Here is a 111,623-nt window from a genome sequence, read left to right as displayed (position 1 = left end):
GTGTCAGGGGTGGGACCCTGACACACACACCCATACCCACACCCACACGTGCCTCCCCCTGCTTTGCATGGGCAAAGCCCACCCCGAGGGCAGGTTAATCCAGGGGCCAGGAGAGTGAGGCTGCTATTTGCATCTCTGGCCAGGGGGCTGGGGGCAAGTGCTGGGGATTTTGGGGTCCCAGGCTGAGCAGCTGGTCCAAGACTTGGAACCCCTGCAGCCTCCCACTGCCCAGTGTCTTCTCTGACCTGCCTACAAGCCCCTGGCCCCGTCTCTGAGGGTGGGCCCGCCCGTCACAGCCACAGGTTCAGACCTCTCAGGAAACCCGGCCAGCTGCGGCCAAGTGAGGGCAGGTCGCTCCTGTCTCCCTTGCTGCAGCCCACTCAAGGGGTCCAGGGAGCCCCTTGCTGTCCTCCATCCCCTGCCCTCATCACTGAGGCTGGGAGCCAGAGAACCGACTTCCTTGACCTGGGAAGTGTGGGCAGGTCCTGCCAGGAGTGTGACCTCGCCTGCCTCAGGCCGTGGAGGGAGCTCCTGGGAGGGTCAGCCAGGAGTGAGGGTGAGAGCCGGGGGAGTAGGGGGACTTTTCAGGGGCAGCCAGGGGGGCGAGCAGGGGCTCCCTCCTAGAGACCCCGAGTTCCAGCACCCCACCCGGCGGCTCAGGTTCTCAGAGAGTCACGTGGGCGGGGGCTTCCCAGGCTGGGGGCGGTGGCAGCCCGGTCCGCAGCCCCCTCCCCCGTCTCCGCCAGCCTTACCTGCGCGCAGCCGCCGCAGCCGCCGCCGCCGCCGCCCGCCCTGCGCGCCCCCGGCTTCGGCGCACGGCGCTGGCTCGGCGGGCACTGCGGGCGGCGCGGGCGGCGCGCACGGCGCGCACGGCGCACGGACGCGGCTCCCCACGCAGCCAGCCCGCGGACGGAGGGGTCCTCTCCACCGGTCAGGCCGGCCCGTTGCGACACGCAGGGCCGCTGCCCTCGCCCGCAGACGGACAGGCAAGGGTGCCTCGGGGGTTAGGGTGGTCCAGGTCAGCCCAATGGGACCTGGGCAAGCCCCAGAGCCCCAGGCCTCGGTTTCCTGCTCAGCGCAAGGAGCCAGTTCACCAGACCTACCTTGGACGGTGACCGCTAGGGCAAAGATGACAAGGGCCAAGTGATGGCGAGGGCGAAGTGATGGACGAGTGAGCCGGGCACACAGGCGGGCAGAGCCCAGGCAGGTGCCCCGCCCACTCCTGCCACCTGGGCCAGGCCCTAGCACCGCCCCCACTCTCTGCCCTCCTTCCTCAGGGCTGGGTTGCCCCTGGGAATCTGGCTTCATCAGGCACACTCTGCCAGCCCCAGGCAGGGCACTCCATTGCTGGGGCACCAGCTGGGGGTGGCAGATGCATCCGGGAGCAGTATGGGGTCAGCCCTGGCCCTGGGTGACATGTCCTCCCACTGGGCTGGATGGGCTGGGCTGTCACGTTGTGCAGCACCAAAGACCATCAGCTGTTAGGTTGTATCTCAGCCGCTGCTGCCTCTCATGGGCTGGAGTCACCAGGCCAGGTGGGAATAGCAAGGATGGGGTCAAGATGCTACATCCCCCTGGGGCTTCAGCAGTGTCCACTGATAGGCCCAGAGCTGACCCACCACAGTGTGAGCCTGTTCTGGCCAGGCCACCTGGGCCTGGGTGGAGTTGCTTCCTGCTCTGGCCCCTGCCCTGCATTCCCAGGCCAGAGGCAGGCAGACTGGGCAGCTATAGTGGGTGGCAGGGCCCAGCTCACCAACCAATCCCTTCAGAGGCCAGACCCCACAGCTCCTCAGGGCAGCCGGGGCCAGACCCTCGGCAAGTGCTCCTGCAGCCTCCCCTGGCTGACTCTGCGTCCACTCAGAAGGCAGGACAGGGTAGGGGGTGTTCCCTGCCTGCCTTGGGCTCCTGGGCCCTCCCTGTTGTGACCGCATAAAACAAGGTCAGCTGCGCCTCCCCGGCCCCTCTGGCACATCAGTGTGATGACGGATCAGGAGGCACTTCATGAACTGGGCCATGTTAGGAAAAGTAGGGATTATTTTTATTATGGATTTATGGGAGTTGGAGAGCTTAGAGCCAAGGGTGCCAGCATCCTCCTCAGGGCAGATGGCTGGCAATGCTGGCCTCACTCCACCCCCCTGCCTGGCCCCTTGGGTGCCCTGTGACTGGGCGTGCACTGTGTTGCTTGGGCTACCTGGGGCTCTCCTGTGGCTGTGGGCCCAGCTCACAAGGGGTGGGGGCTCGGGGCAGGGTGTCGAGTCAGCCCCCAGAACTGGCTCAAGATTTAGACTGAGACCCAGGCCAGCCAGGGCCTGCCACCACCCATGCCTTTCCCTTGAGGGTGTGGGCAGAACAGGGAACCCAGGACCAGGTTCTGGCACAACAGTGTCCTGAGAGTCCTCTGGAAGATGCCCTGGTGTGACCCGGCAGGGCATGGCCCCTGTGGTCTGCTCCGGGGCCTGCATTGCAGGCGCTGTTTGATCTCTCCTCCGTGGATCAGAGAGCTCCACTGTAACCACAGCTGAAATCAGCCTTAGAGCTGCACACAGGCCTTAGTGATGACACTTGAACATACCTGGGCATCGTCAAGTCATCAGGATGGCGGGAGCTTGGCCTGCAGGAGGGAGCTGTGTGGGGCACAGGGTCTGCACTCCTGCTCTGAGGTACTGTTTCCTGTCTATGAGTGCTGGTCACACCCGCTGCCCTGTGGACCCTCAGGGTTCAGAAGTGGTCCCTGTGCTGACCCTGGTGGCCTCATGTGGCAGAGGCCAAAACTCCACGCGGTGGTCGAGCTGACGCATGCCTGCTCATGTGAGCCTGTGAAGCTCCCGTCCTTGGTGAGAGTTGGGGGACCCAGCAACTCCTATTTCTCACTTTCCTGGGAGGCTGGACTTGTGAACCCCAGGGGTACCGGGTGGGTCTGGAATGAGCAAAGGCCCAGTGATTTGCGGTGGGAGGAGGATGCTCCAGAAGCAGTGACGGCTTGTGCTCCAGCTGATGCCACCTTGCAGTTGCCCAGAGCAGATCCCGGGAGACCAGCAGCTTTTCTGAAATTATCTCCACTAACTGGGCTGCTGGTGAGAACCAACAGGGCTCCTGACTGGCCTAGAAACGGCTGCTCCAGGCCCCACACCTGCAGGGCTCCTGACTGGGGCGGGGGTGTGGGCTGGGCTCCTGGGGACAGGGTGGGCATGGGGGGAGGTGCAGTGAGACCCTGAGGCAGGGTCTAGGTTGTGCTAGGTTTAGTGCTCAGGAAGAATCAGACAGTGGTGTGTATGGGGTGCTCTGACCCATTCTGGGCAGGGTCCCCAAGGAGGGCTCAGGGAGCAGGGGCAGGAAACGCCCCCACCAGATGGGACCTGCAGCCTGGTGCTGTCCCAATGCCACTCCAACCCATGGCCTTGCTGGGCGGGGCCAGAGCTGAGGCCGGCCTCTCACCTGGTCCCTTCTGGGCATGCTGGCGACCCAGTGCCACCCAGGCTGTTGTCAGCTCCCTGCTCAGGGTCCTCCTGAGACCAGGGCTCTCTTCCACATGGTGCCCCAGCAATGGAGTGCCCTGCCTGGGCAGATCCAGCCCCACATGCAGGCATGATGAGGCCTGAGTGAGACCACCTCCCCCGTGTCTGCAGCTTCGCTTCAGACCTTGGGGAGGTCAGACCCTACATACAACTGGCCTCCAGTGAGGAAACTAAAAGACAAGTGTTCCATGCTGCAGGACCCAGGCCTGGCGGGGGCCCAGCCTGACAGCACTCCGTCCCAGGGTGGGCGTGGGACCCTTGGTGTTACAACAGGCTGACACGCTCCTGAGGCACAGTAACAGTGGCCCCGGGGGATGTGCCTACTTGTTTCCTGTCCCTGGAAACAAAACCAGCAGAGGCGAACACAGGGACTGGAAGATACCAAAGAAGCTTTATTTCACCCAGTTAAACAGAGCTCACAAAAAACTAGGTAGTTCTTGGATAATCTTTGAAAACGATTTTCAAAAATAATTTAAGCTGTTAGACTCATGTGTGCAAAATATACAACAAATGATTCCAGGGAACCATGGGCTCTAGTTGGCACAAGCTCTGAGTCATAAAGTCTCAGGAAAGTGACTCTGGTTAAGTGGTTTATTCTAACGGCTCTGCGGTCCACAGGTGACTCCATCTCCTTCCTCGCCCGCTCCAGTCCTCCTGTGATGCTGGCTCCTGCCAGCATGTGGAACAGGAAGACGCGCATGGTCTGTATCTCGGGACTCCGAGGCACCGAACACTCCAGTGCCCACAGGCCATGGGGGTCCCCTCCTGATGAGGCCGATGCCACTCAGTGGTCCTGTGCATTGCTGGTGAGTCTACCGGTCTGCACCCCCAAAGGGCCATGCACCACGAAGGTGGGTGAGTGGGGCAGACGCATACATCGGGCCACCAGTGCGTCCTTACAAAGGCCTGGGCGTGGCTCTCAGCCTTCCCTCTTGACTTGCACCCCCCAGGTCTGTGCAGCACTGCAGAGAGTTCTGCCTGAGCATGGGGCAGCGGCAGCGTGCAGCTACGCGAGTGGGGCTGGGGGCGTGTGGAGGGCCCCCCGCACTCTGTCTCACAGCTGACCCCACACATGCACCCCCTGATGAGGTGGAGCAAGGCTGGCCCAGCGCAGTGGGCCACTTCCAGGAGCAGTTCACCTCTGCTGCCTCACAGAGGAAACAGGTGCAGACCAGCCTATCAGCCACCCTCCCCCGCCCCCCCGCTGCCCTTGGGCCAGTGGCCAAGCACAGTGGGACTTGCACCTTCAGCACGTGTGCTTCTAGTCCCAAGCAATACGACCACCACGTGGGGGTGGATGAAAGAGGCCTCCTAGAAACAATTTCAGTCCCCAGAGGTTTTCCACAAAAGCAAAGGGAGGAGACACCTCTGTCAGGCAGGGGCCGCCTCCCAAGGCAAGGACAATGTCCAGCATTACTCGCCGTCTAGGGTAGTCTGATGAACTGGCCCCTGTGCTGAGCAGGAAACTGAGGCTCTGGGGCTTGCCCAGGTCCCACCCTCTTCTGTGAGTGTTGTGTCATTCATTTAGTGACTTCCCTCAAACACCTGGAATCCCTGGCCATCTGCTCATTTCATCAGAAGCTGCAGAAGCTCTGGTGACTGCACAGTGCAAGTGAGTGAATGGGCACCCTCAACTATCACAAAGCTCTCTTCCCAGAAAGGACCCCTGTCCTGTGCCAGGGGGTGAGGTCTCCATGGGGACTGTGGACGTTCACCCCTCCCAGGTCCAGCGTGGGGCTCCCTCCCCTGGGTCGTGTCTGCCACCTGGAGATGCAGTCTGTGCAGACTGCTCTGGCCAGATGGGGTGCAGAACTTGAAGCCTCAGAGGCAGACACTAGAGTTACAGGAATCTAGACACCCCTCCCACCCCCGGAATTAAATCTCCCGGGGAGGGGGGCGGAGCGTCTGTCATGTGACACGGGAGAGGACGAAGCCAACGGGAGTCCACGCAAGGAGCGCGCCCTGGGCAGCGGAGCTCGCGGGGTGGAGACGGGCGGGAGCGGCACCGAGGGCACACCTGCCGGGCCCTCCCCACGCTCACGGCCCCAGGATGTGCCAGGCTTGCTGCTCGGGTTCACCCAGGACAAATCTGCCCTTGGGACTCGGCTTCGGGAGGAGCCCACGCACCGCGGGGCCCTGGCCGCTCGGCCGCCGGGACCGTAGAACAGGGTCAGTGGGCTTCCACTCAAGGCCAGGATTTCGGCAGGAAACCCCGCGCGACAGATGTCGTTATCAAAAGTCCTTACTGGACGAGGACTCCTAGCACGGAGGCTGACGGCCCATTTATCTAGAAAGCTTGAGCCAAACAAAGGTTTCCGGCGGTCTTACTGGTGTTAACGTGGGGTGTTTATCATGAAGAAAGTACTGTACGGCTCCGCGAGGGAAGGCCCTGCAGGAGGTTCCGGGCCGCCAAACTCTGGGCAGGTCCACGATCCCCGCCGCTGCCCTTTTTTCAACTGCCTGTAGCACTGGAAGCTCGCTGCCGGCTTGGGAGATCCCTTCCGGGTCGAAGCGCGGAGGGGGCGGAGCGCTCAGAGGGCCCGCCCTCCGGCTGATGGGCGGGGCCTCTGTGGTATGACGTCGTGCGTGGCGCAGCCATCTTGGAGCCGGGCGATGGCGTCCTCAGGGCGGAAGTGTGGCATGGTGGGAGCCGGTGTTGTCACGTCTGTGACCCTCAGGTGTTCCCTTGATCTGGCTTCCCAGGCTCCTGTCAAGTTATGGTAGGTGACCTTTGAGGGGGCCGGACACCCTCACGGCAGCATTGGTGAGCGTGAACGGCCGCGGGACTCCGTGAAAAAAGGGGCGATGTTAGAGTCAGGCGACAGAGCCGGCAGGGTGCCTCTGCCTGACCCATGTTCCCCCTCTCAGGTCCCCCCACCCATGTCCCCCCTCGCAGGTCCCCCCCTCTCAGGACCCTTCCTCAGGTCCTCCCTCTCAAGTCTCCCCTCCCCACGTTGCCCCTTTCGAGGGACACCCTCCCTCCCTCCTAAAGGGCTGTTCTGGAAACCTGAGCTAGCCACTTAATTATTGTTCCAGGTGCGTTTTGAGGTGTGTCATGGAGTGGACACCAGGCAGTTTTGTGTAAAACTTACAGGCTGGGAAGATAGGTGACGGTGGACAAAGCTTGTATTCCAGCATGAGTCAGTTAAGGACTTGGGGCGCTGTCCCGGTGGCCTGTGGCTTGGACAGCAAGTAGAGCAGGCTTGCAGGGAGGGAGAGGGACGTGTTGGAGACAAAATTTGGTGAATCAAGGCACAGCAAAGGAGCCGTGACCTTTTGCACACCTGTGAAGCTGGTCTCCTGGGATCCACATCCAATCTTGCCCCACCACCGTCTGCTAGGGTGTAGATGGCGGCTCCCACTGGGAGTAGTTGTGGCGTCTGGGGGGTGGAGGCTAGGGGTGCTGCTCAACACCCACAGGGGGCCCCACTGCCACCCTATCTTGGTGAGTCCCTGAGTTCTAACTTGGAGGCCGCCTCTCCTTGTTCCTCCACAGCCCCTCCCTCCTTAAGCCCCCTGGCCTGGTCCTGGGCAGGGCCTGGGTTGTGCAGGTAGCCAAGTCCCACCTTCTGGGGGGCCCATCTCTAACGGGCAAATGTGTCAATGGCAGGGTGAGAGTGCTCCCCGCGGTGTCTGGAGGCTCTGAGCCGGTCTTGTGCCGAGGTCTGTGGAGCTGCATCTCGGAGGAGGGTCCCAGCAGCCCTGCCAGGACAGAGTTTCATGTTACATTCACCCGAATCCCAAAAAGATACCTCTTGAATCTCCACGACTTTGTATGGTGGTGTCAGGTGGCTCCATCCTCGGCTGGCTGGGCCACCCGTGTCCCCTGCCTGGCACTAGGTGGAGCCACAGGCCCATGCAATCACCTCCCTACGTTGCAAACGCTGGACCTAGCTTTCAAATTCGGTCTCAGGACCCCTTAACTCTCCTTAATAAATCCACTACATGTAAACATCACGTTTTAAAGAAAAACAGCATTATTTTCCCATCGTTTTATGTTTGTGCAGATCTCTTAAAGGAGCTGCATTCTTGGCTCTGCTTCTGCTGAGTCGGTTCCGACTTTGCCTGTCAGATACATAGCCTCTGGAATATCCCACTGTACCCTTTCAAGAGGTCAGGGGTGAGAACATATAGTTCTTCGCAGCCCTATGACCCTGGACCCACCTCGTGAACCACGTATGGTTGACTCATGCCCTTTCTGGTGTTCTGTCCCCATTGATTTGCTGCTTTTTTTTTTTTTTTTTTTTTTTTTTGCGGTACGCAGGCCTCTCACTGCTGTGGCCTCTCCTGTTGCGGAGCACAGGCTCCGGACGCGCAGGCTCAGCGGCCATGGCTCACGGGCCTAGCCCGCTCCGCAGCATGTGGGATCTTCCCGGACCGGGGCACGAACCTGTGTCCCCTGCATCGGCAGGAGGACTCTCAACCACTGCGCCACCAGGGAAGCCCAAATTTGCTGCTTTTTGATTCCTTTTGTTGAAGATAAGGGGGGTCAGTCATAAAATATTTAGTATAATTTTATGAGGAGAAATGAGCTTGTGGAAATCTGATTTGTAATCAAGGTTACTCTGCCTGTTGGTCTTGCTGAGGCCCAGATATTTGAGATTCCCAGAGGACACCGTCTGTGTCAGAGACTGGGTGATTGTGAGGGTCTTGGTCCTTTCACCTTTTGGGGTCTATGGAGAGACTGGGCTGCTGTGATTGTGGGGACATCTTGCTACTTAAAAAAATTAAGTATAGACTTAATTAAAACTTTCTTAGAGCAGATTTAGGTTTACAGAAAAACTGAGCAGGAAAGACAGAGTCCCTGTGTGTCCCCTGCCCTGCGCACCCCCCGTCACTAACCTCTGCGCTTGTGAGGTGCGCTCATCATGGTTATGAACCAACGCCAACACAGTGTTAAGTAGCATCCTCTTCCTGTGCCAGGCCCCCGTGATGTGTGGTCCTCACATCTCCTGGGCTCCTCTGGGATAGGGTCTCTGGCTTAGTTTTGATGGCCTTGACCATTCTGAGGTGTGCTGGTCAGGGATTTCGTAGGGTGCCCCTCAACTGGGGTTTGTCAGATGTTTTTCTCATGGTTAGGCAGAGAGATGGTGACTGCTGCTCGGACCACGACCTTTCTGTATGTCCTGCTTCCCTCCCCTAAGATTGAGAGGGGCTAGAGGTACTGAACAGGGTCCTTCCTGTCCTCCTCAAAGGGAGAAAGAGAGAGGGAAGGGGCGAGAGCCTGAGGGGATGGCAGCCCGGGGCCAGGAGAGCATGTGGTGTCATAGAAGCAGCAACAGCAAAGCAGGGCTGAGGGAGATGGAGGCCCAATACCCTTGAGCATCTGGTGGAGCATCTGGTGGGAGCACCTGGTGAGGAGCCCTGCAGCCCCTCCGGTCTGAGGCCTCATCTCAGGGGGAGCCGAGGCTCTGCTTTGGTGAGGGACTCCTTGGTCCTGGTGGCTGAGCTCTGTCCGGGGAGCACATGTCCTCCCAGCTCAGTCCATGTTCCCTGGATCCAGTGGGCAACCAGCCTGCTGTCTCCCCGCTGGGCTTGCTCTCAGGTGAGCTAATGGGATTGTGAGTTCAGGCTGTCGTCTCCTCAGACTCCCCCTTTGGCTTTTCTGGGAGGCCTCACTCTGGCCTCAGGGCCTTGAGCCACTGCTTTCACCTGCTTTGCCCCTCAGGATCCCCATGAGGCTCTGAGGCCCCCGATGGTGCTAGTCATGGGTGACCAGCTCCTGCTGAGGGCCAGGCTCCACAGGGAGCAGGCAGGAGGGGTGTTGGGGAGCATGGGTGTGTGCACTGACGAGGTGGTGACTGTAGGGGCTGGTGGATACTCTGGGCTGGATTGGGAGGTGGGGGCCCCACTCCAGGCTGTCCCTGTCACCTTCCCAGCACTTGGGGTGGGAGCAGCCTGGAACCGTATGGCAATCTGGGCCTTACCCCTCATTGTCCTGGTGACAACTGGTTTGTGGAAAAGCCTGTTTCCTTCCTAGAAAAAGAATGTTTGGCTCCACTCTCCACTGACATGTCCTTAATGAGTGAGGATGCTGAGTGAGGATCGAGGCTCCTGGCTTTTCATAAATGTTCTTAATGAGCCTCTGTTTCTTGTTGGCTCTCAGGCACAGCTGATGGGCAGTCTTCCCATCTGCAGGACCCGCCGAGGCAGCCTCCCCACCCCCCGGGCAGCAGGATGTGGTCGCAGAGGTTCTTGCTGCCTTTGAGAGACGGTCTCCGGACCCTTCTTTTCTGTTGGCTCATGGCTTCTCCCAGACCCTCCACCTGTGTGCATCTCTTCGCCCCGTGGCTGCCCAGCCGAGGAATCTGCTTAGCATTTAAAGCAGAAACAGAACCAGCCCTGCCCCCCAGAAATTGAACTTTTTGTTGTTTGTCTTCAGAAAAGCAAACCAGGTGTTGAGTTGGGCTCATCTGGATTGCTTCAGCCATGGGTGAACAGCCAGACCTTCCCATTTCAATATCCACACGCCTCATTTCTCCCTCCCTAGTGAGGGTCAGAGGTGCTTTGGTTGTGCATGACACAGGCAACCCCATTTCACTGCTGGAGAGCTCAGAGCTCGCTGTGTAAGAAACAGAGGGAGGTAAGAGAAAGGAAAGCAGGATGGCCCCTGCTGATCATGCTCCCAGGAGCCTTCTGTGCCCTGGGAGCTGGGCTCACAAATGGTCTGGTGTTTCAGGGATGGGCCTTATTTTGGAGCCAGACTGCTGGGGTTCACATTCTGGTGTTGTCTCCTCCTGGCTGTGTGGCTTCAACTTCTCTGTGCCCTCATTTCCTCACTTGTGGACTGGGGTTAACCCCACAGGGTGTGAGGATTAGATAAATTAAATCATGGAAGGGGCTAATGGTCAGTGCTGTGTAAGTGTCACCCCAAGGTGATTTTTTTTTTTTTTTTTTTGCGGTACGCGGGCCTCTCACTGTTGTGGCCTCTCCCGTTGCGGAGCACAGGCTCCGGACGTGCAGGCTCAGTGGCCATGGCTCACGGGCCCAGCCGCTCTGCGGCATGTGGGATCTTCCCAGACTGGGGCACGAACACGTGTCCCCTGCATCGGCAGGCGGACTCTCAACCACTGCGCCACCAGGGAAGCCCCCAAGGTGATTTTGATGATGGTGGTGATGACGATGATGATGATGGTGGTGATGATGGTGGTGATGATGGTGGTGCTGGTGATGATGGTGGTGATGATGATGATGGTGGTGATGGTGATGATGATCATGATGGTGATGGTGATGATGGTGGTGCTGATAGTGGTGATGATGATATTGGTGATGATTATGGTGACAATGATTTTGATGATGGTGATGATGATGTTGGTGATGTTGATGATGGACTTTTCAGCCTTGACTGAACCAGGTCCTGGAGCTACTCCTAACTGCCGGGACTCATTTAGAGGATGCCAGACCGCCATCCCATAGACCCAGTCCTAGCTCCATTCTTTCCAACCACCTGACTTTGACTGTGGAAACATGTGGGACTGTAATGTAATAACATTCCATTTCATCTCCTTAGTTTTTCTCATATTAGAAAAGAAACACATATGAAGGAATATAATGGGTCCCGTGTAAAAACAAACAAGATGTGTATAAACTTAAAAGTCAAAACATAATTTAGAGGATCATAAAAGGACTCGCTGCTTGGTCTTTTTTGGTGCCCCAGTACGTACTGAATTGACAAAATATTTAGGTCTCAGGCATTTCCAAGCACATGTCTTGTATAGGAATTTAAGAATGCTTGTGTCTTTATTTATTTTGGAAGGGGAGGGGAATTTATTCATCTTATTCCAAGTGGAAGAATATCTGATGTATCAGGACAGAAATCTTGTCTTTTGTTATTGTCGCAAAACTTTATCAGAGGCTCTAAACACAACCATGGTTTCACTGGAAGAGTAAACCCTGGAGCGACGGGATGCTGGAGGTGATGGGGAGGCAGCACATGTGAGCAGGATGCTTATCCAAGCCGCTCAGCAGCATCGGTATAGCCAGGGTTCCAGGAAGCAGCCAGCTGAAGGGTCTCTGTCAGAGGGTGTTCTTGTGACCAGTACTTAGGGTATCATGGACCGTGGGCCACCGGCTCGGCCTGGGTTGGGGGAGGCTCTGGCATGTCTGGCCACCCGCTTCCTCACCTCTGTCACCGGCTTCCTGGAGTGAGGACCTGACACGGTTCCTCTCCTCTGCTCCACAATGGGCTCCCAGGCTGCCGTGGGGGCCACACTCCCTTGTTGGTTCCTTCTTCACTGGCTGTTCTAATCATGTGGGAGATTGAGTGGCCCTTAAAAGATCTGCTGGGCCTGGTCTTGGAGGAAAGAGCAGATGGAGCCTGTGCAGCAGCGAGTCCTGCAGACCCCGGGGACTTGGCCAGTGCTGGGTGACAGGGCAAACGTGTGGTTAAGGGCCGTGAAGGGGATCAGGATATGCCGAGCCAAAATATAGCACCTTGGCGTGAGGTTTATTTTGAGCTGAAGGCATTCGAGAATCAATAGATGCAGAAAGAGGCCTTTCTGGAGCGTCCCTCATCTGAATAAGAGCAACTTCTGGGAAATAAGGCTGCTGTAAATTTCTGTCGGGGCGATACTGTGAATAAATCCTATCCCAAGTTCCTTCTCGGAGACATTATCACATACCTTTTTATGTTTCAATTGTTCTCTTAAAACCCGTTTGTCTTTCCTAAAGAGACTTGTTTTTCCTGTAGGAAGGCTTTTCTCCCGGCTCCCTTTCCCCTATTAAATTAGGTATATAAGCATCTAATTGAAACCATTTACTGAGCCAGCTACTTTTCTTGGCTCCCATGTGCATATGAATGAGCTTTTTTCTTCTGTTAAATCTGTTGTCAGTTTAGTCCACACACGTCAGTTACTGAACGTGAGAGGGTAAAGGAAAAGGTATTTCCTACCCTACAGCTTCCTTCACCACAGAGGCTCCGTAACTTGGCCAGACATGGAGGTGGGGTGAGGCGATGCGGGTGGAGGGGGCATGGGGATGTGAGGGCAGGAGCCGGGACTGCCCCTCCTCCCCTTATGTGTGACATCACACTCAAAAACTCACCAGAATGAGTGGGAAGATGGAGATTGATCCCCTAGGCAGACAAAAGATGGCTTTTCATCAGAAACAAAACATTGTCAGGCAGGAAGGTGAGTGAGAAGAGAGGTCCCAGCGAAGGCAGGTAAGGGTTGTAGAGAAGGGAGGAGCGTGCCTTCTACAGGGCGGGCGATGCGTCATCGTCTTGGGGGCTACACGTGTCAGAAAACTGAAAAAAATTTTAGCTTTTTCCTGTGTTTGGTTTAAATTCGGTTCAAAATGTCCCACATAGGAAACAAAAGGGGAATTTGCTGTGTGCTCCCACTGCACCCTGAACTTGTCATCTCCTTGGCGCTCAGAGAGAACAGTGAGTCCATCGGCTCCATCACCTGAGCCAACAGGAGCCACTGGGCCTCAGCCAGCTCTGGTGACCTCTGCCCTCAGGAGGAGCTGGGAGCAACCTGCGTGCAGGACGTCTGCCCCTCCTTCTGGAAGCCACACCCTAACCAGGTGCAGATGTGCTGGGCGGAGGTTTGCTGAGATGATTTAGAATGTTTATCATTGGAAACCTAATGTTCAGGTTGCAAGTGTGAGAGGTCATACCCGTATTTTCACGTAGATACAGAAGAACATATTTTCTGAATTTTGGGGAGCTCCCTTAAATCATGCTGGTTTTTCAGGGCGAGACACTCCAGAACGTAAGAGAGTTAAGATGCAAAATGCTTTAACACGGCTCTCTAGCATCGTGTGTGCTTGGAGTACATCTGTTGAGAATTTTGCGTGGGCCCTGCTTTTGTGGAAACAAATCCGAATTGCCTGTTTATCAAAGGCGGAAAATTAAGGAGATACTGAGCTCGTGGTGCAGGGAATGGACGTGGTGGCACAACTTGGAAGTGGTAGAAAAATTATTTGTCACTATTATAAGCTTAATGGTGACATCTGGTATCACTACGTGTTTTCTGGCTTTTTCAGTTGAATTTTGGTTCTTCAAACCCTCTCCGGGATTGGAGGTGGCAGTGGGCTCAGGTTTCAATGGTGTGGAAGCCCTGGCTGCTGTCTTACATTACTCGGCTTGAGGTGTCAACCTGACCTCTGGGTCATTCCTTATGCTCTGGGATTACTGGGGTCCATTTCTTCCCAGGAGAAAATAAAATATAAAATATACTGGATGATAATGTCCTTTGATCAAAGATCCTTAACAAGGGAACACCCAGGAGATCATTAAAAGGCTGAGATCACCCCTCCCCCTGTTTCCAAACATTGACCAAAGGTCACAGCCTGTGTACTGGAGGGCATGCTGGACGACCCTGCGAGCCTCACGTGAGCACTGGGACCCTGCACGCCCAAGCCTCCTACATACAGGGCTACAGAAAGGCGAGTGGAAACAGGAGAAAGACTATTCAAATGCACTTCCCCAGAGAAGATAGGTAGATGGCCACCAAGCACCTGAAAAGATACTTGGCAAAATGCAAATCAGAACCACCACGAGATACCATTTGCCCCCTCTCTGGTGGTTATAATAAAAATGCAAAATGACAAGTGCTGGCGTAGATGTGGAGAAATTGGAACCCTCGTGCATGGCTGGTGGGAAACAGTCTGGAGGTTCCTCAGAAGGTTAAGCACAGAGTTACCAGGTGACCCAGCAACTCCACTCCTGGGTGCACACCCGAGAATTGAAAAGAGGCACCTGAGCACATACCTGCCTGCCCACGGTCATTCCTGCACAGTCACTGCAGCCGTAAGGTGGAAAGAGCCCGTGTCCATTGACGAATGATGGATAAACAGAACGTGGTCATCCGTACAAGGGGGCATCATCCCGCTGTAAAAAGGAATGAAGTGCTGACACACTACAATGTGGATGAACCTTGAAACCATTATTCTAAGTGAAAGAGCCCAGACAGAAAGGGCCACATACATGACATGAGTTCACTTGTGTGTGAAACATCCAGGACAGGTAAATTGAGAGACAGAAAACAGATCAGCGGGTGCCAGGGGCTGGGGGAGGGGGTGGAGAGTGACTGCTAATGGGTGTGGGGTTTCATTTTGGGTGATGGAAAAGTCCGGAACTAGACAGGTGTGATGGTTGCACGAGGGAGACCAGCGAGACTCCTTCCCCATCTGTCCGAGTGAGGACAGGGGATGGTGTCAAGGGTGCAAGTGTGTGGTGCTGAGAGGCCGCCTCTCTCCATCCGGCCCTTCCCATAGGGTTTCACGAGCTGAGAGCTGTAAGCTGGGGTCTTAGAGGAGCCAACCCCTCCTCCCCAGCAGGAGGAGGATGTTTCCTGTGGTGGCGAGGGGCACGGAGGTCCGGGAGCCACGGTACAGCCCCACGGCTTCCCACGTGGTCTGTTCTCTTGACAGGTTTGGCTGCGGTGAGTTTTGTGTGGCTGTTAGATATCTTCCCAGCAGAATCCCCAGAGAATTCTGAATTTCAGTTGCACTTTCTAAATTCTCATTAAGAGCTTTCACCCAGAGAAAATGATGGATTAGATTTTGCCGTTGGAAAGAAGCCAGATAAAATTAGATGACTTTTAGTCCCCATGGCCCACGCCTCACTCCCTGCTTTTTTCTAAAGTCTTTGCTCTTCTTTCTTGGTTCCCAGCAAACAGGTGCCTGCGGATGTTTATTCGTTGAAAATACTGATGTGTGCAGCTCCCTTCGAGCCTCTCTGCTTTTGTTTCACGAGTGACTTTGCTTTTGCTCCAATCTCTTCAAGTCGAAGACAGCTTTGGGCCTTGGGCTCCATGTTGGCCAGTGTGTGGTTTCTTTCTTCTCTTCAGTAAAGCTTGTTAGTTGTTAGAACTTTATAGCCGTAAGCTGATAGAATATTTTGCTGCACAGAAGAAATTAATCTGATTCCTTGTCTGTATCTTCTTTTCTCTTCCAAACTCTCCTTCTTGGCAAAGTTAACCCACTGTCCCATCCAAGTACAATTAGGAGTTTGCCTCCCAACCAGCCACTTTTAGCAAAGCTGTGTTCTGATAGGCGACTGTCTTCTGTTACCGTGTATGGATGGTGAATTGTGAAAACAACTATTATTTCTTCCCGCATCAATACAAGGAAGAAAGATTATTCTGCACAAAAACTAAGACTTAGATTGGTCTGGAGGAGCTGATGAAACACATTGGGGAAGCCCCCTAAGGCGGTTGTTGTTTACAGGGGGCGCGGACATCGGCGTTATTCATGCGAGTGTTGGTTTAAATTCCACATGGTGTTGGCTTCAGCACCACGTGCACTAAAACTGGAACGATACAGAGATTAGCACGGCCCCTGTGCAAGGATGACACGCAAGTGTGTGAAGCAGTCCATATCTTTTCATGATCATTAAGTCAGTTTTCCCAGAAGAGTGATTTTCAGATGGGTACCCGGCCCCCACCTCTAGGAGGCTCTGTCAGGATTTTGAGACAATATGGCCTGAAAGAAAAATCACATTAAATTTTATGTTATGGTTTGCATTTGGAAAATTTTCTAAAAATAAAACTCATTTTTATTTCACAGTACTAACGTGGATCAGAAAGTATGACAAAGTCTTCCTGGCTGATAAGGCTGCGTGGAATATACATTCTAAGAGAGTGATCTTCAGGGTAGGGAGAGACAGGTACAGGTGGGAATTTTGTGATGAGCACAAGACTGCTTCTAAAGCTGCCAGATTCTCCTTTTCCCCTTTGTTCCTGCAGTTCTGTTACTTGCCACTAGATGTGTGTGAGTGCTGTTAAGGACTGCAGTCGTTAGTATGATAGATCTATTCCTGGCAATCTGTAGATACGCATAAATTCCACGTGGAATTCAGCAGAGATCTTGAGCAGGTTTCAGATGCCTCGCCCCCATGTGTCCCGGCATCTTAAATTAATCGTGTGGGAAAGCTCTCCACTTGCAACAAGGGAGATTTTTGTGCTGTATTCAGACGTGGGCGGATCCCAGTATGTGTTACCTGGCGCCTGGGAGGAACCTGTGGTCCGGGACGCGGTCAGAAGGACCTGGTCATAAACGACAGGCTTTCCAGGTGAAAACCTCCCGATTATCCTTCTGTGGTGCCAGTTTTGGCAGACTAACAGCACCCACCAAAAAGCATCCTTTCCGTCCTCCTGCCCCCAAATTTTAATGTCGTCCCAAAGGTGCTCTCATGGCAGCTGAAAGGAAAGTTTAATGGACAGTTTTATTGGTTTCTCAAGGCTGTTTCAAGATGATGCCGAAATCCCTTGGAATGTTTCTGGGACCGCGGATTCAGGGAACAACAAATCACCACCAACTGGGGGCCCGAGACAACACTGGTTCTCTTGCAGTCTGGAGCCTGAATCAGAGATTCAGGTGTCTCAGGGCTGCGCTGCCTGTGGAGGCTCTCGGGGGCTGGAAGGGGGAGGGTCCAGCCTCTGGGGCACCAGGTGTCCCTGGGCTGTGGCCACGTCACTCCAGCCTCTACCTCCATCTTTGCGTGGTTTCTCCTCTGTCAGGACTCCAGTCGTTGGATTGAGGGCCGCCCTGATCCAGGATGATCTCATCTTAAAGATCCTTCACTTTATTACGTCTGCAAGGACCCCGTTTCCAAATAATGTCATAACCTGATATTCAGGTTGTATTCATCATGTTTTACAATTTTCTGTACCTTGTGATGTCTTGACATCTTAAGAAACCTTTTGCTTCCAGACCCCACACCACCTCTTTATCCACCTCTCACACACGGTGCCAACATTCCCCCTTGCCCTTAATCACCCAGGAAGAGGGACCAGACAGCTGGGGACAACCCCAGCGCCCCCAGAACTGATAAAGGCTCTCCTAGGCCTCCCCCTGACTCCTGCTTCCACTCGGGTGTTTCCCCATGGCCCTGCATGTGTGGCCTCATCTCTAGGACCCCTGAGTCTAATAAACTTTGTCTTCCCGAGCTATTCTTCTGTGCCCACACATGTCCGACCGTCTCATAAGAACACAGAACAGTCTGGGCACAGATCAGGGTGGATGTGGATATTTGGGGACACTCGTCAGCCCCCACGTGGACTGCACACACGTGTACATTGGCATTAGGCCAGCAGGTCTGGCCACTGTCCCCCTCCCGTGATGCACACCGGGACAGGGTGGCCAGTCACCTGCTGGGATGACCCCCATCCCAAGGCTGAGACCCCGGGAACCTCCATCCGGGCTCCGAGGTGCTGCTGACTCTGTGCATTTCAGATAAGCAGGAAGTTCCTGAAAGGAAAACCACAAGCTTTATTTTTATTTAATTCCAGCCATTCTGTGGTTTTTGGAGATGGTCTTTAAAGATTTGTTTTTGATTTTTATCTCAAAGAGAATGCAGAAAAGCCCATGGGTCGGGCTCCAGAGAAAATACACACAGAGAAGAGAAGCAGCGAGCTTGCCCCAGGCAGCTGTGGGGAGCAGGCAGGATGGGCCTGGGGGGCACACTCTGGAGGAGGAGCTGTGGCTCCACCAGCTGGCGCTGCTGCCTGGAGCCCCAGCCTGGGCCACGCGGGGTGAGTCCCCACAGGCAGAGGGGCCGAGCGGGCTGTCGGGTTTAGGGGAGGTCTGCTTTCATTGTCACCGGCCCGGAAAACACACCAGGTTCCTTGTCTCCCCCACCCCCCCGCCGCGCCCCCGCCCTGGCCATAGTGAGGGTGACAGTGCCTCAGGGGTCCCATTCGATGCCGCAGGGGACCAGAGGATGGAGAAATGGCTTCCTAGAAAACACTGTGAGGGGTGCCCATTTGGGGTAGGTCAGATGGCTGGGAAGAAAGGAAGGGTCTTCTCTCTGAGAGCTGACCCTGGCCCTGGCCCAGAGCTGACACTGGCCCTGGCCCAGAGCTGTGGCTCTGCCTGCACCCCTGGGAGAGAGGAACTTGCTCCGAAGGCAGACCTCCCGCGCCCGCCCTCTGAGAGCAGAGGTCTTGCCTGGAGCAAAATATCCTTGAGGTCTTCCCTCTGGGTCCTGCCCCCTGGATTCTGGGAGGTCTCTGTGCTGAGGGAGGGTCACCAAGTTCTTAGGGAAAAGCCAAAGCAAATTCAACATAAAAGCTAATCTGTGCTGTAGGGTCTTTTGGGAAGGGAAGGCGCTATGACAAGTCAGCACGCCCCAAGCCCACCTGGGTGGACCCTGTGTCAGTCATGATGCATGGTGGGCCTGGAGGACAGGCCAGCATGCGAACATCTCCGTCCCCTCTGTCTGGACTTGGTGACCTTAAGCTTTTGAAGAGCGGGGACTATGGCCTCGTGGGGACCTCAGTTTGGGTGTGTCTAATGTTGCTTCAGGACAGGGGGTTCACGCGTGTTCACCTAAGCAGGATTGGGAGGGCGTGATTTCCATGTGGCTTGTTTCTGGCAGTGTTCACTGTGATGGTCCATCAGCACCGTGTCCGCCATGCCTCTTTCCCCCGCCGTAACCTTAGAACTCCAAAGGTCTTGCTCCTTGTTGGACTCTCCATTCATTCATTCATTCATTCAATGTCCTATTTCATGCTCCTGCCCCAGAGTCTGGGCCTTGGCCGGTGGGAGCCCCTCTTTGTGGGTCTATCCTTACTCTGGACTGAAGGTGTTCAGGCTCTTCTGTCCCCGCCCAGCCCTGGACGTGGCCACTCTGCAGAGCCTGGTGCCTTCAGTGAGAGGTAGGATTTGGAAAGTACTCTAGATGCTCTTGGACGGAGCTAAGGAACACGTGAACGTGCACACACACGTTTGTGCACTTTGGTCTGTAGCCACTTGGATTGAAACTGAGTTCACACCCATATGCCTCCCGATTCCACCCAACTCCACAGCCTCCCTCGAATTTCTGCCTGTGTGTGTGAGTGACTCGCTACCTCAACAGCGGAACCCTAGTCCTGCTGGTCAGAGCACTTGTCTCTGTTCTCGGTCCTCCGGCGTAACCACTCACAGCCCTGCGGCTGTGGACGCCTGCTCTGTGGCTCCTGTCCCTGGTAAGGATGCCTGCCTTGTTCTGACCCATCTAGAAAGGGCAAAGCTGGTCTGGGAGTAAGTGAATAAGGAGGCAGAAGGGCTCCTCAAAGCTGGGGTGTGCGTGTGCACATGTGTGTATGTGTGTGAGCATGTCGGCACAGCTAAGACACTAATGTGTGGAACCAGGGTGAGGCATGTTGGCCGCGGCACCTGCTCCTGCATCTGCGTGTGAAGCGGGGCCCTGCCTGGCTCCTCCGGTGAGTGGACGACCCCAGTGACACCCGGGGCTGACAAAGTCCTCTCTTGGTGGACACAACTCTGCTTAGCAGGGCTGGTCACCTGGGGTCGCCCTGCAAACGTCGGTGCGGCTGAGTTCCTACCTGTGCTGGACACTGCCGTCACTAGACTTTCTGCTGGGCTCTTTGTCGCCGTCCCCGCCGCTCTCTGGTCTGGACCCCACCCCCTCGGGCAGCGCACAGACGTGGCACAGTGTGTGCAGACCCCCTGTCTGCGTGTCCTTGCTTCCTGTCTGCCTCCCGTCCCTTCTCTCCCCTCACAGCTCCTTTAGGGCCCTGCTTTGCCCATTATTTCTTTTCCTTTGGGGAGCCCCCTATGCATCCCAATTAGCATTTGAAAGAGCCCACGTTTGGACTTGACAAACCGGAGGTGGTTTCTGGCTACAGCAGTGGGGCCAAGTCTACATCCTGTGACAGGGACCGACCAGGGAGGGGGTGTCCTTGCTCCTGGGCCGGAGCTTGCAGGCTGGCTGATGGGCTGATGTTTGCACCTTGGGCTCAGGCCTGTTTGCTTTCAGGGTCTGTGTTACTTTTCCCAGGGCTGCCTAACACACAGGCTGGGGCTTCAAACCACAGAAGTGCGTCCCCTAACTGTCTGGAGGCCAGAAGTCAGATCAGGCCGCTCCCTCTGAGGCTCCAGGGGAGGCTTCTCCTGCCTCTTCCAGCTTCTAGTGCTGCCTGCAACCCTTGGCGTCCTGGCCTTTGGACGTATCCCCCATCCGTCTCCGTCTTCATATGGCTGTGTCTTGCCTCCTCCTCCTAGAAGGCCACCAGTCTTAGCGGATTAGGGCCGCCCTGCTCCAGTAAGACCTCATCTTAACTAACTACATCTGCAAAGACCCTGTTTCCAGACAAGGTCCCATTCTGAGATGTTGTGGGTCAGGATGTCAACATCTATTTTTGGGGACACAATTCAGCCCATAGCAGGGTTCCGGCTGTACCATCTTGTATTTGACAGTATCAAAATTATTTAAGTTTTAAAATATTTAATTTTTAGGGATATGTACTGAAACATGAATTTTTTCCCCACCCCAGTGCTCCGAGTTCCTCCCCGAGAGATGGCACCCCGCGTTTCTCGGTGTCCTGGGGACATTCTGTGTGCACAGAGCCCTCCACAGCCCTCCACACACACACCCGTCTGCACCTTCTGTGGTCTGTGTGTGTGGGGTTGTCTCCATCTGCCCGGCCCTTCTTTGGTGGATGTAAGGAGCCGCCGTGTTAGGACGCACATAATTTAGTGATGTTAGAATGTAGTAGAAAGTATTGGACATAACAGAGAAGCTCTTCGTAGAAGCTGTTCTCACAGGCACAAGTGTGACCCAAGTTCCTGCAAGGAAGTGCCAGGTCATAGAGCGTGGCATTTATAATTCCGTTCTTTAACTTTTTATTGTGAAATGATCTCACATTTAGAGAAAAGTTGCAAAAATAGGTCAGTGAATCCTGCATTCCTTTCTCCCAGATCACCCAAAAGTCAATGTTTCCTATGTTTGTCTTCAGAGATTAAGTTGCATAATGGCCCCCTCAACCCTAAATATTCCAGGGGTGTGTTTCCTAAACATGGGCGTTCATTCTCCTATGACTGAAGCATAAGTCAAAATCGGGATGTTAACCTGGATACAATACTAGGTGTGCTCTAATCTGCAATTTGTACTCACATTTCTTTAATTGTACCAATAATGACTTTTGCACACTTGTTAGGTTAATTCCAAAGTGTTTCATCTTCTTGGTGTCTGATGTTGATGGGAGTTATTTTGTGTGGACATGAAGCTCTGGATTTCTGTGTGATAATTTCATGCCTTTGTGAACTGGCTTATTGTTTGAGTCAATTTTCCCCATTGATTCTCTATGGCCAGACCTGCTGTCCAATGTGATAGTCACTTGTAGCCGTTGAATACTGATGCAAAAGCACTAACCAAAACATTGGCCATCAGAATACAACCCTATATAAGGAAAATAAAGCACCACAACCAAGGGGGATTTATCCCAAGACTCCGAAGTTGCTTCACTATCAGAAATTCTATACATAAAATTCACTATATAGACAGATTTCAGGAGAAAAATCACATGATTCTCTCCATAGGTGCAAAAAAAGCCCTGACAAAATTTAATGCCCATTGCTGATAAAAATATATGTGCAGGGACTTCCCTGGTGGCACAGTGGTTAAGAACCCACCTGCCAATGCAGGGGACACAGGTTTGAGCCCTGGTCCGGGAAGATCCCACATGCTGTGGAGCAACTAAGGCCGTGCGCCACAACTACTGAGCCTGTGCTCTAGAGCCCGCGAGCCACAACTACTGAGCCCACATGCCACAACTACTGAAGCCCACGCGCCTAGAGCCCATGCTCCACAACAAGAGAAACCACTGCAGTGAGAAGCCCACGCACCACAGTGAAGAGTAACCCCCGCTCGCTGCAACTAGAGGAAGCCCGCGAACAGCAACGAAGACCCAACGCAACCAAGATAAATAAATAAATAAATAAATGTATGTATGCACATAAAATAAAATGAAATGAAACCAAACACTCGGTTCCTCAGTCACAGGAGCCCTATTTCGAAGCTCAATAGCTGCATGTGGCTGGTGGGTCCTGTTTTGGACATGGAGGATGTGGAATATTCCATCATCACAAAAAGTTTAATTGCACAGCATTGCTCTAAGGTTTTCCAGGTAGACGATCATAGCCTCTGCAAATAGAGAAAGTTTCATTTCTTTTCCAGTTCTTATGATCCTCACTGATTTTTCTTGTCTGATAACAATGACTAATGCCTCTGTACAGTGCTGAGAGTAGCATCTCTCGTTCAGGGGGGTGATGGGTTTAGGAAATGGTATATATATTTTGTTTTGTGAAGAAAGTATCTATCTATCAATATCTATTTTCCTTACTGTTTATATTTTTATCAGCAATGGGCATTAAATTTTGTCAGGGCTTTTTTTGCACCTTTGGAGAGAATCATGATTTTTCACCTGAAATCTGTCAATACAGTGAATTTTATGTCTGGAATGTCTGATAGTGAAGCAACTTTGGAGTCTTGGGATAAATCCCCCTTGGCTGTGGTGTCTTATTTTCCTTGTATGGGGTTGTATTCTGATGGGCAATGTTTTAGTTGGTGCTTTTGCATCAATATTCATAAGTGATATTGGCTTGTAAATGTCTTCTTTCATACTGTCTTTATTATAGTTAGGTTACCAATGTTCTTCTTGCTTTAGAAAAAGAATATAAAAGTTTCCCCCTCATCTTCAATGCTGTGGGATAATTTGTAAAGCTTTAAAACCATCTGGTCCCTTGCTCTGTGGTGACCTAAATAGGAAGGAAATCCAAAAAAGAGGGGATATATGTATATGTATAGCTGATTCACTTTGCTGTACAGCAGAAACTAACACAACATTGTAAAGCAACTGTACTCCAAATAAAAAAAAAAAAGACCATCTGGTCCTTAAAGATTTGGTAGAATTTATCTATGAAATTACCTGTGCCTATTGCCTTTTTGTGGGGACAGGGGGCTGAGTGTTTCCTGGTAACTTTATTTCTTCCATGGAAATGGGTCTAAGTTTTCCATCTCTAACAGGGCCAGTTTTTTAAAAATTAATTAATTAATTAATTTTTATTTTTATTTTTGTCTGCGTTGGGTCTTCATTGCTTTGTGCAGGCTTTCTCTAGTTGCGGTGAGCGGGGGCTACTCTTCATTGCGGTGTGTGGGCTTTTCATTGCAGTGGCTTCTCTTGCTATGGAGCATGAGCTCTAGGTGCGTGGGCTTCAGTAGTTGTGGCATGTGGGTTCAGTAGTTGTGGCTCGCGGGCTTTAGAGTGCAGGCTCAGTAGTTGTGGCACACAGGCTTAGTTGCTCCACGGCAGGTGGGATCTTCCCGGACCAGGGCTCGAACCTGTGTCCCCTGCATTGGCAGGTGGATTCTTTTTTTTTTTTTTTTTTGCGGTACACGGGCCTCTCACTGTTGCGGCCTCTCCCGTTGTGGCGCACAGGCTCCGGACGCGCAGGCTCAGCGACCATGGCTCACGGGCCCAGCCGCTCTGCGGCATGTGGGATCTTCCCAGACCGGGGCACGAACCTGTGTCCCCTGCATTGGCAGGTGGACTCTCAACCACTGCGCCACCAGGGAAGCCCTGGAAGGTGGATTCTTAACCACTGTGCCACCAAGGAAGTCCTCCTCTTATTATTATTATTATTTTTTTTGGTTTTCTTCTATTTTCTCAATTAAGTTAACTAATGGATGACCTATTCTGTTAATTTAAAAATTAGGATTTTGGTTTACTAATCATAATTGTGTTTTTTCTGTTCTTTACCCTGTAATGCCTCTTCTCAGTTTTATTATTTCCTCTCTTATGCTCTCTATTGATTTACTTAGTTCTTTTTCTAAGCTTTGTTTGAGTTGGGAATTTAACTTGTTTTCATCTTTTTAAATAAAAATGTTTAATATTGTGAATTGCTCTATGATTAGTGCTTTAAATGTATTTCATAGATTCTGATGTGTAGTGTTTTCACGTCATTATTTTTTTTAGAAATTCTATACTTTCGGTTGTATTTCCCCACTCATCCAAGAGTTAATAGTTTAAAAAATTTTTTCCACATGAAAGTCTTTTTCTGTCTGCTTTTTGACACTGTTAACAACTTGTGGTCTTATTGCATCATGATCAATTCTATAACATTTCTACTTCATGGAACTCGCTGATGCTTCCTTTGTGACTGAATTAGATTTCTGTAGCTGTGTAACAGATTTCCACAATTCCACGGCTTGAGCCACACCTGTTTACCATCATCTCTCAGGTCCGTGGGTGTGAGGCCCCGCCCAGCTAGCCCCACTAGGGCAGTACAGGTGGAGGCTGCAGTCTTTGTGTGTGGGCGTCTCAACGAGGCTCAGGTGGGTGGCATGAAGCCCTTGGCGAGGGTAATCACAGGAGTCCCAGCAACTTTTTCAAGTCCTGTGGCAGGCCCCACCCGCATTCAGGGCCCTGGTCACAGTAGGGTCTGGGCCCCGCTTGGGCCTGGGCTGTGGTCAGTGGGGCTCGTCCTCTCTCCGCTGGGACCCCCACCCTGCGCCCCCTCCCCACCTGCGTGCGCCCTGAGCAGAAAGGTGAGCGGTTCGGAGGCAGAGGCCTGAGTATGGTTGTCCGCAGGTGGTGGGCTTGCTTTCCTGCTGATTGTGCACGAGGTCTCCAGCGTCCGTTCAGAGATGAGGGAAGAGAAATCGAGTGAGCTGGTGGGTACGTTCAAGGGACGGCGTCCGGGTTGATTTGCGCTGCGCTGACCCGCTGTCGGGCTGGTCCCCCGGGGATGACAGCGTATGTGGGGCCATGGGGAGGTGGGGGCTTGTGAGTGGATGGGGGAGGGGCTCAGGCTGGGCAGGTGGAGCTGTGGTGGGGAGCGTGCTTTGGGTGGGGTGGAGGCAATGGCAGGGAGGGGGGCTGTGGGGGGAAGGTGTGGGGCTGGGGTAGGGGGCAGGGGGCAGGGAAGCAGGGTGAGGGTCAGGTGTTGGACGTGACGTGCGGGGGTCGCCGTCAGTTTGATGTGCCCGGGTAGGGGGCCTGGATGTGTCTGGGGTCTCCTCGGTCATTTGTGTGGGGTCAGGCTGGCGCCAGGTGCAGACTCCGAGCAGGCCGGGTCACCTGCAGGGGCCGAATCCTGACCGTGGGACCGTCAGGGGATTTGCCACTTTCCTGTTTGGAGGCGTCTCCACAGGACAGAGACCTGGAGACAAGGGTCCCCGCTGCCACATCTGTCAGGAACGGCGTCATCAGGAGAGGTGATGTTTGAATCACATTTGGTTGGGAAACAGCCAGGAAGGAGGCGGGTTCCTTCTCTCCTGTGTGAGGAAGACCAGGAGACTCACATCTGTGTGCTTTTCGTTATTTGTTATTTTTCCCTTTGCCTTTTCTCACTGTCAGAAGCTAAGACCTGTAAGAAATAGATTAGGTTAGTGGTTTAAAAACCTCCCTGGAGGAACGCCCAGGCCGCTTCACTGCGATTCTACCAAATGTTTACACTACGTTGGGCTGTGAGCTGGGAGGCCGGCGTCCCTCGGCCCAGCTCTGTCCTTGAGCGCTGCCCGCGGGCACTGGACGTCAGTCCGAGTGAGGCCAGGGTCCGAAGCCACAGGCCAGTCAAGGCCCTTCTTGGAGGGCCTGGCTCTGGGGGATGCCCTGCGGCCGATACACAGGCCTTGTCAAGCTCTCACCTCAGGAGGACGAAAATCCCCATGAAGTTATTGACATGTTGGAATGATGCGTGGGGAGGCCGCTTGGCCTAGACGCTGTGAGCTGTGAACCTGCAAGTTCGAGGCCTAGCTCCAGCCTCTCACCTCCAGCTGTCGCCTATGACAGTCCCTAGGGGTCCTGCTGATGTGTTGACGCCCCTTCAGGGTCCCCCACCTGAGAGCCGCTGGGAGGGCACACCCGGCCTGAGCCTGGACCTGAGGGCGACCACACCAGGGGTGCAGCCCCTTCAGACCCAGCCTCTGAGGACCCCAGGGGGCGGGGGCGTCTGCAGGCCCACCCTGGGCCTGACCATGGTTCAGCACTAGACCCTGGGACACAGGGGTGTCTCCTGGGCCGGGGCCCCTGCCCTGGGGGAGTTGGCCTTTGTGTGATGCTCTGGCTGAGACATGGAGCTTGTCTGCCAGCTTCTCCCATCTGACAGTGGTGGCGTCCTGCCTTTTCTGGACTGTCTGCCCCCTCCCCGCTCTTGCCCAGCTCCTCAGAACAGAGGGGTCGGTTCTCAGCCAGACCGCTGTATGGTTTTCTCCACTGAGGAGGGGCATGGGGGAGAGGGGCGGCTGTGGGTGTGTAGATGCCCTTTGTCAGGTTCAGGAAGTTCTTGTTCTGATTGGCTGAGAGGTGGTGGTTGTTGTTTATCATGAATAGATATTGAATTTTGTCTAATGTTTTTTCTTCATCTGTTGATATGATTATATGGTGTTTCTTATTTGGTCTTTTGATTTTCAAATTTTGAAGCTGAGCCCACTTGGTTGCTGGCTCATTTTCTATTTCATGAGTGATGTTGGTCTGTGGTTTTCTTGTTTGTCCTTTCTGGCTTTGATTTGGGTAATGCTGACCTCGGAAGTGTTCCCTCCTTTTCTACTTTCTGGAAGGGATCGGGTAGAATTGGTGTTACTTTTTCTTTAAATGTTTGGTAGAATTCACCAGTAAAACCACCTGGGCCTGGACATTTCTCTTCCATAGTTTTAACTGCAAATTCAACGTCTTTGACAATTATAGTACTATTCAGTATCTATTACATTTTGGGTGAGTTTGGTTGTTTGTGATTTGGGGGGAATTGGTCCATTTCATCTAAGTTATCAAAGGAGGGGCGTTTCTGCTTCTGACTTGGGTGTGTCCATTGAAGCCGGGGCCAAGGGTGTGCCCCCAGGGCTGACCAGAGAAGTCGGAAGAAGCCTGGGGAGGAGGCTGCCCCCATCACATCCACACTAGAGCGGGATGGTGGGTGTGCTAGTGTCCTGGGGCTGCCAGATCAAATCACCACAACCTGGGTGGTGAAAACAGCAGACCCTCATCCTCTCACAGTCTGGAGGCCAGAAGTCAGACCAAGACAGAGGCTCCATGGGAGGATCCTTCCAGCCTCTTCCAGCTTCTGGGGGCTCCCATCTCCATCTTCACGTGACTTCTTCTCAGTCTGTGTCTGTCCTCTTCTGTCTCCTGTAAGGACACTGTCATTGGATTTGGGGCCTATCCCGGTAAGGCAGGATGATGGGGCCCTGGCAGCGGCCTCCCCTGCTGCCCGGCCCTGTGGGCTGCTCTCTGGTGTGGCCCCAGGTGTGGGGTGTGCCCCGCTCCTGTCGGTGCAAGGGTGCCTTCCTTTCCTGGCTCCAGCTTGGACCCACTGGTCCTGAGAAGGCTGCGAGAGACTCGCCGGTTTCAGCTCAGAGGCTGGGGCTGCGGGATCATCAGGGTGGGCAAGTCTTTCCACAAAGCCCCTCAGCTTCTGTCCCTGAGCTGTGAGGTGCACGTGGGTTCCCACCTTGCAGGCTGGTAAGGATGGCTCAGCACTGGCCCTGGGCGCCCGTCCGGGAAGGGATGGGCCGCTGTACCCTGTGCTGCTTGCAGGGACCTGGGCTCAGCGCCCCACCTTGTTTAGGGACCTGTGGGCACCCTGACCAAGGGTGGACGATGCCAGCCCCAACCCCCCCCTCCCGCCGTGAGCTGCCTCTGGCCCTTGCCAGCTGCGCGGCACAGATAGGAGTTCCGGGCAGTGTGCACTCTGCTTCCTGGGTCTGAGTGGGGTTCGGCTGCCTGTGCAGCTGTGGTGCCTGAGCCCCAACAGTGGCGGGCCAGCTGTCCCCCCAGCCTCGGGTTGGGCATTGCCCCTCTCATCCTGTGAAGAGGCGTCTGCGTGCCGGGTTTTCCTGGCTCTGCCATCTCCCTGCTAACCTGACCCGGGGAAGACAGATGCCTCTGCGTCCAGGGATCCTGGCGTCTTCCTTTTTGAGGCAGAGGAGGTGCCTGTGGTCTCAGGTGTCGTCCCCTCCTCTCTGGGCAGCTGTCCCCCTGACCCTTAGAGCATGGCCTGGCTGGTAGCCCCTCCAGGGCATCCTCTGCCAGCCCTGGGACGGGAGCAGGAGTAATTAGGTGCTGAGTCTCGGTGGGGTCAGCGGGCAGAGCCACGTCAGGGCCTCTAGCTTCCTCCACCTGGAAGCCCCCCCTGGGCTTTGCAGCCATTCCTGCCCCAGCACTCAGGGATGATAGAAGGGAACCCCCTTGATAACTGTGTCCCACCAGCCAAGACCCTGTGACACCAGCAAACGTGGAAGGAGCTGGTTGGCTGTGTGCACTGGGGGCTCGTACCCTGGCTCATTGCTGCCACAGCTGCCCTGGGTGGGTCAGTCAGTGCAGCCCCAGACTGGGCTGGGGGCTCCGGCAGGACCCGCCACAGCTCTGGGCAGGGGGCCGGGGGTCCTGCAGCCAGATGGTGTCCTCCTGGTGTCATCTTGGCTCCTCAGAGCAGCCGTACTGCTGGGTGTCCTCGGGGAGGGGGTGGGGACAGGCAAGCGAGACCACACGTGTGGGCGCCAGACAGCCGAGGTGCCCCCACCCCCGGGATGCTGGACCTTCCTTTGGAAGAGGCATCTGAACCCGTGTGTTCTGCGCTTGCCAGGAGCTTATTTCCACCTGCTTGGAGGTCAGTCCAGGCAGGCCCAGCGTGGCCGCCTCTGCTGTGGCCCACAGGGTGGAGGGTCAGGTCTGGTGGTCACTCCTATTTCCAAAATATCTAGCTAGTCACACAATTTACGTAACTGTGATATTAGTATGAAATGTCATATACACAACTGTGTACTTAAGATGCACCCCTGTGCCAGTGTGCCTGCACGTGTACATATGTGGTCCTGCCTGTGTGCACACGTGTGTGCGGGGGCTCCACCAACATCTGAGGTAGGCCTTGCCGACTCTGCTGGCCCCTCTTTCTCTCTTAGGGTGCGAGTCTCTCCTCCCCAGAAAAGTCTATGGAATAGGATGCCACCCATAGCCCTGATCTGTGATTCCAAACCCCAAATGTCTCTTAGATGTTTGGCAAGAACCTGCGGTCGGTCCACCTGCCCTGTTTCTGTCTGGTTCTCCCGGTCCCTGTGGAAACCTGGAGTGTTGATGTTGATGCCTAGACTGTTCAGGCCCTGTGGCCGCACCTCATTCCCTCTGAACCCCCAAGCTGGCCCTGAGGGTCACAGATGAGGGACCAGGTGACCCGTGTCCTCGGCTCCTCATGGGGTTGGCCCATCCAGCACCCCAGGGGAGATTGACAGACAAGGTTGGCACCCTTAGGGAAGGGCAGAGCGTTGGGGTGGGTCCCCTCCCAGGTGGGGCTCTTCCCCTTCAGAGCAGAAGGGAGCCTCTTGGTCTGTTTCCCCCTGGCCTGTCCTTATGGTTCTTCCTCCCAGCAAGGGGCCTGTGGTTCCATGGTGCCTGTTATGTCAGTTCCCAGTGTATTCCTGCCTAGAGCTGCTAGTGATGGAAAGTGGGTGCCACCCACAGCGCCTCCCCTCTGTGTTGGGCAGGAGGAGCTCAAAGAGCCCCGCCCTGGGCTGCGGACCTGCTGGTACCTCCCGGCATGGCCACCTGGGCACCTGCCTCACCATCTAGGGAGGAATTTGGCCCCTGTCCTCCCTAGGTGTCGCCCGTGAATGCCCAGTGTCCCGCTCCCCTAGGGACTCATACCAAAATTTGCCTGTATCCAGGGCAGTGTGCCCCCTGGGCAGGGGCGAGGGGTCCCAGTGGCTCCTGGCTGGGTGCGAAGGGCTCAGAGGGGCAGGTGGGGTCAAGGGCACAGATGCGTGGGGGGCCCTGCATGAGCTGATGGGGTGGAGCCAGTCCCCAGAGCAGAACCGTCCATCTCACTGCCCTGCATCCCGGACCCTTTTGGGTGGGGCTGCTGCCCGGGGAGGTGGTTGCCCACCTGCCCCCAGGTCATCGAGGAGGGTGGCTGTGGGGGCTACCCTGGGCCCCATGCTCTGCACGGCCAGATCTGGGCATGCGAGGCTCTCCTGAGTCCAGAGGCGCTGTCTCCTCCTCCAGTGTGTGGGTCTCTGGGGGTCCTTGCAGCACAGGGGCATAACCTGGGGGGTTTAGGAAGAAAGGAATGTCCCATCTCCCGGTCTGAGGCCAGAAGTCCGAGGCTCCAGGGGAAGATCCTTCCTGCCTCGTCCTGCTTCTGGGGGCTCTGGCATCCCTGGGTTGTGGCCGCATCACTGTCTCTGCCTCTGTGGTCACATGGCCTCCCTGTGTCTGTGTCTCTTCCTGGTGTGAGGACGCTGGACATTGGTTTAGTCCCAGCCTAACCTAGCATCACCTCCTCTTAACTGATCACATCTGTAAATACCCTATTTCTAAGGTCATGTTCTGCGGTTCTGGGTGGATGTGAACTCTGGGGGACACTATTCAACCCACCACCGCTGACCTGCAGGCCCTCACCGGTGGAGGTGATGCCCTTGTGTGGGGACTGAGGAGTATGGAACACTAGGCCCAGGGACACCTGTTCCGAGACTCCTAGTGAGGGACGTGTTGGGGTGGGCCAGGGAAGGCCTCTGGGGCAGACCTGTGTGCCGAGACCCTGGGTCAGTGGGCAGCCAGGGGCATTGGTCAGCAAGGGGGTGGGCTCATGGCACTGGGTCGACAAAAACAGCCGGCGGGTGAGGGGAGGATGGGATCCACTGGGGCTGAGCCATCGTCTGGGGGGCGTTGGCTGGGCCTGGTCCCCCCAGGACAGTGCATGAGCTCTGAACGTGCCATCCACTTCCACTGGACACGACAGTGAAAGGGCTTGATGGCCTCAGTGCCCAGTGGGGATGGTCAGACGGGATGGAGGGACAGCCCAGCCGGCGGCTTGCTCGGCGCCAGCCCTGCAGCTGCACGACGGCCACAATGGACTGAGGGGCATTGATGGGGACACAGTTGGCCCCTGATAACTCGCTCGCTAATGGTGCTTCATATTTTTTTCGTCTAGAAGAATTGTGTGAGTGTGAAGACCAGCGGGGAGATGGAGGCCACTTGATGAAGAGCCTTGAGCCCACCCCTTAAAGGAACAAGGCGCGTTTCTCCCGAGGCTCTGACAGCTGGCTCCTTCAGCTTCAGCCCCGGTTATTGAGATGCAAATGTGTGCCCGCGGGGAGCGCAGCTGCTGGCTGGCGCTGAGGCCCTCGCCCCAGGTGCAGCCCTACCGAGCCAGCGCCAGCGGGGGCAGCGACGCAGATGACCCTCCCAGGACAAATGGAACCGTGGACCCCGTGCAGGAGGAAAGGCAGGTAAGAGGAGTCATCTGGTTCTGCCGGCTTCACGTCACCGCTTTCCTGACTTTCAGCCCCAGAGCAAGGTGTCCTTGCAGGTAGACGTGGGCCAACCGGGCGCCGCCAGCTCTATCTTGGGAGGCTTTGTGAACTTGCTCTGGTCCCTCAGCGTTCAAGCGTTGACTTTAGAAAAGAACCAAACTGCCCTGGGCGGGAGGGAGGGCTGTCTGAAGCTTTTGAGTCTCATCCAGCAGGTTTACAAACTCAGGGAACAGAAAGCCCTTCCACGATGGGCAACCAGCAAAGGGAAAGTGTGTCAGTCACAGCGCAAGACAAGATGCGCAGGAACCCCACCCGGAGTCAAGTGGGCACAGCACCTTCTTACGCGTGTCTATGAAAAGACAAACACCCAGCTCTGGGCTCATATAATAAATTCAGTGTAAAGGGTCTGACACTCAACGATGAAAACAGATTTTTCTGTCAAAAACGTTTTAATTGTGGATTGGAACACATACAAAAGTCCACAAAATGTGAGCTCAGAAAATGTTCAGAGGCTGAAGGTCGGTGTCCCCCAACGTGACCACAACCCCGCACTTAGCACCGCTTGCCTGTGAGCGTCGTACTGTAAGTGAAGTCACGAGGCGTGTATCCGAGTGCAGTAAAGTGTCCCGTTGTGTGAGTGCACGACCCCCGTCCACCTCTTCACTCCTGATGGGTGTTTGGTCTTTAGTGAACAGTGCTGCTGTGACCTGTAGTGCACACTTCTGTTGTGGACGCCCCAGGCATGGCGCAGCTGGGTCCTGGGTATGTACAGCGTCAACTTTTTTTTTTTTTTTTCCCTGTACGTGGGCCTCTCACTGTTGTGGCCTCTCCCGTTGCGGAGCACAGGCTCCGGACGCGCAGGCTCAGCGGCCATGGCTCACGGGCCCAGCCGCTCCGCGGCATGTGGGATCTTCCCGGACCGGGGCACGAACCCATGTCCCCTGCATCGGCGGGCGGACTCTCAACCACTGCGCCACCAGGGAAGCCCAAGTGTCTACTTTTAATAGATATCGCCAATCTATGCTTTTACCAGCATTTCCACTGCTCTGTCTTCATCAACACTTGATATTGAAAGTCTTATTTATTTTAGCCTGCCGTAATGATATTTCAGGGTTTCTTTGTTTTCTTTTCAAGACCAACTTGACTGAGGGACAAGTGGTATTGTGCCAGAGCTGGCTTGTACTGCTGCACAAGACTGACCATGCACACCCCTTCCCAGCTCTGGGCTGAGTGATGTGGTGGGAGTGTCTAGATCATGGAAATTAAAAAATACTACAAATCAGGGCTTTATGCAGAGAGTCAGTCGTACTTTACATGAAACAAAATGCACCTATTTTAAGTGTACAGCGTGATGGTTTTTGACAAATGTGTACACTGAGGTACCTACCACACAATTAAGATATGGAACATTTCCAGCCCCCGCAGATATTCCCTTGTTCCACTTCCCAGGGACAGAGAACAGGTCAATGGTTAGCCGGGGCGGAGTTGGGGAGGGATTGACTGGGACTTTTTTCCTCCCTAGAGTCCTATATAAATGGAATCATATGGTGTATATTCTTTTGTTCCTGGATTTGTTAGCTCAGCATGTTTTTGAGGTTCAAATGTGTAGCAATAATTTGATCTGTTTATTGCTAAGAATTATTTGCATGTTTACATGCAAATATTTGCATGTTTACATGCATGTTTACAACACAATGGGTTCATCCACTCGCCTACTGATGGACCCCTGGGCTGGTCCCAGCTCTTTGGTTATTATGAATAGGTCGGCTAAGAACAGTGCTTAAAGGTCTCTGTGTTTGGGGCTTCCCTGGTGGCGCAGTGGTTGAGAGTCCGCCTGCCGATGCAGGGGACACGGGTTCGTGCCCCGGTCCGGGAAGATCCCATATGCTGCAGAGCGGCTGGGCCCGTGAGCCATGGCCGCTGAGCCTGCGCGTCCGGAGCCTGTGCTCCGCAACGGGAGAGGCCACAACAGTGAGAGGCCCGTGTACCGCAAAAAAAAAAAAAAAAAAAAGGTCTCTGTGTTTTCATACCTAGGAGAGGAATGGCTGGGTCATATGGTAGTACATGTTTAATGTTTTCAAAATGCCAAACTGTTTTTCATGTGATTGTACCTTTTTATAGTCTGTCTTTCTTTGGTTGCACTAGTTCCTTAGTTGTGGGACGTGGGCTCCTTAATTGTGGTATGCAAACTCTTAGTTGCAGCATGCATGTGGGATCTAGCTCCCTGACCAGGGATTGAACCTGGCCCCCCTGCATTGGGAGCATGGAGTCTTATCCACTGAGCCACCAGGGAAGTCCCATACCTTTTTATATTCTGATCAGTAGTGTGCGTTTCCTCCTCCTCTTGTTTTCTGAAAGTTTGTATAGAATGCCATCATTTCTTCATTAAATGTTGATAGAACTTACCAGTCAGGCCATCTCGGTCTGAAGTTTTCTTTGTGAGATTTTAAATTATGAATTCAATTTCTTTAATTGTGATGGGGCTGTTTGGGTTTTCTCTTTCTTTGTGAGTCACTTTTAGTAATGTGTATATTTCATGGAATTCTTTTTCACTTCAACTAGGATGTCAAGTCTATTAGAATAATGTCCACAATATTCTCTTATTGTCCTTTCAATGTCTATAGGATCTGTAGTGATGTCCCCTTTTTCCTTCTTGATGTTGTAATTTGTGTTCTGTCTCCTTTTTGTCTGATCATTGTAGCTAGTTTATCCCTTTTACTGATATTTTCAAAGAACCAAATTGGGTTTCATTGATTTTGTTGTCTAATGTTTTGGCCCTGAAAGGGTTCTAGTTTTATGGAAAGGTCTTTGTTGGGAGTCCCCATGTCATCAGGACAAGGTGCCTCTTCCTGCAGCCTGCGGTGCACTGTTCTGGCTTTCAGCTTCTCTTCTTGCACTGCATTATATATTTTTTGTGAGTTCAGAAACAAAATTTATTTTTTTCCCCAGCATTTTTACATGGTTTCAGCCAAAGGGTTTTTGCAGTAGACTAGCTCACTGTGGTGCGATTTTTTAAAGGGACAACTTCTAGGTTAGAAAAAAGACAAGACGTCGTAAGAGATGGTGGGCCTCAACCTGGAAGCTAGCACAAGAAGACAAGAAAGAGGGAATTCCTTGGTGGTCCAGTGGTTAGGATTCTGTGCTGTCACTGCTGAGGGCCCAGGTTCGATCCCTGGTCAGGGAACTAAAATCCTGCAAGCCATGTGGTGTGGCCGAAAAAAAAAAAAAACCCAAACCCCCAAAAAACCAAAAAGGCAAAGAGCCTCAGGTAGGAAGAAGAGAAATGATACTGTCCACTATTTGCACATAAACTACAGGCACGACTCGGAGATGCCATGGGTTTTGGTTCCAGAACATCCCAATAAAGCAAATCACATGATTTTTTGGTTTCCCAGAGCATATAAAAGTTACCTTTACACTGTAGTGTTGTCTATTAAGTGTGCAATAGCATTATGTCTAAAAGAGTAATGTTACATACATACCTTAATTTAAAAATGCTAATCATCATCTGAGCCTTAGTGAGTTGTAGTCTTTTTCCTGGTAGAGAGTCCTGCCTTGATGTTGATATCTGCTAACTGATCAGGGTGGTGGTTACTGAAGGTTGAGGTGGCTGTGACAATTTCTTAAAATAAGATAATGAAGTTCGCCACATTGATTGACTCTTCCTTTCATGAATGTTTTCTCTGTAGCATGCAATGCTGTTTGATAGCATTGTACCCATAGTAGAACTTCTTTCAAAATTGGAGTCAATCCTCTCAAACCCTGCTGCTGCTTTATCAACTAAGTTCATGTAATATTTAAAATTCTTTGTTGCCATTTCAACAGTCTTCACAGCACCTTCACTGAAGTTGATTCCATCTCAAGAAACCACTTTATTGCTCATCCGTGAGAGGCAACTCCTCATTCATTAAAAGTTTTGTCATGAGATTGAAGCAACTCAGTTACATCTTTAGGCTCCACTTCTAATTCTAGTTCTCTTGCTATTTCTACTACATCTGCAATTACTTCCTCCACGGAAGTCTTGAACCCCTCAAAGTCATCCATGAAGGTTTGAGTCAACTTCTTCCAAACTCCTGTTAATGTTGATAATTTGACCTCTTCCCATGAATCATAAAAGTTCATAATGGCATCTAGGATGGTGAATCCTTTTCAGAAGATTTTCAGTTGACATTGCCCAGATCCATCAGAGGAATCACTGTCTATGGCAGCTATAGCCTTATGATATGCATTTCTTAAATAATAAGGCTTCAAAATAAAAAATTACTCTTTGATCCATGGGCTACAGAATGGATGCTGTGCTAGCAGACAGGGAAATAGCATTAATCTCATTGTACACCTCCACCAGACCTCTTGGGTGACCAGGTGCATTGTCAATGAGTAGTGATATTTTGAATCTTTTTTTTTCCTGAGCAGTAGGTGTCAACAGTGGGCTTATATATTCAGTAAGCCATGTTGTAAACAGATGTGTCATCCAGGTTTTGTGGTTCCATTTATTGAGCATAGGAGAGTAGATTTAACATAATTCTTAAGGACTCTAGGATTTTCAGAATGGTAAATAAGCATTGGCTTCAACTTAAAGTCACCAGCTGCATTAGCCCCTAACAAGAGAGTCAGCTTGTCCTTTGATGCTTTGAAGGCAGGCACTGACTTCTCCTCTCTAGCTGTGAAAGTCCTAGATGGCCTCTTGTTCTGATAGAAGGCTGTCTCGTCTACATTGAATACGTTGTTTGGTGCAGCCACCTTCATTAATGATCTCAGCTAGATCTTCTGGATAACTTGCTGCAGCTTCTACATCAGCATTTGCTGCTTCACCTTGAACTTTTATTTTATGGAGATGGCTTCTTTCCTTCAGCCTCACGAACCAACCTCTGCCAGCTTCAGGCTTTTCTTCTGCAGCTTCCTTGTCTCTCTCAGCCTTCACAGAATTGAAGAGAGTTACCCTTGTTCTGAATTAGACTTTGGTTTAAGGGAATGTTGTGGCTAGTTAGATCTTCAAGCTAGACTAAAACTTTCTCCATATCAGCAATAAGGCTGTTTCACTTTATCATTCATGTGTTCACTGGAGTGGCACTTTTAATTTCTTTCAAGAACTTTTCCTTTGCATTCACAGCTTGGCTGTTTGGTGCAAGAGGCCTGGCTTTTGGCCTACCTTGACTTTTGACATGCCTTCCTCACTAAATTTAATCATCTTCAGCTTTTGATTTAAAGCGAGAGACATGCAACTCTTCCTTTCACTTGAACACTTAGAGGCCCCTGTAGGGTTATTAATTGGCCTAATTTCAATTTTGCTGTGTCTTAGGGAACAGGGAGGCCTGAGGAGAGGGAGACAGATGGGGGGAACGGCTGGTTGGTAGAGCAGTCAGAACACACACATTTATCCATTCAGTTCATGGTCTTACATGGGTACAGTTCATGGTGCCCAAAACAATTACAATAGTGGCATCAAAGATCACTGATCACATAGCACCATCACAAACGCAATATTTCAAACATTTTCATTATTTTTAAGAGAATTACTAGAATGTGACACAGAGACCTGAAGTTAGAAAATGCTGTTGAAAAATGGCACCACAGACTTGATGCAGGGTTGCTTCAATTTGTAAAAAACACTGATTTCTGTGAAGTGCAATAAAATGAGGTCTGCCTGTATTAGAACTAACAAGAAACTTCAGCTTGTTTTGAGCAATGGGCCAGAGATAGTCAAGGCAGTTATGAGAAGTGGGGGCTGAGACCGTGAGGTACCGGGATCGATGATAAAGCTGTAACAGTGTGGACCATGCGGAACAGCTAGACAGGTATGACCCCTAGAACAGTGAGCCACACTGCCCAGAGGCAGGGTCAGCTGCTGTCCACCCAGTGAGGTCAGTCCTGGTGGATGAGGTGGTCACACACCTGTGGGGAGAGGGGTCAGGACCCCAACTATGTCCCAGGGCCTTGCTAAGAAGCTGATCTGGGTGAGGGTGGGGCAGGCGGCCTCAGACAGAAAGCCCTCCAGATGTGGGTTTAAGAATCACCCACACTGGGCTTCCCTGGTGGCGCAGTGGTTGAGAGTCCACCTGCCGATGTGGGGGACACAGGTTCGTGCCCCGGTCTGGGAAGATCCCATGTGCTGCGGAGCAGCTGGGCCCGTGGGCCATGGCCACTGAGCCTGCGCGTCCGGAGCCTGTGCTCCGCAACGGGAGAGGCCACAACAGTGAGAGGCCCGCGTACCGCAAAAAAAAAAAAAAAAAAAAAAATCACCCACGGCTGCCCTTTCACTTGCTCGAGTTTTCCTCGTCTAATTGGTAGTTGCATGTGTGACTCTCTTTCCAAGACCATCAGTTAAAAGAATGCCCATGTGTCACATGCTGGCTCTGGAAGCCCACCTTCCATCCCACTGGCTAATCAGAGCCTCATGTTTTAGCCTTAAGTGAATCCAGCCCTATCCACTTAGCAAAAAAGGGATGAAGCACTTTATCTGTCTCACCACCCCTCCCCCACCCCAACTGTTCTCACTAGATCTTGGCAGTGTGAGGTCTCCCAGCCCCCTGGGGCAGGGTCTCAGGACACTCAGAAGGCTTATTTTTAAAAACTGAGAAGAAATTGACATTAACCATTTTACAGTAAACAGTCAGTGGCATTTAATATATCACAGTGTTGTGCAATTATCACCTCTATCTAGTTCCAAAATATTTTATCATCTCAAAAGGAAACCCTGTACCATTAGCAGTCACTCCCCATTCTCCCCTCCCCCCAGCCTCTGGCAACCACTAGTCAGCTCTCTATTTTTATAGATTTACCTGTTTTAGATATTTCTATAAATGGAATCATATTACAGGTGACCTTTTGTGTCTGGCTTATTTTACTGGGCATAATGTTTTCAAGATTTATCCACACTGTAGTGTGTGCTGATACTTTATTCCTTTTTGTGGCTGAATAGTATTCCCTTGTATGCTTTGTTTATCCATTCACCTGTTGGTGGACATTTGTGTTGTTTCCACCTTTTGGCTATTGTGGATAATGATGCTGTGAACATTGGCATACAAGTATCTGTTTAAGTCCCTGATTTCAGTTCTTTTGGATATATACCTAGAAGTAGAATTGCTGGTTCGTATGGTAATTGACCCAACGTTTAACTTTTTGAGGAACTGTTAGACTTTTCCATAGCAGCTGCACCATTTTGCATTACCAATTGCAATGTACGAAGTTTCCAATTTTTCTACATCCTTGCCAACACTTGTTTTTTTCCATTAAAAAAAATCATAGCCACCCTCATGGGTGTGAAGTGGTATCTCATTGTGTGCATTTTCATGTGCATTTCTATGATTAAGGATTTTGAGCATCTTTTCATGTGCTTGTTGGCCATTTGTATGTCTTCCTTGGAGAAATGTCCATTCAAATAATTTTGAATTGGGATGTTTGTCTTTTTGTTGCTTAGTTGTCAGAGTTATTTATATATTCTGGATAGTAAAGTCCTATGAGATATACGACTTGAAAATATTTTCTCTCATTCTGTGGGTCATCTTTTCACTCTATGGCGTCTTTGTTTTTATTTTTTTTAATTGAAGTATAGTTGATTTACAATGCTGTGTTTCTGCTGTACAGCAAAGTGATTCATTTATACATATATATGTTCTTTTTTAATATTCTTTTCCATTATGGTTTATCTCAGGATATTGAAAATAGTTCCCTGTGCTATACAGAAGGACTTTATTGTTTATCCATTCTATATGTAATAGTTTGCATCTGCTAACCCCAAACTTGATAATGTCTTTATTTTTTAAACATCTTTATTGGAGTATAATTGCTTTACAATGGTGTGTTGGTTTCTGCTTTATAACAAAGTGAATCAGCTATACATATACATATATCCCCAGATCTCTTCCCTCTTGCGTCTCCTTCCCTCCCACCCTCCCTATCCCACCCCTCTAGGTGGTCACAGAGCACCAAGCTGATCTCCCTGTGCTATGAGGCTGCTTCCCACTAGCTATCTATTTTACATTTGGTAGTGTACATATGTCCATGCCACTCTCTTTGTCCCAGCTTACCCTTCCCCCTCCCCGTGTCCTCAAGTCCATTCTCTAGTAGGTCTGTGTCTTTATTCCCGTCCTGCCCCTAGGTTCTTCATAACCATTTTTTTTAAAGATTCCATGTATATTTGGTAGCATATGGTATTTGTTTTTCTCTTTGACTTACTTCACTCTGTATGACAGACTCTAGGTCCACCCACCTCACTACAAAAGCTCAATTTCGTTTCTTTTTATAGCTGAATAATATTCCATTGTATATATGTCCCACATCTTGATAGTGTCTTTAGATACATAAAAGTTTTAAATTTGATGAAGTCCAATTTATCTTGGGTTATTGTTGCTCTTGCTTTTGGCATCATACCTAAGAATCCACTGCCAACTCCAAGGTCATGAAGAGTAACCATGTTTTCTTTCAAGAGTTGTAATAGTGTTAGCTCTTACATTTAGGTATTTCATCCATTTTGAGTTAATTTTTGAATATGGTGTGAGGTAAGGACCCAAGCTCACTCTTTAGCATGTAGATCCATTTTTCCCAGCATCAGTTGAAAAGACTATCCTTTTTCCATTGAATGGTCTTGGCACCCTTGTCAAAGGCCATTTGGCCATACATGCAAGGGTTTTTCTCTAGGCTCAGCATTCTATTCTGTTGGTCTGTGTGTCTATCCTTGTGCCATGAGCAGTTTTGATTACTTTGTACTGTTTTAAAATCAGAAGTGTGAGTTTGTCAGCTTTATTCTTTTTTCAAGATTGTTTTCATTATTTAGGGCCTCTTACAATTCCATATGGATTCGAGGATTGGTCTTTATATTTTTATAAAAAAGGCCATTGGAATTTTTTCAACTCTGTAGACACTTTGTTAGTATTGTCATCTTAACAGTATTAAGTCATCAATCCATGGATATGGATGCCTTTCACTGTATTTATGTTTTCCTTGATTTCTTTCAGCAATGTTTTGTACTTTTCAGTGTACAAGTCATTTACCTCCTTGGTTAAATTTATTCTTGGGTATTTTATTCTTTTGGATGCTATTATAAGTGGTATTGTTTCCTTAGTTTCTTTTTCAGACTGTTCATTGCAGGTATAGAAACACATCTGATTTTTGTGTGTTGATCTTATACCCTGCAACTTTGCTGAATTAGTTTATTAGCTCCCGTAATATTTTTGTGGATTGCTGGAATTTTCTATATTATAGGATTATATCATCTGTTAATATAGTTTTACTTCTTCCTCTCCAATTCAAAGCCTTTTAATTATTTTTCTTGACTAATTGCTCTGGCTAGACCTCCAGTACAGTGTTGAATAGCAGTGGTGAAAAGGGGCATCCTTGTCTTGGTCTTGGTCATAGAGGGAAAGTTTTCAGTCTTTCACCATTGAGTATGATATTAACTGTGGAGTTTTCATACATGCCTTTTATTACGTTGAGGAAGTTCCCTTCTATTCCTAGTTTTCTGTTTTTTTTTTTTTTTTTTTTTTTTTTTTTGCGGTACGCGGGCCTCTCACTGTTGTGGCCTCTCCCGTTGCGGAGCACAGGCTCTGGATGCGCAGGCTCAGTGGCCATGGCTCATGGGCCCAGCCGCTCCATGGCATGTGGGATCTTCCTGGACCGGGGCACGAACTTGTGTCCCCTGCATTGGCAGGCAGACTCTCAACCACTGCGCCACCAGGGAAGCCCCTGAGTGGTTTGTATCATGAGAGTGCGTTGGATTTTTTTCAAATGATTTTTCTGCATCAGTTGAGATGATCATGTTTTTCTTTCTGCTCCTGTATTCTGTTAATGTGGTGTATTACATTGATTGATTTTCTTATGTTGAACCACTCTGGCATTCCTAGGATAAATACCACTTGGTCATGGCATATAATCCTCTTAATATGCTGATAGATTTGTTTTGCTAGTATTTTGTTGAGCATTTTTGTATCTCTATTCACGAAGGATACTGGTGTCTTTGTCTGGCCTTGTTACCGGGGTCATACTGGCCTCCACAGGATGAGTTAGGAAGTGTTCCCTCCTCTTTTAAAATTAATTAATTAAATTTTGGCTGTGTTGGGTCTTCGTTGCTGTGCATGGGCTTTCTCTAGTTGCGGCGAGCAGGGTCTATCTTTTGCTGCAGTGCACAGGCTTCTCGTTGCGGTGGCTTCTCTTGTTGCAGAGCACGGGCTTCAGTAGTTGTGGCACATAAGCTTAGTTGCTCTGAGGCATGTGGATCTTCCTGGACCAGGGCTCAAACCTGTGTCCCCTGCATTGGCAGGTGGATTCTTAAGTACTGCACCACCAGGGAAGTCCTACCTCCTTTTCTAATACTTTGGAAAAAGTTTTGGAAGGATTGGTGTTAATTTTTCTTTAATTCTTGGGAGAATTCAGTAACAAAGCCATCTGATGCAGTAATTTTCTCTGCTGGAGGTTTTGATTACTGATTCAATCTCCTTACTTGCTATAGATCTCTTCAAATTTCCTATTTCTTCCTGAGTCACTTCTAGCATTTTGTGTGTCTTTAGAAATTTGTCCACTGTCTAGGTTACCTGATTTGTTGCCTACAGTTATTCATACTGTTCTCTTGTAATCCTTTTTATGTCTGTAAGGTTGGTAGTAATGTCCCCACTTAACTTTGATTTTAGTTATTTGTATCTTCTTTTTGTCAGTCAAGCTACAGTTCTATCAATTTTGCTGATTACTTTAGGAGCTTTAAAGGTCAGTTTGCTGACATGTGAGTTCCACCTTACCGAGTGGCTTTGGAACTGAATCCCTGGGGACAAAGGTCCATGGTATCCTCAGGCTGTGGGATACAGGGCAGGGATGGATCCAGGGGACAGGTTGTCATGATGCTAACTGAACTAGGGAACCCCTCAGCAGAGGGATGCAAGTAGCTGTCTCAGAATTGGAGGTATCCTTTCCACCAGAATTTGTTCACTTGTGAAAGGGGCATTAATCCAGGGTGCTGGAGGCATGGGGGGGTGAGGGGTGCTGGGAGTGGCAAACACGGTAATAAAATTCAAGGTAAAAGACTGCCTCCCAAATCCATTCGTTTGAACATTTAAATCCCACCTCTATTATTTGATGTGTTAAGAGGACATCACAGTCTCTAGAATTCACAGACAAAGCCCACAGTGGTCAGCAGAGCCTGTGGGTGCAGCCACTTGTGTGTGTGTGGTCCTTAGCTGTGTTTCCTAGAAATCAGAAGGAGGGTTAGAAAGAAAGAAAGTCTGCAACTCGAGGAGATGACGGAAGGCAAACCTGAAAAAGGTGGAAGGAAATAACAACGTATGTGTGTGAAACAGAAAGTGGAAGAGGACAGTTGACTGAAGAAGCCAAAGCTGGAGCTGTGAGAAGACTGACGAGGAGACAAGAGAGAAGCCCTGGATGAACATCAGGAGGGAGAAGCCTCACTCCACGTGGGGCCCAGAGGTTGTGGGGGACGCTGGAGACAATGGAGGAAGGCAGCGAAGCGCTCCACGACAGCTCAGGTTTTCTGCGTCTTCACGGGCCCGTTCTAATAACTGGTAACATGCTTGAACTCAACGTGCATTGATGTGGAGATCTTCCTGCTCCCACAAAGCCACCAGGCTGGGAGTTTGCTGACCCTGTCCCTCCAGAGCTGGTGGCCTAAGAGCGCAAAGCGTCAGGCCATGCCCGTGCAGATGCAGAAGCCCAGGGAGAGGAGGGCTTGTGAACCCTGCCCAGGGATGCCCCATGGGAGGGCTCTGATCTGAACTAGGCTGCACAGAGGGTGGGCTTGGCCTCAGCAGGCACCCAAGTTGCACTGATCACCTCTGAGTGAAAACCAGAGGCCCTCTGACAGAGGGAGGCTGGTACACACCCTCCTCGTGGGGACGGGACCTGCACCCGAACCCCTCGCCCTGTCCTGGAGCAAGAGGGAGACAGTGGGTCCTCCCTGAGACAGGCCTCTGGCTGAGCCCACAGCTTTGGATGGGCCGACAGCCAGGTTCAGCGGATCACCTGAGCTCAGCCACTGCCCTGTGACTGGAGTCCTGAGTCCCACATCCCATCCTGGAGCAAGAGGGCTGAGCACAGCGCCCTCCAGTTGGAGAGCTGGGGGGTGGGTGGGGGGCTGGGCACACTCTGCAGCCTACAGGGTCCCGGCTGGGCCTGGGCGTTGCTGCCAGCACCGGACAGACCCCATTCAGATGTGTGAGAGCCATGGGGCAGAGTGCTCTGCAGGGGGAGACACCCTCAGATTGGGTGGGGGTCTCAGCAAGGGCCAGCTTGTCAGGCAGTGGTTTCCAGGGGGCGTCGGCTCAAGAGAGCAGGTGGGAAGAACAGATCTGAAATTCCCAGTCCCTCTGGAAGTCAGGGTGCCCTGGTCATGCCCTGCTCACCCCTCTCCAGGGCAGCCCCTCCCGCAAGCAGGCCGCCCCTCCTGTGGTCTGAGAAGACTCCTGCTGCCACCTCCCCAGGAGCCTCAGGCTGACTCCTGGTTTTAGAAGGTGAAATTCAGTTTCCAACATGCATCTGAGCCTCCTGTTGAATAAGGCGGACCCTCACCTGCAAGCATCCCCTGCTGCCAGGTGGATGATTCATGGGGACACAGCTGCCGGGAGGGGCGAGCCAAGGCCCCACCTTGTGTCCCTGCCCTGCACTCGGCACCCCCCCCCCCGCCCCCGAAACAGCTGACTGTCCTGAAGCTGGACTGAGGCAGCATCAGGTGGAGCAGATGTTAAGTGTCTGGGCCTTTCTCTTTCATCAGGTCAACAGTGTATCCAGCACTGGGGGGCCAGGATGAGCCCCCCGCCAACCCGTGTGTGACCAGGAGCAGCCTGGAGTCCAGCAGAGGCAGGAGAGGAGGCCCTGGGAGAGGTGAGCACCACGAGCTACCAGTGCAAAGGCCCTGGGGCCCAACACGGCTGGTGGGCATGTGGGATGGAGAGGATGCAGGGGAGTGGGCGGAGGTGATAGGCAGGGACCCCAGGTTCATGCTCAGTGAGGTGGGGGCCCTGGGAGGGCTCTGAGTGGAGGAGAGGTGCAGTCTGGCTGTCCTTGATGGGAGGGTGTGGTCTCAGGACAGGCTCTGAAGGTGGGGCTGGCACCCTTTCTGGCAGATGGGTGGGCCCTGGGGGAACCAGAGCCTCTGGAAGGGTGTGCAGGTCTGGCAGAGTCTTTGGTTTGTTAGAGGGCCATGTGCCCACCCTGACCAGGGATCACCTGGGACGTCCCCCGGGGTGAGAGGATGCTGCCCTGTCCCAGGAGGGGTGGGGCCACTTAGTTCTTGCGCCCCCCCCCCCACCGCCCCCCGGATGGGCTCAGGGCCTCCTGTGTCACTCCTGCCACCAGCTCCAGCCCCGGCCCCACCCAGCCCACATGTCTAAGCACAGCCTCCTATGTATGTCTGGGGGGCTGTCCCAGGAGCCTTGGGGGGCACAGCTGGACCAAGGCTCAGAGAGGAGCCCACACCAAGGAGTGCTGGGGGCCTCCCCTGCCCGAGCCCTGGGTGGCAGCGAGCCCAGAGTGTGGCGGGAAGGGCTGGCAGAGCAGGGACCCACCATGGCTCCTGGCAGGGAGGCCACCTGTGGTTCTGGGGCTGCAGGGCCACCCCGAGCCAAGACACAGCATCTCCTCAGGCCCCCTACCCACCCCGGGCCCCACAGGGGCACCCCTGGTGCTCCTACCCATTGGCAGGGTCCCAAGGACAGCCCCCCGGTAAGGGCTGCCCATTCCAGCAGGCTGGTGGTAGTTTTACGCGGCTGCTGCAGGCAGACTTGCTGGCTCCAGGCTCCTTGTCTGAGGCCCTGTCTGTCCTGCGACAGACACAGGGCGCCTGTTTGCCTGCGAGCAGGAACACAGCCTCTCTTGTTGGCACCTGGGCCGGCCAGGCCCCCAGGCAGGCGGGAGGCCTCCACACAGATCCACACTTGTGCCCACCTCAGCCTGGCCTCCTAGCCTGAACCACCTCATTCCCGCTGGGACCCTCCACAGTGCGGCAGGCGCCCCGGATGGTGGGGGGCAGGTGGGTGTCCACTCACCACTGACATCAGGCTGTAGAGGTTCTGGGCCACAGACCAGTAGGGTTGCCAAGCAACACACCATTAATCCAGTTCAACCTGCAGTGACCGGGCCTCAGAATCGCTGCCCTGGGGACCCCAGCGCTGGGGCTGACCGCTCTGCTGTCCCGTCCTCCCACCCTAGGTCAGGGAGCCGGAGGCTCCAGGTGTGAGACTGGGCAACGTGGTCACAAAGGAGGGGAGGAGGCACATCACTCAGGGCTGGTGGGGGTGGCCCACCCAAGGAGGACAGAGGCCCTCTGTCCACACCTTCAGGTGCTGGTCACTGTGGAGAGCGCATGTGGGCGCATGTGGGTTCTGAGAGGGAGCCCTGACTACTTCCTCGTGCAGGACCCTCCTGGACGTGGTGGGGACCCGCTTGGGGGAGCAGAGAGGAGAGGCAGGCTTTCTTCTTGGCCGCATGGGCAGGTGGTCCTGGGACAGACCAGAGCTGGGTGCAACATTGGGATGCTGGTGTCTGGGACGGGGGGTGCCTGGTGACAAGGGGTGCGATCTGGGTGGAGCGGGGCTGGGGGCTTTCTGGGGATTCCTCTGATGAACCCAAAGTGAAGAGACTTGGGAACCACAGGGACTGACTGTGGGGAGATAAGAAAGCACAGACGACCACCCAGGACCCTGGCAGCCCCTCCTCTCCGGGTCAGCTTCCCTGGATGTCCTTGTGGAGACCCCACTCAGAGCAGCCAGCCCGTGGTCTTCCCACTTTATTTCTTGGGGCACAAGCCCTGGGCCACCTCTATTCGGGTTTGGGGTACAGCCACTCCCGTGACCTGAAGTAACCCTTCAGGTCCTGAAAGCTGAGTGGGGGGAAGTAGGGGCCGAGCCTCTTCCGGATCCACCACTTGCCCTCAGCGGCGTGTGTGCCCCCGGGGCGGCTGAACTTGTACCTGTAGTGCTCTCCCCGGACCCACCTGCAGAGCAAGGGCAGCACAGTCAGCCTCCGCCCCCAAGACAGGCCTGGAGTCCTCAGAGGGAGAGGCCACCCAGGGGAAGCCAGAGAGCCCCAAGGAGCCCCTGGAGCCCCTGGCACAACCAGGCCCCTGACTAGATGATGGCGGGGCGGGCGGGGCGGGCGGGGCTCTGGAACCGGGAGGGCCGAGTGCTCAGAGCCAATCGGGCTGAGCCCTGCATCCTTTCAGCAGGTGAGTGGTATCTGAGGTTCGCAGACCATTGTGTCTGGGCATGTTTCCAGGAGGTGGGCCCAGCCCCCAGAGCAGACCCTGCATTTGGGGAGAAGCCCTGAAAGGCAGCTGAGGCTGCAGTTGGCGGGGGTGGGGTGTGGTGTGTGTTCCTGTCTGGGAGGGGAATCTTACCTGGGTGGTGCCCTGCCTGCGAAGGGGTTAAGGGCCAGCAGGGATAGGGCCTGGGCGTCGTTGGCCAGGAGCTTGCCTGCCAGGTGGATGATCCACTCGTTGTGCTCGTAGGTCTGGGGGTGAGAAGAGGACAGGGCGCAGATAGCTGGGTGCCTGCACTGCCACCGGGCCCTTGGAGAGCCCCGTGGATGTGTGCTCCCTCTTGACGGTCACCCGGCCTTCAGTCTGTTGTCCTGGGGGTACCTGATTCCAGTGTGGCTGGTGGCCAGCCTCTCTTGAGGGGGGGCTGCCCTGGGGGCCTATGCTGCAGTTCTTTGGTTTGGGACCACCTCCTTCCTGTTCTTGCAGGGCCCCCGGTTCTGCTCGCTCTCCTGGGCACCACGGCCACTGTGCTGTCCGCAGGGACCTGGATGGAGCGGGGCTGTTCCCAGTTCACCTGTCAGCTTTGTCACCTGCCGGGCCAGGGATTTTGGGCAAGTGACCGAGCCCGCTGGAGGCTATCTTCCTGGGCAAGAAGGGATGGCGACAGTGCTGCAGCCTCTGTGGACACTGGCTGCCCCAGCTTTGGCCACGCATGCCTCGGCCCCTCTGGTGGAAGCGCTCTGAGAAGCCGGCTGTGAGGCCCAGCCCTGGGCCCCCACAGATCCTCATGCGAGGGCCGTGCCAGGAGCCTGGGAAGGTTCCCCACGGGCTGTGCCCCAGCACAGGATTCCCGGGCCTCGCTGTGTCAGCGGGGCCTCCCCACCGAGGGCCTCACCTGGAAGGCGGCGAACCACATAAGCCAATCCAGGCGGTGGTGGTACGGGGAGATGAGGCATGGCCGCCGCTTCAGGTCACCGGGCTTGCACTTGAACTCGTAGTCCTCCCACTTGGCGTCTGGCGCGCTGGCATTGGGGCTGGCGGTGCCCTGCAGGATGACCTCCGTGCGTTCCTTGGTGATGCTGGGTGGGGGGGAGACCAGTCAGGGCTGCACCTCCCCACCCTGACCCCAACCCCTGACCTGACCAGACGAGGGCGAGGCTGGGGGGCTGCAGGTCAGGGCTGGCCTCACCCTCACATCTCCCCCCTGGGGTCATGGTGGCCCCGAGGTACCTGCCAAAGGCCCCATATGTGTTGACGATCCGGAGAGGGTTGAAGGAGCTGTTCATGACCTGCCGGGGGCTCAGCAAGTTGAGGACCACAGGGATGCTGAGCCAGGCGACCAGGACGCCCAGCGCCAGGTTGACTGTGTGCCGTGCCACGCTGCCTGCCGGGAGGGGGAATAGTGGGTGGGCTCCTGCCCCCAGGCCTGGCCTCTGTTCGGCCCCTTGGGCCCACAGAAGCCGAAGGAGATGCTGCTGCCCCCACCACAGCAGCTCCCTCTTAGGCCCCCCCAGCTGAGGTCACTGGGCCTCCCTTCCTGAGGACCAGGACACAATGTCCATACCAAGCAGACAGGAGTGACCCTGTCCAGGCATGGAGATGCTGCCCTGTCTCCCAGGGCACTGGTGTGGGCACAGGGCTGGGTGCCATCAACTCGAGACCACCCAGGCTGCCCAGCCGCATCCGCCTTCAGGTGTCACCCACCGTGTGTCCATGGGGCCCTGGCCCCTCGAGCTTCCTCCTCCTGCATCCTCAGGACTTGGTCCTTGAGGCAGCCGGGCCCCGAGGGAAACAGGAAGCCCAGAGTGGCATCATCGAAGCAGGCGAGGCTGGGCACGATGGTCAGCCAGTTCAGGAAGCTCAGATTCCCGCTGATGATGAGGACCATCTGGGGGTGGAGAGAGAGATCCCTCCAGCCACTGCATTTCATGTGCTCCATGGTGATGCATGGAGTCCACACCAGAGGCATGGGGGTTGGGGGTCCTGTCCTTCCCAGCAGCAATGTGCTGACCCCCAGGTGCCCAGGAGGCCATGGCCCAGGCCCCAAGCCCCCCGACAGGCCACTTGCCCCGCCTCCCTCAGACCAACCCCACAATGTCTACATCCTAAATGATCTCAGAGGCAGACGCTACCCAGTGCCTCTGGTGAGGACCCCACCTACCAACACTGTGATTCCGGCCTCTGACCCTGCTTGGAGGCCACTGAAGTTACACAACTGGGAGGTGACAAGTTTGTGTTTGTGGCAACTGTCACCGTGACTGTTAATCAACAGGCCCTGGGTAGCCCCAGGACTCCAGCTGGCTGCTCAGGGGTCCACCCAGGTGTCGGGGCCAGGACCAGCCCCACACACCTGTGGTACGTGCCCCTCACAGGGGTGGGGGGTGCTTAGGACAGGCTTGTAAGTTGTTTTAGTGACTTGAAAATGGCACTTTCCTGCCTGATTTTGACCCTGTCGTCAAGGATGCGGGCGGGAATAGGGAGTGGGTGGTCTTCACTTGAGGGGAGGAGAAAATGCGGGTGGGAATAGGGAGTGGGTGGTCTTCACTTGAGGGGAGGAGAGGCTGCAGGGTTCACATCCCGCCCTCCCTACCAGGTGCCAGGCTCTCCTAGAGCAAAGGTGGAACAGAGCAGCCCCGCTTGCCCCCCAGGCAGACGCCTCTGATTGTGGAGCCCCAGGGACCCCAGTGCCAGCTGCACGCAGAGCTTCCTGTGGGCTGCACAAACGCGGGTGAGGAGATTCCAGGTGACCACAGTGGGAGGGCAGGCTGGAGGCTGGGGAGGGCAAGAGGCAGAGCCGAGGGCTTCTGGGGTGCAGCCCAGGACACCCCCATGCCTCCCTAAGCTGGAAGTCCTAGCAGAACCCGGAGCCAGTCCTCCGTCAGATGTATGACTGCCAGCTGCGGCCTTTTCATTACACAGTTTTCAAAGAGGCGAAGTTTACGTTTTTAGGAAGTCCAAGTTATCAATTAAAAAAAACTTTACAATTCTGCTTTTTGTGTCCCATCTAAGAAATCTTTTCCTCCTCCAAAGATGTAAAGATCTTCTAAAAGTTTTACAGGTCTGGCTATTATGTTTAGGTCTTGGATCCATTTCGAATTAGTTTTTTATGAAAGGTGTGATATAAGGTTCACACCAGCCGGCTCTGCTCTGGTCCAGGCTCTGCCCCTGGCTGGGGAGGTGGGGGTAAGACTTGGGAGGGACCAGGGCCTCTGGGATGACCGGGGTGTTAGGTGCTGGGAGGTGAGAGCACACGGGTCCACGGCGGACGTGTGTAAAGGGAGACAAACTGCCTCAAGCATGTGCCTCAGAAAAGGGGAAACAAGACACTAGGAGCCACAGGTCAGCAAAGTAGAAGGAAATGGGGACCAGCACCACCAGCAAATAAACCCACAATGAAAATGGTACAGTCGCCACAGTGACAAGAGAAATAAGGAGATTTTCAACTGTCCAACCAAATGGACACATTTCTGCAAAAAAAACACCTGAACGAGCAGACAGCCCCTGAGTAGCAGAACGGCCATGTCCCTGTCCAGGTCACTCACGCGCATCTGCCGGGGCCCTGCGGGCCTCCCTGCACAGGAGCCGATGGGTCGGAGCCACGTGGGGGCATCGAGGAAGGAGGTGAGACCAAAGACCCAGGCCGGGGGCCCCACGGCCGGATGAGACTCAGCTGACACCCAGCTCCCCAATTTCTGATTTGTAATTAAAGCTGGGTCTTGATCCTAGTGACTGGGGAGAACGTGAGGTCACAGACGCCGGCCTCAAAAGGGTCTGGAGAGAGAGGAGCTAGGCTTTCAATAGGTCAGTTTTATGGATCACGATAGGGTCTTACAGTGTGTGGCAGGAGATGGTGTGGATTCACAGCTCTTCCTGGATTAATTTGGAAAACCAGTTTTCCTGGTTCTGAGGCCCAAACTAATTATTTCTTATTCTTCACTGTCTAGGATGTTAACAAACCCCTGTGCCCAAAGTGTGCCCGCCCTGGGCTGGTGGTCTCTCCTGCAGCCCTGCCTGGCCCGTCGGGGTCCCTGGGCCTCTGGTCTCGAGCTGCTTCGGGCCGACTGGGCTTCGCCCTGGAGTTTCCTGAAAACTGCTGGCTCCCGACAGTCTGGGTTTGTGGTGCTGCCAGGCCCTCTTCCACTGCAGGGGTCCCGTGGCCTGGGCCCAGCTTCCCCGTGGACAGCACTGGGGGGGCCCGACCTTCAATTCTCATCTCCCAGACCAGCGAGACCTCAGATGCTCCACTAGCTCCTCCACTGCGTCAGCAAGGGGCTTAAGGGGAACGGTCCCTGTGCCCCTCCTGACACCTCCTGACAAATGCGTTTTGCTTTGGGGTGGGATGGTCAGCTGCATGGGGGTCCCCTTTTCTCCATGGCTCAGCTGTGCAGCTAAGGCCACCAGGAGTGGTGATCAAGGGTGAGAACAGGCCGCTTCCCGGAGGGCCTGCCATCCTGGTGCAGCTGCCAGGGCCACATGGGTGACAAGAGCCCTCTACTGCCTAATTCTCGGATGAGACGGCGGCCAAAGCTGGGAGAAGCACCCGGCGCATGGCAGCCTCCAGCACCTGGCCTGGGGGCTCCTGCCTATGTCCCACGGCCCTTGGGAAGGCATGCGGGGAACAGCCCGCCTTGTTCGCCCATCACACCACCCCTCAGGGCTGGTCCACACTCAAACCTGGCAGGCAACTGATGGGCAGCTGTGTCCTCTGCAGCCACCAGCCCAAGCCATCAGCACCCACCTCTCCACTGACACTCAAACTGCTGGGAAACATGGCCACCATAATGCTGCAAAGCAGGGCAGCCGCGGGCTTCCTGGGGGGCCTACCTGCCCGAGTTCACCCCAGACGGCCTACTCACCAACCTCTCCAGGTGTAGCTGGTGCAGCCTACACCCTCGCTGAGGCACAGCCTCGCTTTGTGGCCACTCGGGGCTCCCGAGACCCCAGAGGCGTCCAGAGAAACCCAGACAAGACACTGCTAACTTGAAGGACCGGGATCAGTAAACGGCATCTATTCGTCTGCACCCTCATGTGTAACATGCACAACGTTAAACCCTAACAGGTGAAAAGCAGAATGAATGAGGCTGAAGTCTGAATTAGTGATTCAGAAGATTGATTTGAGAAATCCTTCCAGAATGTGGTGCAGAAATGGGAGACCCTATGAGGGAAACTACAGATTCAGCAGAGTCAATGGCTACACAATTGACTTTCCCGGATGAGAATGATGTAAAAATAGACTCGGCACTCTCGAGGCGGAAGGAGGCCTGGGCCTCAGGGGATGAGGGGTGCAGGACCAGTTACCGGAGCAGGACCTGGGCCCACACATGTTCTGGCCATTTCTCGTTTCCAAGGATGAATCATAAGTAAAACAGTATAAGCATTTAGACTGAAAAATATAAACAATGAGAAGAAAAGGAAAGAAAAGTGAGGAAGGTGGCCCAAGGAGGTGGGACCCTTGAAGTAGTCGCCACTCACCTCCATGAACAAGAGAAGTAGGCGGGCAGCAGTGGGAACATAAAGGACGACCAGAATGCAGCTGCTGGGCCTGGCCCCAACTGAGAGCTGAGCACAAGGCCTGGTGTCACCCTAGGACCCACTGCCCTGACCGAGGACAAGGCCCAAGGACAACCTGCCAGCCGCCCATTTCCTCCTGCGTCTCCCCCTCCCAGGCGTGCACTTCCTCTTGCTCCACTGAGCTGACTTTCCCAAGACCCAACCTGCCCCCACCGCCGCCTCCTTTACCCTGGAGAAGCAGGGCTACCCCTCGGAACCCAGGTCCACGTCCGTCCTGCCTCATCGCTCAGTGGCCTCACGTTGACTTCAAGGCTAAAACTCCACCAGCAACTCCTGCTTTAGGCCAAAAGGGAGGTAGCGGTGCTGGACCCTCAAAGCGACTGTCTGAGATGCAGGCCTGGGCACTGACGGAGGGCAGGGCAGGGGGCAGAGCCTGAAGCTGGGGGAGCTCGAGGGGCTGGCTTGCCACATGCCACATGGGTGCAGCAGCCAGGAGCTGTGGGTCCTGCCTGGGTCCCCACAGCTGCTGAGCTCGCAGGGTGGAGATTCCGTGAGGACAAGGAAAGCACACGACCAAGGCTGTTGCCAACGCTGAGCTCATGTGGGTCTAGAGGACCTTCCAGTCCTGCGAACCCGTGTGGAGAGACGTGGAGAGCCAGGCCGAGGCCCTGTCCTGTGGAACTAGGCTGGCCCTACAGGGAAGGCACATTCAGACCTGCCCAGGAGGCTCTGAAACTGATTTGCAAGTCAATTAGCTGCTGTCAGGAGAGAATCAACAACACCAGTGTCCAGCACGCAATCAAAAGTTAACAGACTCCAAGTTGGTAGTTAGTAGCCTGCAAGGCACTAGCAGAGACAAAACAGGCTGGGAGCAGAGTCAGAAACCAGAGATGGCCTGAAGCCAGTAGATAAGAATGTGAAAACAGCTACTGTCAAAAATTAAGGGGTTTAGGGCTTCCCTGGTGGCGCAGTGGTTGAGAGTCCACCTGCCGATGCAGGGGACACGGGTTCGTGCCCCAGTCCGGGAAGATCCCACATGCCGCGGAGCGGCTGGGCCCGTGAGCCACGGCCGCTGAGCCTGCACGTCCGGAGCCTGTGCTCCGCAACGGGAGAGGCCACAACAGTGAGAGGCCCACGTACCGCAAAACAAAAACAAAAAAAAAAATTAAGGGGTTTAAAAGAAAACATAGTCATAAGAGAAATATGAAAATGCCAAAGAATAACCAGATGATAATTTGAGAGTTTAAAAGGTAATACAGGGACTTCCCTGGTGGTACAGTGGTTAAGAATCCGCCTGCCAATGCCTGGGATACAGGTTCAATCCCCAGTCTGGGAAGATCCCACATGCCATGGAGCAACTAAGTCTGTGCGCCACAACTACTGAGCCTGCGCTCTAGAGCCCAAGAGCCACAACTACTGAAGCCTGTGCACTCTAGGGCCCATATGCCTCAACTACTGAGCCCACATGCTGCAACTACTGAAGCCCGTGCACGTAGAGCCCATGCTTCGCAACAAAAGAAGCCACTGCAACGAGAAGCCCGTGCACCGCAACGAAGAATGGCCCCTGCTCACTGTAACTAGAGAAAGCCCGTGCGCAGCAACGAAGACCCAACGCAGCTAAAAAAAAAAAAAAAAAAAAAAAAGGTAATACTGTCAGTCCCCTACATATGAACCTTCAAGTTGTGAACTTTCAAAGATGCGAACATGTATTCACAAGTCCAATCACATAAGTTAGTTCACGTGTCTGGCATACACTGTCATGTGCGTGCATCCTCTACAAGTATTATGCTTCTGTGTACTTTACTGTACAGTGCTGTATAGAGTACAGTATTACAGTAGCTTTATTTCAAGCCCAGGATGTCTGGAAGCAAGCGTAAAAGTGTTGATGTAGCTGGTACTGCTAAGAAGCACCAAGCGCCAAGAAAGGATGAAGAGAGACAAGAGGAAGAAGAAGTAACTGAAGAACCGAAGAGATTCGCGGACGATGCAGAAAATGGCAAGGGGATTTTCTTTATTTGAGGAGGCACTGTTAGTTTTTGAGGCACAGGACCTGAATGTAGAATGGTATATGAAGGTTGCAGCAGCTGTTCAGAATGCAATCCAGTGCTACCATGTCATCTATGATGAGAAAAAAAGAGCTACTACCCAAACATCACGGGATCGTTTTTTCAACAGGGTAGGTAGAATTGAATCCAGCCAGGAACCAGAACCTGTGCCATAACGTCAGGCGAGAGTGAAACTGCAGCTTGCCCTCGTCTCCTATTGCTGATGATCCTTCAGCTCTACCATCTCCCACCTCCTCTCCCTCCTCCAGTCAGTAACTCTTCTTACCTGTTCACTAGATGCCAACCCCTGTATGCCAGCTGTTGTACTGTACTACTGTACTTTTCAAGGTACTGTAAGATTAAAATTGTTTTATTTTTTGTGTTTGTTTTTTAAGTATTATTTGTGTGAAAAGTATTATAAACCTATTACAGTACAGTACTATATAGCCGATTGTGGTAGTTGTGTACCTAGGCTAACTTTGTTGGACTTACAAATTGGACTTATGAACGTGCTCCTAAAACGGAACTTGTTCGTATGTAGGGGACTTACTGAATACAAAACAGATAATTTACTGGATAGGCTTTTGACAAAACTGACACTGTAAAGGAAAAAGTCAGTGAATATGAGCCCAGAACAACAGGAACTTTGCAAAGTGAAGCACAAGGAGAAGCAAAGCTGAGCAGAGCCTGGGCAGCCCCTCAGGGCCTAGGGGACAGAACCCACTGGCCTGACAGACGTGTGATTTAAGCCCCAGGAAGGGAAGGGGGCAGACACAACGTGAAGAAAATTCTCCTCATTGAAGAGAACTATAAACGCACAGGTCACAGAAGCCTAAGAAATCTCAAAGAGGATAAACTCAAAGAAAGCCACACCTAAGGCACATCAAACCAAATTGCTGAAAAACTGTGAAAAAGGGAAGAATCGTAGAAGCAGTCAGAGGGGAAAAGTCGCAGACAGAGGAGTGGGGCTAAGGGTCCTGCAGACTCCCCAGCAGAGACGCTGTGGGCAGAGACCATGGACAGCTGAAGGGAAGACATCCACCAGCAGCTTCTGCTAAGAAATATTAAAAAACCAAATGAAACATCCCTCAGGCAGAAGAAAAATAACCAGGTTGCACACACAGGAGGGCAGGGGGCTGGACATTGTAAGCCCGTGGGCGATTTTTAAACACAGACAACCAGCTGTTTAAATGAAAAGTCACATGTTGTGGTTGCAATTGTTGGAATGATGGCTGCAAAGATTTAACAGTGAGTGAGAATACGTGGTTGTGGCTGGGCACATGCTCTCGTGGAGGGAAGACCCCACACGTGACCAGCAGGGACCCGTGGGGGTCCTTTCCTTCCCTTGTTTCTGTTCCAAACCATAGTTATTTTCCATTCAAAATGAGTGCCATTGGGGAGACTCTTGGTGCCTCTGGACCCGTGAGGGCCACACCCCAGGGGTGCGGGTGCAAGGCCTCGGCCAGCGTGGCTCCCACAGCGGTGATGCTGCACAGGCTTCCCCTGGCATTGGTTTGGGACCCTGTCGTCCTGCTGGCTGTAGTCCAAGCCCTCCTGGAGGGACAGACGCCCAGGCCACCCCTGGTGGACCACAATCCCGCCTACCCACCCACAGCGAACGGGGCGGCAGACCTGATGGGGCCACTGGGGGCCGAGGAAGAGCCCCAGGGGAGGAGCCCAGCGGCTCAGCACTGTCAGGGCTGCGCAGTCAGCTCAGAGACCTGTGCCTTCCTGAGAGGGCAGCGTCCCCACCTCTGTAAAGGAAAACTGGAAAAAGCAGCACCCGCCCCCGCCCCGCGTGTGAGCACCGGAGAGAGACCATCACCCTGTAGCCCTGGGGCCACGTGAGCGAGGACACGGCACAGCCTGAGTCAACCTTCTGAGGTCGGGCGCGATGCTGTCCACTTGGCACGATGACTTTGGCGGGCGGGGGCTTTGAGTTCTGCTTCCTGAGGAGGCTGTGCTGGTGCGGCCTCAGCCTTTTGCCCAGTGACCCCGTGACCTTCAGCCCTGGCTGCAGATTCAGGTGCAGGAGCAGCGTGGGGCCAGCCCCAGGGAAAATCATTTCTCCAAACAGCTACAGGAGGGCCAGGCTCATGAGCTGCCCCCACTGCGGGTCAGCGTCTAGCCAGGATGCCCTTGGCACTGTTCTCTAGCTCCTGGCTCGGGCTCCCCCACTTTCGAGCTGAGGACGCATCCTCCTGGCACGGCCACCCGAGCGGCCCTGACCCCTGCATGTGGCAGGAAGAGCTCACATTGGGATGGGGCTGAAGCCCCTGATGCCTGGTCCACACGCCATGACCCGGATTGTTCTGGTACAACAGGATTCTCTCTCTGGCACAACAGGATTCTCTATCCCGGTGAGAACTCAGGAGCCTTTGTCTAAAGGCCACCAAGTGGCCGTGGGGTCCTTATGACCTCTGAGTGATGCCCGGCTTCCCTCCACCACCCTGGTCCATTGGGGCCCAAAGACACCCCTCCCCAGTCACTCCACCCTGAGACCAGCTAGGGGGCTCTGACTCAGAGACTAGGGTTCACCAGAGCAGTTTTGGAGATGGAACCCTGTTTCTAATAAAGCAGCAGGAGGCCTGAGGATTCATAATGCCGTCTTCGTGCCCTTGTCTGGCACACACTGGCTGTGACCCCACGGTGGGGGCCGGGTGGGAAGACGAGCTGGGAAGTGGGACCCCGGGCCCAGGAGACGCCCCTGAAGGAAGGGGCTAGGTGTCTGGGACTCCCCTGTTGGGCTCTGGGGTCCCAGGGCCTAGCAGAGGACATGTGTGCTCGCAGATGATGTTCTGCAGCCAGGAGCCCCAGGACAGTTATGCTGTGACCCCAGCTCCGGGTGGGTCACTCAGGGGCTGGTGGGGGCAGCTCTCTGCGCCCAAAGCCGTAATGATGTTCCCCACAGTGATGTCCCCTGGTCTGTGGCCGACATTACAGAGATTAGAAAGAGCAGGACATGGTGGGAGGTTGGGGAGGAGAGTCTGGGATCTGAGATGCGTCTTTGCACTGACTAGGAGCCACTAGCCTGGTGAGTGCCCGCTCCACGCCAGGATGGGAGGTCCAGCCTGGCCTACAGTGGAAGCCGAGCACTGCCCCTCCAGCATCTCTCCTTGGCATTAGAGTGGGGGTCTGAGGCGGGGGTGGTGCGCCTCTCCAAGTAGACAACAGGCTGTCTCTGGAGGCCTTGCAGAACCTTCCGGAACAGCTGTGCAAACTGAGAGTGGGAGGAGGTGCGTGTGTGCTCACATCCTCAACCCTCTCCCGGGGAACGAACGGAAACAAACAGAACCAGGGACCCTCGGGATCGCAGGCGCGGAGACGGGAGCAACGTTCAAGTCCAGGGGTGGCCAGCACTGTGGCCTGCAGAGGGCCACGCGCCCCCATGAGACTGCCCTGCATGCCCCACGCTGCCTGCGAGGCTGGACACGTGCAGCTGGGCCAGGGGGCCATTTGTCTTCTTTGCTCTGGACAGCTGAGGTCCGGCCCCTGGGGGGCATCAGACCAGGCCTCAGAGAAGAGCCACAGCCCTGGGCCATGTCCCACCTTGTCCTGGGCATGGTGTGGGTGGGGGAGGATGATGCTCGGGACACACCTGGACTGAGGCTCCCAAGGCCTTGGGGGACAGAAGGCGAGTGCATGGCCTGCCTTTGGGAATAACGTCCAGGGCCGCAGGTTGGCAGCAAGGCCTTTCAAGGTCCTGTTCTGGCCCTACCCTGCCCAGTGTCCTTGTGCCACCGCTGTCCACCCGGGCACCAGACCCAGAATCAGGTGGAGACTCAGTCATGTGGCCTGAGCTGCTGGGAGCCGTCTATACCTGAGTCCCCCCCACCTGCCCCGGGTCTGCACAGTCCCCCATGGTGGAGGCGCCGGTGCCCCAGGCTGGGACACAGACTCAGCTGGGCTGGGTCCAGTTAGCGGGTCCTCATCCTGAAGCACCATGAGACTCATGCCAAGTGAATAAACAAGAACATTTCGACGCTGCTGGGTCAAAGGTCAATGTAAATATCTTCCCAAATCCTATTTTCAAGTAGCTGAACCCTTTCACTTGGACTAGTAAATCAAACTTCCTTCAAATGTGTTTTTTAAGTGATATGACAATTTGCTTTTCTTCACTGCTTGCCAAAGGTGGGCTTCAGATTATTTGGACAGAAAGTGGTAGGTGGTCAGTACAGCCTGAGGGATGTCTGGAGGGTCCCTATAGGCTCAGTAGAGTTTACAGCCCTGAAAGGGTCCCAGTGGTCCCAGGCTTGTAAAAGTGGCTGAAGCAGCAACTAATTAACGCACTGCAGCCTTGAGAGTGATTCTTGGTCACCGTGGTGACCACACAGCCTAAGCAGACCCAGATTCCTGCTGAGACTGTATGCCAGGCAGGTCCTCCAAGTTGCCTTGGGGACTGGACCCATGTTCTCCATCAGCAGAGGAAGGTGGGAGCCTATGGCTGGGCATCCTTTGACAATGGAGGAAGGTCCAGCATGAGGCAGTGTCCATGCTAGTGGACACTCACAAGGATGCTTGAGCCTCTGTTTGGAGCTTCCTCCTGCAGCTCAGGATGATGGAGCCACTGGGCTGAAGTATGCACAGGGAAGGGACAGTGCAGAGCACTCCTGGTCTCCTGGGGGTGTCCCTCACTGGAGACTGTTGGGAGCAAGGGTCACCCACCAGCCAGGATTTTGCCCTCCAGCCAAGTCCGGATAGTTTACGGATAAACTGTGGTGCATCCAGACAGTGGAATATCATTCAGCAATAAAAAACGCTCTCTCAACCCACGGAACGACACGAGGAACCTCAAATGCATATTACTAAGGAAAAAAGCCAGTCTGAAAAGGCTATATCCTGGATGATTCCAACTATATGACATTCTGGAAAAGGCAAAACTATGGAGACAGTGAAAGGATCAGTGGTTGCCAGGGGTTAGGGGCGGGAAAAGGATGAATCCAGGGAGCACAGAGGATTTTTAGGGTAGTGAAATGAGTCTGTATGATATTATGATGGATACATGTAATTTTACATTTGTCCAAACCCATAGAATGCACAACACCAAGAGTGAACCCCAATGTAAGCTGTGGACTTTAGTTAACAATAAAGTATCAATATTGGTTCCTTAGTTGTAATAAATGTATCACACTAACCAATGCAAGATGTTCCTGATGGGGAAACTGTGGGGGTGGTGGTGGATATGGGAACTCTATACTCTCTCTGCTCAGTTTTTCTGTGAATCTAAAATTGTTCTTTAAAAGTCTATTAATTAAAAACAAAACAAAATACAACTTAAAATACTGGCAGCAAAAGCAGGTGAGCAGGGCTTCCCTGGTGGCGCAGTGGTTGAGAGTCTGCCTGCCGTTGCAGGAGACACGGGTTCGTGCCCTGGTCTGGGAAGATCCCACGTGCCGCGGAGCGGCTGGGCCCGTGAGCCATGGCCGCTGAGCCTGCGCGTCCAGAGCCTGTGCTCCGCAACGGGAGAGGCCACAACAGTGAGAGGCCCGCGTACCGCAAAAAAAAAAAAAAGCAGGTGAGCAGGTAGGGGGAGACAATCAAAGCATTTCGAGGCCACAGGGCCCTAAGGGCGGCAAGGACGGGGATTAAATTTAGACTTTCAGTTAGTTAACTGTGTACTTACCTGAAAGAAACAGAGTGTATAACTTGCTAATTAGGAAAGGGGGACTAATGGAACGAGAAAAACCTCAAAAGAAAGCTTTTTAAAAAGGGCAAAAAGAATACACAAAGATGTGGAAATAAAATGCAGATGTACCAGCTGAGATACGTGATACTTAAAGAGCATGAGCCTCTTTGGAAAAAGAATCCTGCTCCGTGCTGTCACAGAGGCAACACCGAAGAACAGGACACAAATCCAGACTCTGCAAAACAGGAGATTACTATGACTTGATCCTTGGCCAACACATTTGAAAACTGATGAAATGGACAAATTCCCAGGAAAATGTCTGCCATTAAAATTGCCTCCAGGGACTTCTCTGGTGGTCCAGTGGGTAAGACTCTGCACTCCCAATGCATGGGGCCCGGGTTCGATCCCTGGTCGGGGAACTAGATCCTGCATGCATGCCGCAACTAAGACCGCAAGCTGCAACTAAGAGTCCACAAGCCGCAACTAAGAGTCTGCAAGCCGCAACTAAGAAGTCCGCGTGCCACAACTAAGAGTCCGCATGCCACAACTAAGAGTCCGCAAGCCACAACTAAGAAGTCCGCATGCCGTGACTTAGAAGCCTGCATGCCGCAACTAAAAGATCCCGCATGCTGCAACTAAGACCTGGTACAGCCAAAATAAACAAATAAATAAATATTAAACAAAACAAAACACAACTGCCTCCAGAAAAAAACAGAGACTCTGCCTGTCTGGCAGCCACAAAAGGGTTGTCAGTGTCCACAAAGACCACCCCCCCTCCCCCTGGGCCAGGCAGTGATGTAGGAGAACCAACTCTGTCTTGTCTACGAGGGTGAGAGTAAAACCTGGAGCAGAATCAGACAAGGCCAGTGTGGATGGAAAACCACAAACTTCACTCACTGACAACATGAAAAACCCAAACAAAATGGTACCAAGTTATACCCACTAACATGTTACAGTATACACAGCACGACTGAGTTGATTTATCCTAGCAAGGTAAAATTGGTTCCATTTTAGCAGTGGTAATGTAATTCATGCCAACAAATTAAGGGCAAAAAAGTGATCTTCTCACAACTGGTGGAGAAAAAACCATTTGCTAAACTTCGACACCCATTCATGACTAAAAGTACCCCAAACAAAACCCATAGAACTTCCTAGTAAAGAAGAAACAAGAGAACTTGGTAGATATGGCCACAATAAACAACCAACCAAGCAAGCCACAGGTGGCTCCCCCAGGTGTGGGATACCCGACTCCTGCTGCTGCCGCACCCATCATCTGGGGCGGCACAGCACACGGCCCCCTGGACACCGAGGATCAGAAAGATGGAGGCAAAACTAGCAGAGCAACGAATACGCTGTAGGTCAAACCTCCATAAACGAGGTGAACAGGACGTGAAAATTTCAGGTTTTCCTTGGGAACTGACAAGCGGCTGCTCACCTGGAACAGGATCTGTAGGGCCCCATGGAGGATGCACATCTGCCGTCCGAGGAAGACGAAGAAGGGCACCACGAGCTCCAGGAAGTGGTTGCTGAGGGTCTCGAAGCGGTGGAACCACCATGGGGAGTGGTGCAGGAAGTAGGCCATGGGGTTGGGCACCGGCTGCGTCTGTGGGATGAAAGGAGGCCCGTGAGCTGTGCCTGGAGGTGGGGACCTGCCCTCCCTGGCCCTGCTCTGTGGTGCCCGCTGGTGGCCTTTTGGGGAAGTGGGGTGCATGGGGCCGCCCTGGCCGGGAGAGGTGCGGGGAAGACCGGCAGCGTGGCCCACCCTCCAGCAGCTCACACGTCACCAGGATGGGGAATGGTGGGGAGCCATGGGTCCCGACCTTCTCTATTCGCCTGGCTTCCTGTAATTCTGACACTGACCCCTTCAAGGGGACCCTGAGGGCCCTGGTAACGCAGGAGCTCAGATGCTGGGGAAGAGTCTGTGGTCAGAGCCCTGAGCAGCATGGGCACCGGCATGCCCCCCGCGAGGGGACAGGGCACAGGTGCAGAGGCAGGACCGTAGGATGCTCACACATGGTGGATTTCCTCTTGGAGGACAGTGGAGGCTGGGGGAGAGGGTCCTGGCCCCACGTGTGTGTTCCTGGGAACAGCCTCCACACGTGTGCGGGGTGGGAGGGCATAGCAGGTCCCCGAGGCCCACTTGTTGACTCAGCCGTGGTGCTGGCCGCCTAGGGCCCAGCTGATGGGCCCTGCGCCTCCAACCACAGGCCCTGTCCTCCCCGCTCACGCGGCCGTCCATGCTCAAAAGGGCCAGCTGTGCTGACACTGTGTGGGGTTGGGGTGGCCCCGGTGTGGACATCCAGCATCGGTGATGGGTACTGTGTGCAGGTGGCCCTCCATGCTGAGCTGGCTGGGGTGGGACACCAGGCCGCGGCAGCCCCAGACCCGGTGGACCCGCAGCACCCACCATAAGGCTAACTGTGCCTCTGCCGTCTGTGGAGAGTGAGTCCGTGAAGGGCGCCGCGTCTGCTGTGAGGACAGGGTCACTCCTTTCCACTCGCACCCACGTGGGTGTGGACACGTGGGCTGTCGTACTCGCTGGGCTGTAACCACCCTGAGCGTCTCCCTGTTATCCGGCTCTAAAGATGCTCAGGGTCACCTGAGCCCCTTCCTGCTCCAGCCCGGGGGCAGCCGCTTCTCCAGGAGCCTGGTCCCTCTAGGTGGAGACGGGTGTTAGAAACCCGGTCTGGGCATTGCTGTCTCCCTGCCCCGCATTCCTGCTGGCCTGGCTCATAAAACTGCGTTTAACTGTTTTCCCACTCTGTCTTGGTTGCAGAGGTTCCCCCCTTGTGAACGTGGAGGGCGGATCAGACACAGAGAGGCAGCCCCTTTGGGGAAGGGCGTGCAGGGCTGGGGGGTGGGGGGCTCAGTGGGGGCAGGGCCCTGGGGAGACACGCGGTTGGGGGAGCAGAACTGTCGGGGCCCTTTCTGCTCAAAGGCCTGCGTTTCCTGACGCCAGATTCACCACATGACGGTTAACGCCTGAGTGGAATGAAACCACCATAGTCCTAAAACTGGAGATATTCTGGTGGTTAGCAGCAATTTCACTAACAACACAAAAAGGCAGCATCAAATCAGTTCCAAATGTTTCAGCTTTTTTAAACAACAGAGCGTTTCCTGGATACGGTGTGTACACGCATGTGTATGCGACTGTATGTGGATGTGTGCACGTGAGAGCGAGGCTGCCGGAAGGCGCCGTGGCCCCTGGACAGGTGCGTGCTGTGGATGGGCCACACCGTGGGCAGCACTGGGAACGGTGACGGAGCACAGGAGCAGCCCCTCTGCCACATCTCAGGACCCAGCTCAGGAGGCGGCCCAGCCTCGGGCAGCAGAGGGACATGTGACCCTGCACGCTCTTCAGGGCTGAAGGCCCCACGTTACCTACAGCCACAGTCAGCTGGGGGGAGCGAGGCCTCAAGGGGAGCCACCCCCGCCTGCCCCCGACGTTGCCTCTCATCAACACAGGTTACGCCCACCAGACAGAGGGAAAGGGGAGCCTGGGATCCCCTGCACTGCCCCCCGCCAGAGGCAGGCGGGATGTGTGCCCACTGCATCCACTGCATGCCCACCAGCCGTTCCAGGTGGGAGGCGAGCCAGCTAGACCTTCCTTCTCTGTTCCCACCCCTTCACAGACCAGCTGAGGTTCCCCACCCACCGGGGGACCTTCTTCGCTCCCCTGGGGCTGAGAGGGCCTGGCTGGCAGCCAGCAGGGAACGCAGACTCAGAGCTGAAGCACTCCTGAAGGCTCTCCTGTTCGTCCCCCTGCCCCCCTCACCGACCCCCAGTCCTGGAGACGCCCAGGCGGAAGAGCCAGGCACCAGTGGGTTGGGACCCCAGTGGCCAGGGATGGGTGGGGTCTCCTGCCCATGAGACCTTTGGCCCTTGTTTTGCCCCTCCTGGGATTTCTGCTGGGCTGAGTCCCCAGACCTCCACCCTTGACCCAGAAGTGGCCGACACAGCCAAGTGGATGAGGCAGGCAAGGGGCAGGGCTGCCTGGTGCTGATGTGACGAGGTGGTTGAGGCAGTTGTCGGGGTGCAGCGTTGGCCTCCTCGCTCCGGCTCCCGGCGGGTTTAGGACACAGGTAGGAGAGAAGTGTCTGCAAGGGGCCCTCCTTCCCGCAGGGCCTCTCCAGGAGCCTAAGTGAGATCCCAGGAGGGAGGAGACTGCTGCCCGCTGCCCCGGGGAAGGAAACGAGGAAGACATCCTGCTTGACAGGTGGTGCCCCAGACCCAGCAGGAACGCAGGGCCCCACGTGAGGAAAACAGGTAGTGACAGGCACGCGGGGCAAATGTGGATGAGCTGACACCACGCCGCCAAACACCCTCGGGGTGATTCACAGGGAAACGATCCCAGCCTGCACCTGTGCCCCCACATCGCCGCACAGCCGCACCGCTCACCTCGTAGTGGAAGTCCATGCAGGTGAGGTTCCGCCAGCACTGGTCCCCCCGGATCTTGATCAGGCCCTGCCGAGGAGACAGAGAGGAATGTGAGCCACCTCCGGATGGACCTGTGGGAGTGACGGACCTCATGTGATGCCTGAAGCGACATGAAAGGGAAAATCTGAACGAAGTCCAGGAAAGACATGTTTAGGGTTTCTGAGGACTAAAAGTAGCAAACACAGGGAAAAAGAAACGCTTTAAAAAAAAATTGATTGATTATTTATTTTTGGCTGTGTTGGGCCTTTGTTGCTGTGAGTGGGCTTTCTCTAGTTGTGGCGAGCAGGGGCTACTCTTCATTGTGGTGCGCGGGCTTCTCATTGTAGCGGCTTCTCTTGTTGCGGAGAACAGGCTCTAGGTGCGTGGGCTTCAGTAGTTGTGGCATGTGGGCTCAGTAGCTGTGGCTTGCGGGCTCTAGAGCGCAGGCTCAGTAGCTGTGGTGCACGGGCTTAGTTGCTCTGTGGCATGTGGGATCTTCCTGGACCAGGGCTCGAACCCGTGTCCCCCTGCATTGGCAGGCGGATTCTTAATCACTGCGCCACCAGGGAAATCCCACTCTTTCCTTTTTATAAAATCAGTTCCTCCTGTGTTTCTTTAAAACCCAGCTTTTAGACTCTGAGCATCACCATAGTAATGCACCTGTGAGGCTTTAGAAAAGGGCAAATTCGCAAAGCATATGAGCACAACCTGACTTAGACGCCAAGGAAGACGTGGGAGGGACGATGTCCCAACTGCTAAGGTGATGATGATTCAGGACCTCTGGTGGCCTCAGTGAGAATATCCACCCACCACAGCATGCAGGAGACCCTGTGCTTAGGCCACAGTACAAGGGAGAACCCGGTACTCAGGCCACAGCACATGGGAGACCCCAGTGCTCAGGCCACAGCACGTGGGAGACCCCGGTGCTCAGGCTCAGGAGGGGCTCCAGGGAACTCCTGTGCTGCCCAGTCCACCGGGACAGTGGCTGTGGAGAGAGGGCCTCCACTGTGAAGCCTCTGGGCGGGCTTGTCTGCAGCCCTGCCAGTCTCCCTGCCGGGCAGTGGCCAACATGGCCGGTCCACAGTGGCCAGGAGGACAGTCAGCTCACTGCCTGCCGCACTTGCCCTTGGGAATCACAGCTCCACGCGATCCCTTCACGGTCAGAAGCAAACTGCTCACCAACGGGAGTAAAACTGTTGCTGGATGCACAGATTCAGCCCTAACGTCTGTCTCACATGACAGCTGGTCTGGAAGGTGAGAAACTGTGTCGCCAAGAAAGCAGCCTGGATGGCGGCCTGGCTCTCTTGGCTGGTGGTCTCTGCAGCTGCAGCTGCTCGGGGGCGAGTCTCCTCAGCCCATCCTCGCATCTGCCCAGCCTGTCCTGGGCACCCTTCCTCACTGGAGCCAACCCACCATGGACTTCAATCACGTCTGCAAAACAGCCTGGCAGCCACGTCGAACTGGGGTTTGGTTGAATACCTGGGGTGGCAGCCCAGCCAGACTCGCACATAAAACTGACCTTCCCATAGGGGAAGAACTTTGGGGCAGTTGAGGGCTCTAAGCCGGGGGCAGGACAGTGTGAGTCGACAGGTCCTCTGACGGCCACACTGCCAGCAAGGCAGGATGGCTGCCCAGGGTGTAAGACTGCCCACCCTGGACTTGCCTGGACCGTGGAGCCCACAGGATGGGCCGAGGGGGCAGCTGACACCTGGCCTGAGCCCCTGTGGGTGGCACAGACGCAGCGACACCCGAAGGAGCAGGGACAAGAAACAACAAGGAAGCTAGAGCCCACGTGGCGGCCATGCTGGCAGCTTCCACAGTGAGACTGAGTGACCGTGTCCTGGCAGAGCACATGGGCCAGGCATGAGCTAGCTGTGCGGCCCAGCAGAGAGTTTACAAATATGTCCCACAGAGGGCACAATACTCAGCTGTCCTGGGTGCCGTTCACACCCGGTGGCTGTTCCGTACCCACCTCTCTGGGGCCTGGCGCCCTGCAGTGGGGCCAATCCCATGTCAGGGGAGCTTGTGTAGCGGACGTGGAGCCGCACTCCGAGGACCCGCCTGCTCTGTCTACAGACTCACAGAACTAGTTACCTTGAGAGGCGGTTAGTCAAGTCTCTGGAAACTGGGTTTGCTTAGATCACAGAAGTGCCGGAGACAACTTCCAGTGTGAACTCTGCCATATATGGTCGCATCTGTACAGAAACAGAAAGCCTATCGTGTCCTGCCGGCGCGGATGAACCGCTGGTTTCTGTGGCAACGTGCCTGCTCGTTCGGCTGGAAAACACAGCCACTGTCACACTTCACTCCCCGTGAGTGCAGGCTCTGCTCCCTACATCCCTTGGAATCCAAGAGGCACTCTTTGGAGATTCAAACCAGGCAAAGAAGAAAAAAAACAAAATAATTAAAATGTCATTCAAATTCTAAGCTGGTATGAGACACTTAAAAATCTGAAACATTCTTTTGGGAGTGGAGGATAATTATATTCCTCCCCATCTATTGATTTCTCTCTACAATGCAGATGTCAGATTTTCCACGGATTTTTTTTTCTTCCAGAGTAAGTGTCAAAGGAACAAAGCCTTCTTTGAGCCTTTTTCAGCCCAAAATTAATTCCAAAAAAATGGCACAGACAGACCAGTAACACACCGAGTGACCTCCAGCTGTCCATACAACCTCTGCTCTCCCTGGGGAAAGGGTGAGTGCCAGGATGCTAGAATATTCTGGGGCGACCGAGGAGACCTCAGGCCTTATGGGCAGCGGGTGGGGGCAGGTGCCCGGGGGATGAACAGGGGCTTCTCTCTAAAGCTCACGGGTCCAAGAACATGCTCCTTAAAATCTCCCATTTGGAAATGGGAAAAAGCAAGGCCTTTTGCCACAGAAAGAACATCAATTTCTGTGACGCTGCACAAGTCCCATCACACCTAACTGGGTGGGGGGCTCTCAGGCCTGCAGCTGGGGGAGGGGAGACAGCCCTCGGGTCCGAGCCAGCACCGAGAGCTCCCTCGGCAGTGCCCCCATTTTGCACGTACACTGCACCCCGTTCTCTCACCGTCAGAGTCTGTCTCTCTGGAAATCCTTTTCTCCATCTGCAGACACGGGTGATCAGTCCTACACCTGCTCCTTTCCCACAAAGGAGAAGCATCATCAACCTGGGTTTGTAGGTACGGGAAGAGGGGCTGTTCCCTCCCTGGAGCAGGCCTGCTGGTCTGGGCCGTGCTCACAGCCACGGGGGGTGGGGGTCGGGACGCCTCGGTTCTGCTCAGACCCGGCAGCACTCTGCATCTCCCCTGGGAGCTGAGCTGGACCCACGGGACCCCACATGCTCTGTGAGCAGGTGGACGACCGCAGCGTGAGGCTCATGGCTTAGCGCCCAGATCTCACCTGAGTGTGCACAGGCTGGCCTGGGGTCTCTCGGGACTGACCTGTCTCCACATCTGAAGGGGCCCCAGACTACACAGGGTTTCCACCCAGCCCCTTCTCTCCAGGTCTGGGGCAGTGTCTACACTTTCAGACTCCAGGGTATGATTAGATGGAAATCCACCCTCTGAATTTACCAGTGCACTGCATCAGCTACAGGGGAACCTCTGAGCCGAATGTGCAGGGAGAGAGAGAAATCGTGGATGCTGTTGGTGGGGGGTCTTGTTGTGCCCCCTCCCTGAACCCTGAGAGCTTGTGAAAACTGCCCAGACCTGCAGGGTCTGTGGAGCGGGTGGAGGGGACAGTCTCGGGTCCTCACAGCTACTGCAGGGCTGGGTATGACCGTCCTCCCGCCGAGGCTGGTTTGAGACAAGTGGCAGAGAGACAGCACAAAGAGGGCACTGAGCCACTGGGCAGGGGGCTGATGTGAGGGGCGTGCAGCTGGGCAGAGGTCAGAGCCCGTGGACGGCGCTCCCCAGAGGTTCCCAGGACGCCTCCACCGACGGCACCATGGGAAGGAGGGCAGAGCAGCCCACACTGATGCAATAAAGCAAATTAGAATAACCGCTCTCATTTTGGAGTGGTGATCCCAGGACCTGGCAGGCTCGTCAAGGAAGTGGCAGTGATACCCGCTTGACTTGGTCTTGGGGGTGAGTCACATTCCAATGTTTATTTCATTATGTTAATAAGATTTTACTGTAGGAACTGACTCCCAGAGAGGCCCCGACCTGAAGGCTCTTTCCTACCGAGCTCCTGCTCTTATTTACTAACGGGTCTGGTGTCTTGTCTCGCTCGCTCACCTTTCAGCGCCGCTGCTGCCACTGTGGGGCCGGAGCATCTCTGGGACCCCAAACGGCAACGCGGAAACTGCTTCAGATGACCTGCTTCACCCACTCAGAGCAGTCCTGGGCCTCCAGCCTCCAGGGAAAGTGCACAGACCCAAGTGCAGACTTGCTGGGTTCCAGGAATCCTCCTTCTCCAGCCAGCGAGGGAAGCGGGAGCTGTGGGCCCAGCGCAGATGCTACAGCAGTGACAGCGTTGCTCGGAGGAGGACACAGAGGGCCGTCACCACACCTGGAATCGCTGCCAGCAAGCTCAGGCAGAAATGTGTGCCGTCTGGATGGAAAGGGGCGTGGCTCACTCCCGATGGCGGGTTCTGGGGTGAGGCCCAAGGGCTGCAGTAAGCTGTGACCCCCTAATCTCCAAGGTCTGTGGCTTTAATGGGGTTGCATCTCACAGGGATCCTTGCGTGAAAAAGCAAACTCACACGGATTCTTAAGTCAAAGGGTTGAGCTACAATTCACATGAAACAGAACGCACACAGATGAAATGTCCAGTTCAATGTGTCTGACAATTGTACACAATCAGGAATCCACCCAAAACACGACACAGGTTTCCATCCCACAGAACATTCTTCGTGACCACTTTCCAGGCAATTCCACACGCACTGGCCAGGGGGCCACCTCCGCCTCCGCCTGCCCCCAGGGACTTTGGGTCTGTCTGCATCACTGCCTCGGGGGGTTGGTTCCCTCTCCCAGCTGAGCGCTGTCCCTTGTGTGGATGCACCACAGGCTGCCCATCCGTCGATGGACACTGGGCTGGTGCCTAGGTCTGCGGTCATGATGAGCAGGGCTGCTGTAGACATGTGTGGACAGGTCTTCTTTCCCGGCAGCGGAAGGTGGGCTCACAGGCGGGGCCATGTCTTGCCTTGTAGGAAACCGGCCTACAGCTGCTGAGCAAGGCTGCACCACCGCACCCCCTACGAGCCAAGTGACGCTCCCACCAGGAATCCCATGGCCCACAGACCCTCCGACCTGGGGCGCTGCTAGTGCTTTACACCCAGCCCCTCCTGGGTGCAAAATGCCGCTGCACAGTTTTCACGTCCTCGTCGCCGTTCCCATCCCTTCGAGGGTGAAGTATGTTCAGGTCCTGCACCCACCTTCCTACTGTGATCTGCAGGTTCCGAATGTTAGATTTCAGCTGGACTTGTACACTGCAGGTGTTTCCCAGGCGGGGCTTGCCTATTCATTTTCGTAATGGTGTATTTTGAAGATGGAGAAATTTAATATCAGTGAAGTATAATTTATCAATATTTTTCTTTAATGGTTAGTGCTTTTTGTGCCCTGTCCAAGAAATCTCTGTGTACCCCAAGGTAACTGTCTATGCTATCTTCAAAAAATTTTATGATTCTACCTTTTATGTTTGTTAAAAAAAATTATTTTTTCTTGCCCCACTGATTTGGCTTATTGCCTTGGTTGAAAATAAATCAACTGCATCTGTGTGGGTCTGTTTCTGGGAGATATTCTTTTATGTTTTCTTCTAAGAACTTTTTGGTTTTGCTTTTATGTTTAGGTCCATGATTTACTTCAAATTAGAGTTTGGTACAGATGAAAGAGTACTCAAAGCTCATTTTACTCTTCTATACAGATTTCCAATTATTTTAGCACTATTTGTAAAAAATGATTTTCATTTTCCCATTGACTTGACTTGGTACCTTGGGTGAATATCAGCTGACAGCAGAGGTGTGGGACTATCTCTGGACTCTCTTCTCTTCTACTGATCTATTTTTCCAGTTTAGATCAATACCATACTTCAGTTTCATTCATTCATTCATTTATTTATTTTTTTGTGGTACGCGGGCCTCTCACTGTTGTGGCCTCTCCCGTTGTGGAGCACAGGCTCCGGGCTGTGCGCAGGCTCAGCAGCCATGGCTCACGGGCCTAGCCGCTCTGTGGCATGTGGGATCTTCCTGGACCGGGGCACAAACCCGTGTCCCCTGCATCGGCAGGCGGACTCTCAACCACTGCGCCACCAGGGAAGCCCAGTTTTATTTACTTATTTTTAATATTTATTTGGTTGCACAGGTCTTACTTGTGGCAGGTGGGCTCTTCAGTTGTGGCTCGCCAGATCCTTAGTTGAGGCACGCAGGCTCCTTAGTTGTAGCATGTGGGATCTAGTTCCCTGACCAGGGATTGAACCAGGGCCCCCTGCATTGGGAGCACGGAGTTTTATCCACTGGACCACCAGGGAAGTCCCCATACTTCAGTTTTAAATTAAGCTCTAAAATCAGGAAGTATAAGTCCTCCAACTTTGTTCTTTTTCAAATTTCTTTTTATTTCTATGTAAGTTTTAGAATCAACATGTCACTTTTCCCAAAAAGCCCACTGGGAATTTTACAGGAATTACCTTGAGTCTACATATAAACCTGGGCGAAAAACGATGTATTTATTTATTTATGGCTGTGTTGGGTCTTTGTTGCTGTGCACGGGCCTTCTCTGCCTGTGGCGAGCAGGGGCTACTCTTCGTTGCTGCGCAGGCTCTAGGCACGCGGGCTTCAGTAGTTGTGGCACATGGGCTCAGTAGTTGTGGCTCGCGGGCTCTAGAGAGCAGGCTCAGTAGTTGTGGCACGCTGGCTTAGTTGCTCTGTGGCATGCGGGATCTTCCCAGACCAGGGCTCGAACCCGTGTCCCCTGCATTGGCAGGTGGATTCTTAACCACTGCGTCACCAGGGAAGTCCCCTCTAATGACTTTGTAATAGTACATGATGTACAGTTTATTTTTCACATTGACCTTGTATCCTGCAACCTTGCTAAATTAATGTATTCACTTTAGTAGTTGCTTTTTAAGATTCCACTGGGTTTTGTACATGTACAACCATGTCTGTGAATAAGTTTCATTTCTTTTTTGGGAATCTTTATGGCTTTCTTTTTCTTGTTTTATTGCACTAGGACTTCCAATACAGTGATGAAGAGCAGCAGCAAAAACAGACAACAGGCCTGTTTCTAATCACACATGAATGCTCTCATTCTATCACCACTGAGGAAGCCCCGTCTAACACGCCCTTGAGTGGGTACTGCATTGTATCGTGTACTTTTTACATCTGTTGAGGAGAAAAAAATCATTCTTCAGTTTTATTCTGTTGTATAGTGAATTTCATTAGTTGATTTTCAAATATTAAACCAATCTTGCATTCCTGAGATAAACCATGCCTCTTTTATTGCCGAGTTTGGTTTGCCAATATTTTGCTAAGGGTTTCTGTGTCTTTGTGAGGGACACTGGTTTCTATTTTCCTTTTTGTCCTGTCCTCATCAGGTTTTGGTATCACTCTTATGCTGGTCACAGAAAACAATTTGGGAAGTGTCCCTGCCTCTGCTATTTTCCAAGAGTTTGTGTAGGATTGCTATTATTTCCTCTTTAAATGTTTGATTTCACTGGTGTTTCAAATGTTTTATTTCAAATGTTTGATTTCACTGTGCCTACTTTCTTTCTGGAATGGTTTTTGATTACAGATTCAATTTATTTACCAGATATGGAGCCCTTTCGATTTCCTGTTTCCTTCTGTCTCAGTTTTGGTAAGCTGCACTTGTCAAGGAATTTCTCCATTTCACTTATGTTGTCAAATTTATTGGCCCGAAGCTTTCATAATATTCCAGGTGACTTTACGGCAGGATCTCAGACAAAACTGCCAGTTAGGTGAAGACAGTGTTTTCTCATGGTGTCCTTCAATCACAGCATGGCTGTGGCTCCTGGCCCTGCTGAATTCTGACCCCGAAACGGTAGGTCCTGTGGGCCTCTATTTTCTCCATCTTAGATATAGCTTTTTTTTGTGTTAACAAGACAGGGACAGTCTGCACACAAGGAGCATCGGGGCCCCATGGGGTGTGCAGCAGGTGTGAGCACAGAGCTGTGGGCAGCACAGGTGGTTAGCAACCAAGCCCCTTCTGAATAGCGAGAAGGGACTTGAGGCCGCTGTCTGCAGCCTGCGGGTTACATGGCGGTTGCCCAGGTACGGACAGGAAAGCACATCCTCGTGCCGTCTCTGAGGGCCCAGAGGCTCCTCTTCATGCCCAGGTTCTCCAGAGCCTCCTTTTATGTTGCATCCCCTCCATTTCACATAAAAACAACCTGCTCCAAGGAATTCCCTGGTGGTCCAGTGGTTAGGACTTGGTGCTTTCACTGCTGAGGGCCTGGGTTCAGTCCCTGGTTGGGGAGCTAAAATCCCACAAGCTGCATGGAGCAGCCAAAAAAAAAAAAAAAAGTGAAAATGACCTGCCCCAGCCATAGCCAAGATGCAAATCTCAATGAAAACTGCTGATTTTAGCTGCAATTCTGCTCAATGAAAAGGTACAGTATTAAGTTTTCTTTTTTTTAAAACATCTTTATTGGAGTATAACTGCTTTACTATGGTGTGTTAGTTTCTGCTTTATAACAAAGTGAATCAGCTATACATATACGTATATCCCCATATCTCCTCCCTCTTGCATCTCCCTCCCACCCTTCCTATCCCACCCCTCTAGGTGGTCACAAAGTACCGAGCTGATCTTCCTGTGCTATGCGGCTGCTTCCCACTAGCTATCTATTTTACATTTGGTAGTGTATATATGTCCATGCCACTCTCTCACTTCGTCCCAGCTTACCCTTCCCCATCCCCATGTCCTCAAGTCCATTCTCTACGTCTGCATCTTTATTCCTGTCCTGCCCCTAGGTTCTTCAGAACCATTTTTTTTCCTTTAGATTCCATATATATGTGTTAGCATACGGTATTTGTTTTTCTCTTTCTGACTTACTTCACTCTGTATGACAGACTCTAGGTCCATCCACCTCACTACAAATAACTCAATTTTGTTCCTTTTAATGGCTGAGTAATATTCCATTGTATATATGTGCCACATCTTCTGTGTCCATTCATCTGTGGATGAGCACTTAGGTTGCTTCCATGTCCTGGCTATTGTAAATAGAGCTGCAATGAACATTGTGGTACATGACTCTTTTTGAATTATGGTTTTCTCAGGGTATATGCCCAGTAGTGGGATTGCTGGGTTGTATGGTAGTTCTATATTTAGTTTTTTAAGGAACCTCCATACTGTTCTCCATAGTGGCTGTATCAATTTACATTCCCACCAACAGTGCAAGAGGGTTCCCTTTTCTCCACACCCTCTCCAGCATTTATTGTTTGTAGATTTCTTGATGATGGCCATTCTGACTGGCGTGAGGTGATACCTCATTGTAGTTCTGATTTGCATTTCTCTAATGATTAGTGATGTTGAGCATCCTTTCATGTGTTTGTTGGCAGTCTGTATATCTTCTTTGGAGAAATGTCTATTTAGGTCTTCTGCCCATTTTTGGACTGGGTTTTTTTTTTTTTTTATATTGAGCTGCATGAGCTGCTTGTAAATTTTGGAGATGAATCCTTTGTCTGTTGCTTCGTTTGCAAATATTTTCTCCCATTCTGAGGGTTGTCTTTTTGTCTGGTTTATGGTTTCCTTTGCTGTGCAAAAGCTTTGACGTTTCATTAGGTCCCATTTGTTTATTTTTGTTTTTATTTCCATTTCTCTAGGAGGTGGGTCAAAAGAATCTTGCTGTGATTTATGTCATACTGTTCCGCCTATGTTTTCCTCTACGAGTTTTATAGTGTCTGGCCTTACATTTAGGTCTTTAATCCATTTTGAGTTTATTTTTGTGTATGGTGTTAGGGAGTGTTCTAATTTCATTCTTTTACATGTACCTGTCCCGTTTTCCCAGCACCACTTATTGAAGAGGCTGTCTTTTCTCTGTTGTATATTCTTGCCTCCTTTATCAAAAATAAGGTGACCATATGTGCATGGGTTTATCTCTGGGCTTTCTATCCTGTTCCATTGATCTATATTTCTGTTTTTGTGCCAGTACCATACTGTCTTGATTACCGTAGCTTTGTAGTATAGTCTGAAGTCAGGGAGCCTGATTCCTCCAGCTCCTTTTTTCGTTCTCAAGATTGCTTTGGCTATTCGGGGTCTTTTGTGTTTCCACACAAATTGTGAAATTTTTTGTTCTAGTTCTGTGAAAAATGCCAGTGGTAGTTTGTTAGGTATTGCATTGAATCTGTAGATTGCTTTGGGTAGTAGAGTCATTTTCACAATGTTGATTCTTCCAATCCAAGAACATGGTATATCTCTCCATCTATTTGTATCATCTTTAATTTCTTTCATCAGTGTCTTATAATTTTCTGCATACAGGTCTTTTGTCTCCTTAGGTAGGTTTATTCCTAGGTATTTTATTCTTTTTGTTGCAATGGTAAATGGGAGTGTTTCCTTAATTTCTCTTTCAGGTTTTTCATCATTAGTGTATAGGAATGCAAGAGATTTCTGTGCATTAATTTTGTATCCTGCTACTTTACCATATTCATTGATTAGCTCTAGTAGTTTTCTGGTAGCGTCTTTAGGATTCTCTATGTATAGTATCATGTCATCTTAGGGAATTAAGTTCTTAACTCAAAATGTGAAGCAATAAAATAAAAACAATTTAGTATCAGGAGAAAGGTAGTAAAAGACATTGGAAGAACTGTAGAGAGAATATACAGGAAAATAAAAGCCACGCTAACAGCCTAGTTAATGCAAGTGGAAGCAGCCGTCCAGGAGACAGTTACCCCCACCACCCCCAGACATCCAGCAGCAGGACGGGTCCCCCCACCCCCGCTCCAGACATCCAGTAGCAGGACAGCCTTCCCCACCCACCTAGACATCCAGCAGCCGGACTGGTTTACCCACTCCAGACATCCAGCAGCAGGATGGGTTCCCCCCACTGCCAGACATTTAGCAGCAGGACAGGTTCCTACTTCCCTTGTTTGATGACTCTGAACATCCGGGCACCGCCTCTTCTCACTGCCACTCTCCCCGTGGGCCCAGGACACCCCTGTGAGGCAGCCCTCACACCAAGCAAGCCTCCTATGGGAAGAGGGAGATGCCAGCCACTGCCACCCGACGGCCACGTGTACACATCCCCGGGGGCCAGGCTGCAGGGGGGGGGAGGTGCAGAAAAGAGACAGGTTTCATTGTTCGACTTCCCGGGGGTCAGACTGACCCAACTGGTATCCCCTTGGCGTTGTCCAGGTATGAGAACTCCCAGTAGCACGGATACTGGCTCAGTTTCCAGAATGTCAGCCATCGAGTGAGCACGGTTCTCGGGCCCAGCACGGGCTGGAACCATTGAGGACGCCCGTGTGGAACATCCCCGCCCACTCCCCATGGAATAAACACAGGGACCAGGAGCCAAGGGCTCTGGCTTCCACGACAGGTGTTTAACATGGTCCAGCTGAAAACTTCGGCCAGTATGAACTCAGCTACAAAAACAGATTGAGATAAAAGTGAAAAAAATTTTTTTAAATGGTTTTTTGTTTGTTTACTTATTTATTTTTTGGCTTGTTGGGTCTTCGTTGCTGTGCGCCGGCTTTCTCTAGTTGCGGTGAGTGGGGGCTACTCTTCATTGCAGCGCGAGGGCTTCTCATTGCGGTGACTTCTCTTGTTGTGGAGCACAGGCTCTAGGCGCGCGGGCTTCAGTAGTTGTGGCTCTGGGACTCTAGAGCACAGGCTCACTAGTTGTGGCACACGGGCTTAGTTGCTCTGCGGCATGTGGGATCTTCCCAGACCAGGGTTCAAACCCGTGTCCCCTGCATTGGCAGGTGGATTCTTAACCAGTGTGCCACCAGGGAAGTCCAAAAGTGAAAACCTTTATCTTTAAAGCATAATTAAAGGGCTTAACCACAGTGACTTGAACATCTACACCATCTACCATTTCCTGCAGGTGAGAGAGTCTCCACTCTTTGCTCTGAGGACGGAAAAGGAAGGAGTGCATCTGGGCCTGGTCTGCCCTCTCCTGTAAGGAACTGGCAGCTCCTCGCTGCTTCGGTCTGGCCCCAGGATGCCAACGCACAGAACTGCCGCACAGCTGTGAAGCCCCAGCGTGGGACGGCCTGAATTCCAGTTCCAATCACACCAATGTGGGGTGGCCACCCTGCCCCCCCCCCCAGCCCGTGTGGCGACAGTTTGGGGCCGTCAAGTCACCTCTGTATCAGCGGGAATGAATAACGAGAACTCACGCCGCACAGGCCAGGCCCGTGGTTGGCTTGGGCAACAGGTAGGAAGCAGCGTCTCGGAGCCTGTCTCGAGCTGCAGTGCCTGGCGGGGCTGATGGTCTTTCCAGGGCTTGAAGGCATGTTGTGTCAACTGGTGCTCAGCCCAGGAAAACCCTGCTCGGATGGATGTGCACAACTCTGCTCTTTGTGGGGCTGATGGACCACCTCCCGAGGCTCCCCTTACCGTGACCTCTTGTTAGGTTGCAGGAAATGACTTATGTCCCGTCCTGAAGCTGCAGCTGAGGGGCTTGTGTGGATGTGCATGCCCGTGAAGCCTCACCCCATTGCCCCGAGAGTTCCTGCACGCCCATCAATCCCCACCCCACATCCCAGATGTGACAGAGCCTCTGGGTCTGTGGCCGCCTGCTGGCTCCGCCGATTCCAGAACCTTCACAAGGACTCACGCGGGACCCCTTCCTGGCTAGTGCTCTCAGCCACATGATGCCTGTGGGCTCGGCATTGGGTCCCTGTCCGGCTGGGTGGTTTGCCTTTGGGGGATTTGGGCCAGGCTGCCTCCATCCTCCTGCTGGTGGACTGTGGTTGGTTTCCAGTTCTTGCTGCGTGTGGATAATGCTGCCGCGAGTGTTTGTGTAAAAGGCCTCTGTGACCACGTTTCCACTTCTCCTGGGTTACGTATCGAGTGGAAACTCTGGGGGACAGGGTGGGCGTGGGGTCAACTCAGAAAGTAAATGCCAAACTGCCTCCCCAAGTGGCTGCACTGTTTTACACGCCCACAGGAGAGCACGCAGGGAGTCCCTCTTGCTCGCGCCCCTCAACATTCGTATATCGAGGCCCTGACCCCCAGTGTGGCTGCGTCTGGACCAAGGGAGTCACGCAGGGTCAAGGAGGTCATGTGGGGGGGGGGCAGCTGACCCAACAGGTGAGGACACAGTGTGAGGGTGGCATCTGCAAGCCAGGAAGAGTCCTCGCCGGGAACAGAATTGGCTGCAACACCGACCCCGGACTTCCAGCCTCCAGAACTGTGAGAAAATAAATGTGGTTTAAGCCACCTGGGCTGTGGTGTTTTGTTACAGCAACTTGAGTGAGCCAGTATTTGGTTTGGTCAGCTGCTAAGTTCTGTCCTCTTGGGGGGGTGGGACCTCAGTGTCCATCCATGTGTGTTTCGTGCAAGTGCTGGGACGGCCACGCACGTGCCTGCCGAGACCTCTCCCTTTTTCAGAGTGAACTGTCCGTTAGTGACATGCATGAGTTCTTCACATACTCCACACGGAGGTTCTGCCAGGTGTGTGTTGTGAGTGCTCCCTGCAACCTGTGGCTTGCCGTTTTTTCATGGTGTCTTTTGAAGAACCCAAGATTTTCATCGTTTTGACGTAGAGTTTACCCATTTTTTTCTCTTATGGTTAATGGTTTCTGTGCTGTAAGCAATCTTTGCCTCTCCGAGACTGCGAACGTTCTAAGTTATCTGCGAGGAGTGTCTTGGTTTTACGTTTGCGTCCACCTCGAACTGTCATGTGTGGTGTGGTGGGGGGTGGGGTCCGTGTGCCCGTGGGGATACCCAGCACTGGCGGGGGAGACACTTTTCTTTCTCAGCTGAACTGACTTGCTGTCTTGTCCAGAGGTCACTTGACCGTGACTTCAGTGTGGGACTGCTTCCAGACTGACCAACCCCGTCGATATGGCTCTTGGCCTCTCACCTCCCCTGGCGCCTCGAGGGCCACATCCTCTGGGAAGGCCTGAACCCACAAGCAGTGTGATGCCGACAACTTTGCTCTCATTCAAGACTAGGTCCTGCGCATTTCCACGCACACCTAAGACTTGGTTCGTTAATTTCTAAAAAGAAAACCCTTCTAGGATTATGTTTGGGGCTGCACGAAATCTATCGACCAGTTTGGGGACAACTGACCCTTGGCTGGTAACGAGCCTTCTGACCACAAACGTGGAAGACCTACTTGCCCAAGTCTCCTCTCAGTGACGTTTGGTGGTTTTCAGAGCACAAGTGTTGCACTTCTGTGAAAACTTCCTAAGTATTTTATGGTTGTGGATGTTAGGGGTATATTTTAAACTTTCATGTTTTTGACAGTTTTTGCCAGCTCATGGAAATACTGGCCCTGAGTCCTGCACACTGGTCGACTTCAATCCCTAGTTCTACGGCCCTTGTGATCTTCCACATACGTGATGAACAGAGATAATTTTACTTCCTCTGTTCCAATCTTCAGGGCCTTCACCACTTTTTCTTGCTTTAATGCACAAGCTAAGATCTTCAACACACTGTTGACTAGCCATGAGGAGGTTGGCCACCACTGCCCTGTTCCCAGTCTTAGAGGAAAAGTGTTCAGTCTTTCACCATTTAGTATGATGTTAGCTGTAGGTAGTTTGTATAGTTATCTTTTATCAGGTTGAAGAAGTTTCCTTCTATTTCTAGTTTGCTGAGATTTTTTTTGGTTATTGTGAATAAGTGTTTAACATTGTCTAATGCTTTTTGTACCTAGAATGAGATGAACATATCATTTGATCTCTTTCTTCCTTATATCTGGTAACTTGGTGAATTACATCTATTTATTCATGTCCTACCAGCCTTGCATTCTGGGGAAAATCCCACGTGGACTTGACACCTTTATGTACTCTGGATTCATTTGCGAATAATTCCTTGATAATTTTTGTTTGTGCTCTTGAAGAACAGTATTCTGTAACTTCCCTTTTTGAAATGTCCTTGTCTTCACCGGCCTCAGGAGAGTGAGCTGGGAAGGGTCCCCTCTCCCGTTTTCTGAATGAGTGTGTGTAGATTTGCTATCACTTCTTCCTTAAATATTTGATAAATCTCATCAGTGGAGTCGTCTGGGCCTGGAGTTTTCTGTGGGAGGTACCTTTTGTATGTTTAATGACTCAGTTTATAAAGTGATTCAGCTGTGCTGACCCTCTTGTGTCAGTGTCAGAAACCTACCTACCTCTATGTCCTCTAACTGCCCACTTCACGTGCATAAAGTTGCCCATACTACTTCTCTTTAACCTTTTATTTTGAAGAAAATCTTAGACTTCAGAAAAGCTGTAAAAATGACAAGGAGACTCTGTACACGTGTCACTACTACTTCAACCCTACTTGAGTTTCACCAGCTTCCCACTAACATCCTGGCTGACGGCTCCTTAGACTTTAATTAAGGTATGACTTGGATACCTGAGATGCTGGTCAGAAGCTGTGCAGAACGTCCCACAGTTGGGGCATGTCTGATGCTTCCTCATGGTTAGATCAGAGGATGCATTTTGGACAGAATTGATGCTTTGTCCTTGGAGTTGCATCCTCTGCACAGATTCCTCCCCTCTGTGCCCTGGCCGCTGCCTCCAGCAGGAAGCCCTCCGGCCATCACTGCCTCCCCGCGGCAAGGACCCCGGCCTCCCCGAAGAGCCAGGCAGTTAAGGGCTCGGCTCGAGAGTTTCCCTCTGGACCCCGGCCCACCTGGCTATCGTCGGGTGTGAAAACATTTGTGTCACCATGTGTCCAGTTTCCAGCTGCTTCCAGAGAAGGGCAGCCTGGTGCCACCTCTCCAGACACCCAAGGATGGAGTGGCCACACCGACTGCACCCCGGGCACCTGGGGGGACCAGGCCATCAGCGGGCAGAGAGGTTTCCTTCCTTCTGCTCGGGCACCCCCACCCACACGACCTGGGGACCCCTCTGAGGCTGAGCTCTGAAAGGACCAATCTGTCCTCTGGGGCATGTGAAGCATGGCCAGACTACAGAACCACAAGCAGGTCTGAGCGTCCGGGACAGTCGCCAGTTCTGATCGAGCAGCAGAAAATCGGGGCCGGGCTCATCCCGGGCAGCGTCTGCTCAGCTCCTACGGACTGGACAACTTGCTGCTGTCACTCCTTTTTATTAAGTCAACTCTGTCGTTCTGCTTTCCTACGAAGGGAGGTTAATAATATCCAACGTACAGACGGAATCAAGTAATTACACCTTTTAGTGCACCTGATAATTTTTTATCCAGCTGGTGCTAACAGTCAATCAAAATGCCATAAAAGGTGCTTTACAACATGCTAATGACTCGCCGCCCCTGTGAGGCATCGTGGGAGTTTGTGCAGCCGCGAACCGTGCTCAGAGCAACCTGACAGCTCTGCCACCCAGAGCTCTGCAGCTGAAGCTACTGTCCCAGGAGGGTCCTGATAAAGTCCTTAGAAACAATGCATATGTTTTTATGCTTTTTAAAGCCAGCTGAGAGAGAATCTACAATTGAGTCCTAGACGGACAAGGAACAGCAGCCTTGAGGCTAAGAACACCTGTGCGGTGGCGAGACCGCTCACGGTTTCGTGTTTCATCAAAGGGACCTATGAAAACCATGCTCATCTTTCTAATTAAATGGAAAAATGAGTTTAGGGAAAGCATCACACTTTGCCGTGGAATCTGGACCCACACAATCACCCAACATGGTGTTTCTAAGTGTCTGTAGCTGCTCATACCCCGCTGGGTTGGGAACCTGGCCAACCACCCTGGCCTGTCTCCCACCCCCCACCCCCACCCCGCTGCCACAGCTCATCCCTCTGCACCCAGCTGCCTGCAGTGCCCCCGGAGCCTGGCCAGACAGTGCAGACGTGGCAGCTACCTGAACCACCACGGCGTGACGGCCAACACCCTGGGAGTCCAGGAGGGGAGCCTGTGGGAGTGGGAACCCACGGTCCTGCTTGAGGACTGGCCCGTCCCCCTCGACAGCAGATGCCATCACTTGCTAGTTCAGTCTTCCCAGCAGACTGTGGCACCAGCCAGGACGTGGGGCGACGGGGGCTTCAAATACAGAGAGCCGCATAGGGCAAGGTGGCGCTGTGCTGCCTGGGGGACGTGGCCCCCCTCACGTAAGAAGCCCATGAGTAAACCGAACATTTGACAAGGAAGGGGCAGCATGGCGCAGTGGAGGACAGCGACTTTGCAGGAGAACCAGCGCCGGCCCCCACCCCCCTGCAGGCTTGTATTTTCCCCCACAAGGAACAACTTAGAGCAAACAGACACTAGACTGTCTGGACGATGTGAAAGAAATGGGTATTTTACATTTTAGCGTAACAAGCAGGGCAGAGGCGGAAGGGAAAGTACACGAAGTCGCCCAGACTTCTGCCTGGTGAACCACCTTACTCCTGATTTTAAGTTTCTGAAAACTTGAAGGTGTAATTAAAACTGAGACGTGCACTTTCCACAGCTGCATGGCAGGTGGGAGTCGAGGAGCCTGGTCCCAGGGCGCAGCAGGAGGGCGTGAGGGGGAGAGGACGTGGCAGGGAAGCGGGATAGCTGAGCACCACCGCAACCACACGGGGAGGCATTGGGAGAAGGGGCTCCACCGGCAGAGAGACAGGAGGGCGTGAGGCCGGGGTCACAGACAACGTCGTGTGACCCGCTAACACGTTTCCCGACATTTCAGATGCTCCATACACACCAGGAGGACTGGGGGGGAAGGGGTGACCAGGGGGCCCTCCCCTGAGTGTCCCCGTGGAATGACTCAAGTCCTGGTTGTTTCCCATAGAAAATGGCCATGCCAGAGGGGCCAGTGGAGCATCGAGTGCTCAGAAACAGGCCTCGGACATCATGGAAAGTGGTGGAAGGGGCACGGCTGGCCTGGCTGGTGGGAAAGCAGCAAGGCAGCCACTCGTTTTTAGTACGTTTCCTTCCAAGTATAACAAATAAAAGTTCTACTTACCGCTCCGAGCATGATTCTGAAAATCAGCCACCGATAGCCCCACAGGACGATCCGGGACGTGGGGGTCCCCCTGGGCAATGGAGACAGAGTCCAGAGAGGGCACAGGAAAATCCCCAGAAAGCCCGTCTCCAGAAGCTGGGACTCCCATCCTGAAATGAGGGCAACAGAACACAAAGGACGAGTAAGCAGCAGTGGACACTTGCCGAGGAAGCAACTGCACCAAACCCGGCTTAACCCAGACAGTCCTTCAAACAGGACAAAGAGCAACCGAGACACAGCTCCTGGCTGAGCCTAGCTGCTCAGGCCATGGCTCCTGCCCTTCGCAGGGCGCCCACAGACACGGCGCAGCCCCTGAGCAGTCACCAGGGTGGACACGGGCACCGAGCAGGCTGGACGACCCGGACGTGAGTTGCTAAATGCGGAGCAGACTGTGGTCCCATCTGCCCAGGTGAGGGAGGGAGCCAGGGGAGTAGCAAGTACAGGCCCTGCGTGGCTCAGCCTGGCACCACTGGATGGGGGGCATCAGTCATTCTTCCTGCTGGGGAGCCCATGTGAGAAATGCAGGTGTGAGCAGCACACCTGAGTTCTCGCTCCTATCATGGAGACGGCCCCTCACACTGCGTCTCCGGGACACCCACAACATGGAGCTGGTCTTGGGCTGCATCAAAAGGAGCCTGCGCTGTGCTTTGTGGGCTGCACGACTTCCCTTTCACCCCACACTGATGAACCTCAAAAACATTCTGCTGCGTCAGAGACGCTTCAGACAAGGGCAAACACTCTACAGTTCCACTGATGTAGGTTCCAGAACAAGCTGCCCCCATGCAGGTGAGAGAAATTAGAACCTGGCTGCCTGGGGGGTCTGCGCCCTGGGGGTGGGAGTGCTGGTCATGGTGGTGCACTGGCCAAGACTTACCAAAAGCACCTTAAGGTCTGTGCATTTCAATGTTTGTAAACTTCTCAAAAAAACAGACAAACCTAAATGAATTTTGAACCCCACTCTGAAACACACTGAACGTTAAGATGAGGCATGAACAGATGTGTGATGATGCCAATAGAGCCAAGGACCAGCCACGGCCAAATGTAGGTGGTGGGTTTGAGGGTTTTTACTGTACAACTGTTTGAAACTTTCTGTGGCTTGAAATTTTTCATAGTAAAATGTGGAGGGAGAAATCCCACTGACTCTCATATGCTCTGGATTTCTGAAGCTCAGTTCCACATCGGTTCTTCTCTGGAAGACAAACAGGTGAGTTTGCCCAAAGGCAGCAGTGCCAACACCAGGGCGGCACCGACGGGTGGGCCGTCACTGCCTAGGGTCTCTGTGGGCTCACTGCATCGGCTGAGCCACCTGTGCTGGGGGATCTGGGGCCACCAGCATGCGCCCTGCACTGTCTGGAGATGATTCCAGAAGCAGAAAGAAGCCTGAACAGTGCTGGGGAGGGGTGCCCGGGGGAGGGAGCCGAGTGAGGCGGGCGACTGGAGCCCAGAGCGCCACCAGGCTGTGGCCAGGCCACGACCAATGGAGACGGTGGGCCTGTCGGCACAGCTGTCACCGACGGGAGAGGAAGGCAGAGCACAGGGCGCTCTGGCCAAGGCCGAGATGGGGACATCGGTGCCACCCTCCTCTGGGGACCCAGTGTGTGGGATGCCCACGTGGGCTGAGCTGGCCTCCAGGGCACACACCCGGCTTCCCCCAGATGCCTCAAAGGAAGAAAGCAGGAAGCCCTCGTGCTCATCTGCTCTACGAGGTTCCGGACACTGAGCGTCGCTCATTTTGGGTGCAGGTCTCGTCCTTCTGCTCGTGGACATGACGACCTCTGCTTCACAATGTGCTTCAAACCCCCTTCTTGTCTCAACAGGAAGAAGCGGACTCTGTTCCTTATGCGACACCTTCTCTGGTTTTATCTTGAGAAGTCGTTTTTATTAAGCTTGGACTCCTTCCACATGGGGGCATTTTAAAACGTGTGGTTTTATGACGGCAGAACATGGGAGTGATGACACGGCTCTGGGAGGATTTATCTGCAGACGCTTCAGATCTGAGAAGGGACCTCAAAGGACACTGTCCCCACCCCTCCTCAATGTGGCCCCGCAAGCAGGGCAGGCGGACACGGTGTTCCAGGCTGACCTGGGCAGGCCCCAGAGGAAGCAAGGCTGGAACAGCCCATGTACCCGCCCAGGAGTGGGGACCCGGCCTTGCTCATGCTCCCTGGAAGCCCCTCAGCAGCTTGCAGACCTCACGTGGGCGGGCAGAGCGGTCCCCAGAGCCCGGGTCTGCCTTCTCTGTCACCTCGCTCTGCACAGACGCGACGAACGGAATTTTAATGTGCAGTTTGAGTGACACCAATCAAAGCGAAATGCAAATGGCAGAGCCCAGAGACCCTCCTAAGTGCCAGGAAGCAGGTGACGGGGACCCGCTATCACCCTAGGGATGTACGTGTCACCTGGCCCTCCTGCCTCCTCCTGAACTCGGAACCTCCCTCATCCTGCTGGGTGCGTGGGGCCACCCCCGCCCCCCATCTCGGCATAGCCATTTTCCAGGCCGAAGCTGAGGCTGCCTGCTCGCTGGCCGCCACTCCAGCCATTAGTGCTCACCGGCACCGCTAGGAGGAGAGGGTGGCCTACACCCACATGCTCCGCTTCCTTTGCTGGGGTCCCGCCGGTGGTCAGCAGCTATGCTGCTGGCACAAGGAACACCACTGTTCTCCGTGGCCCCAGAAAGACAAGCCCTCCTCCCAGACGTGCACCCCAGCCTATGCACAGACCCCTCAGGAGGGCAAGGCGACAGCCCCTTCATGGGGGCCTGGACGGTTTCGCCCACAGCATGGGACATCCCACCAGTGGCTTTGGGGTGACAGTGAGCAAGTGACCAGGGGAGTCTCCGTGGGCTGCACCACCTGCTGCTAGAACTTTCACCTCGGCAGCTACTGGCTGGTTTCCAGGAATGCGGCGCAGCGTCCAGCTACGTTTGGGAGGCGTCCTCGTGAGACTGAGGGTCGGCGCCCACCCGCCATGCTGGGTGAGGTGTGGCGGCGGTGGCCTTCCCAAGGAGCCGCTTGCCCACTGTCTCTGGGGACGGCTCTGACAGGGACTTGCAGTGTCGTCCAGCCCTGTCCTGACCAGAGCTCAGGGCCAGCCGTAGTCGGTGGCCTCCAGGTCTGAGAGCAGACACAGCCCCTTGCCTTGCAGGCTCTGGGCAGTCTGGGCGCCTGTGGGCTGGACTGGCTGCAGCCGAGCAGACTGGTGGTCGGAGGAAGTGGATGCTCTCCATGCTCCCCTCCTCCCGACTTGTGCTTCTGAATCACCCAGCCCGTGTCTGCCAGAGCTGCACACGAGTCTGAGGAAGGCCTACAAATGTTGAATCCGGCCCCTCAGTCTCCTGGCCTGACCTGTGACCCGTGGGTCCCTCACTCCTTCGCCACATGGGGCACCTGCTCCCCAAACAGCTCCGATGTGGATGTGGTGCTGACTTCTGGCTTTGTCCTCTTGGGCCTGTGAAGAGCAAAGATGCTCTTCTATCGAAGACTGGATAATCCACCACTGGGCAGCCTGGCATGGGCCTGGTGATGCAGAACACACGGCCACCGCAGAGTGGGCATGGCACTCCAGGATGGATGAGGATGGGGCCGGGCGGCTCCTCGTGGAGGATTCTTGCTGACCGTCAAGGGGGCTCAGAGGGGGCTCGCCAGGCACTGTGGTCACCCAGAGTCAAGGTCAGGATGGCACAGGCTAAGCCACCAACCAGAAAGGAAATGTGGCCTAAAGCAAGGTTTCAGTGGCAGAGGCCACCCGATGGCTCTGAAAGCAACTGAGGCCTCACAACCTCCTCGAAACTATTACAGTTACTTAGAGTAATTAAATGTCGCAGGCATGGATCCTTCAAAGATGACAGCACCATCCACGTTATGAGTAGGAAACCCATTAGCTTCATGGTTAAAAGCGGGAGAAGGGGAAAGCGCTTCCCTCCTGACGGGCTGTCACTCCTGCCTGAGCCGCCCACCCTGGGAGCACTCGGAGCTGTAAGTCACTCCCAGTCTTCACGGGCACAGTAGCCCGTTCTGCAGCTTCTGACGGCAAAGAAGGGCTGTTTTTACACCTTGGGGACGGTTCTGGGGCCACCCTGTCCCCCCAGGTGCCGATGCTCGCTCTGCCACAGAGCCCCATGCCTCCTACAAGTGCAGTCAGAGCCCACTGTGATGGGCAGGTGGGGTTCAGAGGCCAAAGCTCGAGACATAGGGTGACGGGCCAGCTGGGGGAGTGCCTGGTCCACTGTCCTTGGCCCCATCCGGTGGGAGGATGTCACTTTGGCATTGGTGGGGGTAGCTCTGGGTCTCGCTCACAGCCCTACTGGGGGCCTCGCGATAGGCACAGTGGCTCCTGGGTGGGGGGTGGCCCAGGCAGAGACCATGGTCGGAAAGGTGGCAGGACAAAGCGGGCAGCCCCGAATCCATTTGCTGTGATACTGGCTGCTGCTTGCCACGTGCCCTGGGCCCCCTCGCTGACCTCAGGCAGCAGGAGAGGTGCTCAGACTCTGGGGCTAATAAGCTAGAGGGCCACCCGGGCCTGTGTCCAAAACACGGGGCCTGAGTCATGGGACATGTCCAGCTGGCGTGGTCCAGGAGCACAGTCTGCAGACCCCACTCCTCCCTGCGCCTTTGACTGGTGACTTCCGTGCTCAACGCCTGCAAAGTACGAGTTTCACAGAAGTGGGCAACCCTGGAATGGCCTGAGCGGCAGGTGGAGAAAAAGCCCCTCTTCTCAGCAGAGTGTCAGAGGCGGCCCAGGGGTCCAGGCCGCCCGGGGCTGAACTCCTGTGTTCTCCTCCACATTTCTGATCTGCAAAGCCATGCTTGCGAGTTTTTATCATGGCTGCTTGGCATGTGTGACGCAGACTCCACTGGAGGGATTTGGTGTTTTGAGGCAGAGTGCCAGCCAGGTGCAGGCAGAGGAACTCCTGTGTTGCATGGGCTCTTGTGGGCCAGCTGGAGCCCCGATGCTCACCAGAGTGGAGCCACGGGGTATTGAGCAAAGGGCAGGCCTCACTGTGTGGTGTCGGGCCTTGGGGAGTGGGGGCTGCATGGCAGCCGGGAAATCGGGGGGAGGTTCCACTGACACTGTTCCTGAACCGTCTGCCCGCCCGTCACCCAGAAGGGACTAGGGAGAGCTGCATGCTGCTGGTGACTGCTGCAAACACTGCAGTCCAGACCAGCACGCCCTGCCCAATGACTGGCTAACACACTTTCCTCTTTTGTTGAGACACAATATAAAATGAGATCAGGTAAAAAACACAAGGGAGGCTACAACAAAACTTGAAGGAAAACTCTTGCTGGTGTTTAGAAATAGCCGCCCGCTGTCCAGCACGTCACGGGGAACATGCGTCTCTCTCTGTTCCCCATCTGGACGGGGCACCTGGTGATTGTGTGCACCTGTCCAGCGAGGTCAAGAGCCCCGCCCAGCCTGCTCGCACCTTACATCCACCTCACACCCCCTCCTGCAGTCACCACGGTGCACGGGGCCTTGCCCAGGTGCACCAACCCCTTCCGGCCATAAGAACCACCTGGCAGAGCTGCCCTTGCCCTAAGGGGACAGACTGGGGCCTGTCCCCAGGGCCCAGGAGGTACTAATGCTGCCCTGCCCCAGAGGTGCAGCCATGCTCCTGTTCACCTCCCCAACCTCAGCCCCCCTCGTGCCGGGCCTGCCTCCCGTGCCCCCTACAAGGACCCGCTCAGAGCCACGTCTGCCCAGGAATCCTCCAGAACCGGCGTGAGCTGGGCAGGTCTCTTGGGACAGGACTCTGTCTGTCCGGCTTTCTGGTCACTTCTCACATATTTGAGGATTTAAGCCAGAGATCAGACGGTAAATGGAACACGTCTTCTAGCAAGAAGACGTTTTTGAAAGACCTGGTTAAATGCTTCACGCTTTAAGTAAAATCATTTTAAATTGCACGCTCTCAATTAGGAAGCGCTTAGCAAATTGCCAGTCTGTGTTTTACGGATGTCCTTGGGCGCTGCAGGGAACGGGAAGTGACCTGTGTGACCCGCACAGCGACCCTCCTCCCACTGCACTTTGTCACGGTGCTGGTTCATACTTGGTTGCTGTGGCAACCAGACTTCATAGCCCCAGGTGTCCCCTGCTGCTCAGATCCACACAGGTGTCACCAGCTAGCCTGAAAACAAAATCCATAGTAATGACCTTAGCTGGCTTTACTGGTTTGGGATAAATATGAGAATGCTTCCTGTCAACGGAAATGAGACTTGGCAACAGAGATTTTTCAGGATTAACATATTCAAAATATTTAATATATATCTGGATGAAGGGCACAATGCCTTACCATTTCTTTGTCTTTTGTTTCCTGTGCATGAAAACTAGCTGATGGGACTTCCCTGGTGGTCCAGTGGTAAAGAATCCACCTTACAATGCAGGGGACGTGGGTTCGATCCCTGGTCAGGGAACTAAGATCCCACACGCCACGGGGAAACTAAGCCCGCGCACCACAACTGCTGAGCTTGTGTACCTCAGAGCCTGCATGCTGCAAACTACAGAGCCCATGCACCCTGGAGCCTGTGCGCCACAACTAGAGAGAGAAAACCTGCACGCCATGTCTAGAGAAGAGGAAAAAAACCCTGCATGCCACAACTAGAAAAGAGAAAACCTGCACGCCACAACTAGAGAGAAGCCCGCGCACCACAACGAAGATCCTGCATGCCACAATGAAAGATCCTGCGTGCTACAACTAAGACCCAACGCAGCCAAACTAAATAAATCTTAAAAAAAAAAAAAAGTAAAGAAAATTAGCTGAAGCTCGTCTCAAAGTGCCTTGTGAGACCCCTCACGAGATGCCGGGCAGTGCTTTCTTGGGGTTGCTCAAGACGAGGGGAGGTTCTGACCTGCCTCCTGCCTGTGCAGCCCAGGCCCACTAGCCATGTGGGGCTGCTGAGCTTGAAACGTGGTTGGCGGTGGTTGGGCAGACCTGCTCTCTGTCAGCCCAGGAGGCACGTGTGTCCACAGGTCCTGTGCGGAGCGGCCACGCCCACCCAGCACCACAGCAGGGCGAGCTCCTGTCCCCTACCCCTGTGCCATGGAATTGGGGTAACCCTCACCCACATAATCCTGGAGGATGACCCACTCACCCACAGCTCTCAAGAGCTTCCCCACACTGATGGACATGGTTCCTGGCGTCCTCCTCGCTGCCCATGGGCAGGCCCTGTCACCTGAGGGAGGAGAGGCCAGTGTGTCCACACTCGTCAGAAATAACAGGGAGGGTCAGCTCCTCTGGAAAGGAGGGAATCACATACACTTCTCCACCTGGCAGGCGCCCAGGGTAGAGGTCAGGGCAGAGGTCGGGCCAGCCCCAAGGCCTCTGCCCCACGTGGACACCGTCTCTGCTGGGGCCATGGCAGGGGACACACCAGCCTTCTTCCTGCCTCTACCTGTCCATGACTCTCGGATGCTCACTGTCTCTGGCCCTCCGTGAGGTCAGCGTGACGGGCAGCTCCTGGGCCCAGAGGCCGGGATGGCTGATGAGGGCAGGGAGCCTCACAGACCCTCTCTGGGTGGCACGTACACCCACGGAATGAGGAGGGGAGGGAGGGCGTCTCGGCCACAGAACCAGTACCCAGTGGACTCCGCCAGCTGCCACAATCTTGCTCAGTGGTCATTTGCAAGGGAGCCTGGTGGTGGTTCAGGGACTCGGGGAGGGGCAGTGACAGCTTCCAGCATCATGTCCTCGATGCCATTAGAAGAGATTTCCTTTCTTCTAGAAGGATCAGTGTACGGCGGAGGGTCAGGTTTCAGGTAAGTCAGCTGATGCAAGTCATCATGGGAAAACACCATAGGTGACCCACAGAGAGACCCACAGGGAGAGAATGAAGCTGACCAGGGCCCCCCTGACTGCCTCACCTGTTCCTCTGCTCTGCCCAGGGGTCTCCTCCCTTGCTGGCGGCCCAGGCACGTCAAGTCCCTGCCCCCAGTGCCCATCCCTATGGCCCTTTGGTCAGGTCTCTGCTCAGATACACCTTCCCTGGATGTAACATACACCTAGGCCTCAGTCCATCCCGGCACTGCCTAGCCTGCAACACTCACCCCACCACACACTGCTCATCTCAATTATTTCCATTCTCCACTCATTCTGCACCCAGAACACAAGCTCCAAGCAGACAAAGTAAAGCAACCATAGTAAGAATTCTTAAGAACATAAATGAAAATATGACCGATCATAAGACATAAACAGACGAGAGAACTTGGAAGAGAAACAGAACTATAAAAAAAGAACAAACATTCTAGAACTGAAAAATAAAATATATGAAATTAAAATTTTACTAGATGAGCTTAATAGCAGATTGGATGACAGAGAATAAAAAGGTGGTGAAGGGACTTCCCTGGTGGCGCAGTGGTTGAGAGTCCGCCTGCCGATGCGGGGGACACGGGTTCGTGCCCTGGTCTGGGAAGATCCCACATGCCGTGGAGCGGCTGGGCCCGTGAGCCATGGCCGCTGAGCCTGCGTGTCTGGAGCCTGTGCTCCGCAACGGGAGAGGCCACAACAGTGAGAGGCCTGCGTACAGCAAAAAAAAAAAAGCTCTAACATATATGTAATTGGAATCTTAGAAGAGGAGAGAGAAATGGGGCATAAAAAACTTTTAAAAAATACTGGCAAAAATTAGCCAAGTTTGGTAAAAGACATAAATTACAGACTCAAAAACCTCAGGGAATCATAAGCAGGATAATGCCACATGCAGGCACGTCGTAGTCAAACTGCTGCAAACCAAAGACAAAACCTCCAAAGCAGTCAGAGAAAAGAAAGACATTATGCTCAGAGAACTGACAAGAGGAACAGCAGCCGAGTTCTCGTCAGCAACAACGGAGATGAGAAGACGGTGAACTGAGTGCAGAGTCTTGCACCTGACGGAACTGTCTGTTCCGAGATCAGAGCCAAGAATCCAGAAGCTTTTCAGACAGCAAGAGACTCAAACTGCTTGCATGAGGACAATGTTGAGCATAATCAAAAATTTAAAGGGGAAATAAAGCAGTATAGGTGTGGAGGGAGGAATCACTACCTCCTCCAGGAGGATCTATCAGGCCGTCTGTCCAAGCAAGGAGAGATGGAAAGCCATGCATCCTCACACACTATGCTCAGAAGGCACTCAGTAAAAACAGGCCGTTCTCTCTAGGACATAAAGAGGTAAGATTGTGACTTAAGTGCCTTACATTAATAACAATAAACAGAAAAAATACTACCCATCCTTATAAAAAAACATTATAGCCTATAAATGAGAAAGCAGGTGAAACTTCTCTATTAACTAAGATATGCTTTCATTTCAGGAATTTTAATTTCACTTGCCAGATATGCAGAATCCTCCAGCTGTCATTCACATAGCTAACCATGCCCTTCCCCACCGGCCACTGAAACCAAGGATCTCTTGTGTGGAAAGGACAGGGCATGAGGGTTTTGAAGAGAGATATTAACTGAGCAGGTCCTTTGGAAAGTTAGGCGAGGAGCTTGGCATGAAGCAAACCTTCCCTCCTCATGAGGAGCATCTGGTGCAAACAGACAAAAAGTCCTGTAAGTTCTCACATGGACTCAATCTTAGAACAGAATAGATTCAGTGTTTTTCTTAAATGGGAGTGGTGACTAGTTGGGGGCATGAGGGAACTTTCTGGGGTGATGGTAATTTTCTATATCTTGATGGGAGTCTAGATTACACAGGTGTATGCATCTGTCAGAACTAACAATGTCCACTATGATCTGCACATTTCATTGTGTGTGAATTCTTCATCAAGGCAAAACCCTGAAGGTGCGCTGAGCTCTTGTTAACGACCTGCCCACTGAGTCTTTAGTATTTAGGGGCAGGATACTGACAACTGACATTTACTCTGGATTGCATCAAAATACATGAAGGGTTGGTGGTGGATAGAAAGATGAACATATAAGCTACCACCACCACCACAACAAAAACTAGTAAAATATAAACTGTAGAATCTAGGTGGTCCATAGATGGGTTTTTTACTATACAATTCAACTTTTTTTGTATGCTTGAAATTTTTCATAAATGATTTTAAAAGTCTATTCAACACTGTAGTGGAGTTCTTAGGCACTGCAAAAATGAGAAAAAGAAATAAAAGTTTAAGGTCTGAAGTGGAAAAAAATATGATTGCCTATATAGAAATAAAAAAACAAAAAAAAAACAAGAGAATCTACAGGAAACGAGCTCAACTACTGAGTGGTGGTAACAGACTGACTGGAAATGACATTAAAAGGAATTCTCTGCTGGACTTCCCCGGTAACACAGTGGTTAAGAATCCGCCTGCCGATGCAGGGGACACAGATTCAATCCCTGGTCCGGGAAGATCCCACATGCCGCGGAGCAGCTAAGCCCGTGCGCCACAACTACTGAGCCTGCGCTCCAGACACCGTGCACCTAGAGTCTGTGCTCTGCAACAAGAGAAGCCACTGCAATAAGAAGCCCATGCACTGCAACAAAGAGTAGCCCCTGCTTGCGGCAACTAGAGAAAGCCCACACGCAGCAACGACGACCCAACACAGCCAAAAGAAAAAAGGGAATCCTCTGGGGTGCTTGGGAACGAAGTTCTTCTGAAAATTAAGTAAAGGAAAGGGTGAAGGGTTTATTCTGACATCCCCAGAGAAACTGCATTTAGAGCAACCAGAGAGTTGATGAGGGAAAGTTACTTTGATTAAAAAAAATCCCCAATAACAAATGCAAACAGAACAATAGAATTAGAACATCGCCAGCTTGCAGGCCCTAGCGGATGAGTCCAGGCAATGAACACCGAGGCTGCTGGGGCCCAGCAGTGTGGCTGGTGGAGAACTTTCTAATGACAGATCAGGCTGGGAAGGCCTGACCTCAGCAATCTCACCATTGCAGAGAGAGACGGGAAAGGCAGGCTGTGCCTCCTGATTGGCGGCAACAGAAAGTCCCAGCACCCAAGAAGCATCTTTGCCAGAAGCAAAGCTGACTGATGCGGCCTGGAGCTCTCCTACCAGCTCACAGTGAGGGCGGGGGGCCTGGCACTCCCAGACTGCGAAACACCTTGTCTGGGAGCATAAAGGAGGAGCCTCTGGAGAGGCAATAAGGGCACATCAATGAAATGTGTCAGATCCCTATTTGGACAAAATGTAGAAAGGACATTATTTAGGAGACAACCAGGAACATCGGAATGCTGACTACACATTTGATAGAACTCGTCCTAAGCTTTCAGGTGTGACGCTGGTATTGTAGTCACATTGTTTTAAAAGACCCCATCTCTCAGAGGTGTACAACAAAGTATTTCTAAATGCAATAACGCAACGCCTACAGTTTACTTTAAATAGCAGAGTGGAAGGGGTCACCCGCACATGGAAGACAGGCACGTCTTGGGCAATGAAGCGTCTGAGACGCTTGCCGGGGCTCACAAGGCCACTCTGTTTACTTTCAGATTTGTTTGATGTTTTTCATATTCAAAAATTAAAGAAACATTTAAAACTGATCACTGGCATTCTCTTTGAGCGCAAATTGGGAAATGTTTTATATATATATATATATATATATATATATATATATATATATACACATACACACATACATATGGGCTGCGTCGGGTCTTTGTTGCTGCATGCGGGCTTCCTCTAGTTTCAGCAAGCAGGGGCTACTCTTTGTAGCGGTACGTGGGCTTCTCACTGCAGTGGCTTCTCTTGTTGTGGAGCATGGGCTCTAGGCATGTGGGCTTCAGCAGTTGCAGCGTGCAGGCACTAGGGGGCAGGGGCTTCAGTAGTTGCGGTGCGTGGGCTCAGTAGTTGTGGCTCGTGGGCTCTAGAGCACAGGCTCAGTAGTTGTGGTGCATGGCTTAGTTGCTCCACAGCATGCGAGATCTTCCCGGACCAGGGATTGAACCCGAGTCCCCCGCATTGGCAGGCAGACTCTTAACCACTGCGCCACCAGGAAAGTCCCTGAAATGCTATTTTTACACTGCCATTTGTTCTAGAAGCCAAACTTACAGTGAGTGTGGGAATAAGTCTTTAAAATTCCCAGCAGAATGAGCACTCACTTTACAGAACAGCTGCAAGTCATCATCTTGGGAGCTGCAGTAGTGAGTCTGATCAAATTATTCAGGTGTAACTCTAAAAACAAAACTTTTTTCCAGAACAAAACAGGAGGTGTGTTTTTCAGAGTGACTGATTTCCCCAAGGAGGCTAAGAGCTAGAGGCTGAAATGGGACTGATGGAGCTTCTTTGAATGTGTTCCCTCCCACTCCGAGGTTGTCCAATTGCAGCCCGAGGTGGGAGTAAGGTGGAAGCAGAGCCACGTGCCCTGCACGCTGAACTGCTCATGCCCTGGGCTCTTCCCACACAGAGCGAGGCCTTATGAAAACCTGAGGGAAGAAAACTAGGACCCAGGATTCTGTGCAGACGGCCACGTTCTCTAAGAAAACTGTAGGGCTTTGCTCCAGTTCAGTGTTCAGGAAAGAAAGAAGGGGCACCCACCCAGGGCCTCCTGTTCCCAAACCAGAGAGCTGGCCATGCCCCATCCACAGCACACCTGCTGGCTACCTGCAAATCCCCTGACATTTCTCAACTGTTATTTTCATTGGGATTATGACAAAATTGCTGATTTTGGCACAATCCAAAAGGGGAAAAAAGGAAGAGAGCTGTCCGGTTACCGAAGATGAGCCAAATGTTCAATGGTGTCAACTTCCCAAATCTGGGTCCTGAACCAAGTGGTGGTGGCGGGGGCAAGGTTTCACCAGTGAAAACCGCTTAACAGCGCTTAAGCTGAAAGGCTGACGCTTACCACACTGTCCTGTGTAAACAGACCAGGGTGAGACCCACTCTCTCCATCCTGGAACAGTGCTTTTCACCAAATTAAAGCCTGGGACGCGCTGACGTAGTAAGACCTTCACGTAAGCCTCTCAACAAAACCACACACGCACGCTCGGAATGCAGGAAGAAGGGGCCCGGGCCACGGAGAGTCCAGAAGGTCCGAGGCCTGGAGAGGTCCGCTGCGTGACGAGAATCAGGTTTTGTTTCCTGTGTCCCTGCTTTCATCCCTCAAGACTCCTGCCTTTCTTGAGGCAGATCAAAGAGCTCTTCCTCAGATGAAAGGAGATTTCTTGCCATCAAAAAATACAAAACCCAAGACACAGCACAAAGGCGACGGGTAGAAGGATATTGAACTAGCCAGGCCCCGATGAAGTGCCAAGTGCCTGGCGAGGGCCCAGTGACACCCCTGCCCCACGTTCTGCACACCCACCCAAGCACTCGGCACAGAAGATGAAGAGGTCAGGTCAGAAGCTCTTTGCACCCACACTCCTCCTCCTGCTCAGCCTCCACGCCCGCAGCTGGGTGTCCTTGAAGCTCAGACCTCCAGACCGTCACGTCCCACCCTGCCTGCTCGACACCACCTCACAGATGGGCCCTCCTTTAAGGACTGTCTCCATGACCATGTGTGGGATCCAGGCATCCCTGGCCAGTGCCTCCTGCTGGGCAGCGGTGCAGAGAGCAGGTCAACCTTGGGCCTGGCCAGAGACAGGCCCCTACTTGGTGGCTTGACCTCCTACTATCCCCCCAGCCCCGAAAACCTCCACCCTCCCAAATCCCAGCACGCTGGGTCCCGGCCCCCAACCCAGACGGGGCCTGAACCTTGCCTGCAACCCGCTTCTGCCTAGCTGAGACCTCATCCCAGGGAAGGAATCGCCTTCCCACAAGGCAAGTCCCACAGCCTCAGGAGCCCTGTCGTGAACACAGGCTCCACGTGCCCAGCTCACGTCCCTTCACCTTTGATTTCCTTTATTAAAACTAACTTGTTAAAACTAACGTATTAAAAACAAACAAACAAAAAAACCCCCAAAAAACTAATGTATTTATCCTTCATTGAAAGCAAAAATGTTTAGTGAAGATAAATCGGAACCAGAGAGAAGAAGGAAGTGACCTGCTCACCCAGAGGTAAATCTGGTTAACCCCTTGGTCATGGATTTCAAAACAGATCTGCTAGATTTTTTTAGAGACAAAATGGAATACAGGACACACTGCTTAACACATCATAAACACGGCTTCATTCATTAAACAGCACTGTGGTCACTGAATTCTATCATGCAGTAACCCAGAGCAGAGATGCACATTACTTAACCAGCTCCCCACCTAAGCCTCTGACACACCTCCGTTTCCAGCCCCAACACAGTGAGGAGCCCTGTCCCAGCCTGCCCGCACCTTCCCGGTCCTGCAGTAGGAACCCTGAGGGGAGCAGGCTGCTGGCAGGCGCATAACTGTGCTCCAGGGAGGTCGCAGCAACTCTCTTGCCCCGTGGTACCCAGCCCCCAACTCCCAACCTGTCCAGTCTTGAGAAAACACCAGACAAGCCCAATTTTGTCTGCAGTCCAGCTGTGGTGGCCAGTGCTGGGTCAGTAAGATGTCTATGAGGGGCTGGGCGAAGCGCCCCTGGGCTCCGAACCGACTTGGAAGCTACGTCGAGATCTTTTTCAAGGTGCTGTTGACACATTTCACCAGGACAAGCTGCCTGAAGAGGACAGACTCAGGGACTCTGCCTCAGACCACCTGGGAACAATGCATGGCCGTGGCCGCTGCCCATCCTGCTGCTGCCCGGGCCCAGGACAAGGAGAGCAGAGCCAGGCAGCCCATGGCCTTCGCTGTGCAGCTGCCGTTGCTGGGGGGAACTGACTGCGGAGGTTCCGCTCAGTGCTCTCCCGGGTCCGCACCAAGGCCAAGAGCATGGGCTGATGCCCGAGGAGGCCCCATGAGCCTCTCTACCCGCAATCGCCCAGACACCAGGGCGCACACACACTTGTTTCACAGACAATCAAAGGAAACAAGGACTCGGGTTTCTCAATGTGCGTGTGCACCACCAGCATGGCCTCCTGAGTGGGTGCCCGGAGCTGGCGTGAGGCTTCCCTCCAGGGGGCTGACCACCTGCCCGCCCCCGTGCCAAGTTGGGGGACCCAGAGTCCCCATCCCACATGCGGGCACCAAGCCGTGATCAAGTTCCTCTTGGGACTAGGTCTGCACACTGCAGGGAGGGGCACCAGTGCACAAGAAGATCCACGTCAGGAGTGGCAGGGATCTGGGCCAGGGAAGGACAAGGCCGGGGCAGCGGCTGGAGGAGCCCCCGGGGATGTGCAGGATGCTGGCGGCAGGGGAGCACGCAGCTCCAGGGGCCACATCCCACAGCAGGAACAGCCCATACGGAGGCCCATAAGGGTCAGTGGACATCACACAAATTTTACCCCTGAATCCTGTTTGTATGTCAATCTTCTAAATGCTCAAAAGACAGGCATTGAGGCTGCAAACAAATGGAAACCCCTGTCAAATGGACATTAATCTGAGATCAGCCAACATGTCCGTACTAAGTACAGGATCCTTCTTTAAAAGAGGTATAACATTCTTGGTAAGAGAAGGACACAGCCATCAAGAAGAGATTTGTCTGACACACTTGGGAGCCATTAATGGTACTAAAGCTGCATCGGTGTCTGTCTCCATTCAATGAACCCACATGGACAAGAGCTGCTATTGTAACAGCAACAAAGCATGGTTTCCTCGTTTAAAATTTCTGTTTTAAAATATCAAAGCATTTACAAAAGAAACTGGCACACAGCTGCTGCTCCAGAGCTAACCTAACAATGCCTCTCCCTGTTACTGTGCTGCCAAAGGTCAGGCTTGCCGACGCTGTGTTCCTCCCGCACCCGACAATGGGGCATTGCAGCCAGGAAGCTCCAGGGACACACACCAGACTCTGGAGGTTCCAGGCCAGCCAGTGGCTGCGATGGTGTCCAGTGAGACCAAGAGCCCTTCTCTGGCTCCTAAGTGCTTTTCAGGATTCAGGACACACAGGTGTTTACCTGGAAAGGAAGCAGCACTGGGGCAAGGTGAATAAAATCAGCCTGTTCACCTTGCCTCAGACAGGTGACTATTAATGCTGGAGAAGTAAAGAGAAGGACCCATCTCGCCAGATGCTTTTAGCTGTTTTATATAAATGTGATCAAGGAAAGGGCTTAAAAATGATCCTCCCTGAGAAGACTGCTCCAGAACACAATGGGGAGGAAGGCAGTGGAGACATGGATGCATCTCTGGCCTTACCCCCAGCACCACAAGGCACCTGCCCTGTGAACCACAAGGATCCCAGAGATGGGGAGAGGGACCAGTCAGTCAGTGGTACCTAATCTGACAGAGTTAACCTGCCCACCATCTCCAAATCCAAGGCCTCAAAAGCATGCACTCCAGGTGGTAACAGCACCCAAGGAGAAATCTCTATGAAGGGGGAGAAAGCACTGATAGATTATCTAATGTGTCTGATTCAGTAAAAAAAAAAAAAACAGTTATCGGGAGGGGTCAAGCAGTTGTGCTGTTGTATTTGGAACAAACTGCTGAATGAAACATGATCAGAGATGAAAAACAAAGCAAACCAAAAAAAGAAGAGGCAACTAGGGAATTCCCTGGTGGTCCAGTGGTTAGGATTCCATGCTTTCACTGCCCGGGTTTAATCCCTGGTCGGGGAACTGAGATCCTGTAAGCCGTGTGGCATGGCCAAAAAAAAAAAAAAGGAAGGAAAAAATGTGTTTTTTTTAAAAAAGAAGAGGCAACTATTAACTCCAGGAAAAACAAGGAGTTATCAGGGAATTCCCTGGTGGTCCAGTGGTTAAGACTCTGTGCTTCCACTGCAGGGGGTCCAGGTTCAATCCCTGGTTGGGGAACTAAGATCCCGTAAACTGCGTATCTCCCCCAAAAACAGTTATTAGAGGGACTTACCTGCTGGCGCAGTGGTTAAGAATCCACCTGCCAGTGCAGGGGACACGGGTTCAAGCCCTGGTCCAGGAAGATCCCACGTGCTGCGGAGCAACTAAGCCCGTGCACTGCAACTACTGAGCCTGTGCTCTAGAGCCCGCGAGCCACAACTACTGAGCCTACGTGCCACAACTACTGAAGCCCGCGTGCCTACAGCCTGTGCTCTGCAACTAGAGAAAAGCCTGTGCGCAGCAACGAAGACCCAACGCAGCCAAAAAAAAAAGTTATTAGAAAAAAATCATTATACGTCTCTACCAGCTCAGCAATCAACAATATCACATAGTTGCAATAATGTAAAGACTGAATATTAATTTAATAAAAATTACATTTGTGACAGCTGAACTGAGATAGGTGAAGAGCATTAGAAGTGTGAGAGAGTAATAACAGGAAGTACACGGATAATGTCTAGAGGTGATACAGTAAGAATAATCTATATAAACATGTTAGTCAGAACTGCTTGAGGAGATGAAGGAGTTACCCTGCGAACAGGATGGGGTGAGTGCAGGTAAAAGAAGGTAAGCTGTTTTTGTTAGAAGCTGTGTAATACAACTTGAATTTCTAATCCACTCTCATGTCTAACTTAAAAAAAATAATAATTAAAAGAACAATCGGGTTTCCCTGCTGGCACAGTGGTTAAGAATCCGCCTGCCAATGCAGGGGACATGGGTTCGAGCCCTGGTCCGGGAAGATCCCACATGCTGTGGAGCAACTAAGCCTGTGTGCCACAACTACTGAGCCTGAGCTCTAGAGCCCGTGAGCCACAACTAACGAAGCCCATGCGCCTAGAGCCCGTGCTCTGCAACAAGAGAAGCCACCATGGTGAGAAGACTGCGCACCGCAACGAAGAGTAGCCCCCGCTTGCTGCAACTAGAGAAAGCCAGTACACAGCAATGAAGACCCAATGCAGCCAAAAATAAATAAATAAAATTTAAAAAAAAAGAACAGTCTTTAGGCCATGTTATCTGGCCATAGTGTAATAAAATCAGAAACTGACTAACAAAAGATAACCTATAAAACCTTAAGCATTTGACACTCTTCTCTAAACAGCACTTGGGACAAAGAGGCATCAGCATCTGAAGGTTATAAAACTACACTGTCTGCCACTGTCGGGGACACTGGGGTCAGCTGCCAGGGTGGCCAGGGACACATTCAGAGGGGATTGATCACCCCTCTCCATATTTTCATTTGCAGGTAAGAAGAATGGACAATTAATGAGTTAATCAACTCAAGATCTTAGAAAATATTAAACCCCTTCCTCCCAGAAGGAGGAAGCAACCTGTAAAAAGTAAAATTTAATGAGCCAGAACACATTTTTAAAAAATCTGATAAATAAAGCCAGTTCTTTGAAAGGACCCATATGGCTACTGTGATGTGGGGGGAGGGAGGAGCCAAACACGCACTTGGCATCACAGGAGAGTCGAGGCAGCACCACGGGTGGGGGAGTGGTGAGGCCAGGGCATGAACAGGAGGGCGGATGGCCAGCAGGCAGACCCTGGGCTGCAGGACTAACAGCAAGTCTCTGGAAAATGGGTGGTGATGAACCTGCCTTCAATGGCCAGGGTGCCAGCACCCAGGAGCCTCCACAGTCAACTGCAATGCTGTCATTATTAATTATACTGTGAACTGAACAGGCAATACGAGTCCAACATCTACACAATTTAATAAAAATAAAAGGCTATTTAGAATATTCCAGACAAAACACCCCCAAAAGGATTCAGGACTGGAAATATGAATCACAGCCACAAAATGCTTCTTTGGTATTCTAGAATTCTGCACATTCTGTTTTAGAAGCAGAAACGGGTACTAGATGGGAAAAATTTAGAACAAGCAAAGTGTTAATAATCATGTGAACAAGAAAGAAGTCTTTAAAATATATTTTCTTTTAGGTTCCACTAAGTAATTTTCACTGGATATTACCAAGTGAAAAAAAGAGAAGGGCAGAAATGCATATACCATGGCCCGCCTGGTCTGTGCTTATGTGCAGATCCAATCAGGCTCCAGGGTAAGGAAGGCATGACCAGGTAGGTGGTTACCGTGGGGATGGCACCTTCAGTCTACCCCGGCTCCAGCCCCTCACCTGCTGCTCCTTCCCCTCCAGCAATGGACAGTGACCTCTGGGCAGCACGTCTCCTGCACTGCATTCCCCATGACCGGGAGGGGGATGGAGAGGAAAGAGCAAGGCCACACTGGCCCACACTAAGGAGGAGACTCAGACCAGAGGGGGCAGGCGGGTGCCGGGAGCCCCCAGCAGGGAGTGTCACCACTCACAGTGAGAATACTAATGGTGCCTGTTTCCCTCACTTTGGAAATGACCACCTTTGCTGGGTCACATGGCGGCCCTGAGAGTCACTTGATCCAGGCTCTCTGTCCTTTCTAAGAAGGACACGACAAGACATGAGATCAAGACCGACACTGCCTAGCAGAGCTCACATTCCAGGGGGTAGGTTGGAGGGCCAGGAAGGGGTCAGCAGGGACAGGCTCCCCGGAAGGGTCTGCAGCCTGGTGAGCTCACAGGACAGGGCGGCCACGGCTGCCTCTGATTACGGGAATAATTTAATCACAAGAAACTGCTTCATTGGACATGGGGCTGGAGGGAGAACTAGACGAACCATGAATTAAAGTGGAGGATATGAGAACCAGGCGAATCTTGGAGCCGGGGCCGGTGAGGGTCTGGAAACGGTTTGGTGGCCCTGCTGTGGCCAAGGCAGCTCTGAGCTACGAGGCTGGCTAATCGCTTCCTGCAGGCAGGCTCCACTCCAGCACCAATGGGTTTTAATAAAAACTTCCAATTGGGCCAGTAAACCCCTCATTAAGCTGTTTTCAAAGCATGAATTTAAGAGAGGTAAAGGTCACAGGGAGCATTTAATTTGCAACGGCTGCCGGGAGGTGCTGCTGTGACAGGGGACGTGGGGTCTGGGGGTGCAGGCCGCGTAAACATCTGACCTGCCCTCGGCCTGCCTGGAAACAGACTCAACACACAGGAGTGAGGGTGGCCCACTCGGCAAGAGCACAGCAGAGCAAGGCACCAAAGGTATGGCGGCAGGTGACAGACCTAAACACGGCCTGTCTGCTCGCGTCCTGCCCGCAGCCCAGGCTCTCCACGCCCCGCACAGGAGGCACGGCCCCACTACACAGCAGCTCCGCTGCCAGACACCTACCTGCCTAGGATGCTGCTCGCCTGCCCCGCCTCCCCGGCCTCACCCGCATGGGCCTCCGCAGCCTGGGCGTGTTTATTTTAAACGCTGCGATCCACTCCGTGCACCTGCCGAGAGGACCTGGTGTGCTCCCGGCTCACATGGCACACACAATTCGAGTGGTCAGCCCTCACCGTCTCTGTTGTGGTCCTGTTCCCTGACCCTGCAGTTCGAGGCGGGACCCCAACACTTGCCCAGTTCCAAGGAAGACTGTGCACTAGCTGACACAGTTTTCACGTTAGGCTAAATCAAAAATTCGTCCACTGAGCTTCTCAATAAAACCAAGGATCCCTAAATGTCCAATTCTTAGCCTGATGAGCCTACAGTAAAACAGTGAACACTTATCCTCAAAAGGAACATCCTGGGCATGGAGCCTTTCGGAATCCTTCCTTAAAATTCCCTCTTCCCCCTCCCTCCCCACCAGAGTTGAGAAATAGGGAAATATGTCCCTTAAGAGAAAACTCCTAAGGAGTGAATCAAACGCACTTATGTTGTGCCTGTCAGGACAGCAAGGCTCCTGACAGATGAATCTCAGTGCTGAAAAGTGGAGACAGGGATGAAGGTGCCTGGAGGTCACTTGCCTGGAGGTCACCTGCTGGGAGGTCATCCCTGAAGGTCACCTGCCAGGAGGTCACCTGGAGGCACCATCTGCACACACTGAGGTCCCTCAAGATAAAATCAAATCAAAGAAGTTACAAAACATTCACTCCCAAGGCCTCAGGAGCCATGAAAGAAGGAGTGAGGCCTCAGGAAAGCACCAGCATCCCCATGTCTGTCTGTCTGTCTGTCTGTCTGCCTGGGCGTGAGGACCCTGGTAGATGGCCAAGAGCCGGAGCCGAGGAGATCCCGACCTGGGCTTGGCCAGCGTGCATCACCCATCCTCCAGTGGGTTGGCCTGTCCCTCTGGTGCTCTCGCCTGCCCAGGCCTGGGAGGGGCCTGCCTCTGAGCGTGGACTCTGCAGAAGCACTTGGAGGGAATCACAGTTCAGCCCGGAGAAAACGACTGAGGTGACCCTTCACTCACCCTGACCTGAGCACATGCGGGCAGAGGGGAGTCCCTTCCTGGAGCCCCCCTCCCTATGGCCCCGCCTGGAGCCCCACAGGACTCAGCCTTGGGCCAAGAGCAGCCTCATCCTGGGGGAAAAGACCAGAAAGCCCTTCCTGGAAGCCTCAGCTAAGCCAGGACTGCCAGATTCCTGCATAGTTTTCAAATGCACAGGGACCAGCATGAAGTTCGAAAAAGGCTCCCAGCCCCAAGCTCGCAAATATCAAAAAAGCACACTTCCTGCACGGGAGCAGGAAGCAGGCCGCACTTACAGGGCACAGAATTTTAGACCTATTTTTTGAAGTAAAAGTTGCAACACTAGTGGCCTCCAAAGTGCACAGCAGAGAGTGCATGGTGGTGGGCACCACGGTCTCCTGTGTTCACACGGCCTCTCCTCACCCAGAGTCCCCTCGAACAGAACTGAAAACAAATGCTATGCGCTGCTTTGCCTCTTGTTGATGTAATAACTGTGAGACAGTCAAGGAATCCCATCTCCAGCTCCTGGTCTAGGCCACAAGTTCCAAGTCACCCGTCATACTTGTCACAGGAGGCCCTGTACGGCTGGTAAGGGAATGACCTTTAAGGAATGAAGCGCAAAGACAGTGACCTCTGATGCAGGGGGCATGCGCCTCAGAGGCCAGGCGGAGACGGTGAGGGGGGCAGCCCTGGACCCCGACTGCCTACCGTGCATGGAGGGAGAGGTCAGCATGGGAGCAGGAGGGGCGGGAGGGCACTGGGCTCCCATCCCACCCGACATGGATCTTGGTGCCCCGGGGAACCCCTGCTTCTGCTTCCTGAGCCTGGGAGGACCCTTGAGACGCGTCAACTGCTGAACCCGCTATGTCCCCAGGGCTGCCCAGAGGCCTCGGGGTCGAGACCAGCTGCGCGCTCAGCCTGCCTGATCACTCCCGGCCACGTGCCCAGAGCCCTGCGCCTCTACTGGCTCGGGAGCCTCTGGGGCTGCGCTGCTCACAGAGCACGGGTGGGACCTGAAGTCTCCCCACAGAGAACCAAGCAAAACCTGAGCCTGTGGGGCACCCAGGAAACTTGTGCTGCATGGGGTGTCCCCGGGGACGCCTGGGAGTGGAGAGCAGGCCTGCAGGACACTGCAGTCCTCATGCCACAAGTCCCTCCACCACCAGAAGGGTACAACCAATGACAATGTCCTGGGACACCCCGCTGGGTGCCCATCACCAGTATGAAAACAGATGTCAGCATATGAGGGCATGACAGATGGAGGCATGACAGTAGCATTAGTCCCCCATCTGGTGGAAGGCCGTGGATGAGGATGCAGGTCAAGGGCAAACGGGTTATCAGAGAGAGACGGTGCAACCACAGAGAACGAGAGACGCCAGCACGAGAAGCCAGGACACGTGCAAAGATACATACCCCAGATTACCTCTAACATGGTAGGCTATCCTAAGTGTCTGCCACTTACCAAATGAATACCTGAAAGACAGAAGGGGAAGAATGCATTAATTTAGGACGGCTTTACCAAAAACTTCTAATTTAAGCATCATTTCACCCCACTAAAGAAAGATTAACACAGTGTCTCCAAACAGAACGGGGACAAGTTACGGAGGTCACCACATTACTGAGGTACAAGGAAAAAGTGAGGGGAGACATGCACTCAGGTGACAGAGTAGAGCGGCAGCTGAGGGGATACCTGCCCTCAGGTGACTGAGTGGAGGAGACCTGTATTTGGGTGTCTGAGTGGAGGTGAAGGTTAGGGGAAAAGTCACCTCAGGTGTTAAGAGTAGAGGTGAAGCTAAGGGGTGACCTATCCTGAGGAGTCTGAGTGGAGATGAAGCTGAGGGGAGACCTGGTCTCAGATGTTTGAGTAACATGAAGGTGCAGGGAGACCTGCCCTCAGGTGTCTGAGTGAAGGTGAAGGTGAGGGGAGACCTGACCTGAGGTTTCTGAGTGGAGATGAGGGTGAGAAGAGACCTGTCCTGAGGTATCTGAGTGGATATGAAGGTGAGCGGAGACCTGCCATCAGGTGACACAGTGGAGAGAAAGCTAAGGGGAGATACACCCTCAAGTTTCCAGGTGGAGGTGAAGGTGACGGAGACCCTCCCTCTAAGGTCTAAGTGGAGGTAAAGGTGAGCAGAGAACCTCCTACAGGTGTCTGAGTGGATGTGAAAATGAGGGTAGACCTGTGCAGAGGTGTGCGAGTGGAGGTGAAGCTGAGGGAAGACCTGTCCTCAGGTCCCTGAGAGGAGGTAAAGCTGAGGGGTGACCTGCATTCAGGTGTCTGAGTGAAGATAAATGTCAAGGGAGACCTGTCCTAGGTCTCTTAGTAAAGATGAGGTGAAGGAAGACCTGCACTCAGGTGTCTGAGTGGAGGTGAAGCTAAAGTGGAGACCTGTCCTGAGGTGTCTGTGTAGAGGTGAAGAAGAGGGGAGAGATGCACTGAGGTTTCTGAGTGGAGGTGAAACTGAAGGGGCACCTGCTCTCAGGCATCTGAGTGGAGATAAAAATGAGGGGAGACCAGCCATCAGCTCTCTGAGTGGAGGTGAAGCTGAAGGGAGTCCTGCCCTGAAGTGTCTGAGCAAAGATGAAGTTGAGGGGAGACATACTCTGAGGTGTGAGTGGAGGTGAAGCTGAGGGGAGACCTGTCCTAGTTTACTGAACTTGGGGTGCACACCTTAGGTACCCAGGTAACTGTCATTGACAGTAGTGTTTCCTATTTGCCCCAATGTACAATCACACTACAGGGCCACGCCCACAACAGGGTATCAATAAACATGTTTGGAAAAGTAAATGTAATACTGTTCACCCTTGAACAATTTGGCATTTAGGCAGGCTATTCTGCAGTGGAGGTTTTTTTTAGATCGGCCCTCTCACTGCAGGTTGAGTGGTTTCCTCATAGGTTTTAGTGAGAAACCTGTGTAGAAGTGAACTCAACGCAATTCTGACCCATGTATTCAGAGGTCAACTGTACTTGGTTTTACTGCAGTTAATAATTTCCTTCAAACACCATGAAAATGTCCTACCCTAGAATCTTTAATTTCAAAGGACACCCCATTACCACGAGCACAGGTTATTAGAAAAGCAACCCTAAATGGAGGATGTGTCAGACATGCCTTCCCTGTGGAATCTGAGGGAGTTGGGGGTCTTCGCCCACAAGGGCTTCCAGGATGCACCCCTGGGGAGCACAAACGTGTATGGACCCCAGGTCATGGAAAGGAACCCCACAATGTAACACAAGTGGCCCTGGCTGGGATCGCAGTGGCTCCAGAACACATTCCTCACACCTGTGAATCCTCTGCCCGTCACTCTGCCCAAGTTAACACAACACCCAGCAGGAGGACCCGAGAATACAAAGGGACACAACTGTCTCTAACTGACTCTGCAAGTGATCATGAGTGAACGGAGCAAGGCAGCGGTCCCAGCTACACTGTGGATGAGCCATGCAGCGCCTCCTCAGTGACGGCAGCTGCACAGGGAGGCCGCATAGGGTGACTCCATCTGTGTGAAGCAGCCAGAGCAGGCATGTCCGCACAGACAGGAAGCAAGAGCGGGTGCCAGGGGGTGAGGACGCAGGCCCAGGCTGATGAAATGTTTTAGAGGCAGATGGTGATTGTTCTTACACGTGTTAAATGGTTACATTTTATGGTTCGTAAATAAAGATGTTAAAAAAAAAAGTTGTCTGATTAAGGAGGTGTGAATGAAACAATACGAAGTCTGAGATTTGCTAGAAGCTCCCAAAGGGGAGGGAAGGGCAGGGTGCGGGGTCGCGAGGAGGGCGCCCTGACTGCCTGTTTCCCACACGAAGCAATTTCCCACCTGAGAAGGCAGGACACAGACCCTGCAGGCCAGGCAATAAAGAACATGGTGAGGCCAGGGCCCTTCCTCAGAGTAGGGGCGTTTTAACAATCCGACCCAGAGAGATGCTGGCTTCCTACAGGGAAAGCTGCACGGAGGAGCGAGGACAGAACGAGCATAGAACATGGGCCTGAGCGCTCTGCGTTACTCCTTCTGCTTCTGAGCAGGATTCTGAGTTTCCATAATAAAAACCTATAAACAGCCAGTGCACACACTGGCTAATGCGACAAATAAGTTTACCCAGTAAATTCTCCCAATAAACAACCTTGGTGAGCAGAGAAAAGGGAAGGGGCTGACTTTTTTTTTTTTGTGTGGTACACGGGCCTCTCACTGTTGTTGCCTCTCCCGTTGCGGAGCACAGGCTCCGGACGCGCAGGCTCAGTGGCCATGGCTCACGGGCCTAGCCGCTCCGGGGCATGTGGGATCTTCCCGGACCGGGGCACGAACCCGAGTCCACTGCATCAGCAGGCGGACTCTCAACCACTGTGCCACCAGGGAAGCCCAGGGCTGACTTTTAAAACCTCACAAACAATGGACATTTTACATTTTCATCAGAACCAACTGGAAGAGACTGAAAGCTAACAGGACAGAGGAGGCCTGGCCTAGCTCCCACCCACAGCCTGGCCACCAGAACAGTGTCCCCGTGGACACCGGCGACGGGCTTGTGGCATCACTGTTGTCAAATTTGCTGAGGGCATTTGGAAATGCGTTCTCTCCTAACTTCACCTGTTTTGAATTTTAAATTTCAAGGCTGCTTGATATAAGATTTTTAAATATAGGCAGTTATATCTAATTACATGAAAAGTTAAAAAGTATTCATTAGACTTTTACAGCTTTTATTATATTTTTAACAGCTGGAACTTGTTTTAGAAGAGATGGCTGTCCACGGAACTACTTTGGGGGATGGTCTGTTGTTTTGTTCTTTAAAGAAACTCAAGTCCTCCCTGGTCTAAGAGTTCCAGATTTTGCTCCCAAATGGTCTGTATTAACGCCTTACCTCCAACTGTCTGTTAGTGACAGGCCTTCCCCCGTCAGAGGTGGCCCACAGCCCACCGACCACTCATCTCCACGGCAAGGAAGCAGAGAACCAAGAAGGGAGGGGTGTGTGTGCCAGGCCTCCTCGCGCCCATGTCTGCAGCCCTCGGCCTTGAGCTACCCCAGCGACCTCTATGCAAGGCTCCTGTTTTACAGAAAGCCTCTGATTAGAAAACTAAAGCAGTTCCCAGCGATTTTTCACTTTGTAAGAAGGCATCATGGATAAATATTTTATTTTTATTTTATAAATTTTTAAAAAAGATTTATTTATTTATTTTTGGCTGTGTTGGGTCTTTGTTGCTGTGCACGGGCTTTCTCTAGTTGCGGTGAGCAGGGGCTACTCTTCGTTGTGGTGCACGGGCTTCTCATTGCGGTGGCTTCTCTTGTTGCAGAGCACAGGCTCTAGGTGCCTGGGCTTCAGGAGTTGTGGCTCGCGGGCTCTGGAGTGCAGGCTCAGTAGTTGTGGCGCACGGGCTTAGTTGTTCCGCAGCATGTGTGATCTTCCCGGACCAGGGCACGAACCCGTGTCCCCTGCAGTGGCAGGCGGATTCTTAACCACTGCGCCACCAGGGAAGCCCTGGATAAATATTTTAGATTGCTCTCCCCTGGCTGTGGAGGGGCAGCTGTGAATTTGTAGAATTCTCCCACTTTCTTGCCTGGCACAGAGTGCTTCTCGAAGGCCCACTCGGGAAGCAGGTGGATGGGAATTCATGATAAAGCATGTTCTTCCAAGCCGTGTCCGTGAGTGCTGCGTGGAGACGGCTGAACAGAAGCAGGGCAGGACAGAAAGGCCAGAGGGGGTGAAGCAGTGGCCCGACCGATGCAGCCAATGGGTGACTGCCCCCACCCCGCCCCCAGTCCAGGAACATGGTCTGTCTTGGGACCCGCCACATCTTGGCACCGTCTGAGAGAGCAGAGAAGGCCTGTGTCAGTGTCCGATGCCCGTGGGCAGCGGTGAGCCACTCCTTCGACAAGGACATGGGGCTTCCCCAGGGAACAGGGCCCTGCTGCATGGCCACACGGCAGAAATGGCACCATGCTGCTGCCCGGACCTTGCAAAACCGTAGCAGGAATTCATTTCTACACATCAAATCTATCTACACCCGTAAAAGCACCTGGGGCTACGGGCAGGGGCAGCCGTGGACATCAACTGCGTTTAAGGCCAAAATAAAGTTTTCATCCTCAACAGTCTGAAGGCGGCCGCTATGCAGGGGTCCCCTCTGCACCTCTGCAGCCCTCGGGCATCTGCTGCCGGCACTCTTTGAAGTTGATACTCTGTCCCTTCTGCCAGAGGAAAGTGCCAAGGCGGCTTCCTCTGCAGGAAGGGACCTCCGGAGCCCCTGACCTCGCTCCAAGTTTCTAGAGATAATCCTTTCTTCTTTGTGGGGGCCGGGAAGGTGGGAAGAGGAAAGGACGGCCACACGGCCATCCTTAAGAGCAACAAAGAAGCCCTTTAGGATTCCTGTCAAAGCAAAGCACAGATAACAGAACCAGAAATCCAACTTTTTGGGAAAGTTGATACTAACTGAAGAAACTGGAGAAGAAGGGACAACTCGGGCTTCCGATGCCATTTGAGCAGGACAGCACTGGGCTGGTCCGTCTTCCGTGAGGTCACTCGCATTTCACGCAACAACAGTCACTGAGCTCTGGCTCTGTCTCTCTTCAGTGTCACTGACCCCAAGATGTTTCAATGCCTAGAGCAAGAGGACGGGCACCCAGGGCACCAATAAACATGCTCCAGTCCACGGCGACTTGGCCAATGACTGAGTAAACACGGGGATGCCAGAGAGACCTGTGGGGAAGAGCCCACGTCACTGTGTGTGCCCCCCTCGAGGAGGGGCTGACACCACCACCCCCTCCATGTGTGGGCTGTGCTGTGATGACCTCCAATGAGGACACGGTGGAGACTTGGGACAGTGGAGACGCCTGATAGGCATGACCTCGGCCAGAGGTCAGGGCAACGTCCGCAGACAGGTCATGCTGAGGGCAGGGACTCCTGATCCGACGTGTCGACAACAGCACTTTACCTCTGGTCTTCCTCTCAAACCCATCACCACGACAACAATGAGAAAAACATCAGACAAATCCCGCAGAAGGGACATTCTACAAAACCCCTGATCGGTCCTCCTCAACACCGTCTAGGCGTCCAGAACAGGGGTGTCTGAGCCACAGTCCCAGCCCAAGGGGGCCCAAGGAGATGTGGCAAACAAGATTTCTGTGGGACCTGGATGGGGTCCCGGGATGGGAAGGACTGAGAAGAGGTGAATGAACAATAGTGTCAACACTGGCTTGTTAAGTGTGACAAATGCACCGTCTAATGTAGAGGATAATAACGGGAAACTGGGAGTGGGACACACAGGAACTCCGCACTGCTTCTGCAGTAATTCAGTAGGTCTCAAACTCTTCTAAAAATGAAGTCTGTGAAATTAAGAAAAGTCGAGGTAGCTGGGCAGCAACAACATCTGCACCTGTCAGGAGAGCTGCCTCCAACCCCGCAAACAGAACGCACAGAACGGCCGTCACCTCAAGGCCAGCCCAGCTCCCCTCCTGTGAGTGCAACACCCGGGGGCTCTGGCAACGGCCAAGGGAGGTGAACTCAAGTTCTGGCCAGAACAGGACAGACTCGCCCTGCATCTGATGTGCCTGGCCCAAAGCTCCTTGCTGCAGACCCAGCGCCTGGCCACCCCCCACCCTGTCCCGCCTGCCAGAGCTGCGCCCTCTGCCAGCAAGGCCTCCTCTATGAAACCCAGACATGGAACCAAGAGTGTCACGGAGCTGGCCCTGGCTGTCTGCCCTTCGGGGACGACTATGACTCCTGCTGTCACCCAGTCCCTGGGCACCATTAAATCAGAACCTACTCCTGCCACGCTTGATTGAGACTCTGGGGGGCGGTGTGTGATCCCAAAGCCATGCGGCGCGGCCACACCTGTGTCCTTGGAAACTCTGGGCCCCCCGGGCCGGCCTTGCACCTCTCCTGAGGGACCTGCTGGCCTGGTGGGCTTCTTACTGCCCGCTCTCGGTGGCAGCACTGTCCTCAGGGAGGCCCCCAAATGTCCAGCCCCTGGGCGCCAAGCCTCTGCCTCACTTCCTGTCTTGAAGAACCGTCTGGCGTCGTCTCCTTCCCATGTCCAGAAGACACGACAGGTGTCAGGAAGGTGCACCCCTGCTGCCTGCTGCACCCTCTCTCAGAGTTTCTCAACCAACCCAGACAGAACAGAACCACAGCCTAAGGAAACACCACGACGGCAGTGCATCTGCTCCTCCTTCTCCTCCCTCTGGCCAGCAAAGTCCAAGGACTCCCTCACCCACCCCGTAGCTCCGACCCACCTGGCCCGCTTTGTGAGTCTGTGGCACCTTGACCCTATGGGGCCCCCTCCTACGGGCCGTGGGAGTCGTTCCCTTCGGGCCCTGGGAGTCGTTCCCATTCCCTGAAAGAAGCCTGACAGTAGCCCTGGTCTAGAGGCAACAGGGCCCAGCTTCCAAGGCCTGAAAACCCAAAACCATGCCTGCCCTGCTCTTCAAGACG

General features: G+C 53.2%; 1 protein-coding gene across 1 annotated transcript; it reads right to left on the bottom strand.

Annotated features, from left to right (window-relative positions):
• Positions 1-46,204: 46,204 nt before the first annotated feature.
• Positions 46,205-82,352, bottom strand: LOC309833129 (lipase maturation factor 1). The gene is made up of 8 exons (XM_082671284.1): positions 82,219-82,352; positions 64,262-64,327; positions 61,299-61,466; positions 48,386-48,569; positions 47,912-48,065; positions 47,577-47,760; positions 46,820-46,932; positions 46,205-46,417 (listed from the first exon to the last, which is right to left on the bottom strand). Exons 1-8 carry the CDS (start codon positions 82,228-82,230, stop codon positions 46,243-46,245), a joined length of 1,056 nt encoding a protein of 351 aa, XP_082527410.1. The 5' UTR covers positions 82,231-82,352; the 3' UTR covers positions 46,205-46,242.
• Between the last annotated feature and the right edge of the window lie 29,271 nt (positions 82,353-111,623).

Source organism: Grampus griseus (genome assembly GCF_964374135.1).
Source record: "Grampus griseus genome assembly, chromosome: 14".
Classification (NCBI taxonomy): domain Eukaryota; kingdom Metazoa; phylum Chordata; class Mammalia; order Artiodactyla; family Delphinidae; genus Grampus; species Grampus griseus.
Note: the sequence above shows the minus strand (reverse complement) of the source record. Positions and strands in the feature narration are given on the sequence as shown.

Excerpts from the sequence above, each read along its gene's own strand:
- LOC309833129 (XM_082671284.1), bottom strand. Across the intron at positions 61,467-64,261 it reads GCATGGACTTCCACTACGAG|ACGCAGCCGGTGCCCAACCC; the intron begins GTGAGCGGTGCG and ends TTCATCCCACAG. Across the intron at positions 48,066-48,385 it reads CAGGGCCCCATGGACACACG|GCAGCGTGGCACGGCACACA; the intron begins GTGGGTGACACC and ends CCCTCCCGGCAG.